The 144,179-nt window shown below is 39.2% G+C and overlaps 7 protein-coding genes and 1 long non-coding RNA gene across 16 annotated transcripts in view; 3 read left to right on the top strand and 5 right to left on the bottom strand.

Annotated features, from left to right (window-relative positions):
• nt5c2l1 (5'-nucleotidase, cytosolic II, like 1) overlaps positions 1 to 4,751 on the bottom strand; it is a 23,004-nt gene extending 18,253 nt beyond the window's left edge. For both annotated transcript variants that reach the window (XM_053241197.1, XM_026942675.3), the window contains exons 1-4: positions 4,547 to 4,751; positions 1,516 to 1,589; positions 714 to 831; positions 1 to 95 (exon numbers count right to left, since the gene is read on the bottom strand). The exon at positions 1 to 95 is cut by the window's left edge and continues 1 nt beyond it. In XM_053241197.1, the coding sequence (XP_053097172.1) occupies positions 1 to 95; positions 714 to 831; positions 1,516 to 1,589; positions 4,547 to 4,614 (355 nt within the window). In that variant the 5' untranslated portion in view covers positions 4,615 to 4,751. The remainder of the gene's footprint in view (positions 96 to 713; positions 832 to 1,515; positions 1,590 to 4,546) is intronic.
• Positions 4,752 to 4,824: 73 nt separating this feature from the next.
• Positions 4,825 to 11,931, top strand: LOC113544178 (uncharacterized). Of its 4 annotated transcripts, none has more exons than XR_008304443.1 (6): positions 4,825 to 5,370; positions 5,564 to 5,664; positions 6,373 to 6,663; positions 7,296 to 7,499; positions 9,076 to 9,185; positions 11,260 to 11,931. It is a non-coding gene; the product is annotated as an uncharacterized LOC113544178 (long non-coding RNA). The 4 variants fall into 4 exon arrangements; XR_003404484.3 differs by lacking the exon at positions 11,260 to 11,931 and having other exon boundaries at positions 7,296 to 7,328; positions 7,401 to 7,499; positions 9,076 to 9,987; XR_008304444.1 differs by lacking the exon at positions 11,260 to 11,931 and having other exon boundaries at positions 7,401 to 7,499; positions 9,076 to 9,987.
• On the bottom strand, positions 8,669 to 18,206 carry slc2a11l (solute carrier family 2 member 11, like). Its single transcript, XM_026942450.3, has 12 exons — positions 17,399 to 18,206; positions 17,208 to 17,306; positions 16,313 to 16,473; positions 13,880 to 14,004; positions 12,919 to 13,048; positions 12,251 to 12,399; positions 11,947 to 12,137; positions 11,626 to 11,736; positions 10,937 to 11,038; positions 10,720 to 10,795; positions 10,381 to 10,508; positions 8,669 to 8,967 (listed from the first exon to the last, which is right to left on the bottom strand). The coding sequence occupies exons 1-12, from the start codon at positions 17,420 to 17,422 to the stop codon at positions 8,752 to 8,754; spliced, it is 1,512 nt and encodes a 503-aa protein (XP_026798251.1). The 5' UTR covers positions 17,423 to 18,206; the 3' UTR covers positions 8,669 to 8,751.
• Positions 18,207 to 18,356: 150 nt separating this feature from the next.
• On the bottom strand, positions 18,357 to 27,642 carry ska1 (spindle and kinetochore associated complex subunit 1). 3 transcript variants are annotated; one of them, XM_026942788.3, is made up of 7 exons: positions 27,519 to 27,642; positions 21,875 to 21,966; positions 21,659 to 21,783; positions 21,328 to 21,428; positions 21,038 to 21,178; positions 19,975 to 20,144; positions 18,357 to 18,810 (listed from the first exon to the last, which is right to left on the bottom strand). In XM_026942788.3, exons 2-7 carry the CDS (start codon positions 21,960 to 21,962, stop codon positions 18,662 to 18,664), a joined length of 774 nt encoding a protein of 257 aa, XP_026798589.2. In that variant the 5' UTR covers positions 21,963 to 21,966; positions 27,519 to 27,642; the 3' UTR covers positions 18,357 to 18,661. The 3 variants fall into 3 exon arrangements, with proteins under 3 accessions (XP_026798589.2, XP_026798588.2, XP_053097173.1); XM_026942787.3 differs by lacking the exon at positions 27,519 to 27,642 and adding an exon at positions 27,302 to 27,486; XM_053241198.1 differs by lacking the exon at positions 27,519 to 27,642 and adding an exon at positions 22,567 to 22,842.
• smarcad1b (SWI/SNF-related, matrix-associated actin-dependent regulator of chromatin, subfamily a, containing DEAD/H box 1 b) lies at positions 27,519 to 47,841 on the bottom strand. Of its 2 annotated transcripts, none has more exons than XM_034312293.2 (23): positions 47,362 to 47,841; positions 46,734 to 46,869; positions 46,538 to 46,655; positions 46,331 to 46,379; positions 46,046 to 46,131; positions 43,567 to 43,665; positions 42,482 to 42,560; positions 40,431 to 40,840; positions 39,986 to 40,170; positions 39,623 to 39,713; positions 37,481 to 37,580; positions 37,338 to 37,397; positions 37,183 to 37,258; positions 36,215 to 36,350; positions 35,991 to 36,122; positions 34,007 to 34,102; positions 33,032 to 33,149; positions 32,318 to 32,433; positions 31,367 to 31,555; positions 31,119 to 31,237; positions 29,700 to 29,882; positions 28,719 to 28,828; positions 27,519 to 28,566 (listed from the first exon to the last, which is right to left on the bottom strand). In XM_034312293.2, exons 2-23 carry the CDS (start codon positions 46,745 to 46,747, stop codon positions 28,505 to 28,507), a joined length of 2,628 nt encoding a protein of 875 aa, XP_034168184.2. In that variant the 5' UTR covers positions 46,748 to 46,869; positions 47,362 to 47,841; the 3' UTR covers positions 27,519 to 28,504. The 2 variants fall into 2 exon arrangements, with proteins under 2 accessions (XP_034168184.2, XP_026798289.3); XM_026942488.3 differs by having other exon boundaries at positions 47,401 to 47,841.
• An 11,839-nt stretch (positions 47,842 to 59,680) lies between these two features.
• Positions 59,681 to 110,181, top strand: kcnn2 (potassium calcium-activated channel subfamily N member 2). 2 transcript variants are annotated; one of them, XM_026942498.3, is made up of 9 exons: positions 59,681 to 60,601; positions 63,404 to 63,499; positions 77,964 to 78,382; positions 82,831 to 82,972; positions 83,202 to 83,312; positions 84,043 to 84,170; positions 94,278 to 94,286; positions 100,301 to 100,370; positions 103,085 to 110,181. In XM_026942498.3, exons 1-9 carry the CDS (start codon positions 59,702 to 59,704, stop codon positions 103,343 to 103,345), a joined length of 2,136 nt encoding a protein of 711 aa, XP_026798299.3. In that variant the 5' UTR covers positions 59,681 to 59,701; the 3' UTR covers positions 103,346 to 110,181. The 2 variants fall into 2 exon arrangements, with proteins under 2 accessions (XP_026798299.3, XP_053097498.1); XM_053241523.1 differs by lacking the exons at positions 94,278 to 94,286; positions 100,301 to 100,370 and having other exon boundaries at positions 103,085 to 103,231.
• A 960-nt stretch (positions 110,182 to 111,141) lies between these two features.
• On the top strand, positions 111,142 to 119,156 carry drg1 (developmentally regulated GTP binding protein 1). Its single transcript, XM_026942842.3, has 9 exons — positions 111,142 to 111,363; positions 113,275 to 113,398; positions 114,247 to 114,422; positions 114,745 to 114,814; positions 114,908 to 115,077; positions 116,182 to 116,312; positions 116,853 to 117,020; positions 117,661 to 117,783; positions 118,788 to 119,156. Exons 1-9 carry the CDS (start codon positions 111,325 to 111,327, stop codon positions 118,885 to 118,887), a joined length of 1,101 nt encoding a protein of 366 aa, XP_026798643.1. The 5' UTR covers positions 111,142 to 111,324; the 3' UTR covers positions 118,888 to 119,156.
• An 11,429-nt stretch (positions 119,157 to 130,585) lies between these two features.
• On the bottom strand, positions 130,586 to 142,523 carry stard7 (StAR-related lipid transfer (START) domain containing 7). The gene is made up of 8 exons (XM_053241456.1): positions 140,864 to 142,523; positions 139,780 to 139,940; positions 139,638 to 139,687; positions 139,354 to 139,464; positions 137,925 to 138,007; positions 137,708 to 137,807; positions 136,102 to 136,186; positions 130,586 to 135,217 (listed from the first exon to the last, which is right to left on the bottom strand). Exons 1-8 carry the CDS (start codon positions 141,310 to 141,312, stop codon positions 135,051 to 135,053), a joined length of 1,206 nt encoding a protein of 401 aa, XP_053097431.1. The 5' UTR covers positions 141,313 to 142,523; the 3' UTR covers positions 130,586 to 135,050.
• Between the last annotated feature and the right edge of the window lie 1,656 nt (positions 142,524 to 144,179).

The raw sequence follows: 144,179 nt of genomic DNA, 5'->3' as shown, positions 1-144,179 counted from the left end.
CTTTCAGGTAAACAAAGCCATGTGTGCACACCAGGACGTTTCCATGCGAGTCCACTTTTAGCAGATTTCCGTAGGTCGTGTCATACACCAAACCTCTGTAGAACAGCAGGAAACAAAGAATGAAAAGAGAGACAGATGAAAAACTAAATAAATAAAATACCATGGTCTCTACTGGCACTAATCTAATCTAATCCTGCCCTAGTGAGACATTTAAAAGACGTGAAAAAAGATGTTGGTGCCAGTTTATTGGATGTCCAGATTTTACACAGAATAAAGGTGTATACTAAACCTTCTTTGGTTTTATTTATTTATTTAAATATCATTACTATGTTAATGTGATGGCATTTAAGTCTGGTTTAGCATGGTTTAGTTGTTGTATATACAAACTTCTGCAAAACCTCAGATTAGGAATTATAATTTATAGCCAAATCAGGACATCTCTACTGGTTGTAATACCTAAATACACTCCTTCTTCACACAGGCTTCTGCACATGTTTAAGAAATAGATGACAGAAAAAGACAAAACCTAGTTGGGATCCTAGTTACACCCCCCCCCCCACCAACCTATCACCGCCCCGACCCGCCCACTCAGCATTATTCTTACTGGTTTTTCATCAAACAGAGCCAAGGCAGTGGCTGGTTTGCATAATGGCAGTTGTATATATGTGACTAAAGAGTCAAACATAACCTAACAAAGATCTCTCAGTACTCACCGTGTGGGGAAGGTGGGGTCGTACGTGTAGCGCAGCAGCTCGTGTGGATAGCCGATGGACACCAGTCTGTCTCTCAGCATCTCAAAACCCAGTCCTTCATATTCAGGAGATTTGTATACTGCATGGGGAGTCAGTCAGGGCAGTGAAAATGCCACCTGGCACAGGCTTTTACATTTACATTCACATTTACATATTCATTCAGGAGGCAATTTTATAAAATGCAATTCAAGCTGAGCAAGTTAAGGTTTTAAACTCACACCCTTTTACTAACAAGCACATATTTTAGCTCTAAACACACCTAAGCCACTGTTTTTGGATTTTCCTCCCTTTTTGTCACCAGACAATTCTCACCAGTTCTCCCCTATCATACAACAGCTACCAATCAGAGAGGGTGAAGGCTAACATGTGCCTCCTCCAGCACATGTGAAGCCACATATTTATAAAAAACTGCTGCTCATGCTGCATCACAGGGCAGTGTAACACGCTTGGCGAAAAGCGCTGTCTATCCTCTTCTGCATACTATACATGACCTCACGTAGGCACACGACTGGCTAGTGTTGCTGTGATTGACAGGGGAGAGAGAGGACACCATCCATCCCACCCAGTGAGCACTACCAATTTTGCTCATGGCTCCCAGGCAGGGATGCCTGCGGCATTGTCGGGATTCAACTTGCAACCTCCCAACAATAGAGCAAACACTTTTCTGTTGTGTCACTTGCTGGGTTAAGCTCGTTCCTGAGGGCTGTAAAACATCTTAGGACTTGGGACCTGCCTGATTGAAAACCCTAAAGAGTGCACTCACCAGCAAGAGTATAGTCCATGTCAAAGCCATAGCACTTTATTTTCTCCAGGTTCACACTCTTGTTAACAAACACCCTGGAATTAAAGCAGAGACAAAGGAAAAATTACTTCTGTGGACCAACATTTTTTAAAAGAATGAACCATTTGGGATAACGTTAAGCAAACTCAGAGTTTGTTGGTATAGTTTTATTAGTGATGAATGGTAAAGGGCAAATAAAACAAAGATATAAATGTCATAAATGACATTTTCACAAAACTGAGCAAATTTGTATGTTTCTCAGTATATATCAAATAGTGGATGTGATTGGCTAAAATATATATATATGTCAGAAAAGCAGGAAAACTTGTGAAATATCTTTAACTAACTAGCTAAATCAGCTAACTGACTCTACTGTGTGTTTATCTAACTAGCTAGCTAGCTGTTTTACAGAGCATTTAAAACTATAGTTTAGAAAACAATTCCTTTATTTTTTCTAAAATTTCCTCACAAGTCAAAGGCAACAAGACAAGATGTGGAATTTAGAGGTCAACAGGAGAGCACTGAGACTCAATTGCTGATTTTTTTTAAGTAACATCAAACCAGTGTATGCTAGCGAATAAATGCTATCGTTTCCCACTGACTAGCCATGTTAACTCAGTGCCAGTATGAATACTGAAGCTATTACAAAATTGTCTAAATAAAATAGGTCTTTTTGTGAACATATCTTCACACAGAATATCTTCACACAGGCATACACCAAGGAAAACTTAAAAAAAAAAAAAAAAAAAGATTTTATTAAAACAGTTGAAACTAGTACTGTTCTACAGTATTTGGTATATACACCAGAATATGTACCGTTATTTTCCAAAATTTTGAAAATAGCATAATAAATAATCATTGGGATCAATTGCCACTTGTCGCCTTAAAACATTTCCTCACTTCTATCATACATCAACTTGTGGTCTGTCATTTATCGCTATAAATATTTAATGAAAAAGATTCGTCAACTGTTTACACTGATTCTGCCAAGGCTGATATTTCAGACTCGTTCTGCTCTCATTAATGTGCCTCATATCAAGACATTGCAGTCATGTGGTTCTTGTTATCAGCAACCTTGCACACGGTGACGTCATGACACTTTGCGTGAGACGAGTATTTAAGGAACTGTGTCATATAGGGAGGAGCACGTCACTTGAGGAGGTCACACACAAACAACGGCATTATTTCATCCACAATGCATCAGTAGTCTATATGACCAACAGCATGACTGAAAATCAGAAGGTGAACTCCTCAGACTGTTTTGGTGTCCCACACAGAGATTCACACAGTTCTGATTAATTGCTGTTTCTCAAGATAAAATGTGTGAATTTTATGATCTTAGCAATTAGAGCATCTCTGTTAGACTGGAGACTGTAAAGATGGCAGACTCACAGCTGTGAACCGGCTCATAGCATATAGAGTTACAGTTAATATTTTACCAGACAGCTCCAGTGTCGTAAACACGGCAAACTCAATCGAGCTGCAGACCTTTGCTTGCACATACAGAGGCAAATCTATTTCTCCTGTTCAGGTTCAGACCCCCATTACAACTGATGCAGAACCCAATCCAAGTGCAAGGACCCAACAGTGGCTCTCTACACTCCTGGGATTTGAACTTACAACCTTCTGGATGCCAGCAGGAAATTTTACCCACTACCGTCACTGCCAGTGTAATGAAGATGAATCACCTTCCTAGTGCCATAAACGCCATAATCAATTATTCACGGTTTTGCCAAGACGCCGTTTTGACCACCGTACACATTCGTGCTTATTATAGATACACCACACAGCTGGGTCAGGACGTCACAAAATCTCAAGCTGAGGCATGACCCAAGACAAAAAAATGGAACAGAGAATATAGGCGAATCACATGAAAATGTCTCAACATGCATCATGTCAAAGAAAATCAATTCTCAGAGTTGAAAGGTTTACTTCCATACATTCTGAGCAAAATCAATATCCTTCTTGAATGTGCAGCTGAAAATTCGTCATATTTACACTGCATGACTGTGTAACTGTGATCACATGTTCAGCATTATGCACATGTTACTCATTCATAAGTTTTAAAATATTAGGCATTAAAAATCCAATAAATATGAACAATAGCAAAATGAATCACATGCTATACGTTGCAGCCATTTTCTATGAATATTGTAAGCACATAATTAAACAATATGAGTAATAAGATTTTAGAAATATATTTATTTATATTTACATATAAATACAAATGCATTTGAAACAATGGCTTCCTCAAGGAGTCTTTTTCTTCTTAATGGCGTTTGACTTTGCACTTGATAGGCAGATTTTCTGCTGTACATAAAACTTTTACAGGTTCACAAACTAGAGAATACACATTAGGGCTCTAGATCCAGCCTTTTTTTTTCTAAAAAAATGTGTTCATAGTACATTTTATTTAATCATAGTTGTATCTTATAGGATGTGCAAAATCAAAACTTAATAAGAGCTAAGAAATAAAATTAACTAAATACAATCAAACAATAAACATGAATAAAAATCAAGAGTAATAAATAAATAATATAGAATAAATAATAAATAAAGATATTTTAATAGTGTTCAAAGTAAAAATAAAAGAAAATAAGTATTAAGATAGCTAAAAAAAAAAGTCCTAAAATACACTCTTGAGTGAAAAACAGTTCAGTCTAGAGCTGGAAGTGGGTTTGTTTGGGTAGGTGGAGGTTCCTGGGGAACCTTTAATGGTTCTGTGTAGAACCATACAACAGTGTTTCCCTGTAAGACAAGGTATGACAAAGCTATGCAACTTAACTATGCAAGGAATCTTTAAGGAACCCTTTGAGAGTTAGAGTATTATTATTATTATTATTATTATTATTATTAAATTCTTAGGTATAAAGATGAGTGATTTAATTAGAGGGGGCAGATATGTTTATCTCCCCATCATTTCTCCTCTCCAGTTCTGTTAACTCACACCATGAGGTGTGCACAGACAGACAGACAGACTGACAGACAGACAGGTGTCTTGTCTCTTCCTCACCTGTGCTGGAGGTCTCCTTTCCCCGCGTGCACGTCCACGTTCTCGTGCTCGCCCCCGTGTCCATCCATGCTGCCGTGTGTCCGATGTGTCTCTGTCCCCCCTCAGCTCCAGCTGCACTATTTGAACTGAAGCTTCACGTTTACATCACGCCTGTCTGAGTGGTTGCAGTGCGCACGAGCGTACCGCAGATCTGCGTGAGGGGCCCCATTAGCACGCGACGTGCCCGGGCCACGCCCACTGGCACGGCGTCACTCAGGAATGAGCGTGTGTGCGGCGTGTTCAACAGGGAATCCCACCCTCCTCATCATAACACTTTGTAGGAGTGTCCTGGCCATTTCGAAGAAATAGTGATAAATTCCTAACTAGGCACGTTCACAGGGTTAATATTTGCATCAATTAAAATGACAATAATAATAATAATAATAATAATAATAATAATAATAATAATAATAATAATATTGCAGCTTGCCATGTTACAGCAAAGTAAACAAAAATAAACGTCTCCTTACAAAAACCTCACTGTATCAAATAGTTATTTAACAACTATCCATCCATCCATCTAGTCTCTGTACAATTTATGCTACACAGGGTCACGGGGAGTCTGGAGCCCATCCCAGGGAACCTGGGGCACGAGGCGGGGGGACACCCTGGACGGGGTGCCAACCCATTACAGGGCACAACTGCACACACACACTCACACACCGCGGATGATTTAGAAATACCAATGGCTTTGGACTGGGGGAGGAAACCGGAGTACCCGGGGGAAACCCCCAAAGGACCGGGAGAACATGCAGGATTCGAACCCCCAGCCCCGGAGGTGTGAGGTAAACATGCTAACCTCTAAGGCACTGTTCCTCCCCATTTAATAAATATATAAAAATAAATAGCATTTTATCTGTTTAAATTATGTGGAGCGTCTACCATAGTACACCTAGTCTCTGTCTAAGTCGTTACTACAGAAACAATAACAAATATTAGAATGAGCGCTCGAATATACAATCTTGATTTGAATTACAGATGGAACTAGGGTCAGAGCCGCTGCTCTCGATCAGACACCTTCTGAATCACTGGCAAAGCTCAACCCCATCAGCTGCTGGTCATCTTGTACAATAACACAAGTAAGAATTTGTGTAATAACTATAATGTGTGCAATAACTAATGATTTGTACACAAGTAAGAATTTGTGTAATAACTACAATATGTACGATAACTAATGATTTGTGCAATGACTACAATATGTGCAATAACTAATGATTTGTACACAAGTAAGAATTTGTGTAATAACTACAATATGTGCAATAACTAATGATTTGTACACAAGTAAGAATTTGTGTAATAACTATAATATGTGCAATAACTAATGATTTGTACACAAGTAAGAATTTGTGTAATAACTAATATGTGCAATAACTAATGATTTGTACACAAGTAAGAACTTGTGTAATAACTACAATATGTACGATAACTAATGATTTGTGCAATGACTACAATATGTGTCATAACTAATGATGCGCATGAGTAAGAATATGTGTAATAACAATATGTGGCTTATGGGTGGATGGGAGGGTAGGATGTGAGCACTCGTGTGTTTGTTTGTTTGCATGTTTGTGTGTACAGTATGGGGTATGGGGTGGAAAGTGTTACTATAATTGAGTATTATTGCAGCATATACTATACTATATACTTTAATATTATTGAAATTGAATACTTGTACTCATACTTAATTACATTTTCTTTAAATTTCATTTACTTTACTCCTTACATTTTTATTTAGACCTTCAAATTACTGGTTAGAAATCTCAAACACCTCTTCTTCTCTCTTCCAGCTAGTGACTGTACATCAGTTGTGTATATCACTTGAAGAGGCTCCAATCAGGTTCATCAATGTAGAAGAAACTCAAGAATCCACCAGCTTGTCGTCTGCAGTGACCTTATCATGATACACAAAGTAGCTTAGTGCTCTAGCTATCTGTGTGCGTCTGAGGATGGAGAAGCTACTGGACTGTCGAACTTGAAGATGAGCGCCCCTGGCCCTACCTCAGTTCAATGTTTCCGTGTGCTGGACTAAGCAAAACCTTGTCTAAAATGAGACGTCTCCTTTGTGAAAGCATGCTGAGGTAAGCTTCATTAGTTTGCTGACATTAACTGGCTATATTTAAGCATATATAAGTTAACCTGTTTACTTTGCTAATACCAGGTTAGACTAGCATTGATTCCAGTAGCTAGCATAACTGACAAGTCGAATTAGCCAATGGTAAATATTGCAAACTTACAGAGGTTGAATAATGTTTTCAGGCCAAGCAAGACATTAACGTAATCTTACCAGTTAAAGACATTTACTTTTTAATACCTGGGTACATTTAAAACTAGCAACTATTTAACTTTCACTTGCTCATTTTTTCACTTTAATTGAGTAAGATTTTGACACAGTATCTATACTTTCTCTTAAGTATTTCTTAAGCTTGTCCACTCCTGGTTAAATGTCACTATGTGAGGGGATGTGGGGAGGGTAGGATGTGTGTACATGTTAAATGTTGTGTTAATTAGTCTTTGTAGATTGTAATTTATCTACAAATTTTGTAGATAAATTACAAAATTTTATAAATTTTGTAATTTTTCATTGACAATGAAAATAACCCTTGGTACCTTGAAAACCTCCTTCCATAAATGTTATATAAATACCTCCTAACAGAAAACTGCACCGTATCAATGAATATAAGTTTTATAATCTGTTTATTATTAAATTTAGATTGAGTGGAGCATCCACCATGCAAGTCCCTGTGTAAGTTACTATAAAAGCAATAACACTTTTAAAAATGATTACATTAATATAAACCTGTGATTTGAATTACAGCTGAGACTACTGTCCAAGCTGCTGCTATTGAAAATGAATCAGCACCTTCTGACCAATCAGATTCAAGAATTCAGCAGCACTGTGGTATAATAATGAACTGTACGTACACTAATCACACCCTCCTTTTCATTTTCTAATCATTACCACCGTAGTGTCACTGTCGAGTTGTTATTGTTTGTTGTAGTGGATGTGTACTACCAGTGCAGTAGTGACGTTGACAGTGCATGAGAGGGGCGTGGGTGTAATTTGGGCAGCGCAACGCAGTTTGCACGTGTAGATTGCGTTATCTGGAAAGCACAGCAAGTACACACTATTCTCAACCCTGCAGTCACACTCGCACCAACAACATGTTCATTAACCATGAGAGTGTCACTGCTGTGTTGAGAATGGACCCAATGTGTCCAGGTCCAGCTCTGTTGGTGGACAGGGGAAAGGGGATCAAGGCTAAAATTGTGCAGAATAATAATTAATTAAAGTCTGTCTTGACAATGAGTTTAACTAGTAACATGCTGTAGGACTGGATTTGGGTAGCTGTGGTTTATGATTCAAATATGACTCTCCAATATAAAACAATAAAGAAGTTGGGAATAAAACAAACAAACAAAAAACAAACAAAAAACAACAACAAATGCAGTCATTTTTGTTTAGCTGCCACCTAGTGGCCTTTATCATTAACTACCAATGTGCAATCTGTATACAGTATTTATTTCATGAAAATTTTATTTTCTAAGAGTAGCCTATAATTATACTGTCCAGAGTTTCACATGTTCTTCACATGTCAGTGTGGGTTTCCTCCCAGTTCTCCTGCTTCCTCCAACCTCCCAAAAACATGCCAATAATAGGATTGGCTACACTAAATTGTCTCTAGGTGTGAATGAGTGTGTGAATGAGTGTATGGTGCCCTGCAGAGGACTGTCCTCAATCCAGGGTGTATTCCCACCTCAGGAGGAAAGGGCTTACCGACAGTGAAAGACTGACATGACTGGAATGAAATATTTTCATGTAACATTAGCTTTAACTCTCTACAAGTGATTTTTTCAAATGAGTTTTCCAAGTTCTGCTTTAGGGCGAACACAAGAATACAAATTGAGCTGTAACAGAAATACTTATCTACTAAAATACAAAAGACCCAAGAAAAATCTGTTTGGTTGTGTTGTTGAGTTGCAATGTCATTCTAGAAAACAAATTTTTCCAAACCAGGAATTTATTTTTCAGCTTTTCTTTAGCCAGAGCAGAACTGATTGATTAAACAGAAACATTTAAAAAAATGCACTCAAAGCATATAGTGTTTTATTGATCTGCCTTCTAAACCACCTACATACGTTTACAGTTTGTGAAATCAGTTCAGAAATCAGAGTCTGGTGCACTGTCCAATCTGCGTGTGTGCATCTTGCAGAGCTTGGAGTTTGGTCTCTGAGTGTTTTGCTTTGCTGTGCATCCTCTCGAACTCGGCGGTGATCTCCATTAGGGATTTGTTCCTCGTCTCGGGTACGTTGAACCACACGAACAAAGCGGTGGAAAAGCAGAACGCGAAGAAGATGAGGAAGCAGAAATAGTCTAAATGCTCCTGAGGCGGAAAAATGATTAGGAAAAAAAATGTAATGCAGAACGAAGACAATAAAAATAATCACCTTTTAAATTGTCTGATCAAATTACAGTTTTGTCCTAATCACAGATGTCTTGTAGTCCTTGCTATGGCCAGGAAGCAGAAGTCAATTCCCTGTCATTTCTACTAACAAAGCCAGACATCATGATCTCTGGAACTGATGCTAAAAAATTATCATGGTGAGTCCCTCTGTGATCTCCCACAATGAGTGTTTGAATTGTTCCACTTCTTAATTCTATTATTAAAGAGTTTTTATACATTTTAGCAATTTCACCTTCTTTAATAAGGAGAATAAGGGTGATTATTGCAAACAGCTGAAGTGGCATAGGATTGGACTGAGGAATCATTCCAGACAATCATCAAACCCAATTTTTAAACAAATGATAAGATTTAGATGTCACTAAAACGGTAACGGACATAGAAAATGAACTGTCTCTTGCAAGTATGAACGTAGGATCATTGACAGTCAGTAATCTTCTCTGTTATGATGCGTGCAGATCTGTGTTAAGTTGTACCAGAAATCTGACATGTCTGTGGCTGAACTACTTTCAGACGTGATGATGTAGGACGTATCTGAGCTGCAGTATGATGCATGTTCCAAACTTCCTACCACTTTTAACCCAAACCCGAGCTCTGACTGTCAATGATCCTACGTTCATACTTGCAATGCAGTTCATTTTCTATGTCCGTTACCGTTTTAGTGACATCTAAATCTTCTCATTTGTTTAAAAATTGGGTTTGAATGATTGTGATTGTCTGGAATGATTCCTCAGTCCAATCCTATGGCACGTGTGGTCCGAGGTTCCTTCTGTTCCCCACTCACAACTTTACTTTCTACTGGCAATCAGTACACACTTACTGTTTGACACACAATATAAAAAAATTTTAAAAAACTTTATCCTGTAATAAACGAGCTCTCATTATATGTGTATAGAAACATTACAAAGGAAAAATAAAGCTTGAAAGGAAGTAGCAGAGATAGTTGGTGCCTCTGGTAAGTGCATGTAGCTAATACAGATAGCTTGCTTGATCATTTGCCAAGGAAGCTAGTACAAAGCCAAGCACGTAACATGCAACTCAAACAATTTTCACACTGATTAGTGTGTTATATAATAGGATATACGCTCAGAGTATATCTACAAGTAATATAAGCAACTTGTGGATTGCTAGTGCGTACATAGGAATACTGTCTCCTCTGATTCAATAATAATTTTTCTCTATTTTTAACCTGTGCACTGTATTTTTAATGACCAATCTGAGAAACACAACACTGAACCAAAAAAAAAAAAAAAAAGATGTAATATTAAGGATTGTAATGTTTCTCTATGGAGCCATTCCGCATGTTTGGTCAGTGTGAGAGTTTAATAAACTCACCACTATGAGAGGAAACACCATTCCCACGAAGAAGAGCCCCGCCCAGTTCAGAGTGCAGGCCACAGTGAACGCTGCTGACTGAAAGGACTGGGTGAAAAGCTCACCAGGCAGGGGCGCCGTTATACAAGCTGTTTCACACAGAGATGGAGAGAGAAGAGTGTGAAAAGGGAAACACGCGAATCATGTCTCAAAATCGCACTGTGAGTAGTGTGTTCACTCTGAGAGACTAAGTGACATGTAGTGCACTATTAATATCTATATGATGTACTAGAACTACTGAGGGCCACAATTCCAAATGGTTTACATGCTAACGGTCATGTAAGTGCACTTAGTCCGCACCTGGTCCGCTGCAGAAGGAGATGATGAAGACGAAGATGAGCACCATGCTGCAGTACGGCATCCATGACACGTGCACCTTCAACATCAGAGTCACAGTGTGATCATTTAACACGCAGAGAGGTGAGGGTGAGGATAGGGTGGAGGTGAGGGTGAGGATAGGGTGAGGGTGAGGAGAGGGTGAGGCGGACAGTGAGGGTGAAGGTGAGGTGCAACTGACCTGCAGGTACAGCGTGAGTGTGAGGAGGAGCAGTGCAACAGACATGCCCACATAACCCCGAACCATCAGTAACTTCTTCCCTGTGTGCTCAATCACCAACCCCTAAAATACACACACAAAACAATGGCTCCATTTGGATTTACATTTTCATCATTTGTGTCAAAGTTACATGTGATCCCTAAAACCACACGCAGGTGAGGAGCAACAGTCGATTTCACCGTTAAATTAAATTAAATTAAATTAAATTAATTACCCTAGCCTAGCCAAGCTAACTTTGCTACAATCAACCCCAGCTCTTCATATTTTTATTTGTATTTGACCAGCGGACTACAACGTTCAACAACCAGAGGAAGAAAATTTTTTTGATTCACGTGATGCGACAATTATGGAATACACGCGTGCATGGAATACGCAGGTATGTAGAAACTCATATCACGACACAATAAAGATGCCAAATGTTTTATATGTGATGTGATTAGAAAACAGCACCACTCACACTGGCCAATATCTTGCTGAATTTTTGTTGACATGACTTACATTTCATTAGCTACCACGTTTCAGCTTGTTCAAGGACATTTCCGGATAACAAAATACGGGACTGGGAAACACACTGCAGCTTTTACTCACTAATAATTTTATGATTTACACCTGAAACACATGTGAGTGTGTGTATGAGTATGAAGGCTTACAGAGATGACTGCAGTGGAGAATTCACACAACCCCGTCCCCATAGTCACATAGCGTAAGTTGTGTGCTGGGATTCCTGCTGCGCGGAACACATCAGTCGCATACAGATAAACCTGTAAAAACAGAGAGCATACTGGACCTGTAGGTAACTATAATCACTGAACAGGAGTGAGATAAAATTTCTTCTTAGAACCAATTTGAATAAGCTCAATTATTATTTCAGAACGTACGCCCTGTATTATTTACGCAGATTTTCTATAACATAACATTGTCATCATGGCTGTGTGTGTGTGTGTGTGTGTGTGTGTGTGTGTAAGACTCACAGCGTTGATGCCACACAGCTGCAGTGTGATGAAGTTGGTGACGACGGTGAGTAGCTGCCAGCGGACGGAGCGGGCGAGCAGGAGCTCCAGCACACTGTGGTTCCTCACACCCTGCAGGGCCGCACGCTCCTTCAGCATCTCCTCCACCTCTAATCTGTTGTCAGCATGAGGACCTCGCAGCTGCTGCAGAGCTACACACACACACACACACACACGTAAATCATGAACAAGCTCAGAATTGCTTCACCACACTGTCGTAATGAAAGTAAGCGTGTGTGTGTGTGTGTGTGTGTGTGTGTCTCACCCTTCTCACAGGCAGATTTGTCTCCCCGGTCTAAGAGCAGGAAGCGTGGAGACTCGGGCAGGAAGTACAGAGAGACAAACTGCAGAAGAGCAGTCAAGGCACTAAAGGCCAGCAAGAAGGGCCACAATGTTTCTGTTCCCAATATCTCACTATACACACACACACACACACACACACACACACACACACACACAGACACACACACACACACACACACACCCTTAATGCTAATCTAGGACATCATTTTTGCCACATTACAATACTCCGATATAAGCATGTAAGCACGAGTCCCTCATGCTAATGATGCATAACCAGAAACAAACATGTCTAAGAGTAGTCATCTGTTCCGGTTAGCTGCACTACACAATTAATGTTTTGAGGTGGAATTAAAAATTTTCAAACCATTTTTCATTGTTATGTGGTTACAAAATATCATATCCTAATATTATCAGATGGCAACATCGCCCACCTCTAGCAGCACGTTACACAATATACCTACACACACAATACACACACAGATATTCACACTTTTCCTCAGATCACTGTGGATAGAATGACATCATCTATGGTTTCTTTCTACTGTATACAGCCTTGGAAAACGTATTAATAGATCATGCATGCTCTCATAGATGATGTCGCAATCGCAACCATGACGTCACATGTCTCACCCGATGCCGAGCAGCTGGCCGAAAAACTTCCCCAGTGAGACAAAGCTGCCCACAGACGCTCCGATCATACCTCTTAAATTTTTGGGGGAGCAGTCCAGCACATACATGGTGTGGGCCGTCAGAGCCACGCCTGCAACACACACACACACACACACACACACACACACACACACACACACACACACACACACACAAAATTAACCTTCTAGTAAAGTTGTATGCATAAGATTCCCACCAGAATTACAAAAGTTTAACTGATTTTCTTCCTACTCAAGTGTGTACCAAGTGCAATCCCATTAGCTCTGCCCATAAAAGTCCATAAAAGGCAAAGCTCACAGAGATCTGAAAATAATAAAATGGCGACTAAATCGTGAAAGAGCGCCGCTTAAGTCCGGCATGTGCTAAATCTTCCAGCCATTGCAGCAGGTCAGCTACCACAAACGCACACTAATTATTCCTCCTTTTATAGGGTGCCATTACTTCTAATTGAATAGCTAGTCTTATTTGTCTTAATTTATGGCGTTGTTCTGAATTGTTTTCACAAAATTTTCATTAAATGCTTGTTTGTAAAATTGAAATAAGCTATTAAATCTTGTAAGATACAATCATTTTTCCGAACTAACTGGATTTTCATGAACACCGCATATCTTATGTAAATACTCCAGCAAACCATTTACGAATAAAATCCATTTGTATCTATAATGAAATATTGTAACTATATTTCACATTCTGATACATTTCTGTTCACCCTATTCCTCAAACTTTAATAAAACTCTTCTCCACTGAACAGTTATAAGCTTGTCTTTTGTAATAAGGACATGTGTAAAGATGTTACAAATTTGTCCAAAGAAAGAAAGATAGATAGCCATCAGAAAGCTTGGACAAAGTCTGTCCACGTTAAAAAATATAGTAATCTTAAATATCACAGTATAACCAATTATTGGAATTTTTTGCAGCGGACCTGAGTTGATGCCGTAGACGAGGCGTCCCACCATGATCATCTCGAACGAGTGTGCCGATTTGCTCAGCACCATCAGCAAGGCTCCACAGATGGCCACCACGTTGTTCAGCATGAGGCATCTCTTCCTGATTACAGAGCAACAGGATGAGAAGCTGATTAGAAACCCGTAAACAGTAAACACAAAAATTTACAACTAGATTCGATGCAGCAGGGTTGTGGTGTTGTGCAATATTAAAACAATTTTATTGTGCTCATGTAGTGTATAAAACAATGAGGAGGATATTCAGTTGAATTCCTAAGGCTTGTAAACATGGCATATATTCAGTAATTATACACTTGTATCATAAGTAGGCCTGAGAACCTGGCCACTGAGTGTAGATCAGTGGTCAATCCATCACACTTTAGCTTTTTTCCTTCTCTTAAGATCTAGTAATCCTGGTTATTAAAGAAATACCTCAACAAACTGTCTCTAGACAACATGCTTTTGTGTCTTATATCTTTGGTTTTGCACTAAAAGATAATGTAGCTAGTTATGGAAGTCTATCTCACCCAAAATCTTCCGCATAAACACATGCCCAAATGACATTGTGAAGCTATGACATTGTGAAATGATTTTGTAAAAAAGCAGATGGAGTCCATGTTTACACATTTAAGTGGCAAAGTGGGGGGAAAAACATGGACGCTTCCATGTTCATCTCAGCAGCTAACTGCAATGAGTGCTGTTTAATTACCTCCTCAAAACAGCAAACTGTATAGTCAGTGGTATAGACTGAACAAAGTGAATGTAGAGTATCTGAATGCTGATTGAGCTAAAGTAAATACTCATACACATAGCATAAGTCATTTAAAAGTAAAGAAGAGCTACTTTGTTTACTGTTGATGCCCTGAGCAGCCATGTTGGCGTCATTTGGCGTCACGTACTGAACTCGGGGTTGAGGAGACTTTCCATGCATTTCCAAGTAGGAATTCCGAGCTGAGGGGGGTTTTCTTTGGATTTTTCCCTAGTCGGACGTCGGAATGCAGAATATGAGTCATGTGAGTTAAGAATCTGATTCAGTGTAGGACTGTTATTAGGGATCATTGTCTTAAAAAAAGAGGCACCAAAAATAATTAGGAATAGTAAAACTATGTAGAAAGAAAAGGTTTGCAGTAGTTAGCGTGTTAGAGTTTGAAATTTCCTAGTCTAAAAATATCACAGTTTCACGGTGTGACTATATAAAATACAAACAAGACAGTGGTAAAAAAAGAAAGGAAAAATATATTCCAAAACTTTGTACAAAGGCTCTGCATCCTTGTATATGAAGCAAGAAACCAATCGGGAAAAATATTTTGTTCTTTCTTAGAACGACTTCCATAAAATCTGTATTCTGAAAAAGTCAAAGGAGTGTTAACCATCCGATCACACACCGTGACTAAGTGCAGAAACCATGACACCAGAACAACCCTAATCTGCAGCCAGCCAAATCTGACACGTTTTGCCTAAGATGAAGAGATCAGCACCTGATTTAATTTTGCTCCTCAGTATATAAATGCATTTATACACCACTGTGTCTCTCCTGACGTCAATCAGTTGCTCAGTGAATCACACTCCGCTCAGCAAAGTGCTGCCAAAATTTACACCTAGGCCGCATCCGAGTGGAAGAGAGATTCACAGATTAACACATCAGCTTAATTATTATTCAATTTTCCTCTCACACATGCTGTAAGATGTCTGTAACTCATCAGTGTGACTGGGTCTTCCTCCCACCCCATACACACACACACACACACACACCGGCTCTGAGCTTCCAGATTTATACTGCTACTATATCTTCCACATGCATTATCTGCTTGAGGAAAAAAAAAACTGATGGTTGCAATGCTCATGATTCATTCTGATGTGATGGTACCTCTGATTAAAATGCTGCACCAGGAACTTCAATCATGAACCCCCACCACCATCACCCTTCAACTGCCATGACACTAAAGGTGCAGTTCAGCTAAAAAATAACAGTTACCCTGAATGCAGTTCAGGCAGGAACGTGTTTGGTGTTAGCTTCTTTCGTTGTCGTTAAAGCCAGCAGTTTAGCAGTGCACAAACTGCATGTCTACTTTAACCAGAGATATGTGCGAAGAATGAACATCACAGCACATAGCTAAAATTAGGCAAAAACTTTCAATATGCTTCATCAGCAGGGACTTTATCAGGAGAGAACATGTACTCACTTATGTCTAGTCTGTATTAATGTACATAATTAGCTTGTCATACTTATAAGATAAATTACATTAGTTGCAGTTAGTTATGTTAGTTAAATTATGTTCATGATTGTCCTTTATCTCTTAATCTAATTGTATGCATCATTTACACTCCTGCTGTCATCTTTTTTTTTTAACCAAAAAGTGATTGTAAACCTGTGTATATCCACTCTTGAGGTTGTAACGGGATATTTTTACCTGCCGTAGGTTACAGCAATGCGCCCGACACACAGGGAGCCTAACAAACCCCCGATGCAGTACGTGGAGACAATGAAGGACCAGATAAGCGAGAGCTGCCAGTGCTCCAGAGAGAGGCCATATCTCTGCACGCATGTGCTGTTCACCAGTTCTTTAATGTACTGACAAACACAAGCAGAATGATTAATTACAGCAGCCAAATGCTGAACTACAGTCACTCTGTGCCTTTTATACAGCCTTAAAGGGGCAGTTTGTAATGTTTAGCGCCCTCTGCTGCCTGATTAATTGAAACTGCAATGGAATTGAATTTCTGATAAAAGTGGCAAAGTGGAGCAGCTTTGTTTCAATTAGGGCCGAGCTAATTTCCAATCCAGAAAAATGAAAGCCTTTTTTTCTAAGATACATTTTAAAATGCTATTATTATTATTACAGGTCTAAATACATGTTTAAACATTACAAATTGCACCTTTAACAGACACTTATGTGGAGACCTGACCCCAGATCAGCGCAGGCCATCCAGTGTTATCAGGTTATTTAAAAATTGAAAGCATTTTAAAATAAAAAATACATTTAAAAAAAAAACCAAAGTACTTTAAAATTGAAATAAAAATATATAAGAGAACAGAAAATGTCAGAAAAGCACTGAACAGAGAAATTAAATATGAAATATAATAAGTATAAATAAGTAATGTAAATCCATTAAATCAATAAATACTTTAAAATTCATTTTTTAGAAGAGAATGCTAATGAAAAAAGAAAAACTTAAAAAGTAGATTTGATGGATGCTTGACCTATCTGTAACAGATCCTTGAGCTTTTCCCTTATACCACATTCAACTAAATGATAAGCACAAACAGTTCTTCGCTCCAAAACAGGAGCACACACTGCTACTCACGGCTGACGGTGCGGTGAGGACAGAAATGTGGAAGCCGTAATGGAACGTCCCCCCAATACCTGTGACCAAAACGACTCCAACAAGCACAGGGTTCTTCAACTGGGCACAAACAAGAAAACACACCTGAAGCCACAGAATCCATGTTTAGGGAAAAAAGTATGGAACTATGGAAAACCTACCAATAAACTTACCAGCGATGATAAGGGGCTCGTCATTGCACTGTGTAGTTCTCCCACGAGTCTCGTGACCCATCTGGTTTGGTCTCCTCTGTGAACAGCGAGATAATTCTAACGCAGCAAACCTGTGAATGTCTAACCGACCATGTTGAAATGTAACTCCTCATAGACAATGGGTGAAAAATTAGGCAAGTCTGGTGTAAGAGTTGAAGATGATGAGATACAGGGAAATGAACTTTTCACCCACTTATATGGTTGCCAAGAAAACATCAACACCAATAGATCTATCAGCTAAACTATACCGTTTTTTCTTTTTCCATCAATAATTTTGCACTATTGTTTTCTAATTGCTGCATTAGAGGTGCGCATCCAGACAATAGAGAGGGATAGCAACATAGTTTCTGTAGGGGAAAGTCTGAGTGCCTTAGGCAGAGTTAGCAATCCCTCAACTCCAGCATTAGAGCCCTCACAGCGGGGTGAACGGGTGATGACTCGGTGACAATCACAAAGCCAAGTTCAGCTCACCCACTGGAACACACTCCTCTCCATTTCAGTGAAGCACCTCCTGAGAAACCTGAAAGAGCTCTAGTTTAGCCCAAATTAAATGCATACAAAGGTCCCTTTACCTCAAAGTTAGTCATGGGCTGAGACTTGCATATATTTCAGCAGGCTCCTGAGTGGAGCAACAGAAGAACCATCATCAGGCTCTATCATCAGGAGATCACGAGTCCTGACAATGCCACAATCATCCAAAAGAGCAAACTTGGCTGTACTCTTTCCCCTGTCAATCACAGCAACACTAGCCAATCACAGGCATCTGTCAGCTCAAGTATGAGGAAGAGGGTAGATAGTCCTTTCCTCTGAGCGTGTTATGGCCTACCCTGTGATGCAGCATGAGCAGCAAGTCGAAATGGGAATTGGCAAGTGACCAAACTGGGAGAAAATTGAAAACAAAAAACAACAGAAGTTAAACTTGTGTTAATAAATTTATTTACAGAATTATAAATGTACATTAAAATGTGAAAAAAAACATGAAAAAATGATGCACTTTGACAGCAGTTGTGATGTGAAGGTCTTTGGGAGGATGTTCAGAAGAAGCCCACAATGCTATTACAGGTGGAACATGATTGTCTTTGGAGAGCTTTAGGAGAACTCACAGACACCAGCATGTGTTTGAGCAGCAGTTCTTTCTGCACGTGTAGATCCTAAACCAATGCATGCCTCTCTTATTAATATAAATCTGAAGCATGGACATTCACTGGTTTCCTGACGTGAGGATCACAGCAGCATGTAGCGTGTCAGACCACCTCCTCGCAGCTCCTTTAATCTCTGGCAGTGTCTCAGCATGTTCAACATACCCACAAAACGCTTATCCACCTTCAGCTGAGCCAGTTCACGCAGGTCCTCCTCCACCACAAAGAACTGACCTGATGGAGGACAGGGGTGAGAGACAAACACACAGAGACAGAGTAAACAACTGAGCAGGAAGAACAGAAAAGCTGGATGAGTAAAGAAAGATCAACACTTAATTTATCAACCTCACAGATCTGAAGAAGTGAGGACATCTTTTAGAGTTAGAACACTATGTTCTCACACATACACCACGGTCAGACAGGCTGGAAGTGACCACACACACTTGCAAGACAATATATTGTCTACAACACACACTAGCTGCAAGACAATATATTATATTAATGCGCTTGTTCTGGTATGTTATCGTTTCTATGGTCACAGCGAATTCACGTGGTGGACAATCCACGTAGTTTAAGTCTAATAATAAACTGATTAAAGATGATTTTGGATTTTCCTCCAATTTTTCTCCCTAATTTAGTTTTGGCAAATTCCCACCCCCCAGTCAGTTCTCCCCTTTCATTCGACAGCTACCAACCGAGGAGGGTGAAGGCTAACACGTCCTTTCTCCGAGACACACGAAGCTGGCAACGGCACCTTTTCAAACCGTCACGGGGCAGCGTAACACACTCGGAGGAAAGCGCTACCCGTCCTCATGCATTCCACATGGATGAGCTTACAAACACCTACGATTGGCTAGTGTCGTTGTGATTGATAGGAGGGCGAGTATGCCCCTCACACCCATGGAACACTTTGCAACAGTCAGATGTAACGCTGTAACTAAGTTTTCCAACATGGGAAATTCTTCAGGATAGAGAACGTTGCATTGTGTGGATTCTTGGTAACAGGCAGGATTTTTTTGTCTTATTAATGACTATTAATTTTTTTTTACTGCGTTTTCACATTACAAATGCACTGCTGTTTTTTAATACCAACAAATCACCTTGAGAAAGTGACAGAGGGAGAAAATAAAAGGAATAAAAAAAGAAAACAAGGCATGATGGATCACCACTTAGAGCTTGTTAAGGCATCAAGTGGGATTAATGACCTTTGTTACGAGATCAATTACACAATTTCACACATCTACAGTTTTTCTTTTAGAGGAAATGAAAACGCATGGTGGTTAAACAGTCCAATCTGACCCCGGACCCCACAGTGATGCAGCACAACCTGTATTAGTTTTAAATAATAACGCTCATTAGACTTTAGGGGAATCAGGTTTAGGTGATCATTAAAGGTACCTTTAGTGTCCTTGGTCTCCTGGTCTTTAAAGCGCTGATGGAGCTTACGAGCTGCGTTACTCAGGCTCTTGACAGGCTGCTGAAGGATTTTATATTTCCCAGTGACGGCCGTGTTGATGCTTTTTACAGCAGAGTTTAGCTGGTCATACGTCACGCGTCCCTTCATGTACCTGTAAAAGTGAGAAGTTATCAGAAAAGTAACTTAAAATTAAGACACAAACTCTCTGTTCTGTCTGTTTAGAGAAAATAATCAACATACTTTATTGTATAAGTAAGAGGTGGAACGGAAGAGGCAGAGGTGAAGAACAGGTTATGGGTAGACACTAAACATGTAATGGCGTATCTCACGTATTACACTGTTACCATAGAAACAAACTTTTTTCATTCTGGTTAGATTTACCACACACATCTCTGCGCTTTATACATGAAACTTCCAAGAAATTTGCTTTAGGTTATGAGTCACATCTATCTATCTATCTATCTATCTATCTATTTATTTATTTATTTTTTGCAGCAAAGATAGTGACTCCCTCAGTACAGATTTAATTTATGAACACAATCCATCTATTCAAATATTAGACTCATTATTTACATTATTTAACTTTTCCCTGAACTTTCTATTCACACAACATACTTTGGCATTAGATTCAAGTTGATATTATTTGTAGGCTACTTGATTTTGAGTTATTGAGGCTGTGATTTCCATCACATGTAAAAAAAAAAAATAATAATAATAATAATAATAATAATAATAATAATAGCTCTGGAGACCTCCTTTTTCACTTCTCTGTATTTTTTTGGCAGTGTTGGCTGTGTTTGTGTTTGTGAACTGCCAATAAAACAAACTTGCTGTCTCATGGTTGGTTACTTTTTTAAAACTTTCTAGTATTGATTTACTGCTTGTATCTTCCAAGTCACCACGTGATAAACTCCAGTGGGTGTCTCCAGAGTTCTTATCACAGCAAACACACTCAGCCAGGATATGTTTAGTCCTGTATTTAAATGAATTACCAAGCAGTGCTGTTTGGATTAGTGTAGGTTCAGATGCTCGTGTGAGACTCACTGTGGGATGCCGTCGAACTCCTGCACTGTGATGAACTCCATCTCTTTAATCTGGCTCCGTGGGGGCTTCCTGGGCTGTTCTTGCTCCTGGGGGGCTGAATTCACTTCTGCCTGCTTGCCGGGAGCCGCCGTCTGTCCTCCTCTGAGAAACAAACAGGTTACTCGATAGACCTATACTGATATTCCACTTTTCCATCACAATATCATTCATACTAGTGATGATATTGTACACTATATGGCCAAAAGCATACACAGATACACAGTGTCCCATTAAAGAGTGTGTGATCTTACTGGGCTGTCGGCTGCCCTCCTTTGCGAGGCATGTGTGGTGGGATGTTCTCTAATAGATGCCGCGCATTCTGCTCATCCTCCTGGAAGAACATGTCCAGGTCCTGCAGAGGAGAAGATAATGAAGGCCTGGTATACAGTTCAAATTTTCACTATAAACAAAAGCATCAGTTACGGATAGATAATATATAAATGCATGGCGCGGTTATGTTCGGTCTCTTACTGTCCTTTCTGATAAAAGTGGACGTTTGATAACATGTGCATTAAGTCTTACATGTGCCATGTTAAAAATTTATTTTACTATATTACAATGTAAGAGGTGATAGTTTTAAACCTGCAGATGCTTTAGCAGGTCCCTCTGCTGAGTGACGTATCTCTCAAACCGGTCGAGAAGCCCGTTTATGGCATTGACATCCTGCTCGATTTTGAGCAGATATGCCCGCTTATCTGGATCTTTTGCTGAGAAAATAATAAAAGCCATTTAGTAAACCATTCAAAAATAAAAAAAAATTGCTGATATTAAATAAATAAGAAGCATAATGAGTCATACCTACTGCTCGCAGCTCTAAGAGCCTCTTGACGAGTGAAATCTTGTCATTGATGTGTTTTGTCACCTCTTCCAGCTCACAATGACTCATTTTTCTGAAAAGCAAAATACATACAACATACAACAGTGACTGATTAAAGCACAGCAACATGCATTCATTTTCTCTCTTACCCCAAATGTAGGGGTGTCTGTGGATTGGGAGTTTGGTATACATTAATTTAATTAGATCCTCATATTAAAACATGCACTGCGAGGTGTCTCCTGCCATACGCATGTCTCTTGAGTCTATTCTCCTTTTACTGTATTAATGGTATACAGTAGACCATTGGAATTGGTATAGGTTGTCATAGCTTTTCTTTATTTATGGCAATTTAGGAAATAATACATCATTATTTTAGGACCTTGGTGAAAGTAAAAAAAAAAAATGAACTATTAGTAAGACGTAAACTATTAATGTTTCAAATCAGTTGCTCTTATATGACATTACTTTTAAATATTACTAAATTTTAAAAAAGAGTGATACGTCCGACTTGAAAAGCAGTTTGCAGGGGCATGTTTGGAATTTTAAAAGGGCATTGTTGTGATTTTTTTCCAAGTAGACCTGCCAACCTTGACCTGTATCAGCATCAGTCCCTCAGGATACTGACGAGAATTCTGATCCTTCTCAGTGAGTCAAATCAATCGGCTCAACTCACCAATAAGAAGAGTCGACTCTTTCGGCTCCAAAATGGCTCATTGCTTTTTATTCCAAAACCGGACAGATTTTTAAATATTTAAGATTCCCTTTGCCTAGGTATGGCTGAAATTGTTTGGTTTCATCTTACTCTACCTTCCAATGAACAAAAAACAGGATTACGTTACATGACATTTTATAAAATCTATGTAAATAACTGTAAAATCAGCAAGGAACTACAAATTGATATTGACGACTGCAGTGAGCATCTCTGCCTGCAGTGTCTGTGCTTCATTAAGAAGTCATTTCTATTTATCCTGATGAACACCTACAAAAACACCTCTCAGTGTTCCCATAAAAATGAGTCGGCTCTCAGTGTTCCCATAAAAATGAGTCGGCTCTCAGTGTTCACATAAAAATGAGTCGGCTCTCTGTGTTCACATAAAAATGAGTCTGTTCTCAGTGTTCACATAAAAATGAGTCGGCTCTCTGTGTTCACATAAAAATGAGTCTGTTCTCAGTGTTCACATAAAAATGAGTCGGCTCTCTGTGCTCACATAAAAATGAGTCTGTTCTCAGTGTTCACATAAAGGAGAGTCGGCTCTCTGTGTTCACATAAAGGAGAGTCGGCTCTCTGTGTTCACATAAAGGAGAGTCGGCTCTCTGTGTTCACATAAAAGAGAGTCGGCTCTCGGTGTTCACATAAAAATGAGTCGGCTCTCTGTGTTCACATAAAAATGAGTCGGCTCTCGGTGTTCACATAAAAATGAGTCGGCTCTCGGTGTTCACATAAAAATGAGTCGGCTCTCGGTGTTCACATAAAAGAGAGTCGGCTCTCTGTGTTCACATAAAAGAGAGTCGGCTCTCTGTGTTCACATAAAAATGAGTCGTCTCTCTGTGTTCACATAAAAAAATAGTCGGCTCTCGGTGTTCACATAAAAATGAGTCGGCTCTCTGTGTTCACATAAAAAAGAGTCGGCTCTCTGTGTTCACATAAAAAAGAGTCGGCTCTCTGTGTTCACATAAAATAGAGTCGGCTCTCTGTGTTCACATAAAATAGAGTCGGCTCTCTGTGTTCACATAAAATAGAGTCGGCTCTCTGTGTTCACATAAAATAGAGTCGGCTCTCTGCGTTCACATAAAGGAGAGTCGGCTCTCTGCGTTCACATAAAGGAGAGTCGGCTCTCTGCGTTCACATAAAGTAGAGTCGGCTCTCGGTGTTCACATAAAAGAGAGTCGGCTCTCGGTGTTCACATAAAAATGAGTCGGCTCTCTGTGTTCACATAAAAGAGAGTCGGCTCTCTGTGTTCACATAAAGGAGAGTCGGCTCTCTGTGTTCACATAAAAATGAGTCTGTTCTCAGTGTTCACATAAAAATGAGTCGGCTCTCTGTGTTCACATAAAGGAGAGTCGGCTCTCTGTGTTCACATAAAGGAGAGTCGGCTCTCTGTGTTCACATAAAGGAGAGTCGGCTCTCTGTGTTCACATAAAAGAGAGTCGGCTCTCGGTGTTCACATAAAAATGAGTCGGCTCTCTGTGTTCACATAAAAATGAGTCGGCTCTCTGTGTTCACATAAAAATGAGTCGGCTCTCGGTGTTCACATAAAAGAGAGTCGGCTCTCTGTGTTCACATAAAAGAGAGTCGGCTCTCTGTGTTCACATAAAAGAGAGTCGGCTCTCTGTGTTCACATAAAAATGAGTCGTCTCTCTGTGTTCACATAAAAAAATAGTCGGCTCTCTGTGTTCACATAAAAATGAGTCGGCTCTCTGTGTTCACATAAAAAAGAGTCGGCTCTCTGTGTTCACATAAAAAAGAGTCGGCTCTCTGTGTTCACATAAAATAGAGTCGGCTCTCTGTGTTCACATAAAATAGAGTCGGCTCTCTGCGTTCACATAAAGTAGAGTCGGCTCTCGGTGTTCACATAAAAGAGAGTCGGCTCTCTGTGTTCACATAAAAATGAGTCGGCTCTCTGTGTTCACATAAAAGAGAGTCGGCTCTCTGTGTTCACATAAAGGAGAGTCGGCTCTCTGTGTTCACATAAAAAAGAGTCGGCTCTCTGTGTTCACATAAAAATGAGTCGGCTCTCGGTGTTCACATAAAAGAGAGTCGGCTCTCTGTGCTCACATAAAAATGAGTCTGTTCTCAATGCTCACATAAAAATGAGTCGGCTCTCTGTGTTCACATAAAAATGAGTCGGCTCTCTGTGTTCACATAAAAGAGAGTCGGCTCTCGGTGTTCACATAAAAATGAGTCGGCTCTCTGTGTTCACATAAAAATGAGTCGGCTCTCTGTGTTCACATAAAAATGAGTCGGCTCTCTGTGTTCACATAAAAATGAGTCTGTTCTCAGTGTTCACATAAAAATGAGTCGGCTCTCTGTGTTCACATAAAGGAGAGTCGGCTCTCTGTGTTCACATAAAAGAGAGTCGGCTCTCGGTGTTCACATAAAAATGAGTCGGCTCTCGGTGTTCACATAAAAATGAGTCGGCTCTCTGTGTTCACATAAAAATGAGTTCACATAAAGGAGAGTCGGCTCTCTGTGTTCACATAAAAAAAGAGTCGGCTCTCTGTTCACATAAAGTAGAGTCGGCTCTCTGTTCACATAAAGTAGAGTCGGCTCTCTGTTCACATAAAGTAGAGTCGGCTCTCGGTGTTCACATAAAAAAGAGTCGGCTCTCGGTGTTCCCATAAAGGAGAGTCGGCTCTCTGTGTTCACATAAAAATGAGTCGGCTCTCGGTGTTCACATAAAAGAGAGTCGGCTCTCTGTGTTCACATAAAAGAGAGTCGGCTCTCTGTGTTCACATAAAAGAGAGTCGGCTCTCTGTGTTCACATAAAAGAGAGTCGGCTCTCTGTGTTCACATAAAAGAGAGTCGGCTCTCTGTGTTCACATAAAAATGAGTCGTCTCTCTGTGTTCACATAAAAAAATAGTCGGCTCTCTGTGTTCACATAAAAATGAGTCGGCTCTCTGTGTTCACATAAAAAAGAGTCGGCTCTCTGTGTTCACATAAAAAAGAGTCGGCTCTCGGTGTTCACATAAAATAGAGTCGGCTCTCTGTGTTCACATAAAAATAAGTCGGCTCTCTGTGTTCACATAAAAGAGAGTCGGCTCTCTGTGTTCACATAAAATAGAGTCGGCTCTCTGTGTTCACATAAAATAGAGTCGGCTCTCTGTGTTCACATAAAATAGAGTCGGCTCTCTGCGTTCACATAAAGGAGAGTCGGCTCTCTGCGTTCACATAAAGGAGAGTCGGCTCTCTGCGTTCACATAAAGGAGAGTCGGCTCTCTGTTCACATAAAAATGAGTCTGTTCTCAATGCTCACATAAAAATGAGTCGGCTCTCTGTGTTCACATAAAGGAGAGTCGGCTCTCTGTGTTCACATAAAAGAGAGTCGGCTCTCGGTGTTCACATAAAAGAGAGTCGGCTCTCTGTGTTCACATAAAGTAGAGTCGGCTCTCTGTGTTCACATAAAAATGAGTCGGCTCTCTGTGTTCACATAAAAGAGAGTCGGCTCTCGGTGTTCACATAAAAATGAGTCGGCTCTCGGTGTTCACATAAAAATGAGTCGGCTCTCTGTGTTCACATAAAAATGAGTCGGCTCTCTGTGCTCACATAAAAATGAGTCTGTTCTCAGTGTTCACATAAAAATGAGTCGGCTCTCTGTGTTCACATAAAGGAGAGTCGGCTCTCTGTGTTCACATAAAAGAGAGTCGGCTCTCGGTGTTCACATAAACGAGAGTCGGCTCTCGGTGTTCACATAAAAGAGAGTCGGCTCTCGGTGTTCACATAAACGAGAGTCGGCTCTCTGTGTTCACATAAAAGAGAGTCGGCTCTCGGTGTTCACATAAAAATGAGTCGGCTCTCTGTGTTCACATAAAAATGAGTTCACATAAAGGAGAGTCGGCTCTCGGTGTTCACATAAAAAAAGAGTCGGCTCTCTGTGTTCACATAAAGGAGAGTCGGCTCTCTGTTCACATAAAGTAGAGTCGGCTCTCGGTGTTCACATAAAAAAGAGTCGGCTCTCGGTGTTCCCATAAAGGAGAGTTGGCTCTCTGTGTTCACATAAAAATAAGTCGGCTCTCTGTGTTCACATAAAAATGAGTCGGCTCTCTGTGTTCACATAAAAATGAGTCGGCTCTCTGTGTTCACATAAAAATGAGTTCACATAAAGGAGAGTCGGCTCTCGGTGTTCACATAAAAAAAGAGTCGGCTCTCTGTTCACATAAAGTAGAGTCGGCTCTCTGTTCACATAAAGTAGAGTCGGCTCTCTGTTCACATAAAGTAGAGTCGGCTCTCGGTGTTCACATAAAAAAGAGTCGGCTCTCGGTGTTCACATAAAAATGAGTCGGCTCTCTGTGTTCACATAAAAATGAGTCGGCTCTCTGTGTTCACATAAAAATGAGTCGGCTCTCTGTGTTCACATAAAAATGAGTCGGCTCTCGGTGTTCACATAAAAATGAGTCGGCTCTCGGTGTTCACATAAAAAAGAGTCGGCTCTCTGTGTTCACATAAAAGAACCGACTCGTGAATCGAATCAGATTCTAATCAAGATAACATTCAGTATATGTGATATATTTATCATGCTGAGAAAGACTGGTCTTTCAGAACAGACATGCCGGGTTTAGGTTACTTCTACAGGCTTCTCTGGTTGGAAAAAAGTGTTTGAATCAAAATGGCTTCCGGGTAAAAAACAACAGCAAAAACCAATACGTTCTATATCATACCCAGTGCACATTATATACATAACCGACTGACCTGCTGTACATCAGTGTATTCACTAACTGTTCTTCTTGACAGAAGTGAAGAAAATGAATGTTTATTTACTGACAGGAGAAGAACTTTAAAGCTAACACTAACCATACGCGAGCTCTATGTTGTGAGGACTAACACTAAAGGTTACAGAGAATATTTCACTATCTTGGAAAAACAACGAAATATCGTCGTTATTATTAAAACGACAAATATCACTTACGTTTATTACGACTGCTCCTAGACACAAAACCTGTGATTTATGATAAATAATCTTTTATTATCTAATCCGATTCCTATACTTCGGTCTGTTTACTCAGCTCGCGCCAACGTTCAAACAAGTCACAGTGGAAATAGCGTGTGATCGGGTGTAGCACATTCGCCACGCTGAGTACGCGTTCTCCTTTCATACAACTTTGTGTTATATTTAATAATAAAAAATAATAACGAAGATATAATTAACATAAATAACTGCTGCTAAGAGTGCAGTCGTGGTTAAATAATTATTAAAATAGTCATTAAAATTGACATGTTTGCCCTTGTGATCGAGTGTGACACATTCGCTACACTGAATGCACTTTTGCACGTGGATTTTTTTAAATTTATTTATTAGTAAAGTAATAAACACAGTACTGATATAGAATTGAGGTTTTGCAATACTGTTAGAGCTCCTTTTTCATTTTGTATTATTTAATAACAATTAAATGATAAAAGTTATAATTAAATTCGGATAGTATACATTAATCATTGCATGTGCAAAAATGCAAATATGTATAAAATACTTTTTGCACTTGTGATTGGATATACTACACAAAAGATGTTTTCCCAGATAATCTTTTCTTTCACATACCAAAATGATGATGATGATGATGATTACTATTATTATTTGTAGTAGCAGTTGTAGTAGTAGTAATATACAAAACCTGAGGTTGAAAAATGCATACTGTGGTTTTACTTTTTTTTATTACTTAAACATTTGGCACAAACAGAAAATAAAAAGAGTACAATACTTTCTTACTTTCTGAAACGGAACCAGAAACCACGCTGCATTTCCTGCAGAATGTTGGAGTTTTCCAGTATAAACTTACATGATCAGTGCATGTTTTTAACAGCAAATCAGTCATACTTATTAGTGTTACAGTACTTCAGTCAAAATGTAACAGGACACTCTCACAAACACACACTGATGATCCAGTGTATTTCTGCTTCTCAGAGTCCCAGTGAAGCTTTCAGGAGGGAGGCCATGTCATCAGGAATGGTGTCCTCGTCACCTAGATGAAGGCAGAATATTACCCAGATGTCCACTTTTCACGAGTAAATGACACCAGCACATGGCATTAACAGTTAAACGTAGTAAATAAACACATTCTTGTGGCAGTGTAATGACTGTATTGGTGTTGAATAGATTAATCAGTGAGCTCACCTTCCTCAGTGGCGGTCATGTCCTGCTCTAGTTTGAGTTTCCTCTGGCCGATGCGGAGCATGGCATCCTCTATAGAGTCTTTGCTTATCAGCTTGATCACCTTAACATTCCTGCGTCAGGCAAAATACTGTTTATAATGCTTATTTATAATGACATTAACTTTAAAAAGATATCGTTATGCAAATGACATGCTAATAGCCCCTAATAGCATTTACACATTAATAGCCACTGGTATTACAGAGTTACGCTACCAAAAGTTTGGACACACACTCAGAGACGGTCTTCATTTTCTACTGTTTTAGAATAATAATAGATTAACAAATATACATTAACATGATAAAATAACACATATGGAATTACACAGAGAGCAACAGAAGTGTTAGATCAAAACTGTATTATATTCCAACAGTATGCCTGATGATGTTTTACACACTCTTGGCATTTTCTCAACAGGATTCATGAAGAGCTTCACCCAGGAGGAGTTTCTTAAACTTCCCAAACTGGCAGAGCTCTTCACTGCTTCTCACAGTGAAGAAACAACTGAATTTTAGGTAAAATCTATTTGTTTTAAGTAAAAACTACAGCTTGGTTCAGAAATAAATTTCTACACGGGAATTAACTTAGAAATAAATGAGAAAAATTGTCTTAGAAATAAATTTCCTAAGCCAATATCAAAATATCTTTAAGACAGAGTGATGACACATGATGTTGATATTATGATGAATGATGATGAATTTACTTTTCTGAGATATCACAGGTATTGTCAGTTATTTTTTATACCAATTACAAACTCTGATTGGAAGTAGGTGATTAGATGTTGAAAGTCTGATACAGATTTTTTTCCTCTTTTTCAGTGTTAAATAATTTATTTTATTGTAAGATGTTAAACAAAAATATCATTGACCACTGTAAATTCATTCATGGTATGATATTTTCTATCTTAGAAGATATTCTCTGATCTGCCCATACACAAGCGCTGACCTGGTTTGTCCGACGCGGTGACACCGGTCCTCTGCCTGCTTGTCGTTGTACGGATTGCAGTCGATGTCGTGCAGGATGACGACGTTAGCGGAGGTCAGGTTGATGCCGAGTCCTCCAGCTCTAGTGGACAGCAGGAACACAAAGATGTCCTGCTCCGTGTTGAACTGGTCAATCAGCACAATCCTGTTGTAGTGGACAGAAGAAGAGGATCATGGGATGCAACTAAAAGTCTGGTTAAAAGTTAAGTGGTTTCATTTCATAGCTCACTGTCTGATCAAATGCTTGTTGAGCTATGAAACTTAAGTAGCTAATATTTACAGGCAGCTGGCCACTCTTTAAATCATGCTTAAATCATCATACACTCACCTCAAGTGGCCTTCCCTGGTTGATCAGTACGTCAGGTTTGATTATTATATAATTATATAATGAATTATATCTCAGATCTGATTATGTGCTTTTGGTATGACAATTATGCACACAGCACAGAGTTAAAAATGGTTGTAACTCCATCTAGCAGCGTAATCACTTTCTTCCTCAGCACTTCCTTAGCATCAGACTCAGACTCAGATAGTGGGCGTGGCCTAAAGTTCGAGTTTCTTAAAAATATAAGTTGTTGTATCTCTGCTTACTAATTTTAAATTGTCAATTTATTAAATCTGCTTTCAGCCAAATCTAAAAAAGGTGGTTGAAAAATACTAGATTTATTAAAACATTATTAAAACTAATCACGCTTATACAGTGGGTAGCAATGCCACCTGAAAGCTCCAGGGTTCCCGGTTCGATCCTGAGCTTGGGCTACTGTCTATTTGGAGCTTCATACGTTCTCTCCGTGTCTGTGTGGGTTTCCTCCAGGTTCTGTGGTTTCCTCCCAAAAACATGCCGGTAAGTGAACTGGCTACATATGAGAGATACGTGTGTGTGAATGAGTGTGTGCTTGGTGCACTGTGACAGACTGCCATCCCATCCAGAGTGTATTCTCACCTCACACACAGTGTTGTGGGATAGACTCTGGACTCTGATCAGGATAAAGCATTACTGAAGATGAATGAAAAATGAAATATATGCCAAGTAATCACAATTCACAGCCACCCTCTTAACAAGATAGCTTTAAATGTCATCATGTACGTGCTGGCCAGAAATGAGGGAAATGAGGGAGGGGGAAGCAGCTGTGACATTTACTGTAAGGTTTGAGGACCACAGGTATTGTTGCTTTTCCTAATACAGCCTCAATCTGCTACTTTATGACATTCATAATGTACAAATTGCAGCAGTGAGCCAAATGATGTCTTCTGAGGTGAGTGTGTGATGATTTGCATGATGTGCAGTCTGAACAACGCTGAACAACGATTAGCTAAAGAAGCAAGCTTGTCTCGGTGTATTGTGTTTCGGAGCCATTTTCTGAATCGTGAAGAGACTCACCGGTCACTCATTGGTGTGGAGCCGTCCATTCGGATGTACCTGTGCTTGTGGTGTTTGAGCAGCACCTCCAGGATGTCCAGCATCATGGTGAACTGGCTGAAGAGGGCCACTCGGTGACCCTGAGGAAGACACAAGGGGTTGGGTGGTTGTGCAGGTACAGTCCTTACAGTGCTGTGGATGCTGGGATTGAGTTAGTTTATATTGAATGATAACTGCTAGGTGCTAACGACCACACTGGAAGCACCCACCTGTTCTTTGAGGTCCGTCAGAAGGGGTGTGAGGAGGTAGAGCTTCCCCGAGTCCAGCAGCTGCTCTGTGGTCAGCTGATGCTCCTGTAGCGCAGGGTACTGCTGGCACAGACGATGCAGCTCGAAGTCTGACATCACCGCCATGTCCTCCTCGATCAGAGCTGGGTCTGAGTCACGATGACTCGGCTCCTGTACGGCCACAGAGCACCAGAACAATAACAGATCAATTTAAGGAACACTACACATATATACCACATGACATATTTGTAGTGTATACATTCAGATTTTAAGCACTTAAATATCAAGTATTCAAACAAACTTCACAAAAAATTCATCTGTTAAAATGGTAACATTTTACAATTTTAAAGACTGAGTAGAAAATTTTAAAATCACATCAGCTGCTTCCTGGCAGTTTGTAATTATTCAAAAAATAATAAGATATCATGATATCCATAATATCTCCAAAACGTGTATTATGATATAATTTATCATGATATCGATATTATATTTCCATATCACATTTTTAGGCAGAAGATGAACTTTCATTTCTAAGTTTAACTGACTTGAAATGACTTACAGCGAAGGATCTTGAATTTAGTCAAAATTTTGCCCAAATTCCAAACTCATCCTCATCTAATTAAACTTTATTCTACTCTCTGATAAAATATTTTTGCATATTTCAAGTGTTATTTGTAGAAAAAAGCTAAATCTGCCAATGGAATAAGACGACTTTAAGCTTCAAATCAGTAAATATGTCTAGAAACGTTTTTTATGGTCTTATATTTGTTATATAATAAGAAATATTAGATAACCTGTCCTTTATAATTTTTTGCAATGCAGTAATAAATTATTATTCTCATATTATTCTACTTCTATATTGAATATCATGTTATTCTATATTATTCTATACATTAATATGCTCAGGTTAGGATGAATAATGCACATGCACACCTTGAGCATGAGTCTGCTCATGGCGGAGAGGCGTCTGCTGGAGTAATACTGGCGGTGCAGGAGCGGGTGATTGGCCATCTTCCTCAGCTGCATCATGACATTGGTCAGTTCCCGTTCTGGGTGGTGAGGACAGACAGGAGTTATTCAGAGAGCTATTATGTAAGAAATTATAAATTCGTTTACTCTGTTAGAAATGCTGAGTACGTTTACCGTATTGGTAAACACTTATGCCTCAATCGTATTTAATTATGATGATCAGGATGATGATTAAGCCTGCTGTTGTCACTTCTCATTGTAAGTTTTTTTCTCTAAATTGGTACAAATTACAAAGCACTTATCTGCAGAACCCTTGTAACTCCAGCTCTCCAGAGAACCGCACTCTTTTCTAATGAGGTTAATGATTTTGTGTGCACAATGCGCAGTACAAAGCCTGAATATGTGGTGTTTTTCTACTACCTAGACAGACTTCAGCTAAATTTCGCCCTTGTTGATGTAAAATGGGTGGGACTAATCACAGGGAAAGTCTGCATAAGGGTCTTGTTAATACAACACATGCTGTATGTTTGGTATCATATAAATGAGTTAATATTGTACACTGTAAGAAATTACAGCTGACTGAAAAATCCTTGTGTTTTTCCACATATTTTGTAGAAACTGAAGCTAATTCACTTTCATCATCATCATCATCATCATCATCATCTTCCTCCAACATACTCTCTGTGTTGCTGGAGCTCTTTAGCTTGCTGAACAGAGCGTCATAAAGCTGCTGCTGTTTCTCGCTCATGGCGCAGAACTTGATCTGCTCCTCCTTGGCAGGCAGCTGCTTCAGGACCTGGCGAGCACAACAGAGACGCTCACTAAGCCTCTTATATCACAGCAATATAGCAACGATTACATTTTTTTAACTTATGGAAAATAAGGGACATCATGTCATACTTTTTATCCATTTATAGATAATTTTGATTTTGTTACTGAATGTCCATGAAACAGGTTAGTTCCTGTCCTCACTTACATTATAGCAGATATAAACAGTTGTTTTTTTCACTAGTCTCTTTTTTTCCTCTCTCTCTTCATGTTAAGAATGAAAAAATGAAAAAAAAAGTGAGAAAATGAAAACTTAGTGAGAAAATGTAAACTTATAGCCACACTTGCAGCTTTACCTCTGACTGTTACAAAGCTCTGACACTGGAGACTCCTTCCATAAATGTTAACTGAACCTCTCCTTCACTATATCAATGAGTATAAGTTTTTCTTTGTTAAATAATGATACATTTTTTAAAAATCCTTAGATTACGCGTGATCCTTCTCTGTGAAGGAGCTGTGACTATAGAAACAATAACGTTAGAATGAGTGCATTAATCTAAACCTGCGATTTGCCTTGCAGCTGGAAGTACTATCAGAGCTGCTGTTATAGAAAATTTATCAACACCTTCTGACCAATCCAATTCAAGAATTCAAATTTAATAACATTAACGGCAGACGTTTAACCACACAGCTCACACAACATACTCAATTACTCTCCTTCAAGAGCCATGAAGCATCATACATACGTTGGCATGAGCTGAATAATGTATCAGAGTTAATGTGCCACACACACACACACACACACACACACACACACACACACACACACACACACACACACACACTCTGCATTGGCTCACATGCACATTTCAAGCTGAGCAGTACCTCGCTTTTGATACGCCGCAGGATGAAGGGTTTCATAATGAGTTTGGCGTGAGCAATCCGGTCTTTCTCAAAGCTGCTCTGCTCCTCTGAGGATTTCTGCATACACACGTATATGCATACAAACACACACACACAGAAAAAGGATGAGCTCAGCTAAGCATTGCTGTAGGATTGCATTTCCATTCCCGATCCCACACAGCCAATCACTGCATACTTTTTTTTCCCTGGTCTGAGCTGTTTAATTAAAGCTCTTTTGGGAATCAATCAGGTGTGCTGAAGCATGAAAACACGACAGCAAACCCTGATTTATAAAGGAACACAATTTAGTCTTTATCCTTTTTTTTTTTGACTTCTGCACTGAAGCTGGAAGGATGATGAAAGTCTAAGCATAAATACACACCCAAATCTTCACATAATCACTTCCAACCACATTGTTAAGCTACTTAAGCTGTTCAGCTACGGTGTATTTTCTGAATAAATAAAAATGAGCAACTAGCAGTGGTAGTCTGTACTTACAAATTTCAGTTCAGATGAGAACTACATTATCATCTGCATCATTTTCAGTTTTGTGGTACAATTCTGTCTATGATGTTTGATCTGTGATTGTACACGAGGCCTATGTGGCATTACAGCATTTAGCTGTAGCGGTTTTGTGGATTTTGATAAATGAGCTCTAAACCACAGTGTTCCAGGTCTAATGCACTGGATGTGCTCTGAGGCAGAAAACCTTTTGTGTTAGTTAGAATTTCATTAATTGCCAATGACATTAGTCTCATGTGCAAATCTGCTCTGGTGAAAAAGACCATTTTAGATTTATTTTTAAACCTTGTAGATATTCTATGTTTAGTTTTATTGCTGATTTCATAAAAAGGGCAAACATTAAATGTGATGCATTAGAAAGGCTGTGTTAGCGCAGGGCTGCGGTTCTCAAAATGTGGTCCAAGGACCCCGGGGGTCCATGATTTTGTTACAGTGGTGGAAATCCAAAGTTGTATTTACTGTTCAGCTCTTATGGGTATTAGCCTGTTTGAGTCATCTTAAATTAAATGAGTTTAATCCAAAATTAAATAACTAAAAGACAAGTACACTCTCAGAAAAAGGATTCTTCAAGTGATTTTAGGGATCACTGGATAATACAGGGTTCTTAACTTCCTACAAGGGATCTACTCAGAATCTTCAAACACTGTAGCTCTATAAATGTTATAAATGTTATAATGTTGAGAAACTGGAAGCTAATGACAATTTTAGTTCAGAAATTAAAAAGTTCTAGTGCTGTAATAAATAGGCAAAATTTATTATTATTATATAACAAATAACACATCACAGACCTTGCTGTTATATGAGAATAATGCACACGGAGGGAGGGGGTGTGATAAGGCACAACGCACAAGCAGAGTGCCGCTACCCCTTTCCTAAAGTGTATTATTTTCAGCACAGTCTAGAGTATGTTATTCTGCTTAAACCACAGTAATTTGCCAGCAATTACAATGTTTAATTTATTAATGAACGAAGTGTTGTGCATTTAAAAACAAAACCATAGCATAACATAAACTCCTCTGTCCTGAAGACTTTCTTGTGCTGACAAACTTTGCAAAGCATCATGACCATTACGAAGTGCTTACAACTGAGACACCTTCCGTTAAATAAATGGCTCTTAACAAAAAAAAGTTTTTAAATCCATTTGTTACTAGTCTTAGTTCATGTGGATCGTCTGCCGTTCAAGTCCCTGTGTAGTTACTATAGAAACAATAACGTATTAGAACAACCGCATTAATGTTAACTCACGTTACAGGCGGAACAGCTGTCCGAGCAGTGCTGTTATACAGAAATAATGTAACCTTCTGACCAATCAGATTCAAGCACAACCATACATTTGTAAAAATAAATCTGTACTGAGTGTTAATTTTTAACCTACACGTGACCGACACTAAAACGTGCTTCAGACCTGAATGGAATACCACAGGGTTCTCTGTGTGTTTCCTACCATGGAGAACATCTTGGCGATCTGTGAGGTGCTGCTGGAGAACATGTTGGGCATGATGAAGTTAAGCAGAGACATCAGCTCAAGCAGGTTATTCTGCAGCGGCGTTCCAGTCAGCAACAGCCGATATTTGGCCTATGGAGGACACACACATGCACATGCACTCTTAAAGACACTCTGGAATGACTGACATAGCCTCCAGGCACATCTTTACCATGAGCACTTACATTGATGCCCATGAGGTGGCGATAGCGCAGCGAGCTCATGTTCTTCAGCATGTGGCCTTCATCGAACACGGCATATTCCAGCTTGAGCTTACGGAACAGGCTGCGATCGCTGGAGTTCCCAATGGCCAGGTTGTATCTGGGAGTGAAAAAAATAAACCATACATACATAGAATATCATAATGAATACAATTCTATAAATCTAGAAACCAAGATTGGCCATATTAAAAAACACCTTTAAAAGCAGTGGTTCCTAATAAGCAGTCTGTGAGAAACACCCACGCTTTATTAGCATGTATAACGCACACCAAGGGGTCACTTTACCTCATCCTGATTCAGCAAGCATTTTACTGTCTTAGTGTTATTACTTTATTTCTTAGGAGAATTTCATAGCTTCACAGCTCGAGGCCCTGTGTTGATGTGTGCGATTATAGAAACACGTGCTTGCCAATCAGTTTTACAGCAGTCAATAGATCGATCCCTAACCCTGCACTGGAGTCTGCTGCTACGCATCATTACCTTTTAGCACTTTACCAGGAACATGAGCGGTCCGCATGGCCGTACTTTGAATTTAAATATTTGTATTAAAAACAAGAATGTAATAAAATGTAATAAAATAAAATAAAGCTTTCAGCTGGCAGTTGATAGCAGTTCTCATTTTTTATGCAGAATACAGTACTATTTGGTCTCAATCTTTTTTATTTCATTTTGTCGTCATTTGTTTGTTGAAGTAATTCAACATCATTTACGTATGCTTGAGTCATCGCTATGAGCTTCTGTGGGAAACTGTTCCTGATCCTTAAATCAGTTTAGTTTTGTGGTATTTGACTCAACTCCATCACTTCAGCCTCCATTTTTTCAAAAGCTTCACCTACAGTACATAGTGACAGTAACCAAGTGTGGGCGGGGCTTGGGATCCGTCAAAGATCATGGACGCGATTTTACAGACAGACACAGATTTCAACACTCACGTTGAGACAATGATGTTATAGTCCACCTCTTCGTTCAGGATCTCATAGCGGATGCATTTCCGTTCCTCGACAGACCCTGCACAGACGTCGTGGGTTAGACGACTTTACTGATCACAGGATTGCATTCTTCAAATCACTACACCTCTGAACCTTACCGTAGTAAACCAGCACCTTTAAGCTCGGGCACCAAAGGTTAAGCTCTCGGACCCAGTTATCTGTCAACAGGAAAACAGTCCGATGAAGCACAAACGTCTCTTTGAGTTACAGAGATATGCTTAGCGCTAGTTGCTCCACTCACCAAGCGTGGAGGAAGGCACAGTGATGAGATGAGGCCCTCGGTTCCCCTCCTGATACAAGTGCGCCAGAAACGAGATGACTTGGATGGTCTTCCCCAAACCCTGCAAAGAAAATGTGAAATTGTACATTTACATGACTGAATTTCTTTCCTTCCTGTGAAATCCTCATCACAGATGATCCTTTCATAGCACTTTAAGCTTCAATTTAATCAGTGGACAAATCATTATTCCTGCTGCTCAAACAAACAAATTATGGGTCCAGGCTATCAAGATTTTATCTATCATTACCTGGACAAGGAACTTTCTCAGCACACACCAGCTTTTTTTTTCTCCCATTTATCAACTAGAAAAAAACAATCCACGTTCTTCTTATTGGTTTTAGCTGCTATTTTTTATTTTTTTTTACTTGATATGTATTTTTGAACACAACACACTCCAGTTGTTTTGTCATGGTGGTGTTATACACTCTGATGACATAACTGAATAACTGAACAAAAATGTAATGCTACATCACTCAAATTCTCAAATCTGATTGGTCAGAAGGTGTTGATTAATGTTCTATAACAGCAGCTCTGACAATAGTATGTCATAAAAATCACAGGTTTATATGAATGCACTCATTCTAATACATTAAGAAAAACAAATAATCTAGAAGAAGAGACACATTTTTGGAAGGAGTCTCCAGTGTCAGTGTTTAGAAGTAAAGCTATAATATGAAGTTTTCCACCATGGGAAAGTCTTCCAGACAGCGGCTTTACAAGAACAAACTTTAAGAGAAAGTGAGAGAATGACTTTATATTCCACAACACTAGATCTAACTATAAATGGACATAAAGTACAATGTGTTGTTCTCTAATAGAATAAAGAATTGTAATTGTTGTAATAAAGTTATTGTGGTATAAAAGGAATAAAACACTTCAGGACATTCAGTCTGCACTGCTTCTCATAGGGCTGCATCACACAACCCCGTTGCTAATTATTTTCCTGTAACAGCACGCCCTTTATGTTTTATTCCTTTTATTCCTCTCTGTATTAATGTACAAACACATAAAAACCACTAACTTTTCAGAAATAAAGACATTAAGGGAAATAATTCTATGACATCTTTCCATGCCAATTGGGACCAGCAGTACTTTTCTTCATAAACAACAATAAAGTACAGTGTTTTTTTAAACCTCCTTTCAATTTTTTTAAGACTAGAAATAATTGCTATGAAGTCACGATTCATCTACTAGCTGTTTGGTTTGGTTAGATGTTTTATACTATATATGTTTTATATAATTTTATAAAAATTTTCTATATTATAATTATAATGTATATACTGTATTATTAATATAACGTCTCTACAATGAATCAGAAAGAAACTTTCCACAGCCAAAGCCACTGTGTTCAGCTTTATTGAAGTCCCACAAAATGGCGTCTTAGCTGTGATTGATTTCGTATGTTGACGTATTTTTTTTCCGAAACATGTTGAACTGCTTCAATGACTTACAAAACAAAAAACAAAATACAGAATACTGTCTGTGTACAATAGACAGTAGCTTAGTGAGTTGGCTAAATATGGACAATAACTTAACGAGAGCCTTTTATTTATTCAAGTAAAGACGGAGTCGCTTTCTCGCTCTGTCTCAGAAAGTGACATATTCCAGTACTGAAGAGCCCCAAGTTGGTAAAACGTCTCCAAGAAGCTCCTGTCACATGACTGCCACCTTGTACATATTCCTTCCCCTTCAAACCTCCAGCCTTTATTTCTCAACTATGCGATGGTTAGAAATGGGAATAGTGTGCAGGAAGATGAACAGCCAAAACATACTGATGTTTGTATGCCGGTAAAAAACTACTAGTGTAGAGAAAGACCTGTCTCGAATGAGGGACATATAGGGGTCTAGAGGGCTTTCAATTGCATATTTAAATGCAAAATTGATCCTGGATACGAATCATCAAGTTTTTTGATTGTTTTCTCAGAAGTGGTTAACTATAAAATTAAAAAGAGAATATAATCAAACCTATTTTTTGTATTCTGTATTTTGCATTTTAATTTCAAGGGCACTTTGAAGAACTAAAATGATATTTCCATTCTGAGAGCTGTTACACTGTTATAACACTGTACATCGACACGGTGAGAAGAGTGTGTGAGATTTCACCATCTCATCCGCCAGAATCCCACTCAGCTGGTTCTTGTGAAGCAGGGTCAGCCAGCTAAGGCCAATCAGCTGGTACGGTTTCAGCTCGAACCTGGAAACACACACACACACACAGCAGAAAGGATTATTATGTCATAAATCAGATAAGAATTTATTTAGAAATGAGACTTTTTACACACTTCATGTATATAATATAGACAAATTTTTCTGAGCAGCTCTAATGAACACACGAACACACACACAAACACACACAGAAGAAAACACACACAGTCAAGATAGGGAAAAAGATCATTTCTAATACCAAGAGCATATTAATTTATATCTGTTACAAAGTCCTGCAACAAGAACCAAGGAAAAACCCACGTGCTGTTAAGGATGTGTGGCTGCCTCATAGATCCCAGTCCCTTCTGCACCAACTCGGCCATCTTTCTGGAAATTTCCTCACACTTGACCATGAGCCCCTGTACCACCTCTCGCTCCCTCAGGACCTCTCGACACCCGGTGAGCAGCTCCGCAGAGAGGCCATTACCTCTGTGTAGGACATCATCCTGTGGAAAATATGGATATGGTCATTGTGTTTTGTTTTTTTATATGAGGAATGTTCTGCTATTTACTTTATTATTCATATGAGCACAAAAATTCTAGCATGGCTAACTCAAGCTATAAACCCTAGATGGTCATGCTAACTGCTGAGTTAAACGCGCTGCTGGCTTCCATTTATTGTTCTAGTTGACGAACTGACAAAAGATGTAGATAAGAAACAGAACACACGCAGCAAAAAGAAAAGAAAGAAAGAGGAGCCGCTCACCAGATCGTTCCATGTTTGATACGGTCTCAGCTCGATGATTTTCTGAGCCTTCTTCAGAGAGCAGCCAGCGATCAGCGTCAGCTCATCAACCGTGGCCTTCTGGAAGAAGTCCAGGATCTGAGCCTTTAGTCTGGGAAGCTTCTCGTCGGCCTCGTCCGAATCCGAGTCCAAGTCTAAGGGTCCAGGTGATGCCTCAAAGTCACTGGCGTGGTCTTCTGAGCTGCTGTCTTGCTTCTGGATTTCTCTTGTGTGCCGTCTCCTCCTCATCCGTGTGTCTCTGTCTCCATTTAGGGGTCTGTGGGGTACCTGCTGTGTTGCAGACGTGCTGGGGTTCGGAGTCGGATTTGTGCTTTTGTGTTCGGGAGATGGAGGGGGTTCAGAGTCAGAGTCATCACTGCTGCACTCCACCACTGAGAGAAAAAAAAAAGGGAAGAAACAAAAAAAAGTTAGACTGAGGCACAGAAGCCACACCTCCTTCACTACCACTGTAATACAGAGGCCACACCTCCTTCACTATCACTGTAATACAGAGGCCACACCTCCTTCACTGTGACTTAGGCACAGAGGCCACACCTCCTTCACTATGACTTAGGCACAGAGGCCACACCTTCTTCACTTCAAATGAGGTACCAAGGCCACACCTCCTTCACTACAACTGAGGCTCAGTGAACACACCTCAGAGGCCACGCCTCCTTCACTGGGATCAGCAGGCTCAGAGGCCACGCCTCCTTCACCACATTCTCTGGATGGTTAATCATTTTAGATTTCTAAATGAGTTTTTGCTTTATGTTCCTAAAGAGAAATAATAAAGTTCTACATGAAACATTTAATAGTTCCTCCAGAATGACAAACTGAAGAACTTTACAGGAAGCTACATTTAAAAAAAAATAAAACTATTCACAAAAAGTCAATTTTATTAAAAAGAAAAAAAAAATGACAGGGTAGGAAAAACTGATTCTTTAAGGAATCTTTGGTAAATGGTTCTAGCTTTCTATAAGTAAGTTCTACTTGGAATCCTTTATTTAAAAAAAAGGAGATAATAATGATGTGAATGGAAGTTATTTATTATAGACTTGGAACTGCTGCTGTAATCATAAGGACTGTCTTGTGCTCATCCCAGGTCTCTTATTCACAATATTATTTTGTATATAGATATAATATGGATTTTTATGGAGTTTGTATATGAATATATGGAGTCAGTTTTTTGGAGTTTATGGATGAATATCTCCTATTATAGTGTGTATACAGTATGTGTTCCTTAGCTGAGGAAGTGTTGCATGCTTGAGTGAAAAAGTTTACATCCGCTAAGTCATTATGACAGATTGCACCGATTTTGCATCTCTATCACACAAGAAAGGAAACTGTCTAAAGTGTCTGGTAAGATGTTTCTGATCAATGTTTCTGACTGCGAAAAAATGCATATTTTTATTCCACTATTTCCTATTCTCAACATGTTAGACAGTGCAATCAAAATCTGTCTAGGATAGCACAAAAAGAGACATTCTTTTTTTCTGTAGTATTTTCAACACTATCTCTGTAAATTTCTTTAACAGCCCTGGGCTTGGATTGCATTCTGTCTCACCTGTAAGTCACTTTGGATAAAAGCATCTGCTGGATGAATAAATGTAAATGTAAATTTCTGTACAGAGCTTCCACACTGTGCTGGAGGAGCCATGCCACCTTTTTTTGTGCTGTTCCAGCACCAAACAAATCTTGGCCGGTTAATCAAAACTGCACGGCCCTTGATGACCTGCCTCAGGTGTGCTGAGAGCTGGAGCGAAACCAATTTAGAGCGACCGGGTTCAACACCTCTGTCCTATTATGGTGAAATACGGTTTATTAAAGTCCCTGTCAGGAAATGCTGAAACAGCAGTGCAGGTGCTGCGGGAACAGCTGAGCTTACAAACACAGAGTGCAGGCCGACATACAAATTACAGCTGCTGCAAACGTTGCTCAAAAGCGTCTGTTATTACAGCGCAATGTGCTTGCAGATCTTCATAATGTAGATCATTTCTCATTCAAGCTGAAAGAAAACAGCAGAAAGTCCTCACCGTGCTCAGAGAACATGCGCAGTGCCTCCAGGGCGTCCTCGATGACCCAGCTGTGTTCATGAAGCACGTCCCTGAGCTCCTGCAGGAACACACAATGCACACGTCAAATTTAACACTTCTGTACAGAACACACACATCTGCACAGTTCAAGCGTTTAAAACATAGAGGTTAGGTGTGTATCTCTACTTCTGAGGGTCAGATGTATGAAAGATACCTTTGTAAGCAGCCAATTTAATACAATATGATTTCAGGGAGTTTATATAGGATACAGTGGTATACAATGTGATATAATGGTTTTGCATAAACTGTTCAATTATATTAAACAAACAAAAAAAAAAAGTTAGACTGAGGCACAGAGGCCACAACTCCTTCACTATGACTGTAATACAGAGGCCACACCTCCTTCACTTTGAATGAGGTACAAAGGCCATGCCTCCTCCAGTACAACTAAGACTCAGTGAACACCTCTCCTTCACTGGGACTGATGCACACAGAGGCCACGCCTCCCTCACTGGGATCAGCAGGCCCAGAGGCCACGCCCCCTTCACCACATTCTCTGGATGGTTAATCATTTCAGATTTCTAAAGCAGTTTTACTTTATGCTCCTAAAGGAAAATAATAAAGTTCTACACAAAACCTTTAATAGTTCCTCCAGAATGACAAACTGAAGAACTTTTCAGGAAGCTATAGTTAAAAAAAACTCTATTTGCAAAATGTCAATTTTCAATTTTATACAGAGTAGGGAAAAACTGATTCTTTAAGGAATCTTTGAATGGTAAATGGTTCTCGCCTTCCATAGGTAAGTTCTACTTCACTTATCATTTTAATCACCTATCATTAGCAATCATCAGTGGAGTTATAAATTCACTGACATATAACACAATATTCAGAAAGGTCTACCGTGATATTAGTCTATTGCGATATTGATATCGTCTCATCATCATGTGAAAAACAGCACTACACAGTTTCTCATTTCCACCAGATTCACACAAATTCAAACTTGCTGATCAGATCCATGATGAGAATAATTAATCGTATGAGCGCAGCGCATCGAATCATCCAGAATCTGTACACTGGTCACTCACCTCCTTGTTGAGATGGGGGAAATTACGCTGCAGCTTCTTCACCATGCTCTCCTGCTCCCTCCAGCTGGGCTCAGGTCCCTCCTCTGCCGAATCATCTGTCTATAGAAAGTACACAAATCTGACCCGAAACCTCATAACACACTGACCAATTCAGTCGTTTAGTTAATGACACCATTTGGACTGAAAGATCAAAACTGACTGCTATTGATTTTTACTTTAAAATATCTTGAGTGCTGTTGCTAGTGCTATCCAATCTATTATGAGGTAGTGGAAAACAGCGGTGAGTAGCTTCCGGGTGAAGTGAGACCCTGGTGTTAAAAAAAATGATAATAATAATTTTTCAATAGCATCTAGACCACCAGCTTTAAAAACTGTATTTTAAGCCGGAAAAATAAAGGGGATAGAAAATGTGGACTGAAAGAGCAGATCACAATCACTGTAAATGCCTTGTTAATTTAAATTAAATTTCTTTAGCTCAGTCATTTTGTTCTAATGCTGCATTCATGGTACATTGTAAGTGGTAATTTGCAAGTTGTAATAACGTCATTTCCCACCCCGGCACTTTCAACACGGGGAGTGGAAAAAACATGGATGCCTCCACGGAAGCGCGTCTTTCTAGCTCTGTCAGAGCACATAAAGCTCATAAAAAGCTACTTTAACTGCACTTTTACAGTTTAGAGATCCGAGTGGCTATTGGTTCTCTTCACTATAGTGAACTTCAAACGTTCATGCAACATTTTGGACTGAAATCGCAGCACAGCAACAACAGCGAACGTAACGATAGCAACAAGCTGGCTAGCTAACGCTTGTTATATGAGTGATAACTCTAACATTCTCAAAACTGCGATTAGTATGGTGAATGTTATATGTTAGATCTAATCAAGTACTGTGTCTGTATATTAACAGAGCTAAAACAAAAACTGCTAAAAACTCATTTAAAAGTAGAGAAGGGGGGCGTTATACTATTCATTAGTGTGAGCGGCCATGTTGATTTGACGTCACTCTATAACAGAAGAGGGCCTGGTAGTTGAGAAGACTACACCAAGTTAACGAGCTAAAATTTCAAGCTGAGGAGGCGTTTTCGGTGGTTTTTACTGGTTGGAGGCGGCAAGTTGCAACTTCACCTCAAATACAGCATAAGGGTGTGCAAACTTTTGCACTCAAATGTAATGTTTCCATCCAAAAAGGTTGGAAGTATCATGATTTAAAATTTTCTGTATATCATCCGCTCAGTTCCCGCTTGGTTCTGGCTTCAAACACCAGGCATTTCAAGAGACGTCAACAAACCGAGTAAGAGGCAAAAGCAAGTTTATAAATTCGGTCTCGATCCCCTTGTTCCCACAGCTGTACGACCCAAAATGCCCACACACCGTCTCCAGAGAACTCACAACGACAAGTAACAAATAAGCCGACCAGGCAGCCGTCCATCACTGCGGGGGAAAAAGATTAACAGATAAGCCAGCAGCTGACATGACTGAAAAGCAATAATGTTTCTGTCCTTGAGCTGTTTTTTTTAATGCAATTTTCACATTTGCAGCTTTGTCGTGGAGGACTCACAATATATCTGATCAGCAACACCACCGTTACAAGATAATACATTATAGAGAATGGAAAACGTTCTGCATTTCCGAAACTGAATTACAGGTTCAGACTGAAATACTGATGCAGCTTAAAAGAATGGAAGCTAGCAAGGCATGTGTCCAGCCCCTGTTCTAGCAAAGCCATGTTTAGGATTTAATATTTCCAAAAATATTTTTCCCAGCCACATGAAATTTGGCAGACATACATACATACATACATAGCATAACCATAGTTTAAACATATTTCACGTAATTTTTCATGATTCTACTAGTGAGTCAACATCAGTATCCGGGCATGTCAAAATAGCACCAATTTTTAAACGTATCTAATCTGAATTTTATTGATTGTACAGAACTCAGATTTTGACACACATTCAACGAAATAAAGTAGCTTAAGCACAAAGTGTGACTTTTATAATCTGTGTCTATAAGCCCATAATACCACCACATATGGAAATGTTGCACTTTCCCCCATTTTGAGGAGCCCATAAGAAAAAAACTGGCCTTCCGTGGTAACATCTGAGCATTTAGACAGTTGGAAATAAGTTTGTTTTTATGTCTGCCAAATTTCATGTGGCTGGGAATAATACTTCTGGAGATATTAAATCCTAAACATGGCTTCCCAGGCAAGATGTTTTTTTAATTAGAAAATATTTACAGGCTTTGGTTTTCAGACACAAGCAACAAATTAAAAAAGAATGGACAAAATCTGAGATATACAGCAACAGCCATATCGGAATTGACATGAAACGACCCTAATGCAGTCTGTCTGGGGTTCTCCAGTGCTCTGATTTAGGACCGAGAGCCTCTGAGGTGTGTGTGTGTGTGTGTGTGTGTGTGTGTGTGTGTGTGTGTGTGTGTGTGTGTGAAGATAACACAGTGGCATTAAGTGAGCTCACCAGTGACTCACGCCTCTTCTTGCTGCTCTGGTTGCTCTCCTGGGAATCATCACACATCTCTTCCTGCCTCCTTTTACACACTGTATCTGAGAAAGAGGGAAAAAAAAAAAAAGCTTGTCAGTTCACTGCCTTAAAGCCAATTCATCAATGCCACTGAGACGAGGCTAGGTAAACGAGACGAGCTGTTAAACACCACTTCTAAATAATCACAACTGAGCATCTGGAAAATAGCAAGAAGGAAAACCAGCAACACGTTTATGGGCGACTGAGTGAATTAATCAGCACCTCCGTTTCCAGATGTCTTCAAGGATGAAGGATGTTCGTGTCTGGTCTCCTGAAAGGACAACAAAACACGATTAACGAACATAACTGTTCAAAAAATATGACTGGTTTTCTTGCCACGCTTATTTCGGTTGAAAGAAAGAACAGAGAATAAATTTTCTCTCCTAGAATACACTCTGAATCTCAGACTCTTTTGACTCAGATCTTTACCGTCTGCTGTTCCTGTCCTTCATGAAGCGACGTCTCCATCTTCACCTCTGTTACTTCGTCCTCTTCATCAGAGAACGAGATCATGTCCTGAGTTGAAGTCGCAGTAGTTTTCCCCGGCCTGGCGAACACCACAACTGCTGTAGGTCATTTCTACATCTGACAAATTCAAAGTGTTGCCTCAGATCCACCATCTTACCCCACTGAGATCATAGAGCTCCCTGATATCTCCACATCCGAATCGGAGGACGAGTCCACCAGTACAGGATCGGAGGCTTTGACAGCACCGGGTTTAGACGGACGCTTGGCCTCAGGAGTTTCCGGTACTGTGTTTACTGGAATACAAGAATATTTTAATTTTAGGGTATACTTGGAAAGCACGTATAAGCTTATAGTCAAGATCAAATTTACAGCAGGGGTTAACTGAAATAAATTTTTACAATATCACTGGATGGTGATGACTGGATGAGGATAAGGTGAGGCTGAAGATGATGTTTTAACTGGGAATGGATTCATTTAATTTAATTTAATAAAGTAATGTACATCTTTTATATCATTATCAACCACAGAAAAACTAAAATACACTCCACCATTGACCACCAAATCAATTTATATATTGTATATTATAAATTGTACACTGATGAATTTATAAATCACCATGACAACAACATTAATTTGCATTAATATTCAAGAAGACAGCTTCCAGACAGTTAGCTGGGATTGAGCCAGGGGCTGTATTCCAATTCACTCTCTGTTAAAACTATAGAGCACTACATAGGGCGCACGCGCCCATTAGGTCACTCCCTTCGTAGTGCACTTATACACACATTAGAGGTCGATTTGGGATTCAGCCAGACGCTGCCTACCGGTACAATCCGCAAGAATTTCGGGTTCATCTTTGTTCCTCATTGTTTAAGCTGCGGACATTCAGGAAAAAGAAAACGTCCCCTGCTGCGAATATTATTCACGACACGAATGAAAAAACTCAAGTTTAAACAAACTTAAAGATATCCACAGAAATTAGCCGGCTAGCTAACAAAGAATGTCATATTTGTAGCTTAGCTAGCAAGCTAACTACCAGCCAATACACCTGGCAAAAGCTAAACTCTCCTTTCTTTTTGTGCATATATTTGTTTTAGCCCATGCTAATACAATCCGATAATGCGTCACGGAAGCCCTTTTAGGACATACTGAAATGACAACGCGTTTTGTTGTATAGACATTTAACTGGAAAAGAGAAATACTATAACACACTAAGAGCCGCACGACTGGCATATTATGGCAAGGTTGCCAGATTGGGTTCAATGCCTCCACATCATTCATTTAACAACCTCGACCTCACTATATTATTCACGTGACCAGTGACGTAGCCAGGAATTATAGTATATGGCCAAAATTTGTGGACACCTGACCATCACACATATATGTGCTTGTTGTACATCTCATTCCAGATTTAATCCCCCTTTCCTGTTATAATATCCTCCACTCTTCTGGGAAGCTTTCCACTAGATTTTGGAGCGTGACTGTGGGGATTTGTGTTCATTCAGCTACAAGAGCGTTAGTGAGGTCAGGCGCTGATGTTAAGTGAGGAGGTCTGGGGTTCAGTCGGTGTTCCAGTTTGTCCCAAAGGTGTTCAGTGGGGTTGAGGTCAGGACTCTCGAGTTCTTAGGTTAGGTTAGGTTCAACTTAATTGTCATGTCAGAGTACGAGTACAGAGACAACGAAATGCAGTTAGCATCCATCCAGTAGTGCAAATAGCAAATAAGTTAAAAATGAGGTAACAAGGTTATGGTGCAATAAGTTAACAGTGTAGGAAATGTATGCATGACTGAATCAAACAGTTAAACTGAAAACTGCTATTGATTCTATTCTTCCACTCCAACCTTGTTTTAATCATTGTTACAACCATTATTTTGTCTTCTGGGAAACATGTAAATATCTTATGTAGCTTCTGAAGGGCAGTACTAAATGAAAAAAATAAGATCTTTCAACAAAATAACAATTTACACTAATCATCCTGTTCAAAAGTTTACATCCCCCTGGCTCTTACTCTATCGTGTTGCCTTCTTGAGCATCAGTGAATGTTTGCGCCTTTTGTAATAGTTGTGTACGAGTCTCTCAGTTGTCCTCAGTGTGAAAAGCTGGATCTCAGCATCATATAGCCATGTTGGAAAGGGGTCAAATATGCAGAAGATGCTGGAAAAGCAAAGAATGTGCAGGACCTGGAGGGTTTTTCTGAAGAACAGTGGGCAGTTTAATTGCTCAGGACAAACAAGGGCCTCATGAACTGCTATCACAAAACATAAAAACAGTCGCTGATCATCCAGGTAACACACACATTATTAAGAATCGAGCGTATGTAAACTTTTGAACTGGGTCTTTTGTGTAAATTCTGTTATTATTGTGTCTTGTGGACTATATGTGAACATCTGTTATGTGAAATAGCTTATTCAAGGTAGTACTAAATAAAAAACAAAATAGAATTTTTTTCAAAGAGATCCCTCTTCTTCTTTTTTTTTTTTTAATTATTAACATTCTGTCCATTCTGCAAGGTGTATGTAAACTTATGACCCCAACATATGACCCCAACTTTATATATATACATACTCCTGGGCAAAAATGTTTATCTAATGCAGGTTTTTTTGTTTAGAGGATGTGTTAAAAGGCACCCGCTGTCTCAGAAAAACATTAAAGACAGAATGAAGTTTTTGGCAGAATATGGAAAGTTTGATTCAGAGCGGTTCAGCAGAGTCGTGTGGAGAGATGAATCACGATTTGAGCTGTATGGCGATGTTCCAGAGAGGTGTCTTATATACACTAGTGAACGCATCTCAGTTAAGCATGGAGGAGGAGGTGTCATGGTGTGGGAAGCCTTTTCAGTTACTGCTACTGGTGAGCTGCTTCAGTGTGAAGTCATTCAATGCTTTGGAATACAGGAGAATACTGCAGAAAGGCTCAGAAAGGCTTCCCACAAGTTGTTTTCTAAAGGGGGAAGAACAGATGTTATTTTTCAACAGGACAACACTCCTGCCCACACTGCAGAGACCACCAAGAAGCGACTTGAGAACAAGTCAACTACTCATCAACTGTTTGAAGCCATCAGCGTGGAACGGAACAACACTGACTCTTCTTTCTGTAAAAAGCTGCTCACAAGTTTACCCACGAGGCTTAAACATTTAAAGAAATCAAAGGGAAAAGCTATCAAATACTAAGTTACTTTATCTATTTGTTTAATTCTTGCTAATTTCCTGACCAATGATTTGTTGTTAAGAACATTAAAAGCTTAATATTTTGCCATTTTGGGCTGTTTTTTTTTTTTTTTTTTTTTTTTGGCCTGGAGTGTACTGTGCAAAAGTCTTAGGCACATGCACAGAAATGCTGTAAAGCAAAGATGCCTTCAAAAATAATGAAATTAAACTTGTCTACAAAGATAAAATACTATAAAAAGTAAACAGTAAAGTAAACAGTAAGAAACTAAACAAAATAAATATTTGGCGTGACAACCATTTGCTGTTAATAATAAAAAAAATTGTAGTGTCAGGTACAATCTGTGCAGTTTTATAAAAATGTATTAAATTAGTCGGTAAGTTTTAGTTGGGAATCTGCCACAGTTCTTCTGGAGACTTTGTCGCATTTGCTTCTTTTTTAAAACCCAGCAGCCTTCATTACATTTTATGTCTGAAAAATGATCTGTTACGTACCATCTTGCTTTCTTTACTGACATACAAACATTTTTCTGTAACATTTTTAATGTTTGGAAATATAGACTGTTTTTGTACTGATTCAATAATGCAGAATTCATAAAATAATCTATCTATCTATCTATCTATCTATCTATCTATCTATATAAACAGAGAGAGAGAGAGAGAGAGAGATCAGTTATCAGCATGCATGCATCTGTAATGCCTAATAGTTGATTGTACACTTACTTAAATAGGTTTTATATAAAAGCAATATAATGTTATTTTGTTAATTAAAAATTAAATTAATTTAAAGGTATAGTAGCATTTCATCAAATAATAGCAGTCATTGTTAGGTTTAAAAAAATGGGGGAAAAAATGAAAAAATAAAACCTGCAGTGACTCGGTTGGGAGTCGAAAGAGTCGACTCTTAGCTCTGAGCTGAGTCAAATGAAAAGAGCCACAATCTCTGTCGTGCGTGAAAATCCCCAATCTGGCAACACTGAAGACTAAAGGAAGCGCGCGAGTGTAACCTTGGTAACTACGGTGGCCGCAGTGGGACGGGTTTAAAATAAATAAATAAATAAATAAATAAATAATAATAATAATAATAATAATACATTTGTAATAATGTAAATATGTAATGTAAATAATGTAAATGTAAATGTTAAATTTGTAATAATTTCCATTGGGGACGAATAAAGGATTATCTTATCTTAATAATAATAATAATAATAATAATAATAATAATAATAATAATGAATGCTGAAACAGACAAGCAAAGAAAAAAACTTATTTAAAAATATGCTCTGCAAAATATGTAAACAATGTTTCGTAGTCTTTTTTTTTCTTGGCCTAATTGTTCACTGGAAAGCAACATGAATAAATTGGTGTAAATGTACAGTGTAAATATGTTAGATAAAGATTAAGTTTGCAAAAAAGACAAAAAAGTCACATATATGAATCATGTTGTTTTAAAACGTATTGATTTTCATGTCTTTTATTATTATTAATCTCATTTTATCTTTTTAAAGTTTTTTTTTTACATTGATTCTGCACTTGCTTTAAATCAATTTCAGCTGCATTTATGAAAGCCGTTACATAAAAGCACTATTGTTACAAAAATGGTCAAATGTTCCCAAAATACTATGAAGTCCTTCTTTACAGATTTGTCTATAAAATGATTCTAACATGATTTCAGCACTGTACAACTTTAACACTTTTGGAGCATTTGTAGGAATATGTAAAAGAAGAAGAAGAAGAAGAAGAAGGTATGTTTTAATGTCTGATGATGATTTAAAATACCTGGAAAAGATTCACTGAGGTTCATTGAGAATGATGTTCTAATAAAAATTAATATCTAAAACACTACACTTGGGGAATCTCTGGTCTTGAAGATACTGTAAAAAAAATGACTGCAGTATATTAATTCTCATTTATACCACAGAAGGTGATGATTAATTTTCTAAAACAGCAGCTCTGACAGTAGTTCCAGCTGTAATTCAAATCACAGGTTTATATTAATACACTCCTTCTAATACCTTACCGTTTCTATAGTAACAACTCCTTCACAGGGACTAATACATGTATCTAACACTAATAATGAACAGATTTAAAAAAAAAAATAAAATAAAAAAGTGTTGTTATTAAACATGACAAATGTAAATTCATTGCTATGGTGAAGTTTTCTGTAAGGAAATTTTTATTTAACTTTTATGGAAGGAGTCTCCAGTTGTAACAGTCAGTAAGTTTTCTGACACCGAAAATCTTCAGGATAGAGGAGTTTATGCTTTCTGGTTTCTCAGTAACATGACAAGCTACGTTTTTTTTTGTTTGTTTGTTTGTTTGTTTTGTTTTGTTTTTCATCTTATTAAGAGAGGAAAGAGAGGAAAGAATCAAGGCTGGTTAGAGATCAACTATTTATAGCTGCTAGAACTTTAGTGAGAACAGGAACTAACTTGCTTCACAGATGTTCCACAACATTAAATGTCTAAAAAGTGCCAAGTGTTGTTCATTAGCAAATAAAAAAATTTAATCGTTGGCTAATTACTGAGGTACGAGAGGAATTAAAAGACTTCAGCACATACTATTACTGGAAAAAAATCCACTTTGAGGTGATAACAGTAACTCTGCTTTGCATCGGGCCGCAATACTCCACACCATCAGTGATTATTTTCCTACAACAGCACACCCCAAAGTCTTCTGTTCCTTACCTAATGACTTGTTTTGCCCTAAAGGATAAAATCTTTCAATTCTGATGTCCTGACAGCTCCATTTCATTTATCAAGTATTTCATTATTAAGTGATTGAACTCCTGGGATTTGAAAATTGATGGTGCTTGTAGTTGCTCGTGTCAATAAGCCTTAGTAAGAGAATAAAGTGGGAATGAGTGTAATGTGTGTCATGGGAGATGAATGGATGGATTTACTGACAGACTCTAACAGGGACGTCCATTTCAGACAGATCAATTTTAAGATAATGACTCTAAGTTCTGCAGAGGGCACAGGGTACGGTAACACTCATATAACTGAAAATAACAGAGACAATAAGCTCTACACATCTATAATGCCTTATAATATACTAGCTGTAAATTCCTTTTATTATCTTGTTACATTGGCTTGTTTTGAGAAATCAACGTGAGGAAGAAGAAAACTGATCTGCATTAAGAGTGCTTTAAGATCATTTCGCTTGATAAGAAAAAAATCAGATAAATATCCAGAAATAGGCTGAATAATCTTTTATAGAAACCTTTTGATAATTATCTGCTAAGAAATAATAGATCCATTTGCTTTTACTGAAGATTGCATGCTAGGATCTTTTTTTTTTTTCTATTTATTTTTCATTTAGTTCCTGGCCAAAAAAAAACCTTACTTTCTAAGCTCTCAAAGTGAGCCCCAGAGGTCCATGATTTTTTTTTAAAATACAATTTTGAAAATCAAAAACCATTATCAAAATTATTATGCCTATGTATAACATCAAATGGATTAACTGACAATTTTAATAAAAATGAGTTCTGTGGTTTTAAAATAAGAAATAAAAAAACATCTGGTTTTTATTTATTTATTTATTTATTTATTTTTTGTTGAAACTGGAAGGGTAGAAACTATGTGTTCAAAAATATCCATAAACGTGCAAACCGGGTCTCAGTAACAATGCAAGTGATAACAGGAACTAACGTGTTATGGGTGTTCAACATTAAATGTAACTATAAACGGATGAAAAGCATGACGTCTCATTCATTAATAAATTCAAATTTGTAATCGTTGGCAAATTGTTGTGGTATAAGAAGAATAAAACATGTCGTGATGTGCTGTTATTGGAAAATAATCAACTTCAAGGTGGTAACAGTAACTCTGCTTCATCACATCACCACATCGTTGATTATGTTCCCTTTTGTTTTCATATCAAATCCCATTCACAAAGTTTACAAAGTGACATTAGAGCATACATATATGTTATTTATGATTGTACCGCAGCACGGTTGAATGCTCAAATCTGATTGGTCAGAAGGTGTGCATTATTGTTGCGTAACAGCACAGGTAGATCCGGCTGTAACATGAACGACAGGTTAATATTAATGCTCTTGTTGTAATACGTTATTGTTTCTATAGTAACAGCTCATACACAGGGAGTTGTATACGGCAGGCGCTCCAAATAAACTATGACTAATAATAAATGGATTTTAAAATGTGTCTTTGTTTAACAAAGTAATTCTTACAATTGTTGATGTGGGGAAGTTTTATTTTAGAAATCATTTATTTAACATTTATGGAAGGAGTTTTGGTTGTAAGCGCTCTCAGTGTCTGTTACAGTTTCAGTTTTCTCTGCATTCTTGGTAAAATGACAGGCTGTGTATGAGTGTGTGTGTATGTGTGTGTGTGTGTGTGTGTGAGAGAGAGAGAGAGAGAGAGAGAGAGATAAAGTGTGGTGAAGAATGACTGTTTATTGCAGCTATAACGTACATGAACAGGAACAGGAACAGGAACTAATTTGTCTCCCGGATGTTCCACAACATTATAAACGATAAACCTTTGAATTGCCTGATGTTTCGCTCATTAGTAAATTAAACATCGTAATCATTGGCAAATCGCTGTGGTATAAGTGGAATAACACAATCCAGACCATGCTGTTATACCAAAGTAATGCACTTCCAGGGGTTGGGTAGCGGCACTCAGCTGGCGTGTTGTGGCGTATCACACCCCCCCGGCCTGCATTGTTTTCATATAACAGCATGATCTGTCGTGTGTTACTCCTTACTTCAGGTATTACATTGAATCCTAACAAGAAGTTGCAATCAGAAACAAACTTAGACCCAAAACTGGTTACTGAATCTTCCTTTCTGTACGAATTTTACAGTTTAATTTATACAAAGAAATGAGCTTACACACCATCCAAACAAGTCACTTTTAATAATAGATCAACCACTGTGATATGTATGTATGCATATAATATATAATATAATATTTATATATTCTAAATACACTTCTAATGAACTAGCACTCATTTCCAAATTCGCTGATGATCACTGGACCAACGTGGACTAACGTCTATTTAGCTATAAAGATCCACAGCTTTGCCAGCAAAATGGTACTGTAGATGTACATTTTTGTACAACAGTGATACAAATGTGCAATTGAATGTACAAACATGGTCCTGAAGGTCTAATTATGTTCCTGAAATGAGGTTTAAATGGACAAGACATCCTTTAGGCTCCCTAATGAAAGGTACAAAAGCTGAAAGGTAGCTCTATTTCTTGAGTGTGCACTGATTATAGGAGCAGCAAATTCCCTGTATGATCTGAAAATATCTATATGATCTGCTCTTGAGCATGATTTTAAAACAATACATTACATTTTATAATGCATTACAACGTGTTATGCACTATTCCAGTCTGTTATGTTTTCCCTTTACTGTTTATTGGTTAATTATTTATAATAGATATGCTATTATTAATTACAGATATGTGGAAAAAAATATCCAGGACAGCATCCCAAATCTATCCATATTGCACTAGAGAAGGTGTGAGACGGACGCCATTCTTTCATTCATAGTGCATTTGGGATGCATCCATGGTTTTTATTTTTTTTAATGGAAGGGGTTTTCCTTCGTGCTGCAGCTCATGCTCAGTGTCCCAGGATGACGTAGCGAGTGACTGCAGTGCAGGACTGCAGCGTTTCCCGCGCTGGTATTCCAACACCACGTGCCTGGATCATCACAGTCCCTTGAGGTTGTACATTTTTTTAATAAGCTGACCCAGGTAACATGGCTCTGAGCCGTGAGGAGGGATTTACAAAATAATAACCCAATAATCCATAAATCTTGCAGTGTTGGATTGCTGCTCAGGAGTTTTATTTATATAAAATCCAGCTTTACACAAATGAACACTGGAAGAGTTGATTCAACAATTAATATATAAATAAAATATAAATAAAAATGTGCTTTTTATGGATTATTTGATTGATGCTGTGATTTGTGCCAGCTCTCTTTATGACTATCTATTGCTTTAAAAAATGCCAATCAGTTAGCCTATGCTAAATCACACAAGGGTGGCACTGTGTGGGTTTCCTCTGGGTTCTTCATTTTCCTCCCATCTCCCAAAAACACACCAGCAGATGGATTGGTTAAGATAAATCGCCCCTAGGTGTGAAGGAGTGTGTGAATATGTGTGTACAGAGTGCTCTGTAATGGACTGGCATCCCATCCAGGGTGTATTCCTGCTTCACACCTAGCGTAACCCAGGGTAGACTCGGGATCCACCGTTACCCAGGATAAAGGTCAAGATAAAGGTCAGGATAAAGCGCTTACTGAAAGTGAGAGAGGGAATGAGTAAATGACACAACTGGCCCAAAATTGAAAGAAGGAATTGGGTGGAGTGTGAATAGGGTGACAAATAAATTCACAAACCTGATTTTATTGCCTTTTTTCCCCCCCACAATTCCAGAAACTATTGCAAAAAAAAATGGAGAAATGTTAAAACCACACACCTGGGACACACAACCCTAATACATCCTAGATGTGACGGCAGTCTATTGCAGTGCATCTTAAACACACTCATTCATACACAGGGCACTTTAGTGTATCCTATTCAATCCTGGCATGTTTTTAGGAGGTGGGAGGAAACCAGAGAACCCGGAGGAACCCCATACAGACATGGGGAGGACATGTGAGAGCAACGCAATACTCATTGCACCACCACGCTGCCCACGGAATAAGTCTGTATTTTAAAACCTAGATATATAGTGTGATATCTATCTTTAGGTTTAGATAGGTTGCAACCTTTTTTTAATTTTATACATTTTTATAGATCTGAAACCACAGAAAATTTGGCAAATAAGCACTCGTATTTACTGAGAAAGTCAGAAGAATGACTTTTCTGATTAAAAGCCAAAATCAAATTACATTTTATTCAATTACATTAATTTAATCAAATTACATTAACAAGTAATTACAGACTTTGGTCTGTACATTGGTACTGAGCTTTTAGGTAGACATTGGAGCACCGAACAACAAACACCTAGCTAAATGTGATTTCTGGCTTTAGGGCTAAATAAATATATTTACAGAGTTCGCAGGTAAATGTGTGTTTTGTTTAATTAGTTGCTGTAAGGACAGAATGTAACCACTGAGTGAAATCTGTCCACCGTTGTGCTCGAGCCTACAGCAGAAAATGCTCAACATTTAATTAAGCTGTGAAAGTCAATTAAAAGGCTGGTTCAAATCATACAGCTCGCCTGTGGCCTGTGACTTCCTATTAATTCTGCATCTGAACTATGATGAAAGTTTGTGTATTTGCGGGTGGTTGAAATAACGAGATCATCTGGGAGGCGTTCCCAAATTGCATATTTATCCATATTCATATCTCTGCCTATTGAGAGTTAAAATGTTTAATACATGAATATTAAATATGAACATGTTTTGGATGATCGACTACATTGATGTAAAGGGGCAAAATGTGTGTAATTGATACCAGACTATTCAGAAAATGATTAGTCTCCATATTTTCCTTATATTTTCTCTAAACTAGAAGTACAATCTTTGTGTATAAACCTTCCAAAGATTATTACAAATAACACAGAAATGCAATAATAATACAAAGAATAATATGGTTCATTCATATAGCACCTTTCTTATACCCAAGGTTGCTTCACAATTCAGAAAAAAATGCACACGGAAAAAAAATTAATTAACAAAACAAACAAAAAAAACCCCAAACAGAATATAGTTATATAAGAGAATGTTATCCTCGGCTCTTAAAGTGAGGTCTGGGGGTCTTCAGCGGTCTGTGAAGCATAGCCAAGGGGGTCTGTGATTTTCTAATTTCGTTGCAGTGGTGAAAATCACAACTCACCATTACCAAATTTATTATTCTTTTAAATAATGTCAACAGGAAACTAATGACAATTTTAATAAAAATACTGGGGAAATGTTCAGATATTAGAAATGCAATGGCTCAAATTAATAGGCAAATATTATTTAAATAATTTTAATAATATTATCATTTTAATAGTTTGTTTATAAAATAAATCTGTACTTACTGGGTTGGGATTATTTTACAGTTAATGGGCTCCCTGACTAAATAGTTTGTATATTTGTATTATATATATATATATATATATATATATATATATATATATATATATATATATATGTGTGTGTGTGTGTGTGTGTGAATATATGACTTCACAGATATAATACAATACAAATATATCTACCAAAATATCTATATTTACAGCCGATTATTGCACTGGAAATCCCATCTGAGTGGTTGGTCTAAATTTTCATCTGCTGGAAATTCTCAAACTAGTAAATTTCCATATACAGCCATCACTTTTCTCTTATTTGTTTTCTTTGGAAAACCTGAGGTGCAGATCTGTTACTGGAAAAATAGGGAAATGGAGTAATAAAATCCAAGTGCAATGGAGCAAATCAAATACTAGGCCCATGTTTTTGAAATATTAAGCATTTTTATTTTATTGCTCTGTGTTTTTTTGTTGTTGTTGCTATTTTTTTTATAAAATGAAACTGCATCAGATCGCTGTGCCCTCTGGGTAAATTCTACAGCCTACAGTGGAGTTAACTCGATTCCTCATCTAATGAACTTCAGCGTTTTATACAGATATGGGGATTCACCCAAGGGAAAACAATCTCAACTCTTAACCATGATGTAGTTCAGCTGCATGATCACTATAACTGTTTAGGCTTTTAGAAAAAATGGTTCTTCAAGGGTTTTTTTTTTTTTTTTTTTGAGTCAAGTTCTTTTCTTAAGGGTTTGTATGGCTTCCTAAAAGGTTCTGGAGAAGGTTCTAGGTTTTGTAAGCTTCCTGATATGGAAAAACACTGCTGTTTGGGTTCTACTATTATGTATAACCCTTAAGGGTTCCCCCAAGAAATCCAATCGGATTTCTTTTGTTAAGGATGTAGATGTTGTTTGCAAAAAAAAAAAACGTCTACATTCTTAACAAAAAAAGTCAAATTTAAAAGTTTTAAATGGTTCTGTGCTAATTTTATTCTCCAAGGTGACAAAAAGTGGTCACCAATTTGGCATATTTGACCTCTAAACCTCTTAATTCATATTTTTTTCATTCATTTTCTGTCTGCTTTTCCTGGTGGCAGGTCACTCCAGACTTCTCTGCTCCCAGCAACAAACTGCAGCTCCTCCTGGAGGAATCCCAGATGCTCCCAAGCCAGCTGTGAGATATAATCTTTTCAGCAGGGTCTGACCCGGGGTCTCCTTCCAGTGAGACGAGCCTGATACAGCTCATGAAGGTAAGGCGCCCCAACCACCTCACTGGCACCTACTCCGAGGATCACCTGGATTGTCGAGCTTGTCATCCTATCACGGAGAGTAATCCTAGCAACCCTGCGGAGGAACCTCATCTCCACTGCCTGTACTCACAGCCTTATTCTTCTGGTCATTACCCTACATTACTGCACGTCTAAAAATGCAGTTCTTGACTAAATTCTACATTTTGTAAAAGTATTAAACTGTACTTTTCTTTGTCACTGGGGTGGTACCCTCAAGAGTAGGGTGCATCTTTTGCACCTTTAGTGTGTATTTTTACAGGGTTAATGTACTTTTATAAAGGTTTTGGATACAAAATTGGACCTTTGATTGGCTTTTAGAGGAATACTTTAAAGGTACACTACATCAAGTCAAGTGTAGTTTTATTGTTATTGTAGAAAGGATATAAAATAAACACACAGGACAATAAACACACTACATGCACCTTTTCCAAGTAAGAGACATACACTAAAAGCATAAAAGATGTATCCTTGAGGGTTTGTATAGTACAGTAGGCCTATAGAGTACCCTTTTGGATAAAAGTGCAAGATGCACCTGATAGAAAAGTAAATTATAAATTTATAAGCTTGGTGTAGCCTACCTAATAAAGTGGCTACTTAGGTGTATTTCGGTTGCAGAAGTTGGCAAGCTCGACTACCCCGTGGCTGTTTGTTTGCTCCAACCTTACTTGCTATCAGAGTAACCATGGCAACCAGGAGCGCACTGAAGTTGGGAACGCCCACCAGCGCACACCGTAACGCGCAGTCGGTGCGAAGCGGCGGCGCTGGGATGGAAAGCCCATTGCAGCCGCAGCGTCGCTTCCTCCTACAGCAGCGCCTCCAGCCGCAGCACTGCGCACCGCGAGAGGAGGAGGAGGAGGAGGAAGAGGAGGAGGAGGAGGAGCGCTCCGGCGGGCGGCGCGACCCCCGCACCTGCACCTGCCACGCGCGCAAGAGCCTCGTTTGTCACGGGACGTCGTCTCAAACCCAACTCGGCACTTCAGTAAGGACGCCGTCCGTCTCGTCTTCCCCGAGGCAAGGGTGCCGGTACAGCGCGTGTGAGCTCACGCCTTCTAGTCATGGTAGTTCATCCAGGCAACATCACCACCGCCACCACCATCACCACCACCACCACCATCATCCGCAGCAGCCGGGAAGCCCGGTCGGCGAGCCCCGCCGCGAAATAGCCGCCGTCGTGATGAGCGGCTGCAGATACAACGGCGGCGTGATGCGGCCGCTGAGCCGCGCCGGCTCGTCGCGCCGCAACCTGCACGAGTTCGACTCGGAGTCGCAGCCGCTGCAGCCCGTGTGCGCCGTGGACGCGAGGACGGAGAACCGCACCAGCGCGCCGGTGCCGTACTCCACGGTGGACGGCGGTGGAGGCGGCGGAGGAGGAGGAGGAGGAGGCGGTGGAGGTGGAGGAGGAGGTGGAGGAGGCGGCAAGCAAGGCAAGAAGAAGAACCAGAACATCGGCCAGAAGCTCGGCCACCGGAGGGCCCTGTTTGAGAAGCGGAAGCGCCTCAGCGACTACGCGCTCATCTTCGGCATGTTCGGCATCGTGGTCATGGTCATAGAGACGGAGCTTTCCTGGGGAGCGTACGGCAAGGTACAGAACCGCGCGCGGGAGCGTGCAAAAGTGCGGCTGCTGTTTCCACACACTCAGCAGGGAGAATCAGAGGAGCAGTCTGGCTGCTGATCAAATGTGCACACAGTTTAGAAATGCCTGAAACAAGGGTTAGGGTTAGAGACAAGACATGTGGGGGCAATTCTGAGGTTCCTGAGAAAACAGTGAGGACTTTTTTCTTTTTCTTTTCGCAGACAGAGAATGAGCTTGTGTTTGTTTCGTGTGTATCAGTAGTTTTGAGTTACAGTAATGCAGATAAGAAATAATGAAAGCCTGTGACCACCAATAAGCCTTATACAAACTGCAGCACTCTCTAAATGGCAGGACTTGTTTAGGTAATGTATGCAAACAACTTACTAAAATAACAGAATGATTCTGTATTTGAAGTTTCAGTTAGGAAGACTTTAGTCCTACATTTGTTTTACTTTTTAACAGAGAGATGAGAGTGTGTGTAAAACTAAAGTCTGAGATTAGGCTACTTAACAGCTTTGCATGATGGTGGTCTTCGCATTTATTACTTGTTTAGAGCAGAGATTTTCAGCTTCAGTCTCAGGCACCTAAATTTATCTAATTAAGGTTCCTGATAATTAGTTAATCTGTTGGATCTCAGTAATGTGCTGCTCCCTGTTCCCCTGCAAGTGTCTTCTGGGTTTTGTGTACCAGTGAAGCTACATTGTTTGGACACTAACCTACAGCAGTGTGCACACGATACTGACACTATACACTATCAAGTGAATAGGGTGTGATTTCAGACATACAGCCCACATTAGCCTCATAGATCCAGTGCAGAATTAAAGAAGCAACACCAAGCATGTCTTGGCTGATTGACTACAGCTTTATTTTCCCAAGATCTACTCCTTTAAGCGTTTCCGAGGACCAAAGGTTCTCAATTCAGTCCGTAGATACCAGCAGCCAGTCCATGCTCTGTATTCCCATCTAGTTCCTGACACACATGAGCATTCTGTCACATGTCACCTTTACAACTTGCTCAGACGAGTCTACAGCTGGTACTGAACCAAAACATGGAGAGCGTCCTAAGGTCTTTAAGAACCTCTGGATTAAACTACTTCCTGCAACATTGTTTACAGCATGGCCAGCATGGTGGGCTCCTGCCTTGATGTTAGCTAGAATGCGTTCATTTGCTTTAAAAGAAGCCAACTAATGTTACAACGAGGCATTGCAGTTGGAGTTCATTGGCTACGTATAAATATAGCTAGCTAAGAGCTCGATAAAATAAGGTACTTAACATAGCTACTTTTTCAGGGCTCATAGCATTAAAGCAAGGGATTGTCATTGATTGTCATTAGATAAACATCCCCTAAGTATTACATAAAATAAGGTATTAAATAATCTTACATTAAACAGAGGCGCCACTGCAGTAGCAACACAATGTCTACATAAATTACATAGCTAGCTAGCTTGATAGTAAGCCACTATTCTTCTATTTTTGAGAGGAATCTCTGCACTAGCTAAACAATGTCTATATAAACTCCGTAACTAGCTCTAAGCTGTATTTTGTTCTTCAAGCAGCATCACTGCAGGAGCTAAAAATTATCAGCATAAACTACACTGCTAGTTTCATAATAAGCTACTTTTCTTCTATTCCAGTAGCAAAACATTATCTAGATAAATAATGTAGCTAGTAAGCTTCGTGATTGTGCCCTGCGATGGGTTGGCATCCTGTCCAGGGTTTCCCCCGCCTTGTGCCCTGAATCCCCTGGGATAGGTTCCAGGCTCCCCCACGACCCTGTGTAGGATAAGCGATACGGAAACTGGATGGATAGATGGATAGTTAGCTTCGTAGTAAGCTTCTCTTCTTCAAGAGACATCGCTGGACTAGCAACACATTACAGAATAAACCACGTAGCTAGCTAATTTGCTTTATTTTTCTGTTCTTCGCAAATCCTCACTGCAGCAGCTAAACATTATCTATCTAAACTACTTAGCTAGTTAGCTTGGTAGTAAGCTACTATTCTTCGAGAGGCAATCCTGCTGTAGCTAAACACTGTTTACATAAACCGCACAGCTAGCTAGCTTCCCAGCTTGCGCACTGATGCTGACATAATGTTTATTGGTGGGCCAACATCGGGCCAGAGTTGGGCCACTTTGGCAAATTTGCACTTTTCTTAAGTTTGTTGACGCTGGTGGCCCGAGTGTTGGCTCAACGGACAAAATTAAATTAGATCAAAGTTGCCATCCAATGATGAATGAATGATGTTGGTCCTATAGGTGCCTGAAAGCCTATCAGCCCTGGTGGCCCAATGTCAGTTTGCTGCATGGGGTAGTAAGCTACTATTCCTCTCTTCTTCAAGAGGCATCAATGCAGTAGCTAAACATTATTTACCTAACCTACGTAGCTATCAAGCTCAACACCAAACCAACTAAGGTGGGGTCCTGAAAGGTAAGGGACCCTCATTCTCACCACCATCTGTGACTTTGTGGATAAATTGTGAGCAGCTATAAACAACAGAAAGCATGCTAATTGACCAAGTAAACATATGCACATAAATATTTCAGCAACAGAAAAGAGCATGGAGAAGCACAGTTGGCACAGGTTACTTTAACCCCTTAAACTCTCAGCTTAGTATTATTCAGTAATTAATTCAGAAGCATATTATTCAGTAGTTCTATGAATTATTCAGACTACATTGAAACTAATAGGAAAGGTATGTGTTTACAGGAGAGAGGAAATGTAAGTCCAGACCTACAGACATGTCCTGGAAGTTTCAGGGGTTAAGCTGCAAAACTTAAATGATCTGATTTTTTTTTCCCCTTCTTTTTCAGGAGTCGTTGTATTCATTAGCTCTAAAATGCCTGATAAGCCTTTCTACAATCATCCTCCTCGGCTTGATTATCATATATCACGCCCGGGAGATTCAGGTAACCCACATACACACACACACACACACACACACACACTCTCTCTCTCTCTCTTCCTGTTTCATATCGGGTCCACTGTAAATCACTTAAAGCAGCTTTTGATGAGAGTGTAGTGTGATCTGTGCTACATCCTCCCTCCTGAAAACATGTTCAGAAGGGCACTTAATGTGGTGGTTAATAATACACAATCAGATTACATCGCCTTGGAGTGTATCCCATCCCTTAATCAAATTATCCTCTGAAATCCGCTGGCTGTCTTGAAGCTTTCACTCCTGAGAGATGTGTGCAAAATGTAGTATTTTTTTTAAAACATCAGTCAAAACCATATATTTTGAAATGGTGATATTTTGTGTAGGTCAGCCCTGGTGTTGAACTGAATTAGTGTCGTAGGGGATCCCCTACAGAAACTCATTTCTAGTCTGAGAACGTGACTGTTCTCTGGAGGAATTCATCACTGCTGATTTTACTGTATGCACTGCCACCGTGTTAGGCTGCTCCAGAGCCTCGGCGTTCTCCTCCAGCGTAATTGTTTCATTTCGGTCATTTCAGCTCCTGAGAGAGTTAAGAGAACACTCCGGACTCTCGGCTCGGCTGAGCAGCTCCCTGCACTTGGACAAAGCTCAATTTTATGACCTTGCGTCAGAACTGCGTTCAGTTTTTTTCCCTGCGAGTCCTGATTTCATAGCTCATGTATTTGTGTATTGGGGTGAATTGCTTTGTTAAGAGAAAAAAAAAAAAGAAGCAGTTTTGGAATCTTGTAAATGAGAATATGATTAAGGCGTTTGTTCTGTTTCTTGTTTCCTTTCTAGCCTTTGAAAATAGAATCAGCTCTCATAGCAAGATCTCACTTATTCTCTCTCATTTCATCCCCTACTGCAGTCACTAAGTGCCGGATGAATGCTTATGTTTCATTCTGGTTTCTGTGATCTGAAACAAATCAAGAAATGACTAAAAATACTGCACCACTGTCATGATGGATATTTTATTTTATACACACTGGCTGGAGGTGTGAAGATCAATATCGAGTCCATGTTTGCATTCTCAGCTTCCAGCCACAGTATGAGAAACTATAACGATGACTTAAAGTGTTATATTTCAGCAATTTAGACTATTACCAGGCCACCAAGCAGGTACTTTTCCATAAAGCAAAAGCCTGTTCAGTGCAATGCACTCTATCCATACATCATCATCATCATCATCATCATCAATGCCTTTTTTTCTCATTAGATGCTCAAAAGGTCCGATAAAGCAGCTCTAGATTGATTTAACATGCGCAGCACTGCATTATTGCAGCTACAAGTGAACCTATTAGACCATTAAATTAGTCCAGCGCTTCTATAGATAACTTATCATTAAAACAAATTGATCACTTTATTAGTAGGACAGTTTCTCGTGATTTAGTTTGCATGATAAGTGCCGCATTCTGCAGCGCTGACCGTACACTCGGTCATCCGTGCCGTGATTAAGCGAAATCACAGAGAAGGAGTCTCGATGTGTTCCAGAGATAAACCTGTGAGGTGTTCGGAGACATGAGATCTCTCAGATAACCTCAAAATGTCAAGCTCCAGCAAAACTCATCTGACCTTCATCCATCGTCAGACTCACATCTTCATATCTCCTCAGACATGGAGATGATTTTAATTCAGAACAGAGACAGTGGATGTGGATTTTGGTGTCCCTTGGAATAAATTACTTTTAATTAATCTGTTGGAAATAATGAATGGTATTATGTATTTCCTAATTAGAATTGCCCGGTATGAGAAGATAGGGGAAGATGCTAATAATAATAATAATAATAATAATAATAATAATAATGAAGACAAGAATTTAGCTTTATCATCATTCTTCTTCTTCTTCTTCTTCTTGTTATTATTACAGTTTCTTCACCTAATAAATTCATTGTACTGCTTATTGCTTGTCACGTTAATAAGGGAACAATCTTGCACGCTAATAAAAAAAAAACACAAACCCATGAACTCAGCTAGTATGTCTTGGAAATGTGTAGTTGTGTAAGAGTAGAGAATAAGATGTGTCAAGACTGTGTATGTTTTCTTTCACAAAAATTTTTTTTAAGTCGTTTTTTACATACTAACAATCCAAACTCCACACTTTCCATTAAACATGCCTGGTTTGTGTATAAGATTGTTAATATAGTGTTGATGGTTAGATGAACTTTTGTATAAATTCTCTTTAAAGGTGGCATCAGCGATTATTAAGTCACAACATTGTTTTTTGTAAAATTTGATGAAGTTCCTTCACATTCCATTTACTTCAATTAAATATCTGGTCAGTCTTTGTAAACAGGAGAAAAATGAATGCTATGCACCAGTAACTTTCAAGCAGTCTGGACACGAAGCCCTGAATATTCAGAAAACTGGCATTCTGATGCTGTAGCACAGGCAGTGCGTTCCTGTGGGTTGTTGTGAGCGTAGCTCTATTGGTTTCAGAATTTCAGATGTAATTGTGTGAATGTAGAGTTTCAAAACAGCTAGCTTTAGCTAACGTCCTGAAAAAATGTAACTTCCAATACCTTTAATAGTGATTTGACAATTTCTTATGAAATATTACACAAGCCTTTGCGTAATAGCCTCAATTCACCTTGTGCATCAGTATAATTTCATTTAATCGTAAAATTTCATAGTTTATTCAGGTATTTTAAAAGATCAGATGCAAACTATGGTTTAAATCTAGCTGCTTTATTAGTAAGTAAATAATAAGTAATAAATAAATACAAATTAATGTTCTTTTGTCTGACGTGGCAGTAACATGAAGCCTACATTTATTACAGTAATCCAGGCAACAAGGAAGAGATAACACGCAAATCAATGTCCTGATATCATAAAATAACAGACTAGCCAGATGGAAAGGACATGACGATGCAAAGCGGAGATCATTACATTTTAATATTGCGTCACTTCGGCAGCGTTATCTTCCTTGTATCACATCTGCTGGCCATTGTTTAAAAGTTGTAAATGTTTTGTTTCCTTATAACTGAATGATACAAAGATATAAACCATATTTTATTTTGCTAAGATATTATCCCCTCCCCCTCCTCGTATAACTAAGCTACGTTTATAGTTTTGTTGCTATGGTTACATCTCAGCGGGCATTATTTCTCACCATTTGTTGCCTTTATTTGAAACCTTTCCTTGCACTGAAGCCTGTACATACTTCCTTTCTGTGTAATTTCATCATTTTTAAAATGTTTAATAGAGTGATGCAATAGCGTACCAGAAATATTGGTTTTGGCTAAACCATTACTTATCCCCCTAGTTCATTAATTTAGACCTGTGGTTAATTCTTTGAGGTGTCCTAAGATAATAAAATTCCTGACACTTGACAATCAATCAGGAATGACTATGTTTCATGGCCATGCTGCAAAAAAAATAGATTTTGTGAGAAATTTGTATGAATTTGTACAAACAAAGGGTGATATGCAAACCATAAACACAACAGCAAATCAGAAAACACAACATCAAAATGAGAAGCTCAGCAGCAAATTTGTGTAAACAAAACAACAGCAAAACCACGAACACAACATCGCAATCGGAAATACATCATTATCTCAAAATGAAAAGCTCCTTAGTAAACATTGCATGCTGCTGGAACATGGGAAAATTTTTAATTTTCAGTCTGTTATTAGTTAACTGAGTCTAAATTAGTGAATATGAAGGCATTATAATGAGAAGTAATTCTTTCTCTTACGTTATCCCCGCCCACAATGTAATCCTAATTATGTCTTTTCAATGGACTGGAGCCAATAGAATTGTTCCAAATGTCCAAGTATTAGACTTTTTGGGTCAAACAATAGTTTCCCCAAACTTAACCTTAAGCACAAGATTTAAATGTTAAAGCATAAAATTTTTATGTGAAAAACTGTGAAATAAGTGCTTAAAGAAATCAGGAAAAAGATCAGAATGCCGAGAAGATCCCCATCTGGCACTACTTTATTATAATAACACACCCAGTTCTTGATGCAGACAGGACCTGCTGTTTTTTGTGTGCGTGTACAACTGCTGCTTTCTTCAAACAGAGCGTGTTTTGAGACCAGCCTTCCCTTGAAATTTGAGTCGCTCTTTCCTCCTTCCTCATCTTCCCTTTTTTTTTTGTAGTACTTTATGCTCATTATAAATCTATAAAAGCAAGCGTGCCTGCTTGAGGGAGAGAGAGAGAGAGTGAGAGCGAGCGAGAAATGAGCGTCTGAAATAGCATGCTTACAGAAGTGTTAAGAAATGGCACATGGCATTGTTTCTCCCCTTTCACAAACATTCGCAGGAGGACAGATAAAGTCCCGTCTTTGAGAAATAGCCTACACCCTGATAACTCAACGTCCCGTGTTTCTTTTGGTGCCTTTAACTTATCACTTTACCTCCTTCTCGTACGCATTTGCTAAAGTTTAGCATTAGAAAACACTCAAAGCTGATTCCCAGTAGTGGCAGAAACACCGTCTTGCGCATTATATTAGCGCTCATGCTTCATCTTGTCGTCAGGACTGTAAATATATGCAGAAACCTTCACAGAATTTCAGAAGCCCGAATTCATGTGCGAGGGAATTTTTTTCCTCTTGTATTTAAGGCTTGCACGTCTCAAAGGGACATCGATCTTCTGAATGGTTTGCCAGAAGAAAGGTGCTGCCAGTGTAAATGCCACACTCACACACACACACACACACACACCAAAGCACTCTTTTTCACATTCTAACCATCGCTGCTGTTCAAGAAATTCTTTCTAAAAGCATTTTTTGCCTGTCGGTAGGGTTATTAGCATTACGAAATGTGACGAGTTAGTTGGCGTATAAAGCACGGATCGTTTCCAAGCTTCTCGTTTTTCCATCTTTAATTCAGCAAGCCGGAAGAATCCGAAGAGACCAGGCGCCCGTTCAAAATGTTTAGCGCATCGGGTTTGTTTAATATGTGTCAGTAGCTCCCATGTGGGACGGCAGAGGAACCTGTTAGCGTGGGTGTTGTTGGACCACACTGCCATCACTTTTTCCTCCTAATGCACACCCATTTTCACTAGCAGTCCATGACTCAAACCATGATAAATTCTAATTTTATAGAATTTTATATCAAGAAGTCATATTGAGCTCCTTGTTCCATTACTTTCTCATTATGTCGATCATTTGCTATAGCTGGTGGCTATTATTAGCTCGATTGTTCCTCTAATCTTTCCTTGATGTTATCACACTGTAAAGTTGTTACCACTTTATTACCAGCAGCTCCGGCGGTTGCTGAATCATCTACTTTTCCACTGAGCTGGAAGTTATTGGATTGTGTAGGTTTGTGACAGCTTATAAAGGCTGGAGGTCAGTCAGGCGTCAGTGTAATACACTGTACTGTAACATACAATCATAGCTTAAGATTAAACCTGTGAAAGAAGAAAGCAGCGGCGCTATTTTAGGAGGCCACGCCTCCTTAACTGAGAGACAGACACAGAGGCCACGCCTCCTTTACAGAGAGACAGACACAGAGGACACGCCTCCTTTACTGAGAGACAGACACAGGGGCCACACCTCCTTTATTGAGAGACAGACACAGAGGACACGCCTCCTTTACTGAGAGACAGATGCAAAGGCCACACCTCCTTTACAGAGAGACAGACACAGAGGCCACTCCTTCTTTACAGAGAGACAGACAGACACACCTACTTTACTGAGAGACAGACACAGAGGACACACCTCCTTTTCTGAGAGACAGACACAGAGGCCACACCTCCTTTACTGACAGACAGACACAGAGGCCACACCTCCTTTACAGATAGACATACACAGAGGCCACACCTCCTTTACAGATAGACAGACACAGAGGCCACACCTCCTTTACAGATAGACAGACACAGAGGCCACACCTCCTTTACTGAGAGACAGACACAGAGGCCACACCTCCTTTACAGATAGACAGACACAGAGGCCACACCTCCTTCCCTGGGGCAGCATCTGTCTTAACCCTGTCCATGTTTCTTGAACGTATTTGTACATGTCCAAATTTTCATGTTTTGAATGCGTGTTTAGAATATGTGTGTCTACTCATGTGCGTGCGCGTGTGTGTGTGCATGTGTGTGTGCTCAAGAGTGTGTGAGTGACAGTGTCAGTCTACAGAGGATGTGTCGGATCTCTAATCTGGTGGTGAAACGTTTCCTCACTGACACAGCAGACAGGTGTCTCGTTTCCAGTCTTCACCGCGACCTTTGTGTTTTCACTGCGCTGACGTCTCCTGGACAGAATTACAGTCCAGATACAACACGATTAAACCTACAACACTTTTCCGTAAAGATTTACCGTAGTGACTGTGGGTTGTCATTAGCTAATCCGTACCTCCCAGCGAGCATAGGTTTAGCGTTAAACAGGATCGGCTATAACCTTTACGTCCTGCTAATGGACACCGGTTGATGAAATACTCAGAGACCATCCATCTCCTCAAAGTAACCTGAAAGCACAAAGTAACCTCCTACAGGGGCATCTATTTATGCAAAGTGGCCTCTTACCATCTCTCTGTTTGATATTATAAATAAACCATGGCGGTCATTTCTAATTGAGGCGAGCCTCTCTGGCCGTAATTCACTAATGAGACGGAGCGATTTCTTTTCCCAGTGACAAGATATATGCTCCCATCTCCGCATTACACAGATTAAATATTGAGCCCCGCTCCATTAGTTATATTGAGCAGCCTTGAAACCAGTAACCGGTCTGCACTGCCTAGCGGAGTGACAGATGCCGATGACCGTCGAGTCTCGCGTCAAATCCCCTTCTGCCTGGCCAAAAAGTTCTAATCAATAGCAACACAACGTCTAAACTCATAGGAAACAGAGGAAATGGAGCATCAGCACTTGTCAAATCCATCAGGCTTAAGGAAGACTGACTGCACAATGTCTGGCATTTTATTATTATTTATTTTTTCCCAGATTAAAGTCATTTTAAACCATTAAAAATAATCAGCGTAGATTTATAAATCGTTTAATGTTGTAACTGTCTGAGAAATGACTAATAGCATCTCTACAGCTTTGCTCTCATTAAAATCCATGATTTCATGAAGATGCATAATTATGCAATTTGGAAATATTCCATGTCCTCCTGACATCCTGTACAGAAATCTGGCTAGTTAACTGCAGGGTTGCCAGATCCACAGTTTCCACATTTCCATCCTTGCTGATGCAATTTTTTCTCTTCTGTCCACATGTTGGGGATGGACATTTTGCATAGATTAAATTAATTATATCATTGTTTTGAAGTTAAAATAGGTAGTTATGATTCAAATAAAGTTGACTGGCAGGTAAAATGGTGCATTTATTGTACTCTTGCTATTAAAGGCGTATATGACGGCGCTGTAGAATTCTCATATCTGATTGGTCAGAAGGAGTTGATTAACTATAACAGCAGGTCTGACAGTAGTCCCAGCATATGTAACAAAGAAAAATGTATAATCATTGATATTGTGAAGTTTTCTGTAAGGAGATGTTTATTTAACATTTACGGAAGGAGTCTTCAGTGTCAGCGCTTTGTCACAGTCAGGACAAATTTTCAGGACAGAGGAGTTTTTTAGGTTTTGGTAAGATGACAAGCTGTGGTATATTTTAAAGAGAGGGAACGACTGTTGGTTTCACAGATGGTGGACGTTAAATGTAACAATAAACAGATAAAATGTACTATGATGTACTGTTGATTCATAAATTAATAGATGTCATTTTTGCTATGGGATTAGAAAAATAAAACACTATGGAGCATGCTGTTATAGGAAGCTACAAGGTGGTAAAACTTTCCAGTTTTTTTTCCTGAATTCCTGAAATAAAACAGTTCTTGGTGACTTCTGGACTCTACAGCACCTTGAGAACCGAGATACGATCAACTGTCCAGTGTTTGCCTCCTGCTGTATGTTTTATTTACGCCATGAGCCTCCAGGAAATCCTCTTGACCCCTGGGGTTTCTTTGATTCATTCGGTCACGTCGTTGCTCAGGTTAGCTTGGTTTGTTGGCTGTGTAACTTAACCTACGCATGTATATGTGCGGTGGGCAAACATAGCAGCTCTACCCGTCCGGTGGCTCTGACACTCCATGCGGAATATCTGATGTTCGGAGGTGAAGACCTCTTGAGGATTGTGTTGCAGGTTGTCCATTACCATAATTAGTTTTACCTAGCGAGTAGCTTTCCTTGCACAGCCCACTCTAAATGTTTAATCACCGCGCTTTGGAGTAACAGACTTTCAGAAAGCACTTTCGTGACAGCCGATCACCCCTAGTAAACAGACGAAAGCTTTTCATCCCCCTCCTCGAGGCCACTTTGCTGCCTTGAGGAAGATCTGTATTTTTATTTTTATTTATTTTTTTTTTTTTTTTCAGCTCATCTCTCCCTGTTTCACTCACACTGAGCTAAGCAAGTGTGGCTTGAAGCACACAGTCTGAGTCGGAGATGCTGCATTCCTCACACTTGTCAGAATTACTTAGAAGCTGGAGGACTCAAGTATTCCTGACACCGATCACAGGGCTATCTTTGATAGCTCTGAGCCGTGCAGCATGTCTTATGAGATAAGAGGACATGAAGTTCAGAAAGGGAAAATCGAACTCATTAATTATACAGCTTTGACATATTTGTTTATTTCCTCGGGGAAGCAGATCAGGCTTTTTATGGCTTAGTATATCATGTGCATTGTATCACAAAATGAAATACAGTATTCCTTTCATGGACACACTTTGAAATATTGTCCTATTTAGAAGTCATCATTCATTATTTTTACTTTTTTTTTTTTTTTTTGCAATATCATTATATACGTATCTTGTTGCATCCCGGGTGTATTTCCGCCTCGCAACCACGAATCCCAGGATAGGTTTCAGATCCACCGTGACCCTGAACAGGATAAAGTGCTTACCGAAGATGAATGAACGAATTAAGAATAACAGTTGAAAGAAAGTCAGATTCTTTAAGGCTCACTAGGAATAAAACAAAAATAATGAAATTAATCAACGACAGAGTGGTGTGATGCGTGTGTCAAAAAAGGAACAGCTGTACAATTGCTACTATTACTACTACTAACAATAATAATAATAATAATAATAATAATAATACCACATTTCTAACCCCAAAATGACTGCAGCAATACAGAAGAAGACAAAAAATTGAAAAGCTTAACAGCAGCAGTCTGGAAAATGCAGGACACGTTATAAATGTACAAGCAAAAAAGTCAAACAGACAAAAAAAAGAGAGAATCAAGAGCTCTAAAAACTCTTAAGGATATAGCTTAAAGAGTTTACTGAATTAAAGTAGTTTAAAATGCAGTGAGAGTATTTTTGTACGTTGTGTGTGTAAGTGTAATTTTCGTGTGTGTGTGTGTGGGGGGGGGGGGGGGGGGGGGTAGGGTTGTTGTCTTATAACATGATTATGAGTGTATGATTAGTGTGTGTAGGTGCAGTCAGGGAGCTTTAATTTTGTTCCACACGGCGTGTCCTTGAGTGGAACGCACCGCCTAAAAGCTCTGAGATGTATTTCTGTTTGAATGATTCGTGGGTTTGTAACATGCCGCTGCTAAATATACGATCTAGGTCATTGATCCCATTTCACTTCCAGTAATGGAACAGAGGCATTTTTTTTCTTAATGGAGGGAAAATATATATATATATATATATATATATATATATATATATATATATATATATAAATTGTTGGCAGAGAGGCATTTTATAATTTGAGATTCTCATTTATTTACCGCAGAGTTTTAGATGGTCCTTATGTCCTCTGAATTATTGAAGCATCCGGGCCTTTTTCACGCTGATGACGCGCAGCCGAGTGGCAGGGAGCGAAGTGAATAATTAACCACGAAAGGGGCTGGGACTTCTCTGAATCGGCTCTGAATCAGAGCGCTTTGCGTGAGTGAAGGTTTCCTGCAGGCGATAAAGGCCTCAGGTATTCGTTTCATACCCTTCACACCCCTAGCAGATTTCACTAATGAGCTCTCGTGCCTAACAAAGGAGGGGTGTTAACTAGTGAAATCGGGCATTGTGCCGCAGGGTCAGATCAAATACCCCGTAGCCTGTGACGAATGGCTGCTGTATAGACTCTGCATCGGGAAACTGTGTGGACTTTTTTCAGGATTTGCATTAAATCAGCACTAGACTGGGCTTGCATTCTGTGGCCCATATATTTCCCAAAGCAGTGTATTTGTTATCTGAATCCGTACTGTCCGTATCTGTATCTGTTTAGTGCTCTAAATATCCGTATCTGTATCTGGATTTAAGTGGGAGTGTACTAAACTGGAAGGTTTTTTTTTTAAATATGAACTCTACCGCTCTGCCTCCAGAAACACTGGAAAGCACTTGGAAAAAAACAGGGCTAGAAATGACAGCACTGACAGCATGGCTCTGACAGTTCCTCAACCTCAGCTACATCACTCCAGTAAACAACTGGTCTCAACTAGAGATGTGCGCAAGACTGTTTATTTTATCCCGATATTTAAAAAAAAAGTAACTGACATTTTCTAACTAATTTAGTTGGTTCTAATCTCAAAATACAAACAAACAACCCTGCCCAGGCAGTTACTAAAGATGAACGAGTGTCCACTGTAAAAGCAGCACCACACGTTAATGTTAATAAACGTCTGTCTTTATTTGTTCCGCAAGCTTCCTATCTAACCACGCACTCGCAACTTCTGAAAGTAAAAACCAGAAAAACAAAAACCAGATGCCCTGTGAAACTTTCTGGCAAGTTTTCTAAAAAAAAAATCCGTTTAGAACACATTAATCTGTTTATTCTGCATAATGTGTTCATATTCGGTTACATCCCTAATGCAGTGTGAGGGTGGAGAAGTGTTAGTGGTTATATACTTGGGAAAAAAGTTCCATGTAGCACCCTAAATTGTCTCGGGGGAAACCCTTAATTGTTCCATGTAGAACCCTATAAGATTGGTTTTCCCATTTATAAAAGGTTTCAAGTAGAACCTCATTAGAAATATAGACAATCCAGCGACCTTTTGAGGAACACCTTTTTCTACACACTTAAAAAAATTAAAATCTGGAATGAGTCGTTGTTGTTTTTTTCCTTAAAGATTCTGTGTAGAACCCTACATTAATAGATTTCCCATTTATAAAACCATTTCAAGCAGAACCTCATTAGAAAGATTAGAACTGTTGAACATCCAAAGAATCTTTGAGAAACCTTGTTTTCTAAAGTCTTAAAAAAAGGTTAAATCTTTAATGCTTTTTTTTTTTTTTTTGGTTTGTCTCATATAGAGTCTATATAGAGCAACAATGGCTTTCTTATTTGGAAAAGATTTCAAGTAGAAATTTCTTTTCATTTCTAATGATGAAAGTTAGAAGTTTTGACCATCCAAGGAACCTTTGAGGAACCTTTGGATCTTTGGTTTGTCCCAAAAAGGTTCATTTATAGAAGGTTTCTGGTAGAACCTCATTAGAAAGGCCGCTCAAAGAACATTTGAGGAAACTTTTTTCCTGAATGAATTGTTAGTTTGTTAGTTATAAAAGGTCTCATGTAGAACCTCATTAGAGAGATAGAACTGTTGAATATTAAATCAGGAATGGTTCTTTGGTTTGTCCCTTAAATATTCTGTGTAGAACCCTGAACCGAAGATTTCCATATCAGAGGCTTCCAAGTAAAATGCCTTGAGGAACCTAAGAACTGTACATAATGTTTATTTAAAGAACCATTGAAGAACTCTCTTTTTTTGAGAGTGTAAATGGATTTAAAGATGTTTTGGTGCCACTACACACATTTCTACTGTGGAAATCTTTTCAGGAACCCAAGAACCTTTACATAAACTTTTCAGGAACCCATGAATTTTACACAAACCTTTTCAGGAGCCCTGGAACTTTTACAGGAACCTTAGGTACATTTGTACAGGGGAGAAAAAAACATATTATTTCCTTTTCTTACAACAGCATGTCCCCAAGTTTGTTTTAAACCACATCAATTTGTTGATTAAACTAATTGAATAATGTCAATTTTTATCTATTTTTAGTTACATTTAATGCTGTGGAATGTTGGTAACAAGTTAGTTCCTGTTAATACTTGTGTTATAGCAGGTATGAATAATCATTCCTTCACCAGCCTCTTTTTTTCCCTGTCTTGACAATAAAAAAAAAAAAAATGCAGCTTCTCATGTAATGGAAAGAAATGAACGTTTTTGTTCATTTTTAGTCTTATATTATCAGCAGAATCTGCCATGTAAGTCCCTATGAATTAGCTGTCAGTATATTTGCCTTGCAGCCAGAACTATTGTCAGAGCTGCCGTTATAGAAAATTAATCAACACCTTCTGACCAATCACAATCGAGAATTCAAAAGGACTGTTGTATAAATCACTATAAAGAGCAACACAACGTCACTCGCAACAAGAATTTCATTTGAAAAGCGCTCGTAGACTCGCCTGCTGTTTGAACAGTAAACTCTGTGAGTGCCTTCAGAATGCGCAAGCCTCATTGAAATTCATCGCGTCAGGAGTTTATGCTTTCCTCCTGTCGTATCTGAGAGTTGCAGACATGCCAGATAGAGTTGAGAGAGTTGAGTCTGAGAACAGGAAAGAAAGATGAAGAGGGAGAACGGTGAAATATGTGGCGCTGACGGAGAACGCCGAGTGGACCTTGAGGTGACAGACAGCTCAAGGAGGAAGTAGGGAGGGAAGTTTATCTGCGCAGATTATCAAGGAGGGGAGCCGCTTTGACAACGCACCCCTTTGGGTGGGAGTTATTTATCGAGCCGAAGGTGGAGGCAAGTCTTTTTTTTTTTCTGATGGAGGAGAAGAAGGAGGGGGAGATGTTGAGTGGTTCCCAGGCATGAGCCAATTGCAGAGAAACATGGTGGCAGTGCCTGAAAGATGGGCTCGAGAATGAACAGTGAGGGATGAGTGCTGGCACGGGCTGCTGAGCTGAGATTGAAATTGCAATGTATGTGAGTGTGTGTGTGTGTGTGTGTGTGTGTGTGCGTGTGTGTGTGCTGAAAATAGCAGAGGATTCTTCTCAAACCATAGGGAAATGGACGCAGTCACAAACACACTGCTGGGTAGAATCTCCCTAAAGATTATAACACAAAGATCATAGTAATATGCTAAATATGATATTATATGGCGCAAACAGTGCTCATGTTTACATGCAAAGATTTTCATCATTCCATTGCGAACTGCAAATTCTGAATGAACGATTCATAAAAACAGCTTACACTGCTGAAGATCTCTGATCACCTGAATGTTACATGCAATCTGAACCTAATTTAATGGCCATGCGAGGTCTCAGCGTCTTATCGAGTCTTTATCAGAATGTAAGAATTAGCCAGTGTTTGCTAGTCTGAGGTCTTATGTGTTAAATGATGTCAGTCTCAGCAGAATCTCAGCTGCTTCCAATGTTCTTATTGAAAAGACAGCAGGAGAGACATTATGCGAAACATTATTAGATTCTCTTCCCCAAATCCAACCTCACAATTGTTTTTTTAATCTAGTAAAAACATGCAGTATGAAATTGTTTCTTCACAGAATCTGCATTTTTTTGTGGTCGTTAAATTGGTCGTTGTGTAATACGATGAAAACACGCACGTACAGAATGTAAGGTGATGGCGAAGGAAATTTTTGTCTTTAATGGACTATTAAAGGAGAAAGTTAATAATAATGCTGAGTGTAAGAAGAGTTCCCTGCTTTCCTCCACCTGACTCCACCCCCTCTGTTGAAACTATATATGCCATGGGAGCTTATTTTTAGAGTAACAAGAGAAACAAGAGACAGATACTTTTCATGGTAAATTTTTAGAAGAAAAAGGATACTAATCTGTACATTTCCTCGACACTGAGATGATCCACTTCCCTTTTGTGCCTTTAATGTGTAATGTGATATAGTGTATACTTTAAAAAAAGATTTAAGGTACAGAACTGTTTTCAGAGTAAAGCTTTAAAGGTAAATTATATGGACCTTTCTAGGTTAAAGGTACCACCCCAGTGACAAGGAAAGGTACCGTTTAGTACTCCTTTTTCTGAGCTTACAAAAATGTGATTCAGTTTTTCTTAGGTATCATTGAAATTATATAGTTATTTATAATATATAGTTATAAATTAATTTACTCTTTCTGTTTATCAAAGTTACTCGTTGTGTATTATTGTTGGTAATACTCATTGCTGAACCAAAAGTCCAGAGGGTGGAGTCGGACCTGATCCAGCTCCTCCTACCTGGGCGGAGTTGAACCAGGGGGGCTGAGACACCTCTGTGTTTCAGGCTGGATAAGTGTGTTTGTTGTTGCAGCGTCTCATGGGTTAGGGGTTAGGGGTTAGGCTTATAGGAGGAGTTGGATAAGGTTCGGCTCCACCCCCTGGACCTGCTGCGACAGCTATCTCGATTATTAGACTGCATGTAAATATGGTGATTATTTTGTGCCGATTTGTCCCTAATTAAATTACATATCACACAGAAGAATCATTTGAAACACAGTGAATTATTTGAAATATAATATTTCAGTCTGTTTTCAATTTTTTTCCGCACCACCTCAGCTGTTTATGGTAGACAACGCAGCGGACGACTGGAGGATAGCCATGACGTACGAGCGCATCTTCTTCATCTGCCTGGAAATCCTGGTTTGCGCCATCCACCCCATCCCAGGCAAATACACCTTCACGTGGACAGCACGCCTGGCCTTCTACTACACGCCGTCCAAGACGGACGCCGACGTGGACATTATCCTGTCCATCCCCATGTTCCTGCGCCTCTACCTGATCGCCCGCGTCATGCTGCTGCACAGCAAGCTCTTCACGGACGCGTCATCACGCAGCATCGGCGCCCTCAACAAGATCAACTTCAACACACGCTTCGTCATGAAGACCCTAATGACCATCTGCCCTGGCACCGTGCTGCTCGTCTTCACCATTTCCCTGTGGATCATCGCCGCCTGGACTGTCAGGGCGTGCGAAAGGTGTAGCACACACACAAACACACACATACACTGTTCAGGCTGGGTTTACACTCCAACACACACGGTTACCGTTCGTATTTGTCACTGCACCCTGCAGCGTAGCAGAGTGGCATTAAAATTCTGTTTACGTTCCACGCTAGAAAGAGCAGCGCTAATTAAAACAGCATTGATTGGGCCTACAGCGGTGACACATCTGCTGTTGGAAAACAGTAGCATGTTCTCTTGTCAGTGTTTTTTTATCATCAGATAAGGGACTGCAATCTAATTTAGCCTTTCCTTGGCTCCTTGAGGGACGCTGTCAAAGTTATAGACACCTTCACACAAAGAGGAACATGTTATAGTGCTATTCACTATACACAGTATAAAAACACTGCTTCTCAAAAAGACTCCTGGGAATTCCTGCACTGCAGATATCTGTTTTTCCTACACCTGACTCATCTAATGAAAGCTTTGATAATTACCCGATTAAGATAATTAGGACTACAGCAGAGGTGCTGTGCTGCTACAGAGAGAAAATGTCACATATTCGGAAGTGTGAGTCGCAGCACTGAGGGGCTCTCCTAAATCCCCTGTCTGCTTGGGAAAAGTATGTACATTGCGGTGTTTCGAGTTTATTAGGTATACTGATATAGTAGCTAATAAACAGCCACCTTAAAACATTCACTTGAATAGGAAAGAATCTAGGATAGTGGAAAAGGGATTTGTGAAGGTGTCTGTTTTTTCGTAGCAGTTCCTTTTGCTTTCTGCTGAGTTTATCAAATGATCAAAAAAAATAAATAATTGTGAGGGGCTGCTAATTATTAAATCTTCCGCACACCAGACTTGCCTCACTTTTGTCTTTATGTTGCCCATAGTTATTAAAAAACAATCCTAGTATCTTGTTAACATGTTCACTGAAGCTCCACGAAAGTCCGTCTAGTAGAGTCTGTCCATTTTTGCTAATATCTTTACCTACAAGGCAGTTGTCTCTTTTTTACCGAGGGACGAGACTTGCTATCTTCTTACTGTTTCAAGCAGTGGTCTGCTTTTGGCTCTCTGACCACTATGTTTTGTCTAACATCACATCCAAGCAATTCAATTAAATTCAATTCTGTTTTACTTGTATAGCACTTTTAACAATGGATATTGTCACAATGCAGCTTTACAGAAATATATAAATTCCAGATATAAATTTTAAATTTATCAGTTTATCCCTAATGAGCAAGCCAGAGGCGATGGTGGCAGGGAAAAAACTCCCTGAGACTTCATGAGGAAGAAAACTTGAGAGTGCGATTATAAATAAATCCCTTCTTTAACTGTGTATTACATGGTCAAAAAGTGCAATTGTGCAAAACTGTTTGTGGGAATTGCAGTCCATATCAGCCATCATATCAAAGCTGTTTGTATCAATTGCAGTCCAAAGTCATCTTCATGGTTTCTAAGTGGTACCATCCACAGTAATCTCAGGTGTCTTTAGGCTGAACATATGGGGCCATCCTCAGCAGCAGCGAGTGATTTCCAAGTGATGAGAAGTCCAACCAGAAGTAGGGCATCCAGATGGATCAGGCAGGTCCAGAGAGAAGAAGGTGTCAGGATCATTGGTACCTCAGGAGTACCATCTGTAGCTTCACAGAGAGAGAGAGAGAGAGAGAGAGAGAGAGAGAGAGAGAGAGATTATCAGGACTCAGATTATTAGGTAATCTCATTGTCATGTAATGGTTAAGGACAATGTGCATTGTGTGCAGAGTGCAAGCAGGGACACCGGCAAGACCAGCTATCACAGCATAACTAAAAGGGAGAGCCAGAAGGTAACACAGACATGAGGGCGCCCTGGGGCATAAAGCGGCCAGCCACTCCACCGTCAACAAACCTGAGTGAAGGCGAGAGTGTTGGGGGGGACAGCATCCAAACATCCCAGTTCACCACAACACTGCATGCCTGTGAAACCTCCAAATCTGCGCCTTTACCTAAGAAAAATCAGTGTGGTTGCTGCTTTAGCTCCCAGTGTAGCGTAGCTATTCATTAACCTGGCATTTTATTATAGGGTAGCTAGAGCGTAGCCAAGTGTCAGCTGGTGTATAGACAACATTTCACCTGAGCTGTGTGTCTCACCCACTCCGAGTTTGGAGGATTATATTTGGCAAAAATTTGGTATTTTCTTGTGTTGTTTTTTGAAGTGATATTATTGAAGCATAATAATTCACTTATTGGCTTCTTTGTATTTATGAACAAGTGACAACTTCCATTAATCTTCTATATAATTATAAATCATTCAGCCTTTTTCTTAATTTTATACAAATTAGTTAGTATGGTCACATGACAAATGCAAATGATTGGCAATTGTAAATTCCTCAAAGAAGTTCTATGGCACAGGATATCGTCCTGTCAGTGTCACTCAATTCTCTACTCTAACAAATTCAGTTCTTATGTGTGTCCGGGCTCCAATCAAAAATGGAAGGAAAACTTAAAATCATGATACTATTTAAATGCATATGCACAAACGTCCACATCAGTAGCTGCTACAAGAGGCAAACTTAGAGTAACACCAATGACTTGGCACTTGCTACATACAGGGTTAGTCACAGCACCTGTAACTGAAGGAGAATGCATCTTATAGTCTTGAAAATATGTTAAGCCATACTTTAACCAAGTTTTGAAGTAGCCCTGAACTCACAAACTCCTTTGAGCGTCTGACCAATCATAGGTTTTGACCAATCATAAGCAAATAATTAGAGCGTTATGATGTGGTTCCTGTGAAATTTTAGCCATTGAACTTTTAGCCAGCATGCTAAGCTAACTACCTAGCTAAGTTAGATAACTAGTGATTACAAAGGCAAGCTAGTTTAATAGCATAGTGCTAGCTAGCTAGAGTTAAGATTAGGATGGGAGGAGCACCAAAACATTTTAAACAATGTATTATTCTCCAGGTTTTTAATAGCTTAAGATGACATTTTAAGGAACATACAGTGCAGGGGTTCTCCACTGGGAGTGAGAATAAGTGTGTATGGCTCTGTCTCCCTGTCATACCTCGCAGTCTGGAGCGTTTCTCAAGTTTCATTCCTGGAGGTGCTTTGTGAACGGTCATTTAGGGAACAACCTGTTTAACAGCACGCTTGGAAAACTAGGACAAACGCCTGTCAGGTCACCCTGACGCTTCAGTTTTCAAAGCACACAAACTTGTGATTGGATTAACACAATCTGATGCTACAGATGGCAGCTCATATCTGTGGCTTGCATATTAAACGTTTTAATATACGCTCTCTTAATTAGCTAATCTCTCTGATTAGCTCTCTTTTTTTTTCAGTGTAGCTGCATTCATTATGAGGGAAAAATCTGATCCTCAATCTTAAATCAATATGGACCAGAGAGTGAATGTTACAGAAGTGCATTGCTGCCACCTAAGAAGAAAACTCCCTATCGGTATCTCATTAATTTGAGAAAAGTTACTTTTCTTGTACAACGATCTTTTTACTAGCAGAAAGTATCTCATTATTATGAGAAAACATCTCATTATTACAAGAAACCTTCTTGTTATTGTGAGAAAATGTCTCCTTATTACCAGAAGACATTGCAGTACTACAGGAGAACATCTCTTTTACAAAAAAGCATCTTGTTTCTACAAGAAAACATCTCATTATTACAAGAAAACATCTCATTATTACAAGAAATTTCTTGCTATTATGAGAAAATATCTAGTTTTTACAAGAAAACATCTCATTACTACATGAAAACATCTTGTTACTATGAGATAATGTCTTGTTACTATGAGATAACATCTTATTACAAGAAAACATCTGATTGTTTACAAAAAAGTCTATTTACTACCAGAAAACATCTCATTACCAGAAAACATCCCACTACTACGAGAAAATATCTTGTTACTATGAGAAAACATCTCATTGTTACAACAAAATATTTTATTTTCATGAGAAAACGTCTCATTATTACAAGAAACCATCTTAATATCAGAGAACATTTCATTACTACGAGAAAGACAAACTCTTTAAACATCCCTTTATTAGAAAGAAACATCCTGTTACCATGAGATAACATCTCGTTACTATGAGATAACATCTTGATGCTACAAAATCATCTTGTTAATATGAGAAAAGCATCTTACTTGATGTTTTCTTGTAATATCAAAATGTTTTCTTGTCTCGAGACATTTCTTGTAGTAAAGAGATGATTTCTCATAATAACCTGATGATTTCTTTAGTTACGAGATGTTTTCTCATAATAATGAGATGTTTTCTTCTAGCTGCTTTCTCATAAAAATGAGGTGTTTTCTTGTCGAAACAAGATACTGTTCTTGGAATAACGAGATACATGTCTCGTAATAACAAGATACTTTTCTTGAGATGCTGAGGGGGATTTTTTCTTTGAGGACAGTAAAGTGCTTCTGTAGAATGGAAATCTCAATTAGTTTTGTCGATTTTTAATAGTGTGTGTTCATCATGCGCATGCTGTAGGTACCACGATAACCAGGATGTAACCAGCAACTTCCTAGGAGCCATGTGGTTGATCTCAATCACTTTTCTAACCATCGGATACGGGGACATGGTCCCTAACACGTACTGTGGCAAAGGGGTCTGTCTTCTCACCGGGATTATGGTGAGTCTGCTGCTCGCGGTTCGTTTTTTTTTTTTTTTTATTTCCAGTCATGTTCCTTTGGGATTCTAAAAGCAGGACTGTGCTTCTGTAAAGTGTGTAGCTTACTGATATACTGCTGTAGTGTTATAAAGTACAGTGGATAGAGTGATATTGCTGTTTATTTTGCTGTAGGAAATCAAACTCGAGGCAATATTTAATATTTATTTCCCCCCCCTCCCCCCCCTCCCAGGGTGCTGGTTGCACTGCTTTGGTGGTGGCCGTGGTCGCAAAAAAACTGGAATTAACCAAAGCCGAAAAACATGTACATAACTTTATGATGGATACGCAGCTGACAAAAAGAGTGAGTAAATTCAATTCAGTTCAGTTTTATTTGTATAGATGTTGTCACAAAGCGGCTTTCCAGAAATTCAGATGTACTATATACCAGTGAACTGTACAAATAAAACTAAAAGGACAAATAAAAGCAGTGTAGCGAGAACTTGGGGTTCCTGTGATAAAATAGGCTTTTTAAAAAAGGGTTTGTCAAGCGTTTTTTTGTTTTGTTTTGTTTTTTTTTTGGATGGTGAGTCACTGAATTTCTGAAAGGTTTCAACTCTGAGCTTTCTGAATGGAAAATCCACATTTAAAAGTTCTCACAGCTAGAGAAACCACACACTGTAGAGTGCTAGAAGGAACCTAGGTATCAAGGTAGGATATAAATTTAACCCTTTCATGCTTAATGTCCACACTTATGGACAGTCAATTTAAACTTCTTTTTTATAGGAAAATAAGATCCAAATCACTTGAGAGCATTATTGTAATCTTTACTGTATATTAAAAAATATATATTTTTGTGTCAGACTCCACTGAACACCTTTTTTACACACTATTTTTTGGGTTTTTTAATTTAGTTTTTGTCTTTTTTTTTAAATCTTTTTTTTACCTCCTTGTGTTATGCAACAGTCCTAAAGAGTCTGAAAATGTTCAGAAATGATATTTTCTATAATTTCGGTCTTCAGCACTACATATTGACTTGAATGTTAAAAATACAGTGCTGCAGTGTGAGTAACCGTGTATTCCCTCTTCCTCAGGTGAAGAACACTGCTGCAAACGTTCTCAGGGAGACCTGGCTCATCTACAAGAACACCAAGCTGGTGAGGAAGATGGACCACGCCAGAGTCAGGAAGCACCAGAGGAAATTCCTCCAAGCCATTCACCAGTACGTACTGTCCTTGTACCAGTGTTTCACATGTCAGTCTGCAGTTGCGTCTTCTCTGTGACCGGAACTCCGTTCTGAGCTCTGAATTGTTTGACACCTGTAGCGCAGGGTAACAGCGATGGTGGAAGCGTTGTTTCTAAAGGACAGCTTTATTTCAGTATCACCGCTGTTGATTATTATTTTGGCGTTTGGACAGGACAGTGGCAACCAGTTCTGTGCTGGGGGTTTATTTTCTGTACGGGGTTGTGTTTTCTCTGCTCTGGCACACTCTTCTGGTATTTTTAAGGGGTTTCACGAGCTGAATGAGTTGTTAGGCTTGAAATTTTATGAGCATTCTGTAGAAGATTGTCCTGACCCACAGTATCTGGTTTTAAATCTGAACCCAGCTCTGACGAGTGCCAACTGGAGACTAAATAAAGTCCAACAGCTCTAATGATGTGTAACGATGTAGTGATAGCTGTTGTCAGATCATCCGTAAACAAAATGAAAAAATATAATTATAGAAATAGTCATTTAGAACATTTTCACACATTTGACTTTTGATTGCACTGAATTTTAGCTGCTCACCCAAATGGAACCGATTTACTTCTTTTAAAATCTGTTTTTTTTTTCTATATACTATAACTTTGACCGTCCTGCCAACAATGCCAGTGACTCCAGCATGCTAGCCTGAAATCAAGGTGTATTCCCATGATTTAACACCAACAAGGTAATAAAAGTAGTGACGAAAGATAAAATATGGATAAAATGCACAATGAAATCAGTTAAAAGACTTTCATTCATCCTTAGTAGATGCTTAGATTAGATTCACTTAGATTAGATTAGTTAGATTCGGCGCCTGTTCCAGGAATACTGGATGGTAGATGGGAATACATCCCGGATGGGACGCCGGTCCATTACAAGGCATCATGCAAACACATTCACTCACTCATTCACACCTACGGGCAATGTAAAGTAGTTAAACCGCCCACATGCATGGGAGGTGAGAGGAAACCGGAGAACATGGAAGAAACCCACACGGATAGAACATGCAAAACTCTGTACAGGCAGTAACCCGAGCTCGGGATCGCACCGGGGACCCTGGAGCTGTGAGGCGACAGCGCTCACCACCATGCCGTCCCTCTAAGAAACCTAATACCCATCCCAATCCTGAGAAATACTTGAGAAATAATGTCAGAATCGGACTATTTCCACCTACGCAGTTATATCACGCTCTATCTGGTGTGTTAGAGCCGAGAAAACACACAGGACTGTTGGAGTTACTTAGCGAGAACTCAGAGTAAACTTGGCACAGAGTCAGTCTTAACCTTAAAGCTTTTTACATATCAGTCTTCCACAGTGTTACCAGTGAGCGTGCGCTTCCCACAGGCCTGTCTGGACTAAAAAGTCTTTTTAGTGGAAAATGCCCGTTGGCCATGTGATATGCTCCATTTCTACTCTTAATTTGTGCTCAGAAATCTCAGTGGGAGCCTGAAAGTGACTTCGAACGTGTAAATCCTGCATTAGCCCCACTGTTTAGCACCAACACACACTTTGCTTGACATTTATAGGACATCTAAAAGCAGCGGCGCACCCTGTAAATGTCACTCTGTTAACTTGGCAGATCGGGGATGTTAGAAACGTGCGTTTGTGTATATGTGTGTGTGTTTGTGTGTGTGTGAATCTCTGTGCGTGTATTTCATTTAGTTTTGAGGAAGAGAACTGAAACCTTAATTACTCGCAACGTTCTCTTTTAAATCTTAATAAGGAAGCCGGACAGACAAGCACTTGAAGTGAAAATAAAGGTGGATCGGGAATAGGGAACATTTTTTGAGAACATTCCGAACGTCCTGAGGCTCGTCCCGTCCTCCCTTTCTCCTTTCTATTCATGAGGGACCCTGTCCACCTCCCTTCATACACACACTAACGCGTTTTCTCTCTCTTTTTCTTTCCATGCTCTTTGATTCCTTTTTCTTTCCTCTCTCTCTCTCTCCATCTGTCACTTTTTTTCTTGCTTTTTAAAATCTGTTCATTCATCTCTTGCCTTCTGTTCATCTGCCATGCACCACTGGCTTTATGTTTAACTTGATATTATCAGCAAAGGAAACACTGTGGGATTGTAAATGATTTATATTTGAAGCTTACTGTGTCTCTTCTGACCCTCATGACAGACGTTTAAATCCGCTGTGCAAATTTATGCACTTTATCTTGTTGTCAGTGTAGTACACATTTTAACAGTATGGTAAAATGGTAAAAAAAATATCACCTTATGACACCTAAAGACATTTTCACAATACGCTATCTAGTGTATTTGTGGCGGTCTGGGAAAACCCTTCAGAAGGTGAAATTTTTAGCGAAAGTTACAGTAGTTTAAAGTGAAAAGGAGAAAATTGCATTTAATGACTGAAAAACACTGACACATTGCTTGTCTAAAAGCAAATGAATTTAATTTGAAATTAATTTAATAGTAAATAAAAGAGCGATCCGCACAGGTTTCCCCGGTTTCCTCACACCTCCCAGAAACTAGCACTAGTGGATGCATTGGCCATAGGTGTGAATGTGTGTGTGTGTGTGTGTGTGGTGCCCTGTGATGGACTGGCATCCCAGGGTGTGTTCCCGTCTTGCGTCCAATGTTCCTGGGATAGACTCGGGATTTATCGGTCACTAAAGGTGAATGAATATAAAAATAAAACATATAAAAATAATAAATAAATAAAATAAATATGACCATGAAGACTTGAAAATCTCATGAAAATCTTTATACCCACCTTTATTCACAGCATACAGATGTTTATTAAACTATTTTCTTATCTACCATGATTTTTATAAGAAAATAAATATAACAAAAATATTTTTACATTGTTTTGGTGCAATGGACAGTATGTACAGTACATATACAGTATGTTTTCTTAAAGTAGAGGTGTCAGTGTATGTTATAGGCCCCCAGTTTTGATCACAACCAGATTTCTCGGCATTTCTGTCTGTTTTCTGGCCAGAATTTAGCCGATGTGAGATCCGAAGGGTTTTCTCACAGATTACCTGCAAAACAACAGTACTGCATTTAAAAGCCTTTGGAAAATTGTGAAATTGCATTTTTTACAAATACATTGAAAAATAATTTGGTATAAAGCGTAATTAAATATCCATTCAGCCACTTGTTACTGCGAGTAACCGTAAAATCACTAACAGTTCCCATATCTCATGACCTAATTAATCATAATATTAATAGTATATAAGCATATTTGCATATCAATTTTAGATACCTCTACTAAGCTTTAGTCTCATTTGCAAATTTTGTACCAAACAATAGTGAAGTCAAAAATGAAGTCAATTAGGCAAAATATTTCTGGTGTCCATAGTTTGCTTCTTTAGCTTTGCAAAAGAGCTATGAGGCTAATGTTGGTGTGTGGTTAGGTTAGCACAAATAGCATGCGCAAGTAATCACCTCAAACAGCTTTGCTTCAGGATCTTCAGTATCTCAAACTGACTTGCTGGTGTGGTTTCAGACCACTGTTTCAGACCAATGTATAAAAATGGTTAAAAGTGATGGTCAAATGGTCAAAAATTGTCTGTAAAACTTAATTCATATGATAATTTCTTTTGTATATGTATTGTCCTTAATACAGACTTAAATTAAATTTTGAGTAAGGATGCATTGATAAAATACAGGTACTGCGTAACATCGTGTCTGATATCGTGCTCATTTACACGTGATCCTGTGTGAGCTGAGTGTACCTTGCTACGCTAATGAACGGACAACATAAAATGACAGCGATCTGGATGTATTTCCTGATTAATGGTGGCAATCAAAGCAAAGCAGACTGCAAACTGTGCTCTGTAAAATTATCAAGTGGAGGAAGTACAGCGTCTTCCTGTAATACAAGTAACTTGATAAAACACCTTTATAGCATTTAAACAGTATCTTTAATAGCAGTGGAACTGCTACATGTGGGAGCACTTCACTTCTCCGAGCACTGAGACATGCATGCTTCATTAACACAGACAGAAACACAGCTAAATAAAATGTCATGTGCCTTTGTCTGAAAGACCAAAAAACGACACGTCCCTAGTTTTGACTTTTGGCACAAATTCTGCACAATGCTAAACTTTTAGCAATATTAGCCTCATATAGCCTTTATAATTTAGCAATATTAGCTTCATATATATATATATATATATATATATATATATATATATATATATATATAAAACATAGCTCCTGTGCAACATTAAAGAAGTAAACTTCAGACACCAGACATGTCTCAGCTGATTTAGGGTACGAGGTGATATTTGTGTGAATTTCTTTTTTGGATAAACTGTTCCTTTAAAGTCGGCTGCATATGACATGACAGATTCTGGGGAGATAAACAGCTGAACAGCTGACAGCCACTTAGCGTTAGCATTCCATTTCCAACCCATTTTTTTATTAGCCACCTTCTGTACTACTCATTTATTATGTAAAGCTGCTGCTGGTTTATTCAATGTCATGCAAAGTTATGCTAAACCTGACGGACTGTCCTTCTGCTACAGGACAGGTTTAGACCTCTTTAGGAAGTCAATTGTGATAGGTTAGTAGGAGTTGCTGCAAGGCGCGCACACACACACACACACACACACACGAAACAAGATTAATGAGCTTGGTTTAATTCTGCAGTTTTCTGCCTGGGAAAAAAAAAACATTTCTGTCCTCCTTGAGACATAGTGAGTGTGTGTGTGTGTGTGTGTGTGTGTGAGTTTATACTGATCGATATGGCTAGCCAGTGTGTATATATTAGCCTTATGCACCCCTTCCATGATCCCTGGTAATGGCCTTTGTGTAAAAAAAAAAAGAAAAGAAAAGCCTTTTGCCTTAGATGTCATGCTGAATGTACATGCTAGCTCCTCATTTGCAATAAATGTAAATTACAGCATGCTAATTAGAGGCTATTAGCATTCACCTTGTGCTAGTCATGTTAGACTTCTTGATTTTATTTATTTAATTTTCTTTGGCTACATCCCTCACGCTTACACACAGCAGCAGAGCACTGTAGTGTAAATCTTTTCAGATTAAAACACCACACCTTTTCATTCTTACAACTTCTAGACTTCTACACTTTTAAACTATTGCTAAATATTTTGATGCGTCAAAATATTTGACCATGCCACATTAGCAGGAAAAAGACTATGCTAATTAGATTGAACTAGTGCACATAAGCTAATGCAAGTCTATGGAGAGTTAACACACTACAGTTAACACACTTTATGTTCAACTAATTTTAACCAAGTTTGCGTAGTTACATTTGTCTTAAATGTCTCAATATCTCAGGTGATATATCTGCACTGCTGATAATATAAGTGAGTTAAACTGTTGAACAAGATAAATTAAACAAGGTATATTTTGTGACGTAAAATCACAAAGCATAAAATTTTGTGTTAAACAAATGCTGTACAGCAACCTATTCATCATAATAACATAACATAATGTTAGCTACAGTTGAAGCTCAACCGTGGTTACATCATGATAAGCACAGTCTACAAAAAATCCAGTCACAAAACTAACAAATATTATGAACATCAAGTAAGAACTGAGATCGAGTTAGGACAAAGCTACACGGTATTATTCAGTATTCTTTACAGTAATGTTGTCAACCGTAAACAACTACAGCCCTGTTGATGTGCCATTAGTTCTGATTGGTGACTGGGGTAATCCTGTTATAAACAGGTGCTGATTCATGATTCATTTCCATCCAGATTGTCAATAGCCCTATTTGGACAGAACTAGATTCTCTGGATGACATCTGCGGTAAAACGTTTCACATCCTGACAGCAGTTTCATTAATGCAGGATGAGTATGTTCCTACGGGTTATTTTTCCTAAGAACCACAATGTTTTCCATTACACATGGTCATATGTTGTTTTATACACTATATGGCCAAACGTATGTGGAGTATTGAACATCCCATTCCAAAACCATGGGCATTAATATTGAATAGTTCCTCTTTTACTGCTATAACAGCCTCCATTCTTCTGGGAAGGCTTTCCACTAGATTTTGGAGCGTGGCTGAGGAGATTTGCCTGTTCAGCCACAAGAGCTCATGAGATCTGACACTGATGACGGGTGAGAAGACTTGGTGCGTAACCGTCATTCCAATTCATCCCAAAGGTGTTCAGTACAGTTGGGATCAGGGTTCTTCCACACCAACCTTGGCAAACCATGTCTTCATGGATCTCACTTTGTGCACACAGGCATCGTCATGCTGAAACGTGTTTGGGCCCCTTAGTTCTGGTAAAGTTAAATACAAAGGCATCCTAGACGATTGTGTTCTTTCAACTTTGTGGCAGCAGTTTGGGAAGGACCCATATATGGGCGTGATGGTCAGGTGTCCACATACTGTTGGCCGTATAGTGTATGTATTAGTGGTTTAAATACAGAGAACATTTACAATAATTTGAATTTATTTGGCAGCATCTAACATTATATTAAGATTATATAATTAAAGAACTGACAGAAATACAACCACTCATTCATTAAACTTTTAAAAACTAAAAGTTACCTGATATTGCGTCATATGTGAGTATAAAGTGGCTTTCTGTCATTATCTGTCATTATAATAGCCCATTTAATCAGCCTGTTTTTCAAGTTTTGCTATTTCTGATACATACGCTGTGCAGCTAAATACAGTAAATCAGGATTAAGATTATCACACCACTACAGAGTTGGCAAAAATAAGTAGTCAATTTGGACAGGATGGAAATAAAATCACAGAGGAGCACCTGCAAAAGATGGAATTACCCCAGCTCCATGTGTAAAGCAAATCCTGCATAAATAGGGCCAGTGTCTGTTTTTCTCCCTCCATCCCTGAGAAAATACATTCTGCCTTAATCATTTTAGTGTAGTTTGGATAGATATCTCTGTAAGTTTACAAGGAAATCTAGGTGCTGTATTCAGTCATCTTGTTTTGTATGTATGCAGAGATTATTTAAAAACTATATAATAATGATAAATGGTAATTTTTTTGCTACTCTAATCGTTAGGGAGCCATGTTATTTAGAGTGTGGGATTTCAGCTCCAGCGCTGGTCGCGAAGTCATCCTTCACTGCACAATCCGGTGTTTTCCCTGCTCTAACACAGCTGACTCAACTCATCAGCTCATTAACAAGCCCTTCAGGACGTTAAAATGTGTGTGTCAGCGCAGGGAAACACTAAAATCTGCACTGAAACAGGGACCAAATTGCAGAACACTGCTATACGTTATTGTTTTGGACTGTTATTTGCTTAAATGGGTTTTGATTAGAGGTTTTATAGTCTTTTTTTACAAGGCTTTTGATATGTTTAGCAGTGTTTTACAGATATACTTGGCATTTGGTTCTGAAGTGGCTTTGAAATTACGAGCCCTGTTTCAGCAATTCTGTTTATGTAATTGAATGCTAAAAGTTCAGCACTCAAAATTAGGTCAGAAACATGAATTATGAATGTGTCTTCTTTTTTTAATTCTGTAACACTGAGCCAGATTTAACTGAACTGTTTCTTTAAGGTAGTTGGCGCAGTTCCATACCCATAAAGATCGAGTGTGGGTTCCGAGTGCGGCAGCGTGCAGGGCTAAAGGCTTCAGCATTTGATTATTTGTTCAACTCAGTCCTTACCAGCATTCACTGCATCGCTTCACAGAATCAGTACATTGATTCTGATTGGTTTCTGTCCTTATTTTTGCTGATTGCCCTCATACAGGCAAAGCCGAGCAATAAGAGGATGTGGAATAGCACAGAACTGGGTGCATGGGATAATCAGGGGGAAAATATAGCAGCTGTTCTCAGATCAGTGAGGCACTAGGGGGACTGACTCAAAGGAAAACTGCTAGACCTTTGATTGAGTCTTTAGATTGAGTGTAGATTAGCTGACTTTAGATCAGTGGGTCCTAAAATGAAGCATAAAGCAGCTGATCTCAGATAAGTGAGTCAGTCCTCAGAAGGACAGTATAGAAGCATTGAGCCATTAGGGGGTGGTGTGTATAGTAGCTGGCTTCAGATCAGCAAATCCTCAAACGCTCAAATGCTGATTTGAATGCAGAAGCTGATCTCATATTAGTATGTCATAAAATGGACCGTGAAGCAGCTGATCTCAGATCAGTGAGTTCTCAAATTGAGAATGCAGCAGCTGATCACAGATCAGAGAGAGTCCTTAGAAGGCGTCTGCACTATCTCATATCAGTAAGTTCTGAAATGATGTGTAAAGCAGCTGATTTGAGAACAGTGAGTCCTCAGGGTAAGCAAATACCAGGTACTGCCAGGGAAGTAAAGCAAATGTACTTTATCAGACCTTAGATCAGTGAGTCCTCAAATGCACACAACAGCTGTGGAATGCTATTGAGTCTTGAAATGGAGTGAAGCACCTGATCTCATATCAGTGAGTCGTTAGTTAATACATCTCAGATTAGGAGTCCTAAAATGAATCATGAAGAAGCTGAACTCAGTACAGTACAGCTGATCTCATGTCAGGTCAGTCTTCATAAGGACAGTATAGAATCAGGATCAGAGAGTCATTACGGGGACTGTATATTAATTAGCTGACGTCAGATCAGTAAGTCGTAAAAAAGCGAGAAAAAAGCAGCTGACCTCAGATCAGTGAATCCTGAAAAGAGTCGTATAACAGCTGATCTCAGATCAGTGTGTCTTCAAAGGGAATGTTTTTTAGCTGACCCCAGTTCAGTGAGTCCTCAGATGGGAACAAATATCAGCTAATTTATGAGGCCTCAAAAAAATGGAGTGTATATCAGCTGATCTCAGATCAGTAATTTCTCAGAGAGTGTGTATTGCAGCTGACCTGAGATCACCGAGTCCTAAAATGGAGTGTCCATCAGCTGATCTCGGATCAGTAGTTTCTCTGAGAGTGTCTATAACACCTGACCTGAGATTAGTAGTCCTGAATTGGCCCAATGACAGATCAGCGTGTCCTCAACGTGTTCTGAAATGGACAGCAGGTGATCCAAGGTCCATGTACTTTTTGGTCATTCTATTTTTGTGCATCAGAGAGCTGATTTAAGCCATGTTCAGCACAAAAAAAGGCTTTTGTTTCACTACCATCATGCGACAAAATCTCTGGAATCTTTCGGAATATGATTCCATAGCCATATTTAAAGCTAATTAAAAGCAGTAGTCATAGGTGTATTGGCTGGCCTTGACCTAATGATGTACAGCCCTTTTTCTGTTTTAGGTTGTTGACAATTTCAAATCAAATAACCATTTCCTGGCATGAAAACAAAACAATCAAAAAAGTACACGGACCATCCCAGAGATCCCAAATCCAAGATCAGTAAGTCTTCAGACGGACCTTATAGCAGCTGACCTCAGCTCAGTAATTCTTCGGACAGTAGTTGATCTCAGATCAAGGCAGGGAGGGGCGGCGCTGATGATGACAGCAGGATGCAAGGACGATGATGTTCCAGGGATGAAGGTTACCTGTCACAGTGTTTGCATGTTGCCAGAGCAGAAAAAAAAAACAAAACGTGAAAGGAGAATGAATGAAGGAGTCAAAGACAAGAGGATGTCAGGTATCACTCTGAATACTCAAAATTCCACTGGGCCATTAATATTGCACAGTGACACTGTAAAGCCGTGTGTGTGCGTGTGTGTGTGCAATTCTGCTACTCCGCTGCTGTTAAAGTGTGTGTGTGGGGTGTGTTTGTGTGTGTTCTGTAACTGATGCCTGTGTGTGCAGCAGTCCATGCACCACCTGCTGTGTCTCTAAGCCTAGGAGGAACATTAGAGAAAGCTCCAGGATGAGCCTGTCTCATTTATCCAGCAAAACACAACTGCTTCTGCTCTCTTAGCGAAGGTCACGCAGAAACACTCACACGCAGATCCATTTTTATATCAGCTGATGACTCAAAACAGAGCCGAGTTGTAGCTTTAATGGTATTGGCTGTTGCTGGGGCAAAGTACGCTGTGCCAAATTGGCAGCCAGGATGAACGCTGCATCTAATGCCAAAGAGCAGTTAATATTAATGTAGTATTCTATATAAAGTATGTGTACGAGTGTGTGTGTGTGTGTGTGTGTGTGGAATTAATCGAATGAATGACTGAACGATGTGATGATTCATTTGTCTGTTTTGTTTTCCCTCCTTTCCTGTGTGTGTCAACCCAACTCAATAGAGCGCGAAAGTAAGTGCCTCGTGCCTCCAGATAAACACCTGCCGTGTGCATGCGTCTGAAAGCTTGTCTTTCTACCCCGACAGTCTGAACACACCAAAATGGCACTCCCTCATTTGATAAGTGAAATTCATCCTGGATTTGTTTCTTCTCACTTATTACTGATTCTGTACTGAACGCCTTGGTACACTTTCTGCTGCGCCATTCCTATATTTCTATATTGACACTTTTTTTTTTTCATACCTGACACATTCCACACGCTGACAGGACTGACCATGCAAACACACGTTTCTTAAAGGTTTGGTGATAAATTTTCACAATTTACATTTACCCAAATGTAATCAAATTAAACAGCCAAGATAATTTTGCTTCCTCGGTTTTGCACTTGAGCCACAATAGTAATGTGGCTAAAGTAATGGAAGTCTATCTCACCCAAAATTTTATTTTTGTAAATATCTCCCTCCAACAAGTCCTCTAGTTGCCACTTCTTGCAGTTTGAAGGCGAATCCAATAAGCATCAATTGACCAGAGACATCCTAGGACATCAGTTACTTTGCCAGCTAGGGCCTGACTTAAATCAGTCTACAAAATGGGATCCTGAGTAACATAAAAGCACTCGAATCGCTTCAATGCCACAGCCATCTGAGTCCAAGTGAGCAAAATTGTGTCTCTGGATGGGTGGAATGGCATTACTCTCTCCCCCTGTCAATCACAGCGACACTAGCCATTCGTGGTTGTTTCCAAGCTCATGTATGCAGAAGAGGGTAGATAGCGCTTGGTTTAGTGTTTAGCTGCCCTGTGGTGTAGCATGTGTAGCTTTTCTAGAAGATGCGGTGGCTAGCTTTACATGTCTCAGAGGAAGCACGTGTTAGCCTTCACCCTCAATGATTTGTAGCTGTCATGTGATATGGGAGAGCTGGCTGGTGGGTGGGAATTTCCCACGACCAAACTGGGGAGAAAATGAGGTTAAAAACATAGTTATCATTTGTCGTTTTTTGCTCAGTGGTCATCTTTGATTTGACCTCTAAATATATGTCTTTTCTTTTGGTCTTCACTGCAAAAAAATGATCTTAGCCAGTGAACATATCTTGAATACAGGCAAATTTATCTAATATGTCTTATTATGAGATTATAATAAATCAAATGTTTACAATTACAATATGCAATATTACAATATGCATTTACAATTTCATGCTTTGAATGTTCTTAATCTTTTAGCAGATAATTTTGCTTCTTTCTAGAAATGCTTAAAATTAGAAAAATGAGAGCCAACAGAAGACTATTCCAAGCTTTAAATTAGTAAAACAAAATGGTTTATAATCATAGATTAGGTTTATTGTAATCTTATAATGGGAAATAATAGATGAACTCATATATATTAAAGATATATTCACTTTCATATTTTCACGCAGTATTTTTTAAGTTTGACATTTTGAATATGAATTCAAGTCATTTTTCCTTGATTAAAAAGTTCACTCAGGCTGAAATATAGACATTGCAATTAATAACTTTTGCACATTTTTATACATGTCTCTGTGCTCACTAAGAAACTTACTAAAAGTTTAAAGTGATTCAGATGATTATATAGACATAATTTAAACTTAAATTTGTAAATACAACCTCTATTTGCTATTTCACGCATCATTTATTTAAAAATGAGGTTATGTTGCTTAAGGATTGCTATTTTTTTTTAATATATATATTTTGGTGTGTATTTACAGAAAAGATTTTAGGTGGGATAAACTTCCATTACACTTGAGTGCAACACTAAAAAGAAAATTAGATTGTGTAGATTTGATTTTTTTCACTGAACCATTCCATTAACACCTCCCAGTCCAACACACTCCACAGAACACAATAATGACCTCACATTGTTTTTTTGTTTTTTTTACACCTTTTCCAAATGAATTTCAATTATTAATGATGGAAGGTGTTTTTCCTACCATTGCTGCATGAGTGTGATGATCTGAATCCTTTAATCAGGTAGCTACTGATTAAAACTCGGGTTTGCTTCCATGAACCCAAGGATGACTGCTATCAAGTTTAAGCTCTGAAGTTTCTCTGCCCTCTAATTACACACATTTAGCAACCTTACTATCCAAAAAAAAAAAAAAAAAACTGTGGTGGTTCATCTTTGGGCTCGGGGAACCAGATGTACGCCTGGAGCTCCATCTGCCTTCGACTTTCCTTCCATATTTTCCTCCTCGGTGGCCCGGAGTGTGCTGAGAGCCAAGAGAAGGGTGCCATACTGATCTGGACTTGTGGAATTTCATAACTTCCTGTGTGCACAGGAAGTGCTGTGGACTGTATGTCATATTGAAGGGCTGAGACACATTTTATGGCCAGTCTATCAGATGAGGGGGAATGAGGACTGGAGCCTTTATGACTCAGAATGTGTGTGTGTGTGTGTATGTGTATGTGTGTGTGTGTGTGTGTGTGTGCATTTGAAGGTCAGAATATGCCTGAGGGACACCCCTGCATGTCCCTGTCCCTTTCCCAAATCCACACCATTCTGCTTTTGAGCCAAAATGAGCAGCTTTCTCTCTCAGCCAGCAGGAACCAGCTCACTCAAGCAGCTCTGTAAATTAGATACAGGATAAACTTGAATAAACTTGAACGCAGCACATATGAGTGCATCCTCACTGCATTACTGTCCCTGATTTAACCGTTTCCATTTACTGAACCACTATGTAGTAATGTTTTATCCTATAAGACCACAAGATTAATGGCCCTTGAACTTCAACACCTATTAAAGCTGGATGTAAACCTTGTAGGTGGTCAGTAACTCCAGAACTAATGGTCTGTGAGAACCCTTCTCTCTGATTCGATTTGAATTGATTCAGGGGAGCTGTTCTTCTCACAGACAAACAAAATTCAAAATGGCCGCCACACAACAGGATTAAAGGGATGTTAAAGCCACAGAAGAAAAAAATCAAACGCACACGACTAACGACAAATATAGTCAATCTGAGATGTTTGCTGTGAAAGTTTGCTTCTTTAGTTTTGCACTGGAGCAACAAGGCTAATGTAGCTAACGTGATGTCACTCAGACTTGCCGATGAGGACGCAGGATTGGGGTTAGACTGCACTCTATATAAATGAATAGAGCAAAACTCTATAGCGGCAGCCATGTTGGATAACCAGAATCACCATTTCCCTAGCGCAGTTTGCTATTGTTCCGCCTCCTAAAGCTTGAAAGCAGAAAACTTGTAGTTATACTACAAGCTCTAACTGTTATTTGCTATTTTAGAACATTATTTATTTGAAAATTTGATTATGTCCTTTAATATTGTCGTTGAAGTGAGTACAGGAAAATTCAGGGACAGATTTATGGAAAGATTTTAGTCGAGACAGACTTCCCTTACTTTTAAACCACAAGATGTTTGCAATAAATTGGAAATTTTCTCTTATTCTAGTTCTAATGTCTGGTGTTGGAGTTAATGTGATGGCCCAATTTTAGGGCACATTAAGAGTGCAAATCCGGATTAGTCTCCCCTGTAGAAGAAGCTTCCACAATTGTCCTGTTTTTTTTTTTTTGCAGTGTGGTGACATTGGCGCCCACTGCTGGCATTTCTTGTCATTACAGCTCGGGGTTTCTGTAAACCAATCTCTCTGAAATTGCTCCATCTGGGCCAATCTACCCTCTGTTTCCCCCGGCCTTTACACTGGGCTCTCTCTGATCTGTGTCATCAAATTCACATACACTAATTACAACATTTGGAGCGAACCTCTCCTCAAAATCAATCCCCGAACTCGCAAAAACAAAACATGGAGATGTGTTCCAGCCCTTTCCCCTGAGCGGTGTAAAGGCCACTTAAGCAGCCAAGTGCCTGGCAAACTCTCGCTCATAACTCAAAGTGCATTCCAGCCCCCTGCTCGCTTTTCTGCTTTCCATGCCCTTGAGGATGAAAGGGGACTGCACTTGCTTTGGTTAAGATAAGAAGCTCAGAGGAAACATAATTGAATGGAGGATTTGAATAATTAATGGAAGCTGTATGGATCGGGCTAAGCGGGTTGGTTTAGCAAAGAAAAAAAAAAAACAAGCTACGTACAAGCTACCTGAAAGGTTTCATAGAAATTAATTCATAGATTTTTTTATTTTTATTTTTTTTGGTGCCAGGTTCAAGGGACATATCGATCAGACATCTCAGTCTAGAAGAGGTCTAGGAGTTTTTGCCATGGATAATCTTAGATTTGCAGTTTGATCTCTATGAAGGCAGAATCTATGTTCTAGTGCTTTGTCCAGAATTACACAGTATTCACTCTGAAGTGCACTATTTTAATATTTAAAGGGTGAAAACTATCTAGAGCACTCATGAGCTGAAATTAGCTATAGACCGGAATCAGGGGTGTAACACAATACTACTAACTGTATTTCTATCTGTTTAGAGCTCCAAATAGCCATATCTGTACCTGTATTTAGATTGAATTTTGAAGTGGGTGTGGCCTAAACCATAACCACTGGGGAAAAAACCCAGAGGTAGAAATGTCAGCACTGTCAGCATAGCGTGTGAATTCTGACTCTGACAGTTCTCCATCAATCAAATACAAAGACTAAGTTTTTAAAAAATCTCACTCACACAGTTTTTACTATTTTTTAAAACAAATTTCATTGGCTCTCGTTCCCATAATATAAACTGGTACCCTACTTTAAACTTCCCTGATCACCCCGGTCACCCTGATCTTGTGATAGCACCTTTCTAGGAAACAAACAAATAGTGCGCCTCCTATTCGTGTCTGTATTTGTGTTTGTTTAGAATGCATTATCTGAATAATGTACTTGTATTCGTTTACATCCCTAATAGGAACAGATAGTGACTGAAAGATTTAAAGGTGACACCAGACCTATGTAGCGAATGAGATGCGGTTTGGGACAAAGTGGACTCGTCATAACGTGTGCCATGTGGAAAAAAAAAAAACTCCTGCCACAATCGCTAGTGATATTATTAAAGAAATCCTCCACCCTGAAACACATTGATTATGTTCATATTGAAATATTAGATTCATTTGTTGTTTGATGCAGTATTTTCATTATTTCTGTGAGAAGTTAGCGATCGTCTGTCGCTCTGACATCACAAAACGAGGACATTGTTATTGCTAGTGCAGTTACAGTGACGTTTAACAGGAGGAAAACTTCAATAATCTCAAACATTAGGGATAACAGACAGCTTTTGCTGTTAGTTCCTTAAAAACAAAACAGCAAGAGTTTTATTCCACAAATGTTCAGCGTCAACATAGAAGTAGTGGAGGCGTTGGTGCAGACATTGGGCTCCGAGTCTTTTGCGATGAACGCACAGCAGCTGTACAATGCAGTTGCGCTCTACGAGATGAGAGCACGATTGCATTGATGGTGGGATTAGCATGAATGTTGAGGCTTAGGAGCTGATCTGTTAGAGCAGCATGTACAGATGAGGAAGTGGGAGAGCTCGACAGACTAAAGGACTAAAGCGCCGCTGCATCACTCTTTTTAGGTAGAGATGAAGCAGGGGCTAAATCCTACTACACTACTATTAACAGGTAAAACAGCATTATTTAGAAAACCAAACATCTCAATGAAAGAAGTTTAAACTCAAAACGTCCACTTAGAATTTCATTATAAAATAAAGCTTGTATTTTTGGAGCTTGCTTGTTAACTCAGGATTGATTTTTCATTTAAGGTGTGTGTGAGTGTGAAAATAAACAAACCTGTTGGTGGAGGTTTTTTTCTGTGGTCGTTGTAGCACGTTCCCTCGATGACTATGATCATGAATACTACAGCACAGTCCCCTGGCTGCCTCACAGATTAGGGTTTATGGGTAAGATCCGCTGCAACGGATTCAAAAGTGGACACTTGCATGCTCTCAGGCCGCCATGCTCCGCCCCTTCTCCCTGCAAGCCTTGCATCTTCCTTCCATTTCCTCCTGTGCATGTCCCTGGACTGCTTCTGCCTTCAGATTAATGTACGTGCCTTGCCAGTGGACAACCTAAAGACTGTGAAAGTATTTTTTTTAACCTGATCACTGACCACTTGCCTGTATTGGGCTCAGATTAAGAAGTGTTAAAATGGAGCAACGGAAGCTGAATGACCAAGCAAACTCTCTAGTGGACCTCGCAAAGGTAAGAGTGACCACAAACCCCACCTTCCCTTCCTGAAACACTCTTCTCCAATAATTCAGTTGATGTCAGATGATCACATGAGTCAGTGTTTCTCCTGCATGCTGTAGAGACTACTTTCTTTTAGGTTTATAATCAAAGATGTGTGAGTCTACAGGTGTCAAATGAACAGCTCTTTATGTCTGAGTCTTGCTCTTGGTGTGGTTAGTGTCTTAGTGTCTTGTTTGAGGTTTTTACTTCCTTTCTCTCTCGTTTTGTTCAGTCGCGTACCTTTCATTGTTTTGTCTCCGTTGTCCAATACAGTGATGTTAACACAGCTCGCAAGTTTTTTTGCAAAAAGATGTGACACAACTCGCAGAGTAGCAGGCACGCTGCCCGCCTGACTCGGCAGAAATCGCACGGCAAACTGGGAAAGCAGACGCTCAGAGAGCTGATGAATCAGCTCAAACACAACCCCCCCCTTCTCTCGCTCTGTCTTTCTCTCCGAGCTCTGACATTCAGTCGACCCCATCGGGCACGTCCCAGTTAGCCACGTCCAGCCTTTATGCTGTGTGAGTCATTAGCTAATGTTACCCTGTCGTCTCCTTTCTCGTGCCACGCGTCCCGGAGAAATGTAAGAGGGTGACATTGAGCAAGCGAGGCAGCGAGGCGGAACTCAGATTCGTTCACACTATCTTTATCTTGCTGCCACGATTGCCTCTCTCCATCAGAGGGCGACGTAGCATTAATCCTGACGGCAGATGCTGCCACCAGCAGAAGCCTTGTATAATGAAGCTTAAAATAACTCTGGCAGCTGCGCAACTTCAGACTCCTTTAGTCAGCTTTCTGCAATAAAAGCCTCCCTGATGAGCTGAGCATCCTCCTTCTTTTGTGCAGTTTAATTTAGTTCTTAAAGCCAAAAAGTGCTATGAATGCAAATAAATGGATAAGGTAAGTAACAAAACCCTGCGAGAGTCCTTTGCTTTCTTAGGCAGCGGTTATGCTGTCATGATTGATGGCCATGATGCTAAAGACCTCAGGGAAGCTTCTAACTGAACACCGTCTCCATCCTTCCCCAAATGAGAAGAATGTGGTAATTGTTGCATGGTGGTTGCGCTAGTGTTGAAAATCCCAGCTCCCCGAGTTCTGCAGCGAAATCTGCATCCTGTTTGGGTTTGGAAGTGATTAGAGAGCCTCTAGAGAAAGATCTATCCATAGATCCGGCTTCGTCACGTCTCTGTGATTATTTGGCGAGAAGTAATCGACTGATCAGACTCCACTGCAGTGTGAGGTGATAGAACAAGCAGGCAGGTTGTGCAGCAGAGCGTTTCTCACTGAAACTCCATTAAAGCTGTACAAAAGAGGGCTGAAAGATTTGCTGATTTTGCCAAGTTACAGGCCTCACTGGGTCAACAGTTAAATCCAATCAGCCAATCACAAGCTTGATAATATGGCATCAACACCATAATGTATATGCTAATGTTAACTGGGTTTTAATTACACAAAATAGTAGACTCAGATACTGCTGGAGAGAGAACACAGCTAATTAAGGGGATCAGTGAGCTGACTGAAAGTGATATCGAATATGAAGTGAAAATAACTCGGCTCCAAAATGGCAGAACAGAAAACGTTCAGCCTGGCATCAGAGAGATTGTGAGTTCGAATCCTGCGAGTCCTGATCCGTGCTCAGGAGCCAGGAGAGAAAAATTCACTATGCTCTCTGAGTATACTCTCGCTCTCCTGCCAATCACAGCGACACTAGCAAATCGTGGGCGTCTGTGAGGTCATGTATGCGGAAGAGGGCAGATAGCTCGTTCCTCCAAGTGTGTTACGCTGCCCTGTGGTGCAGCATGAGCAGCAGCTCGAAACGATGTTGGCTCGTGTCACGTTTACTGATTTGAAGCTTGAAATCGTCTTGTTTTGTTGGTAGATTATTTTGCTTCTTTCTAAAAATCCAAATGCATCTAGATTTTGCTTTGATGTCAGTATGACTATTCCAAAAGGAGGTGGCAGTTTTACAAGAGGGTTGACACTTGTAATTTGATTTAATCAGAGGGCTGAGAAATTTAATTGAGAAAAGGAAGGTCTATGATTACTTCATAACTCTGAATTCACATGTAAGCGCCGCATAATGACCAACGCACGTGTTTCGCACGTTTATTTACATTTTTGAAAATCAAGATAATAATTCCCAAATGTACATTATTTTCAAATTAATTACAAAAACACAAATCAGTAAAAATTTGTGAGACATTTACCGAACATCAGTACTTCTTTCTAGATCATGATTTAATGATTTAATACGTTTTAGAATTGGTTTAATAAATGAATGTATTTAATTTATAAATCAATCATTTAATTTAATAAATTTCACAGCATGTAGAAAGTTGAAGCAGGATATTTAAATGCATCTGTATGAAGTTAAAAAAAAACATGTGGTGTGAATTGTCCTTTAGTTTGTGATTGGCTAATGAAATTGAACCTAAACTCCGCCCCTGGTTATGACATGCACAGGCAGGGCTACTTCCAAATGATTTTATTCAGGGGTTTTGATTTCAAGACAAGACAAGATTAGTGAGATTTGTGAATTAATGCAATTAGCCATGAGAACTTGTTTTATTTTGTGCTGTATGAGTCTAATCATGAAGTTAACATAAAGAAATTATGTTTTAAACAATCACGAACTGCTAACTGACTCCTGCTTCTGTCTCCTCTTCCGGCTCTCCCCGTGGCCTCAGACTCAGAACATCATGTATGACCTGATCTCTGACCTGAACGAACGCGGCGAGGACACGGAGAAGCGCATTGCTGTGCTTGAGACCAAGCTGGAGACGTTGCTGAGTAACCTGCAGGCTCTTCCGGGCCTCATCAGCCAGCTGATCAGCCAGCAGCAGCGTGACTTCCTGGAGGTGCAGCTGCAGCCATACGAACGCTCACAGTCTGTATCTCGACGGCGCTCTTCCTCCACGGCACCCCCTACATCATCAGAGAGCAGCTAGAGCCCCTCGGAGCGCAGAGACCCTTCGCCATCATATGGCTGACATGCATCTTACTGTAAAGCCTTACGGTGTCTCAATAACGCGTCATCCGCCTCCTGATGACCGGGTGACGCAGCTGAATGGCGTACAGCTTTTAATTTGTACCTCAAAGTTCTCTTTTCTCTGCTGGCAGGTTCTCAGAGAAATCTTTCCTCAGTATAAAAGGCGGGGCTATCCTGAAAACCCCTCCTCACACACTCATCAGGAGAGCAGTGTCACACAACCTCCATGGCACAAAATAATACTGTGCCAGAATAGTGCTTCCCAATGGACGTCCTGCTCTTCCTGTCTGTACGAGACTGTATGAGACTGAGTAATTCCTCAAACCAGCAGGTGTTAGAGTTTTTTTTTTTTTTTCATCCAGCAGTCGATAGGGCACTGACCCCGCTGACCCCTGACCCCCAACCCCATCCGGAGCTAACATATAGATTTACACACTGGAGGAGAAATATATATTTTAGATTAGAAACAGCATCAGATATTATGGTCTTCTTCCGAAGGCGGCCCTTCCAAGCTATTCCCTCCAGGGGCCAAACAATATCACAAAACAATTTATTTTTATTTTAAATTTCCAAACGAATGCGTCTAAAGCTATACTTGCACTTCTTATGCACTTCAATGCTGACTGACTATTATATCAATTTATGTTGCTCTTTAGAACAAAAGTAAAAACACATTTAGTCGTTAGATTATGGCCAGAATGTACGACTGTGTAGTCTAAAAGCAGGATACGATAGCAACTAAACGCCCCTCCTTATATTTAAACGGGACCTCAACCTGAAACTGTGCTTATTTCCTAGATGTTAGACCGCTGCTATTACTGCTGCATCATTCTCAAACTCTCAAGATGTTCTTAAAGGGATAATTTGGTGACAAATCTAATTTATTCTACTTCCTTCTTAATTGGTGTCTGATATTTACTTCTTTTAGTTTTGCGCTGTAGCTCATGCATAATACCAGGAAGTCTATCTCATGCTGTAACGTTATGGAGGCGGGCATCTTGCGCAACCAGAATTTCCTTTTCTTCAGCGCAGTCTGGTATCTTTCCGCCCCATAGACCCAAAGTTTGATCGTGCGTTTCTACAGGAACGCTGGATGTTATACAAACGATTATATAGTTCTGCTTTAAGAGCTTAAGTCTGAGAATATGGAACATCTCTGGAATGGAACTAAATCGTTTAGGAGGCTGGTTGACATGGTGGTGCAGCGGGTAGCGTTGCCACCTCACAGTTTCAAGGAACTCGGGTTACGGTCTGTGTGTAGTCTGTATGTTCTTCATGTATCTGCTTGGTTCTCCTCCGGGTTCTCCGGTTTACTCCCATCAACAAACAAGACGGTGACTCAAATTGGGCACAGTGTTCCTGGGATGGGATCTACCGCAACCCTGACCAGCATAAAGCGCTTACTCAAGACGAATGAATGAATTTAGTAGAATAATATATATACACACATACAGTACTGTGCAAAAGTCTTAGGCACCCTATTTTTTTTTTTTATTACAAACTTTGTTATAGATTTTTCTTTTCTTTTCTCTACATTATTGATTCAGTACGAAAACATTTTAGATTCCAAACATTAGTTTTCCAGCACAAAATTAAATGTTACAGAAAAATGTTTGTATGTCAGTAAAGAAAGCAGCAGATTCCATAAGAGACACTTTTCAGACAAAAAAACATAATGAAGGCTGCTGGGTTTCGCTGCAGAAATAAGAAGCGAGTCGACAGTCAAAGTCTCCAGAAGAACTGTGGCTGCTTCTGCAAGATGCTCAGTAACACTTACAGCTCATTTCCTTATAAAACTGCACACACTGCACCTGAGATACTATTTTGTTTTAAAAAAGCGAAGGATCGTGACACCAAATATTGACTTTGTTTCATTTATTACTGTTTACTGCTCTTTATAGTATTTTTTAATGTAGAAACATTTAATTTCATTATTTTTGAAGGCATCTTTGCTCTACAGCATTTCTTTGCATGTGCCTAAGACTTTTGCACAGTACTGTGTGTGTGTGTGTGTGTGTATATATATATATATATATATATATATATATACACACACACACACACATAACACACATAAAACGACAAAGCAACATATGCAAATTAAGTTCAAACGATTGTCATAAATGATTCGTCTGACCAATCCTGTGACACGTGTGGTCCGGCTTTTCTTCCATTCCCCATTCATAACTTTAGTTCCTACCTGCAGTTAGTTCCCTCTTTACGTTTTGACACATAAAATGGAAGAAAAACTTGGTTACAACTTATGCTGTCATACCATATCCCTCATTAAAAGTGTATAGGGACGTTACAAAGAAAGATAAAGCTTAGAAGGAAGTAACAGAGATTGTCTGGTGAGTGTATAGTTAATACAGTTAGCTTGCTTTGCTAATCCGCCACTGCGGCTAGTACAAAGCCTAGCATGTAACATGTAAATCAAACAACTTTTAGAATTTAGAAGCTGGAGAAGCTAATACGTATGAGAAGCTAATGCGATTTCTCATTATAATTGTTTAAAAAAAACAAAAAATGCTGGACTGTGCACGCTCACAAGAGACAATCTAAACCCTTGTTAGCTTGAATGTAAGGTTACTTGTTAGCTACGTTAGCCTCCTAGCTCCAGTGCAAAACTGAAAAAGCAACCATCGGACACCAAACATCTTGAATGATTGGCTAATTTTGGTGTGAAAAAATGTTGCCAGATTTCTTGCCAAACTATTCCTTTAATAGCAAAGTGCATCTCTCTCTGTCTCTCTCTCTCTCTCTGTCTCTCTCTCTCTATCCAGCCGAGAACAAGGTGTCAGCTCAGTGTTCTGTTCGTCTCCAAAATCTCAATGAAACCCACATTCACCGGAAGCTATTTCTGGATGTATCACATCTGTCTAAGAGCAGCAAATAACTTTGTTCGGAAATGCCTATTTTTATACTCGTGAGGACAAGCACACCTAAAAATCCGTCTCTGGCGTAAACACAACACGAAAAACTCAAACTGTGGCCGAGAGTGTGGCTGGCGATCGGAACCAAAGCTGTGAAAACTAGCGAGAGCTCGAATGACCCTCGACAGCTTCCTGTAGGGATCCTGGAAGACCATCCGGGCTTCCGTCCCAGCGTAGCAGTATAACAAAATCACACTACTGTGACTTTCAGTGGGAGAGAAACGTCTCATGAGTGTTACACAGAGATTCACATGTCACATGACTGTCGCATGCAGCCGTGGCTCACGGGACAGAGGAACAGCTTTCCACACGGCTTAGGTCTAGTCTTAGACTGCAAAATGGAGAGCATCTCACGCTTAGTGTCAGGATTTGTACTTCTGCCAAAGATAGCAATGATTCATCAATCAAGAAAATAAATGTTGTCACACAGCAAAAAACTTAAATCTGGAGGAAATCAGTGCAATACTGTTATCAAACTGTGCAAACGAACATGAGATTGGATTTACCACGTCTTTTTTGTATTTTTTTAGTTGAGTGCAAAAGTTTGCATCCCCCATGCACCTCTATTTTACTATTTCGTGACCTCAGTATTACTCTTCACCCAGCTTATAATGCTAAGCTCATGATTTATCTGCAAATAATAGTTAAAAATAGGGATTAACAATGAAAAGTAGGTGCATCCTGTTTGAACCAGTACAACACACCAAAAAATAGTTTCAGAAGAAAGAAGTCAAAGTTTTGCCTCTTGGTCTCCAAACCTGATTTGAAGAAGTCAGTATATTACATGTGCAAGAGTTACAACACATAGATGTTTGTGATGTTCGAATATTAGAACTGAACTGATTCAAAAGCTGCTCAGAGTGGTTGTTAATCGACAAACTGTGGTCTGGATACATACATAGCAAAATAATGCAGTGGACTAAACGGAGTACTTGGGAAAAATATTGTAGCAGCTCTGATAAATGTGTGAAAAAAAAACCCTGTCCATAGTTCTGCGACTGTAGTTTTCTATCTGTAGCAGATTCTCTGTTTCTCAGATCATGTGCATTTATGGAAATGATTTAGCTGAAAGCAGCTCATCAGACCAGAGACTAATTACAGGGCTAGAGACATTCGCAAAGAAAGGGAAGATATTTCACAGGTTTTTTAAACATCTGCTTTTCACAGATATTTATTTTTTCCCCCTCTCTGGTCTGATTAGCGGACTAACAACATGGCTTGTTTAACAGTTGACAACAAAAACAGAACTTTAAAGACAAAAGAAGTAGCTTTAAGTTCAAAACCAGTGTATCTCATCTGTCTAGAGTCCATGGCACCAGTCAAAGTTTTAATGTGAAGCGACACTAATAAAAACAAAATCTAAACACTTCGAATAGTCTTATTTATAGCCATAAACCACTCAGTAATGAATTAAAAGGTAAGTGTTATCATCATCCAGTCACGTTAGTTGTTTATGCTGATCTTTGTATGCACCTTTGTAAGATTTTTATGTAACTTTAATGTAAAAGTTTAGTGGAATACCCCTGCTAAAGCGACTGGAGGCATTAGAGAAGGAATAACACACTCCAGACCATGTGGTTATGTGCAAAGTATCCACACTGTTTATTATTATTATTATTATTATTATTATTATTATTATTATTATTATTATTATTATTAGTGTATTATTTTCATATAATCACATGATCTGTTGTGTGTTATTCTGCTTCTAACACAGCGATTTGCCAACGATTACAATGTTTACTTTATTACCACACATTTGAATGGTTTATAGTTAGATTTAATGTTGTGGAACATCCACGAGACAAGTTACTTCCTGTTATCGCTTACGTTATAGCAAGAGTCTTTCCATAAATGGTAAAAAAATGTCTTCTAATTAAAAAAAAACTTTACAACAATAATTATGTTTTCTTTATAAAACAACAGCACATTATTTTTAATCCGTTGATTATTAGTCTTAGATTAAGTTGAGCACCCACGAAACATGTCCCAGTAACGTATTAGAATGAGTGTATTCATATAAACCTATCAGACCGGAGAACTGAACTGTGCCGTGGTGTAAAGAATCTTAATGTCTGGTTTTTTTTAATGTTCTCATCATGTCCATGTGTGTCTTCAGATACTGTGCCTCCAGACAGGAATTAGAGAATATTTACATCACATTCAGAAAGGGGGATGCAAACTTTTGAACTCATATGCTGTGTCTTTCACTATTAATATTTTAATTGAAACTATTTGACCTTTTTTTCCATTTGCACTCAGCTACAACAATTTACATCTCTTAAATTATCTTATACATCTCTTATACATCTCTGTAATGTTTTTTTCCTCTGCTGTTATCAGTCTGTCTCACAATAAAGACTTTATATTATCATTTGTACAAAATCAAACAGATGAAATGATGCTAAAGTTGAGCTCAGATGGCTTAAAGGTGCAATTTGTCATTTTTAAAATTAATTCTCAGCCTGTAATAATTATATACTTTCAAAAAAAAACTTAGAAAATTTTAATCACACTTTTACCATGTAATGAATTTTTTATTTGCTTTATTTGTATCAGGCTTTTATTTTTCATATTTCTGGCCCAGAAATGAAACTAGCTCCTCCACATATCTTAGCTTCTCAGCTTTGCTGCTTTTCTTTAAAGCTCGTTTCTACTCCAGCGTATTTGTGTGACAATGCAGAGAGGGGGTTTATGGGTAATCATAAAGAGGGGGTTTATGGGTAATCATAGCACACAGGGGCACAGTGACAAACCGACATGCACAACAAAATCCTAACAGCGTATGTAACAGCGAATCTAACAGCGAATCTAACAGCGTATCTATGGTGCTGTGCGTCACACAGACTTCAGGTAAACGCCACCTGGTCGAGGTGGGGAGGTGGGGAGGTGGGTGCGGTTGCGTAACGAGAAACGTCGTGACAAGATATTGTGTCGCTTCTTCTGAGGGTTTCATCACGGGTTTTAGAGTAATATTGTCACAAATGCATCTCAAGTGCTTGTGTGTAAATAATAAAATGGTTGCTTATCACGTCTAGTATACAAAGAAAGCAGAAACAGAAATATCGTCTCTCTTTTAAGTTTCAAGACTTCACTTTCTTTTGCTTTTTGTTTCCTGTAAATTTTGCTTGGATTCCTGCAACGCTGCCCCCAGTGCACACGCTGATCACGTGTCCTAGCAGGACCTCCAGACATATTCGCATCTACGCTATTACAGACGCATAGACATAAACGAATGCCTTAAATTCAGCTCACGAGGCATGTGTAGTGTCATCAGAGGGGGAGGAGTCAGCAGGGGAGATGAGTTTTGTAATTGTAATTCACCTCGCAGGCAGCAGACGGCGCTAAAGATTACAAACTGCACCTTTAAGACAAAACTGAGCTTTTCAGCTAGAGATTCACTTCAGAAAACCTTCAAAATTTAGCAAATTGGCCTAAATCGTAAGTAGTGTAGGTCAGGCTTAACTAATAATCTGTATCCAACTCCATTTTGAGTCTAAGACTAGATCTAATCTGCACAAAGCAGCTGGGATCTGAGAGCTCTGTGTATTTCAGTTCTTTTAAAGAGACTCCTGTGTCTGATTCCTGGTGGTCTGTTGCAAGTTGCTCGCATGTTACGGACTGTGATCATTTTTTTGGAAACTCATCTGATGGCCTGAAGCTGGATGGATCAGCGCGCTACAGAGCGAGAACACGTCCGACGTACCAGATCGGTGCTGGATCCAGCAATTTCACCAACACTTGAGTGATAATAATGTATGCAAAATGATTATGAACAATAAAAAGAAACTATTTACCAAACAAACAGCACTGCTCGTGAATTATTATGTATATCTTCTTATGAATCAATAATGTCAGACACAATTCTATCCTACATTCATCCTAAATTATTATATCCTACATTCACAATGCACAGTTATTATTATTATTATTATTATTATTATTATTATTATTATTATTATTATTTATCCAGGAAGCAGCGCGGCTGTTTACACTTGCACATATTCCATTAATTGATTTTAAAATGAGATGTAAATATGTATTGCTCAGTCTCACATATTCATAGTTTTGGTCTTTGATTATATTTTTTATGCTTTGTAATAATTTAAGTAAGAAAGTTACCAAAAAGAAACTTACTCTGCTGGAAGTATGCATTTTTTAAATGTATCAATAAGTTATTTTATGGTCATTTATACTAATATATTATAATAGTTTATAAATTAGCATTTTTAATATGATGTTATATCACGTAAGGAAATGTTTGTAATTTTTATAGTACAAAATATTGTGTTAAAATATTACGTTTTAAGTTATAATAATATTTTGGAGAGAACTTCAAAACAAAAAGGAAAAATACTTTATTGAAATTAAAAGAAAATTGAACTCAAGGTATGAAAATAAAGTCTTTATATCAGGGTATTTAAAGGAAAATGAAAATATCACTATATATATATATATATATATATATATATATATATATATATATATATATATTTGAAATATGAAAATTGTTACAATGAAAAATATTTTACAATTTGTAAGTTTTGGAAGCAAAATCAGCTTTTACCGGTTTTCCTTGTGGTACTGTAACATCAACAACAATGCATTTTATGAAAGTACTTTTGCTACTTTTGTCTAGACAATTGCTCAGATTAATTGTATAATTTCACGTTTTTTAAGCAGGCGTGTAATTTTAGGCAAAAAAAAAAATGGATTTATTATTTTAACCACATTTTCAGATAAGCCATGATGAAACCAGCTTGATGATTCCCTGCAGTGTGACTCCTCACCAGCAGGCGGCGACATGCGGCTCGGCGCTCAAGCACGCGACCGCTTTTTCGCGAGGAGCCGCTCGCGCGACGGCATGACAGCGGTGTGCGGAATTACATTAGCACTGAGCTAACAAGCTATATAAACCTAAAGACAGGAGGAAAAAACTCTAAACAGTGTATATTATTCCCTTTACTTCTTGAAATACTCCTGCGGAAGGACTAACGCCGGAAAAATGAGTTTACTGGCCAAAATCGCCGAAATCGAGAACGAGGTTTGTGTGTAAAGCTGGTTAGCTTAGTAATCAGTGGCTGAATCCCAAATAGCTTCCTGTTCCCTACGCACGCGCACTGCGTAGGCTGGTACGTTAAGTGTTCCAGCGCCATATTTAGTGCACTAGTTCACTAGGAGGAAGGCGTTTAGGATACGGCTCTAGGTTGAGCTCCAGCAGCATTGAAACCGGGGCCGCGGTTTAACGTTAGAGCTGAATTTTCACAGTTTAGGAATAACTCCGGTTTATGAATTAAAGTTAGCGTTAAACAGCACGTCCACCACTTCAATGCTAGTCGATTTGGCTATTTATTTTTATTTATTTGTCTAACATATGGGCCTGGCCTAGTGCAAACCTGAGTTAGCTTGCTTAGCTGGCACTGACGTTAGCAGCTACAGAGCGCCAAACTCATTTACACTCTCTAGTTTTTTTCAATAAAACAAACGAAAAAATACTATAAACACTATGAAATATAGTAGGAAATTAGTACATAAACCAGACAACCATGATTAAAACCAATACAAATTAAAGGAAACAATCTAAAAGTGCCAGTGATTGAATAATGTACATGAACCTGGGGTTTGTCGAAATATCATCTCGCGATACTTCACTCAATATTTTCACGATACACGATATATCGCGATATTTTTGTTAGCTTTGCTTTAAAAAAAAGGTGCAAGCTAAACAGTAGCTCTTTATAAAAACTCTTTAAATTATGACAACCTAAATATATATTAAACTAAACATTAAAAATTAGTGTCACCTCTTGTGGATGTTGAATAACAATATAATGTATAATATATATATATATATATATATATATATATATATATATATATATATATATATATATAAACAATCTGAATAAACCTTCAGAATAACACAGAATTAACACTAAAATAATAATAATTAATAATAAAATTGTAGAAAACTTGGTCAAATCTTCTTCCAGTGTTTGTCCTTTTTTTTTTTTTTTTTTTTTTTTTTTTTTTTTTAAAGTATTATTTATTTATTTTAAAAAAATGCTGATCACTGATATCTGAGATAAGTGTATCATGGCATCATTTATCACGATATCAATATTATAATCGTCGCATTACCCAGCCATAGATAATACATTTTATTTATGGTGCACTTCTAAATGTGATGAAGTAAAAAAAAAAAAAAAAAAAAATGATAGATACAATGAACTATAAAACTTAGGCAAAATATTTGGCAAAAATACAAAAATCTTTATGCTAAAGTACAAAAATGGACATAGTAGAATTAACTGAATTGGATATTAAAAAGATACAGGAGTGCAAATTAATGAATGAATTGAAGGTGATAAAACAGTGAAGGGCATACTGCTGCAAAACCACAAACCTAAAAGTAATTCATTTAAAAAATAAATAAATAAATCAGTTTCTAGTGCTGTATTAAGAATACAGAACAAGTAAACTAATTCAGCTCATGCTTCGTGTTATCTTTGTGTATTGCAGTATTTTCTGGACCAAATATTGACCCGATAATGAGTTATACGACGTGATTTGATATTCAAAATGCACGACATATTGTATGTGTTTATCAGTATCAATATGTTGTATAATTTGCCGTATTTCCTGAACTGTAAGTTTTGTTTTTTGGCCTTTTATCAGGACCTTCTCTGAGTAAGCAGTTTATCTCTCTTCACACTCAGAGGTGTGATTGTGTGCTTTAAGACGAGTTGTGTCCGATATCATCACACATGCTCATAGTATAAAATACAGCTCAGATCTGATCCGATACTGATCCAGGTCATCGTTGTCTCGGATGTTTTCAGATTGATACGCTTCTTATTTAACGTGGTCATATCCTCCAGGTCTGCCCTTATAGCATTGAGTGGCAGTTTTTAGAGAAGTGTTAAGACATTGTGATTTGTGTCCTGGGCTGCAGATGGCTCGTACTCAGAAGAACAAGGCCACGGCGCATCACTTGGGCCTGCTGAAGGCTCGACTGGCCAAACTGCGCCGGGAGCTCATCACTCCTAAAGGAGGCGGCGGAGGAGGACCCGGAGAAGGTACGTCTTACAGCATGAATTAAATAACGCATGTTTAGCTTGGAGAAGGAATAGACATGGGCTGACACAGACAGACTGCAGTCAGTAAAATGTAGCAGGCGGACATCATGTATTAGCAGAAATCTATTGTGGAATCTGTCATTTATATGTTATTTGTCATGTCTCTCTCCACAGAGTCTCAGTCTCAGGTGGATACGAACCATTCGATTTGTTTTGTACACTTTTCTGGATCCAACAGACACAAAGACTTTTTTCCAAACTTTTTTTTTGAAGATATAGTTACTGGATTAGGAAAAGCTCACAGAATCTTTAAAAGTAATGGAGGATATGTAGGAAACATGATTTTTTTTAAAAATAAATAAATAAACAAACAAATAAACAATGCCTTAAGCTGTGGCCAAAGCAAAAGTGTATTAAGTTGCTGAGAAAACTCGTTTGGAAAACTGACTTCTGGTCCAGAATGGTTGTTTATGTTTGGAGGCGCTTCCTGTCTGTCATTTTATAGAACCTATATGGGCCTCCATATATTAACCTGGAGGCGGAGCTTCGTGAATATGGCTGGGAATGATTCAAATGTTGAACCTACGTAACTGTTCGAGACCTATACTTAAAGGAAAAAAGAGAGTAATCTTACTTGATGCAGGTTTAAGAGTTCTGTGTGAAGCACTTGGTGCGTATTTCATCTGCCCTTGTACAAATTTACATTTCTGGTGAAAGTAGGTGGTTCTTGCCCATGATTAATGAAATGTACTAGATTCTCCAATGGTTTATGAGACTACTCTTGACACTATCGCGTGAGAATATTAGCATTTCAGAAAGCAGTTTTGCAAACTTTCTCTGTATTTCAGGCTTCGACGTTGCAAAGACGGGAGACGCGCGTATTGGCTTTGTGGGCTTCCCCTCGGTGGGTAAGTCCACTCTGCTGAGTAACCTGGCCGGAGTGTACTCCGAAGTGGCCGCTTACGAGTTCACTACGCTCACCACGGTGCCAGGAGTAATCCGCTACAAAGGAGCCAAAATCCAGGTTCTGGGACAAATCGATCACACAGCACACACTGTTTATTTATTAATTTATGTTTGGCACAGAACTGCTGCGTCATATACAGTTATAACAAGCAGTTATATAGTTTTTAAATACAAATATTGTCATAAATAAATTGCAACTTGTCATGAATGATTTCATATTGTGATATGAAAAATATTGTGCAACTATTTAGTTTAGCACAGAAGAGTAAAATAGTTATTATTTCTCCAAAATATTAAGCTATGTGAATTTTTTGAATGCATTTAAATAGTTTAAAGTTGTGCCATTAATGCTAATGTCTCGTCTGCTGTCTTCGTTTTAGCTTTTGGATCTCCCAGGTATCATCGAAGGAGCCAAAGACGGTAAAGGCAGAGGACGACAAGTTATAGCAGGTAGAGAGAGTGAAATTTATTACACACACACACACATGTTGTGCCATTGAGGCCTTTGCATGTTCAGCTCATTGATCTTGACGTGTGTTTCAGTGGCTCGTACCTGCAACCTGATCCTGATCGTCCTGGACGTTCTGAAGCCTCTCGGACACAAGAAGCTGATCGAGCACGAGCTGGAGGGCTTCGGCATCCGCCTCAACAAGAAACCTCCCAACATCGGCTTCAAGAAGAAGGACAAAGGAGGCATTAACTTCACCACTACTGTACGTCACACTGTCATGCACTCACTCACTTTTATTTATCAGGTTACTTAGGCTGAAGTCCATAGTACTCAGAACTTGGGAAAAAACAGAACTCTGGCATGGAAAGGTGCGGGCATTCAAATTCTCAGTCAGGTTCATGTCGAGTTCTCAGACATCAACACACCTGATGTCACAACAAAATGGCGGCACACAGTCAGCAGATTTCCCTATGCATCATTTTATACTTGATAAATGATATGTAAATGAAATAATATGTAGCTTTTGTGTGAAAATGTGTTTTAACAGCCTTGTATATTTAGATTTGTAATGTAATTCTTTTGATTTCAGAGTGAAGAAATAATTCATATAGATGAAATTCAGAGTCTAGCCATACAGATATGACCTTGCTCTGGGTATCCATGATTTTTTTTTTCCCCAAGCTGAAGTACTGGAACATGTTTAGATCAAAACTTGGGAAAATCGAAAATCGTACAATGGATTACAGCATTAAATCCTGGATTTTGTCTCCTCAGGTTTGTATGGCTGTGTTTACTGAGGGGTAAGAGACAGACATCACATCTACAGAAAGTGATGTGGGTTCATACTAGAAAGCAACAAAGCTTCAGCGAGCGGTTTGTTTCCTATATAGCCACGATTCTGATCACCATCTCAAACACCATCTCTGTCTTACGCAAAATAGTCGTGACATGTTTAAGCAACAATTCCAAATGACTGGCCCAAGTAAATTCACATTTTCTGTGAATTCTCAATACTCCACTCACCACTAGGTGACACTGTGGAGACATTAATTGTATTTTTTTCCTCTCTAAGCTCTCTGGTTCTGGAGAAGCCACTGTCCTGAACATGTTAGTGAAGTGTGTGTGTGTGTTAGAGCAGGAAAACGCTTTAAAGTGCAGACTCAGGGTTGGAAACCTGTGCTCCAAGTAGACGTTTAGGGGTGGGAGGGTGTCTCACGTGGTTCCTAAAATGTAGTAAATTAATAAATATGGCTCTTTGTGTGCTTTCTCAAGGGCAGGCTGAGGGTTAGTGGAGTCGGAGTTTCGTTTTGCGCTCTCTCGTCTGTTTTTTTTTTTTTTTCTCACTCCGTGTCCTTGTGTCTCACAGTGTGCGCAGAGCGAGCTGGATGCTGAAACAGTGAAGAGCATTCTGGCTGAGTATAAAATCCACAACGCTGACATAACGCTGAGGAGCGACGTGACGGCCGACGACCTCATAGACGTAGTGGAGGGAAACAGGTACATAATGATTGCAAAGGATTCTGGGTAGCGACTGACCTGCCGTGACCTGCTGTTTAGTTTGAATACGACTAAAGAAGCTGTTTACTCTCTTTTTTTCTGTCCATCTCTCTCACTCTCTCTCTCTCTCTCACTCTCTCTCTCACTCTCTCTCTCTTTATCTTTCTCTGTCTATCTCTTTCTTAACTTGTGTGTCTGTTGGTCTCTCTCTGTCTACTTCTCTCACTTTCTGCTCTTTCTCTCCTCTCTCTTACTGTTTCTCTTTCTCTATCTGTGTTTCTCTCTTTATCACGCTCTCTTTTTATCGTGCTCTCTCTCCCCCCTCCCCCTCTCTTCTTTGTCTCTTTTGCACTCTCTCTGTCCTTCTGTCTTCTCTTCTCTGCCTCTCTTTATCTCTTGCATTCCCTCCTTCTCTCTCTCTTTCCCTCCTTCTCTGTCTTTCTCTATTTCTATTTGTCCTCTTATCACCCCCAACTCTCTCTCTTTAATGTTCATCTCTCTTTCTCTTTCCTTCTCTCTCTCTCTCTCTCTCTCTCTTAGAGTTTACATCCCCTGCATTTATGTCTTGAACAAAATCGATCAGATCTCCATCGAAGAGCTGGACATCATCTACAAAGTCCCTCACTGCGTGCCGATCTCCGCTCACCACCGCTGGAACTTCGACGACCTGCTGGAGAAGATCTGGGATTACCTGCACCTCGTACGCATGTGAGGAAATCCTGAATCACATCAGCTTAGAGCAGAAGTCATACTGAGAGTTTAGAGTAAAACGTATTGTTATACGTGCTTTAAAATCTCAGCTAAAGCACTGAACTGACCGAAAAGCAAATAAAAATTCACCTCGTGCGAAAACCAATTGATTGGGGGGGGTTAGTTAGTTTTTGCCTAACTGCTAGGAATTTCTTGTTACCAGTGTTAGCAGCTCTGGGTTATACATCTTGATACATGATCAACAATCTTACATTTAAAGCAGCTAATGATTCAATACAATATGTTTTTTGTTTCCTTGTGTCCTTCCCTGCGATATATAGACTCATGGTATTTGCATTACAATTACACTGACAGTTTAAAAAAAAAAAAAAAAAAAAGTGAGCCACAGAGTTCACATTTTATGATGATGATATTTTACAAAAAGGGAGCTGCATTGCTAATAATGTTAATACTGAGGGAATATTTGATTAGGTACAAATTCAAAATAGCTAACTTAAGAGCTAGAAGCATGACATAATATCCAGGACTGAGTAATTCAGAGCCGCTGCAGTTAAACTCTTACTGTCACCTGTTTATTAGAGGCTCCAGCAGATGGCTGTCAGCGATTAAAGATTATCTTGTGCTTTTAACTCCTCAGCTACACCAAGCCGAAGGGTCAGCTCCCTGACTACACAGCTCCTGTGGTCCTTCCCGACGGACGAACAGCTGTTGAAGACTTCTGCCTAAAAATCCACAAAAACCTCATCAAGGAGTTTAAATAGTAAGCAACCCCCATAATTTGTACTGCAAAGAGCTAAATCATGAGCAAAAATAACTGCTGTAGTGTAGTATAAAACTTTAATCATATTAAGGTCTCGAGAGCAGAGCGTGACCTCACAAAGTCAGCATAACTTATACTGTGGACGCTCTGGACATCTCTCCACCACTTTTTGATAGGCTCAGTTTAAATATTTTTTATTAACATTTAATTTTATTTTTAGTGGGACAAATTTCACTACAAATGCACTCATCACATTACTACACTGTTTCTCCCCTTTTTCTTCCGTAGAATCAGTGCACTTGAGGTGTACATGTGTGTGCATGTGGTACAACATTTATGCTGATTGGTCACAGTAAATATTCAGATACACACATTCTGCAGAATCGATGCTGTTCTTGAATCAGATTGCATTGAGAAATGAATCAAGATCACAAGTTTAATACAATTTTTGTATGACCAAATATCACCTAGCTAACCGAGAATATACAGACAAGTGAGAAATGAAAGAAAACACCTGAATTGGTGTTTTGACAGTGGTGATGATGAACGCTGTGTCTAAGGCATCACTACAAAATCTCTCAAATGTGTTGAGATCTGGTGACAGTGAACGCCGTAGCATATATTTTACATCATTGTCATACACTTCCTAAATTTCGGCTTCGTCCCAAAGAAGGCATAACCGGTTAATGTTCTTCAAAGAGCATCAGCCCACATGTTTAAAAGCATAGCCTCAGCTATGGAAGGTCCCCTGCGGCGTGCGTGCGCGTGTGTGTGTGTGTGTGTGTGTGTGTGTGTGTGTGAGTGTGATGAAGGATGCAGGAAAAGCCATTATCAGGTCTTGGATCAGAGCTTTATGAATAACTTGTATAAACTTTCTTTTCTGCAAGCTGGTAGATTTCCAGCAGTAGTGCAGGACCTCCCTGATGCAATATACGTGAAACACCAATCATAAATCACAGCTTTAATGGAATGTAGCCTGACTTTTCCCCAATCCTTCTTTCCAGTGCGCTAGTGTGGGGCTCCTCCGTGAAACACAACCCTCAGAAAGTGGGCAAAGACCACGTGCTAGAGGACGAGGACGTAATTCAGCTGGTCAAGAAGTAAAAACAGACTCGAACACTTTGCATGACCAAGCTGCTCTTGACAGCGAACGGCAAGACGGCTTTCAAAAGACCAGAGAGGCCGTCCATGACATCAACGTCGTCAGGTGGCTTTTCATTCTTTCCTTTGGACGTCATCAGATCATATATGAACGTTAATGTTGCATTTAGCCTTTCCAACGCATGTGTTGAAGCCACACATGGGTTGAATGCTGTTAAAAAGGAAAACATATTGTATCTATAGGTTTAAATAAAAGGATTAAAACTCTGAAATGATGCTTTTCATGTCTGTAATTCAAAACTGTGAAATTATGACCTGTTATTGATGATAAAAGTTGTTGTATGGGAGATTTGCTTGATGCCCCACAGCTGCAGGGTGACTGGTTCTGTCCTCATCTCTGATTAGTGTCTGTGGAGTTTCACATGTTCTGCCTGTGTCTGCATGGGTTTCCTCTGGGTTCTTCAGTTTCCTCCCACCTCTAAAAACATGTCAGTAGGGCCAGTAGGTGGACTGGTTAAAATATATTGTTCCTAGGTGTGCGAGCGCCTGTGTGCGCACACATGGTGCCCTGTGATGAACTGGAGACCCATCCAGAGTGTAATCCTGCTTCATGCCCAGTATTCCTGGGATAGACTCTGGATCCTCCACCACCCTGAGCAGGATACTTCCTGAACATGAATGAAAGCGTGAATGTATGAATGAGCAAAAGATAAAATTTCCAGTAAGGTTTCCAGTGTTTTGACCTAAATCTAATAAAGATCTAGGTATTTTAAAGAAGATTACTTAATAAAGTTTAAAAAATTATTCCAACATGTTGTGAATTATGAGATTACCAAAAGTTGGAAGTGCTAAAGATGTACATCTCTCCTTCTAACTTATCATAAATGCAATCTGCTGATACAATAATCAAATTTAGAGCTGTTTGAAGTGCTACAGTGTGGTTCAGTATGGTGAAAAGAGCTCCATGTTTAGTGGAAATATCTTTGAGAACACACACAGAGGCAACGCCTTCACTTGGACAGGCATACACTGGCCATGCCTCCTTCAGTTACACTTCACTGGGACTGACAGCTACAGAGGCCACACCTTCTCCACTCAGACATACAGACTTCACTGAGACTGGGGAGCACAGAGACCACGCCTCCTTCTTGAGACTGACATGCACAGAAGCCACGCCTCCTTTTTGAGACTGCCCCGCACAGAGATCACACCTCTTTCACACTAATAATTAAAAGCTGTGTGTTACGGGATTTAGTCAAAAGGGTTAATCTTTCTGTCTCTTAATTGAATGGAGTCATTTTTATTGATTCATCTAAGATTTGTCAGATGATTTGTTCAGTTGCACCTTCAGGTTTATTCAGATTGATGTGCTACCCTATCAGGACTACAGCTACCTTTTTTTTTTATTATTATTTGTCGTATTTTGTAATATGCCGGTAGGCTGCATCCATGTTTATTAAAAGAATTTCTTTAAATTCAGGCCAAAGTTGATATATGTTGTATGATATTTGCTTTATTGCTAAACTGCTGTCTGCAATGTTACTTTACAATTTCCTGACCAAGACTTGTAGAAAAAGAAAGGAATGACGCACTGACAGTCTGAAGGAAAGAGGTGGTCAGTCTCAGGTATGAATGAAAGATCCAAGACCTGCAACACAACCATAAAATAAAAAACTAAAAAACACAAATCAACTTTCTATACAAGATGACGTTTATTAGCAGTGACTGGATGAAATGATGCAATGATTTATTTTTTTTTTTTTCTAATCAAACAGCTTTTGCCTGGTACACACTGTTCCCTGTGTTTGCGGCGTTTGCGTGTTCTCCCCATGCTTCAGAAGTTTCCTCCGGGTACTCCGGTTTCCTCCCCCAGTCCAAAGACATGTAATGTAGGCTGACTGGCATTTCCAAATTGTCCGTAGTGCATGAATGGGTGTGTGAGTGTGTGTGCGATTGTGCCCTGCGATGTACTGGCACCCCGTCCAGGGTGTCCCCCGCCTTGTGCCCCGAGTCCCCTGGGATAGGCTCCAGGCTCCCCACGACCCTGTGTAGGATAAGCGGTACAGAGGATGGATGGATGGATGGATGGATGGATGCTCGCTCTCAGCAGTTTTCCTGGTGCAGTGAAGGTATGGCTTAAAGAGCGTCTCCTCCTCCCCCTCGACCTCCTCCTGCGTCTTGCAATAAGTCACTCTGGATAACCAGATCACTTAGTGAATGAAACGCAGAGCAAACGATCGACAGCAGCACAAAGGCACAGATGTGCTTCATTATCCACTCTGTGCACAGAGATGAATGATACTGAGGCGTTCCTCATGCAGCCGCCTCATGGGTTCATCAGCTAAAAAGCATTTCGGGTTTTTTTTCTGTCTGAAAATCTGCTTTGTTTGTAATATTTTACTTTGTAATAGAATGAAACTCAGACTGTCCCTGTCATTCGAAAACGTCTTTTTGTTTTTACTGTCATTTCTTTTAGAGCATTATTGCCTCTATGCTCCACTCTTTTATAGTCAAGATTCAGAGCATTTCCATATAGATTTAGATAGAGATACAGACAGAGAAAGTTCAGGCTGCTGACTGGCGCTGAGACGTGCTGCACTGACACAGACCTGATACACGTCTTTAAAACCATGGTAAGAACACCATCAGTGTCACATTCGCTCAGTGGGGTTACTGAGTTTGTCCTGAATGTTACACTAACAGAGACAGAGCGATAAAGATGGATTTAGCAGGATAGATATAGCTATAGGAGGATAGAGATGGATACATAGAGATAGATATAGAGGGATAAGGTTGGATAGATAGAACTAGATATAGAGGGATAGAAATGGATAGACAGCGCTAGATAGAGAGGGATAGGGATGGATAGATAGAGCTAGATATAGACGGATAAGGATGGATAGAGATAGATATATTACTAGATTTTTACAGCATTGTACACAATTTGCACCAGAATACACAGTTGTTGGATGGATGAATAGAAAGATAGAGACAAAGAGAGAAAGATAGACAGATAGAAAGATGGATAGATATAGATAGATAACTATAGATTTTTGCAGGAGGGTGTATGGATGAAGATTGAGGTTCAATCAGATAGATAGATAGATAGATAGATAGATAGATAGACGGGTGACAGATATAAAGATAACTAGATTTTTGCAGCATATATATAGAGCATATATCCCTCTATATCTAGCTCTATCTATAGATAGACAAACAGACAGACAGCTAGAGAGAGGGATAGATGGACAGAGATATAAAGATTGTATAAGAATCTGTGTTGGTAATCTAACTTTTTAGTATTCTGAAACGTTCTGATGGAAATGATGCTGTATCACGCTGCGATCTTTTTTTATTACTGCTTTAGTCTTTACTGTAGAACACTGCAGTTCCTCTCTGGATTCCTCCAGATGGACGAGTGAATAGACGTGTGTGAGTTTGCATTTTGGTATCAGAGTTGAACAGAATACAGTGTAGTGTTTCCCAAAAATGATGCAAAGGTCTCACCAGACCATGAGCTCATGATGAAGTCTGCATGACGATGCTTTTGGCAAATCATCTCAAGAATTCGAAAGATCTGTTCTTGGTGTTCAGGATTTTTGAAAAACGCTTTACACCACTCCCATAATTCACTCAACACATTTAAAAACAGGTCACTGATGTAATCCTTTTCTTCCTGAGTTACTAAGTATTGAAACACTTCCTGAGGCCGGCTATACTTTCATACACTTACAGTACAGTTACAGATCCAATACTCCATGCTGCTGAGTGACATTGAGGAGTGCTACGCTGATGCTAAGCTGAATGTCTTCAGCAAAAAAATGTTAAGAATATCATCAGTGTCCCATTCATCCGCTGGGGTTACTGAGTTCATCCGGAATGAAATGGATGTATGGACAGTGTGTATAGTGTGTGTGGCAGAATGGTGTGTCTATGGGAGACTCCTTCAGATAGCAAATGCTGCACTCCTCCATCTCCACCCTCTCTCCCCCATCTGCTGCACTTTCTCCTGTAAATTATAGCGGCACTTTAGCTAATGAAAGAGTTGAAGTCCAGGCACTAATAAAATCCATTAAGCGAATAAAGCACTTCCCCCTCTAACAAAATTAAGAAATCTGCCCCTCCTCCCCCCTTAAAAAAAAGAGGGAGGACTCTATATTAATATTTATGAAATGCGGAATGGACCCCTTTACCCCTTCGTCCCCCCCCCTCCCTCTTTAGGGGGCCCACACTTTGCCCCGCCCTGTCCAGCAGCCTTTTAGTCGTCCACCTATCGCTGAAGATTTCGAGTGACCACGCCTTTTGGAGGTAGGAGGGGCAGATGATGGAGGGATGTTGGAGGAGAGACGCCCAGGAGAGCCCGTCTTCAGTTGGGGTCGGCGGTCCAAGAGGGACAACCAGCTCAGAACAGCGTCTCCTCTTCGTTCTTCAAACTAAGAACTGAGCTGAGAACCGTCCACGTATTGGGTGACCTGTTGGACAATCTCGATGAAACATCTGAAAGAAAGGTATGAATTCAAAAGGTCATGACCAACGATGAATGTCTAACTGGTTTTGCTTTTCTCTTCACAGAGCCGTTTTGAAAAGATGCTGGTTCCTGAAAGTTCTGTTTAGTAGAAGCAAATGTGATTGGGAGATTAGGGAGTTTAGAAGATAAAGAGAATTGTTAGAGTGTGGTACAGAAGATCTTCCGTTCTAAGACATGGGTAAGATGTAGAGTTAGAATGGTTCAGATCAAGTGCGTAAAGGATGGGAATCTAGAAAAAGGTCGAAACTCATCCATGAAAGGTCTAGACTCATTCTCAAAACCACGGTAAGAATGGAAAACCATCATTCCATCATTGGTTTCATTTCTACTTTGATCCACTTTTCCACCTCATTGAGAGATCTTCCTTTCTCCCACCCATCTCTCAAACCATCATCCCCATCAATGCGTTTGTCCTCTTCCTTTTCATCATGCTAAGTGGTCTAGTTCCCAGACCTTTAGAGTTGATTAGCGCTCCCATCTCTCCCATTCTGACTAAAGCATCTCCAGGGAATTGACAAGTACGTGAATAACAAGATTAGCCCCTAGATGAATGGCCAGACTGGAGTCCAGCTTGGTTTCCTTACTCAATAGGCACTTTGTGTATAAATGTACCATCCTTTTAGGGTGATGATCTCTGTGGAACGGCACCCAAAATTGCAGTCTTTTGATAAAATGCTGTGTACTTCTATTCCTGGCTAAAGGACTTGCATTTGGTCCTTCCAAATTAAGTCTCAATGTCCTATTTCCCATCCATCTTTGCCATTGAATGCTTCTAAGTAAGACTACCAGACCTTCAGAGTCTCTATTTTTTTATTAAGGTCCTCTTAACAAGACCACCATCAGTCTGGCAAACTCAATTTTTATTGACTTTTTTAAAAGAAAGAACAACTAGACTAATTCATTGGTAAGATTCTGATTTGATTACCAAAACCACTAGAGTTTTTTTAGATTGTTTAACTGATATTTTATAACCTTTAAAAAAATTAGCTGATTCATCTATCATGACAATAAAGGAGGTGCAAGATTTTAGAGCGGGCGGGGTTTGACGCAGTTTTGGCGCAGAAAGGGCGGTGCCCATGTCTCGCCGCAGTGAGATTGTGACCTATGACTAATTTTTTTGCAGATGTCCTTAAATGAACAGTTTCTTGGACACATCCCCCTTGGTTCCGCCAACGGAGACAGAGCTGCACAGGTCCACCACCTGTCAAGACCTCCCTGAAACTCAGCTACCACAATATTCGGACCAACTCCTCTGTTAGGAAACGAACAGCAAAACCTGAAGGGAATGGACATGCTGTTTAAACTGGAGACGTTCCTTGAGGAACTCAGAGCCGTTCACTTTTTTCTTCTTATATCCATTTCGTGAATGTTCCATGGATATACCTTCCATCTGCCATTCATGCACTGGATTCATTTAGCCATCCTCATCTGCATGAAACCGTACTTTATGGTATTGATGGAGATCCGATATGATGTTCTGTTTGGACCGGTCCACAGGGTGAAGACCTGCCTCACATCTCTGCCCAGGACGCCATTGTGCTTGATCTAACCATGCAGTTCCTCTAAGGTCCATGGTTGTGCCAAGCACTTTGGAGACTTGCGAGCGCACTCGTCTTATTTCATCCCTCTTCGTCTTCTCGGTATACAAAATCATGAAAGCTTGATCTTTTGTGTTCAATTCATTATGTTAGAAAAAACGTTCATGAGCATCTCAAGAAATAAAGAGGTCTATATTGTTGTGTTTTTTTTTTAAATCAGATCAGAACAGAACCAATGGCACAAGTTAAAAGTGTAAAAATACAATAAAAAAATCTGCTATCATTTATATTAAATGCTGCACCATTGTGGAAATAAGCATTACAGTCTTGGTGACCTTGGCAAAGCATGGGTGCATAATGAGGAATCCTCATTATTTCAAAAGGTAGATTAAACCAAGAAGATTACGTGCAATATACGGTTATAGAGCACCATTGTGTCATATCAAATTATTGTACGTGGATTTCAGTTGCAATATGGCTTCATTCTCAAAGCACCATTAATAAGTGCAAGATTTCAGAACATAAAATGTGACAAATAGTTAAAATCCCTTTTTTCAACGTGTCCACCAAACATCATACACAGCTCTGAATGAATCAGCAGCGTATCAAACCAGCGTCCGCTGATATAAAGCTGCTTTTACGTCACATGACGCATGATTTGCTTTATGAAAAGAAAATAAAACCACCATGACATGACTGTGATGAATGAAAGTCAGCAGGTTCACGAGAGGTGGAGCTTTAAGTCTCAAACTGGTCTCAGACTGCTATAAACGACAGAGGTCATCATGTGGCTCATAAGCTCGGCTCGAACATCTCTCTCTATAACCTTTATCACTAATATGTTGTAGTTCCCACCCAGAATAAGTGCCATTATTATCCTGCACTTTTACTCACTAACAAACCTGTAAATAAAATGAAGCATATAATTTTAGACGTGGCTTCTGTCTTTTGGATATTAATTCTTTTTTTTTAAGCAGTAGATGTCTTACTGTAGCTTGTACCCTTGGCTCAAGTCTCTCTCTTTCTCTCTCTCTCTCTCTCTCTCTCTATCACTCTAGTGATATATTTTAGTTCACAACCATGTTACCAGACGAGCCAAAATTAGCACCAATCGGTTGCTGAATGAGTACATTTTAGTTATTTGAGTACAAGATGGTACATAGATTGATATACATTCATACATAAACACATACACACACACACACACACACAGGTGAAATCCTGCCTTCACATCCTTAACGCAGATCATCTCTTTAAACAATTTAATCACAATTTTCTCAACCAAATCTGTGGTTTATAAAGAGTTTTATCAAGCTGTTACTGATTTTCAACTGGTATCATTCAGTATTACCAATTCCAGAGGGACATTATTCGAGGAACTCGAAGGAAGACTCGAGGAAAATTTGACCTTTTGTTAACAACCTAAGTTAACAAGGTCAATTGAGACCTAGAAATAGTCCAGAATATTGACTAAGCAAGATATTAAACATTTCCCATCTTTCTTGTCTTCCTTTGTCAAAAGTTGAACAAATTCTGCTTATTTCCAGTTACTGATTTTCAACTGGTATCATTCAGTATTACCAGTTCCAAAGGGACATTATTGGACATCAGGACAAGTAGTTCAGGAAAAATAAAACTGGGCGCCATTTTGGATCATAGACAAAATCTATTTTAATGGGCTAGTATTAAGTATGCAAGACCTGATGCGAGCACAGCAGAGGCTGATTCTCTGAGACTCTGCTAGTCTGACCACAAGAGGCAATATCATAACAGAATAATAACCATAGTCACAATGTAAATTTGGATTGACTCAATTTAGCAGCAATTAGACTAGCATTTTTTTTAGTTTTGATGCTTGAGTTTTGATGCTACAATCCTGGAAAATGGGATGACACTGGCAACTCTGTCTAGTTTATCTTAAATATAAATATGGTGTGGAATAATTCTTACACACACATATATATATATATATATATATATATATATATACATACCATACTTTTATTTTAGATATAAATTAGACAGGGTTGCCAGTGTCTATATATACAGTACATATATATATATATATATATATATATATATATATATATATATATATATATATATATATATATATATATATATATTTATATACAGTGGTGTCTAAAATTATAATCTATTTTTTTCTTTCATTTCTAGTTTAATGCAAATATTTAAATTCCAAATTATACTCCCAGCAACAGCTTGAGTAAAAAGTAAAAATATTCACATGAATTTCACAATTTCTTCATGTAAAAGCTGGTCCATGTCAGATCAAATCTACGAGCGTGTCATCTGAACATGAGCTTCAATGGAAGAGATAAAATTCGAGGAACTCGAAGGAAGACTCGAGGAAACTTTGACCTTTTGTTAACAACCTAAGTTAACAAGGTCAATAGAGACCTAGAAATAGTCCAGAATATTGACTAGGCAAGATATTAAACATTTCCCATCTTTCTTGTCTTCCTTTGTCAAAATTTGAACAAATTCTGCTTATTTCCAGTTTTAAATGAAAAAAATCCCAGATTTACAATGTGGTCTCAGATTTTTGGAGCCCACTGTAAACATACAGTATACCATATACTAATAACTTCATCTCCCATTTTTACACTGTTACATTAAACTGGTATTTTAGATTTTGGTGTCACTTAAGTGTCGCTTAACTAACTAACATAACTAAGTAATGTTAACACATATAATTTAAGGTTTGTTCAAATGTGTCCTTTGTGACTGTTTATTTAATCCATGACTAAAAAATCTGCATTAATTAACAAAAAAATAATTTACAGCATGTTTCTGTAATGCAATGTTGACAATGCAGGGTTTTTTTAAACATCAGTTAATGCAAGTGTTAGTTACTTTGTTGATGTTACTGAAGCCAACCTTAAGTATTAATATAAAGCATGACACAGATTTTAAGAAACTGAAATAAATACACACTGTGCCTTATATACTGTATATTTAAACTTAATAAAAGACGCCTGATGGTTGGTAAGACCAACAAATGGGTTCTGATTTTTCTCTTCCCTTCAAGTTTTTGTTTTTTTTCCCCTTCCATCAGAAATCTATGACCATTTTTTTGTTCATCAGTGTTATAGACCAGAATTTGTGTTTCCTAATCCTGCTTGTATACTCAGAACTGGAAGCTAAACTAAAATGTAACTGACAATGACAACGACAATGTAAATAAATCTGATTACACAAAACATCACTGGCAGTCAATCAATGACCAGCTCGGATGATGACGGACGGACTTTGTTCTGGAGATGAACTAAAAAGCAATGTGCATTAGTATTCTGCGTCAGAGCTTCTTTATCACTTTGAATAGAGATGACTTTGTGCATAAAACTGTCTTGTCTCCCTGTCACAGTGGTTACAGTATTGTTGTATGAGGATTAATCAATATTTCAGAATTATAGATCCTCTGAGAGCTTGAGTCAATGTCTTTCTGCTTTAGGAGACACAGAACTCTGTTCAAAAGATTTCAAAGGAATAAACTTTGGTCACTTTTATCAGGACTCTAACTCTCATTGCACTAAATGTAGGATGTAAATGTCACTTACCCAACTACGGTCACTAGTTCCATTTCAAAATGTACTCCGTGTGTCTATACTTAACTGTTTACACCAGTGCAGAGGGTAATGTGCAATACTATCACTGGTCACTTTTCAGAATGTTCTGAATGTTCAATGTGCAATATTATGACTTAGTCACCTGCTGTATATACTTTATACTATATACTTGCTGTACATACATACATACTTTTATACTATATGGTATACTCACTTTATAGTCTATTTATTGTCTAATGTTACATGTTTTTTTTTTTTATAACACCAGTCAGAAGCAGCGCTCCTAATTTCGTTGTGTACAGAGATATACAATGACAATAAAGGCTTTCATTCGTTCAAACTAGTGCTTTTCAAACAAATCTCTATCCACCATATTTGTAAGGAAGTAAATTGATACTTTATACGGCAGTTAGCTCCAGTCCACTAATTTAATTGGATAAGCAATATTCCAAGAGTGCTTATAGTTAGTATCACCACATTGGGACGTTTCACTGTTTGTACCACTCCGTTTGTCTGTGTTCACTACATAAAATTCCACTTCTAGCAATCACTGAGTTAGCATGACCATCACATACATATGTGCTTGTTGAACATCCTATTCCAGATTTAGTCCCTCTTTGTTATTATAATAAGCTCCACTCTTCTGGGAAGGCTCTCCACTAGATTCTGAAACATGGCTGTGGGGATTTGTGTTCATTCAGCCACAAGAGCATTAGTGAGATCAGGCATTGATGTTAAGTGAGGAGGTCTGGGGTGCAGTCAGTGTTCCAGCTCATCCCAAAGGTGTTCAGTGGGGTTGAGGTCAGGACTCTGTGCAGGACACTCGAGTTCTTCCACTCCAACCTTCACACACCTTGTCTTCATGGAGCTCGCTTTGTGCATGGGGCATTCCAACTTTGTGGTAACAGTTTGGGGAAGGAACACATATGGGTGTGATGGTCAGGTGTTCACATACTTTTGGCCATATAATGTAGATTTTACATAAATATTTATTGACTGCCCAACAACTACCCTTAGACATGTATTATATGTGAGTTTCATGCAAATGAGAGAAATATCTCAATTGTTATCATTATTGAAAAGGGACAGACACCTGATGTGTAAAAAAACTCTGATACTTAAAATAGTCCTTCTCTAAATTATCATTATTCATGGATTAGCAGTAGGCCTACCCCTGATTTTAAACAAAGTTGGTCACATGATTTGGAGGGTAATATATCTAATCATACTGTGTCATAGTAGAATAAGTGGTATCATCAAATATCATAACTGAAATCGTAACATGTGAATGGTACCACTAAGAAACCATGAAGATGGCTTTGGTCTTCAAATGATTGTGAACAGCTTTGCTATGATAGATTTAGGACCACAATTCCCACAAACACTCTGCACTCAAGTCTACATCAGTGAACAGTTGAAGACTTCAATAAAATAGACTTCACACGGAAACTATAATGAATTTTCATGTTCGCACAATTGCACTTTCTGACCATATAGTACACAGTTATAGAAGGGATTTATTTATAATCGCACTATCCGGTGTCACCCAGAGGAGGGTGGGTTCCCTTCTGAGTCTGGTTCCTCTCAACGTTTCTTCCTCATGAAGTCTCGGAGTTTTCCCTTGCCACCGCTGCCTCTGACTTGCTCATTGGGGACAAACTGATAAATTTAAAATGTATATCTGGAATTTATATAAAAATTCCAAAGTTGCTTTGTGACAATATCCATTGTTAAAAGTGCTATACAAATAAAATTGAATTGAATTGAACATGTGGAAGCCTGAGATTTACACCCTATATGGAAGTGTCGGGTTTAAAAAATGCTGGAATATTCCTTCAATATGCACATTAAAGCTTCACAGAACCTATACTGTATCACTTATCAACTGTAGCAAGGAGCACTGAAGCTGTTCGGGTGGCTCATGGTAGCCCAACTGTTTACTAACACACGTCATGTTGGTTTTTCCTTTAATTTGTCCCAGCTTGTGTATAAAAAGAACACACTACTAACACGTCTCATTAAATCACTGTACTGGACACAGCAAATGTAAAAGGAAATTGATGTATTGTTACTAAATGCCAGTGTAATGGGTAACATGACAGAAAAAAGACAACATTCGGGTGACACTTCCTGCTTCATCAAATACTCATCCATGTCAATACAGACATTCACCATCACACACTCGGAGCAATTAACAGAGAAAGAACCGCTCATGATTTCTGGAAACGGCAAAAAAAAAAAAAAAAAGAAAAAAGAAAAGAAAACCACTGTTACATTCACAAGCTGAGCATTTTTTTCCCCAAGCACCACTGAAGAGACCTCTTTAAACTCAGAGAAACGCATGCAAACCTTCAGCGAAGCTTCACACACTCTTACTAACAGTCATGCTGAAATCAGAAGTGTAGAGAATGAAACAACCGTTTGGACAACAGAAGTGACAATTTCCTCAAAAGCAAATCCATATTTATCACATGCTTTGAACAAGAGTTCATCATACGCTTTGACACACTAGTACAAATGTGAAGGGGGAAAAAAAAAAAAAATCTACAAAACATTTAGAAACAAACAAATAAAAAAAAAAAAATTAAAAAAATAAAAATCACACTCAAAACTGATACAAAATTGTTTTTTGACTTTGGCCTCGCTTATTTCTGACAATGCGAATTATTAACAAGGGATAACTAAAAACAGTTGAGTTTAGTACAAAAACAATGATCTACCTTTCCTTTCAAAGTGCTACAAAAGAGAAAGGAAAAAAATTATATTAATGAAAAAAAGCAACAAAGAAAAAAAATGAACCGAGTCCAAAGCAGGATTTGAATTTTAGATTTTCTATGATCTGCCACGATTTCCAGTTAATTTTTTTTTTTTTAAAGAAATCATTAACACCCTTGCACATTAAATCATCAACATATTCTGACACACAGCACTCTAATCACTCTGTTCTTGGAAGTATTACATAACACGCGTTACACAGTTCCTGTGGGTTTTTTGCACAAGTAAATGAGATGAATAAGCATTCATGTTTAGTTTTTTTTTTTTTGCCTGAGCGCAAGAACATTCAACACACAATTTCAACAACTGCGAAAAAACATCTGCTGGATTGACAAATCTTGCAATTTTCAAGCGCCCGTGTCTCTGCTATTGCAAGAAAAAGAGCGAAATAACAGAAAAAAATATGGACTGGCCTAACTTTCATTTCAGGTCCTGAACAAACAGATATGTTTGCTGATTATTCTGTTGATTATTGATAATCATGGTCATTCAGGTTGCTTCATATAGCTCTAGGAATGCTACTGGTTCAAGAGGATCCACTAATAAACCGATATAAAGTATTAAATCTGTGAGGAAAAAAAAAAATCAACTGACCATCAAAGCCTTCACATAATCACCAAGTACAGAACTGGCAACTAACTAACGTTAATCTTTCCAAGGATCTACATTCACCTCACTGGAGAATATATTTATAAATTATCATCTTTTTTATTATATTTCAGAATTATGGTTCATCTACGCCATTACAAAACATCATCATACCAGACAGAGCAAGGCTGAGTCCAATCAAGGCGTCAGCTAGCAGGAGTTTAGAATAAAGTCTGAAGAAAACAAAGAAAAAAGAAGTGTTGACTGGAAGATTAACACACGCAAACCTCTTGATAGAGCAGAAAAACAATGTTTTCTATCAATCCAGTGAATTCCAGCTCTTCGTAGGTACAAACTCTTTAATAGAGTGTGAGATCATTTACGGAAATATTTGTCTTTAATTCACACGAACCTGATACTCAGGATGTGTTCGCAATCCCGCTGCTGTATTTTCAAACAGCTGTCAATATTCTCGACTAGTCTCGGTTAGGATGTGTAATTTACATTAACGGAATATCCTCGCCACAAATTTGCAACATCTTTCACAACTATTAAAATGGAGAAAATCTGATCTCACAGTTTGAAAACTAATACTGTAATAAAAACCAAAGGATACGATCAGCGCTCGCTTATGTATTCGAGTCGGACTGATGTATCAGGAGGTGATTACGTGAATGAAATGGAGGTTGGATTTAACATATACAAAGATTTTTTTTTTTGTAACCAAGTATGAACCTAGCAACAATGCTAGCTCCAACAGTTTAACGGTGCAGATGTTAAATATTCAATAAAAAAAAAACAAAAAAAAAAAAAAAAAACCACACATTTCTGAAAAATATAGCAAATTAGCAATATCACTTAAAACAAGGACATTGTGTCAGAAATCTGTCAGGAAGTACTTCGCTATGTGTTGATACCTTACTTATGGGTGAAGATGAATTTTTCCCTCTCTCATGTGACTGGGAAACTCATTACAAATTAATCCTCCCATGTCATTTCTGATTGGCTGGTTCACACTTGCATCAGATCACCATCCAAAGGTCAGCTCTATCAAACGGTTTAAAACCAGCACGCTGCCACACTTTAGCTTGTCATCCGTTGTTCTCACTTTTTTTGGCCTGATATCAAAATATTCTTGTGAGCATCCTTCATTTTTTTTTCTTTCCTGGACAAACTTTGGAAACGCCAGGATTCAAACTCACGATGCCTTGTCACAAGCAAAACTTCACCTTTACTATTTACGCGTTTTAAGTTACTATCAAGTTTAATTATAAGTGCTTATAAATGTGTGCGCATTGTATGCGGCATTTTATGGTGATTATTTAGTTCAGAAATTGATACCCATACCAGTAAAGCTCTGATTAAGTAAACACCTGGTGTCTTAATGTTCATCTAATTAAAATAATCTCAGCTGATGTTATCAGTTATCTGAAACTGAGCATTCATATTATTATATTAACGCTCCTACTCTACTACTATAACTATCTTGCAAGTAAACGCTCTCGGGGCTAGGACATGTCGTCCCCCAGCCAATCACCTGAAAGCTCGTTGTGTTCAGCAATGATAAGCACAGACACCCGTGTCACGCCAAAACAAGAGAAAACAGTGAAAACAGACGCAGCTCTGTCGCAGCAGAGGAAGTGTAGTGTGCTAGTGAGGACGCTGCGGTCGCTAGAACACGTCCCCCACTTCCTCAAGAGGAGCCGGGTTGAGAAACATGAAGACCAGAGTGCCTGTGTGTGTGAGTGTGCGTGCGTGCGTGTGTGTGTGTGTGTGTGTGTGTGTGTGTGTGTGTGTGTGTGTGTGTGTGTGTGTGTGTGTGTTGGTGCTGCTGCAATGGAGCGGAAAGTGAAAGATGTGAAGAGACAGCACAAGTCTCGTGGAGTTTTCCGAACCCAAACCTCTTCTCCAGGAAGAAAGAATGAGATTAATTACATTCAAACTGTCTCATGGGTTGTTGAAAATATTTCTCCAAAGAAGAAATGAAATTTTCTGTGAAATGTTAAGCTGAACTATTCGTTACACAAAGGCAGAAAGGCAGAAAAATGACCACTTTGTGCAAAAGTTTGCATCCCTGATGGGTAAAAACAGGAAACTGTCTATGCAACTCAGAGAATTTCAAAAAGAAATGTGTATCCTGAAAGACAAAAATCCAAAACATAAGGCGAAATGAGGATGATTTGTCATGACTCTCAGTCTCCAGACGTGATTTAAAGAAGGCAGTGTCTGCTATCTGGCACAGTTGTAACTTGTTTAGAGCTAGTTATTAGAGAATATATACTAGAATACCACTCAGAAAAAGGGACGCAAACTTTTGAGCTGCTAATCTTTTTGTTTCTTTTATATCCTTAAATAGAACATCTCTAACACACTGTGGTCAATAATTAAAATTATCCTACAGGTGTACAAACTTTCGCACTCAATCGGACGCTCGGTGTCGACCGAAGCGTATCATACGTTCTTTTAACAAGAAAACACCCGACACCGAAACATCAGCATTACATACTGTGGAGAAGGAAGAGGGATATTTCTTAAGCACGTACATTATCGCAGTATTAAGTGCTGCGAATGAAAAGACATTTCTGTGAAATGGCGGAAACTGCGAACGTGAACTAGGACGACTCGACGTGAATGTTCTGTCACTTGTGAGAAAATACACTGACGTGCTGCTAGCTTGGTGAGTTTGTTGGCAGAGATCGCTCTCTCACCCCCTCTCCCTCTCCATTTTATTCATCCTTATTTATCCTTTCTTTTTCTGAGAAGTAGTTTGGGGAAGTAAAACTCCCAGGAGCAATAACCACACCGATTTTTCCAATTCTGACTCACTTGTACAAGCAACATAATTCCATCTGTACCTGATCTCAGCATGAGATAGCTTTACACACACACACAAACACACGCACACCCAAACACACACACAGTGTAGGATAGAAAAATGTTTTGGCAGCAGCAGTAGCAGGAGGAGCGTGTCTCTGATTCTCACTCGCTGTCTGCAGGTCACAGTAAGAGGCAAAGTTCTCTCTCTCTCTCTCTCTCTCTCTCAGGCTCCGTCTCGCCGCTTGTCACGGCGTTGTTGTGAATAAAACCCGAGGTCTCTTAGGTCTTATGAATTGCCCTCCACTCGCACATCTGGACAGCTGTTTTCTCTCAGGCGTAAATATGGGAGGAGCCGGCCGTGTGTGTTCCCTCCTCCAGCCGCTCCGGCGAGGCCTGCTGCACCTGCTTCATCACGCCCACGTAATCATGAACGCCAACCTCGTGGTTCTTCGCTCGGAGAGCAGCCGTGTGCAGCTTCTCCAGGAAATCAGGCATGCCTGAGACGGAATTTTAAAAAAGGCAGACGTTAAAAAGAAAAGCAGAAGGATGGAAAGATAAATAATTATAGAAAATGGAAAGAAAAAAAAAAAACAGATGCAAATAAATGGTGAAAAAAATATATAAATGGACAAAGGGACAGATTGATAGACAGACCAACAGATAGATACGATGGACAGGTAGATGGAAATAGAGAGATCAGTATATTGTTAGTCCAAAGAAACAGGCAGATGGAGGGATAAGACACATACAGACACATATACAATCGCAGACAGACAGGGAGACAGGCGGATAGACAGACAGGCAGACAGATAGAAAGACAAATAATAGCTGGTGCATAGACAGACATATTAATGTGCGTCACATAAACAGATTAACAATGTGTCAAAAACAGATGGAATTGGAGGGGAAAAAGAAGTCGAGATTAAATATTAGGATAGAGAGAAGAGAAGAGAAGAGAAGAGAAGAGATATTTTTTAAAGCATAAAAAGGAATCAAAGGAGTACAAAAAGAATAAATATAAAACCATATAGGAGGAAAACCAAAAACAGATGGAAGTTTCTAAACAATCATAGAGACAGCAAAAGAAGGAAAAAAAGAATAAAGGAAAACAGTAAAACGGATTTTAAAAAAATAAACTAAAAGAAATCAGTGAAAAAATAAGCTTAAAAATAAAGACTGTCTTAGAAAAGTAAAAAGTAAAAAAAAAAGGGGAATAAAAAATCTCTTGAAAGTTTAAAAAAAATGTTTCTAAAGACAAAATGAAAAAAAAGAGCAGCAGAAAAGCTTTAGAGTGTAGAATTAAATATTCAAATGAAGAAAATGTGTTTTATGAGAGTGAAGGAGACACACACACACACACACACACACACACACCACTCACCACTGGACACCATCCAGCTCAGACAGTAACGAGGGAAAACCGTCTGAGGATCATCGCTGTACGTCAACAGATAGTCAAATCCATTCTGAGGAAACATGAGGATCAGATCACACCACATCAGACTAGATCAGATAACACACACACACACAGTTACACAACAAAACTATAAATATATATAATTTGATCGATCACATACAGACAAATGTATACATAGATAGAAGGATAAAGAATAAATAGATGGATGTATAAATAAATATATATATAGATGGTGCATGTATGACATGTAGAGACAGGAAGTGCATTAATTAATAGATGGATGGATGGATGGATGGATAAATGAGATAGAGCAATAAATATGATCACAGGCATGACAGACAGTGAGACAGATATATGGGCAGGCAGACAGATGGATTGATGGACAAACATAAAACAGAAAGACAAAAAGATAATGGAATGGTTTAGATGGATGGATAGAGAAACAGATTAATCAAGACACAGGGTGGATAGGATTAGACAAATTGTTAGACAGACAGATGGATGGAAGGATAGAAGAAAAGATGTATACAAGAGAGAGCAGCGTACAGAATATGATGGACAGATGGATGGACAGACAGATCAATAGATATGATGAGCAGGTAGATCGATTGATGTATGCATAGAAAGATAGAGGGATTGATAGACAGATGCGCATAGAAAACAATGGATGAATATAGAACAGAAACAGACGGATGGAGGGACACAGAAAAGGATAGATGGACTTAGATAAGGACAGATAGATGTCCTTACCTATCTGATAAGAACAGATAGATGGATAGATAGGTGGGTGAACAGATAGACAGATCGATAGACAGATAGATGCAGGATATCCAAACAGGTAAATGTATAGATGGCAAAACAGTGGATGCAGGACAGACAGACGGGTGGAGCGATAGAGAAAAGTATGGATGGATACAGGGCACACAGACAGATGGACAAAAGGATGACAGACGGATGGATAGGGAAAAGGATGGATATATGCAGAGAGACAGATGGACAGATGGATGCATGGATGGATGGATGGATGAATAAATACAGGTAAGACAGATGGGTGGGTAGATGGAGAAAAGGATGGATAAATACAGGACAGAGAAACAGACAGACAGATAGACAGATGGATGAATAGATGGACATAATACAGACAGAGAGGTGGATATTACGGAGGAAAATTTGTGACAAATGAAATATAAATGGACAGAGAGACAAAGTGACAGATTGATGGACAGATGAATATGATGAAGAATTAGACAGATATTTGGATAGAGAGAGAGATGTGTTGTTGGCCAAATGGTGAAATGGACGGATGGATGAAAGGAAAGACAGATCAATAGATAAATATGTTGGAGAAGATGGATAAGACAATCACAGACAGACGGACTGATAGAAAGACAAGTGAATAATAGCTGGCACACAGATGAACAGATGATGGAAAAATGAAAGGATGGAGGGAGACAGACAGACAGACACACACACACACACACACACACACACTTTAGAGCACAGGTGTAACTGGTCAATAGTTTTCCACATGAACAGATCAGGATGTTACACAGACAGACAGTTGTCTCACCTCATCGAAGGACTTGTGGGGTCGGATGACCATCCTGGAGCGATACGAGTGAACTCGGACAAACTCCTGTGTCTCGGGAACTCCAGGATGTTGCACAGCTCTGACACACACACACACACACACACACACACACACACACACACACACATCACATCTCAGTGTAGCTGCTAATTCATAACCAGACACTGTGTAATACCTTCAGAGTGAAAACGCTCACCTGGACACCAGGACCATCAGGTTGTTCTCTACGTCCACTTCGTAGCGGCGCACGTACACGTAGTCTCGGGAGTACATCGGATACTGTGCCGAGAAAACAGCAGAGAAACGAGAACTTTCAGACGCTCAAGGACCTAAACGCAAGGGGTGTGTCCAAAGCTCCAGCCTATTCACTATACAGTGCGTTATCTTCAAAATGGTGGAGAACATGCAAAGTCTTTCAATCACGACAAGGAGTGCAGAGGAACACCCATAATGCACTGTGATTCACACACATCGTACACAATCCTACTAACTACACCACTACAACAGGTGAGAGGAATGTGTGGAAGATAAGCCTTACTTTTCCCTCTCTTCGAGTGCTAATACAATTAGACTGTGCAACTGATAAACCGATTATACGGTCTTACACGGCAGCGTCGTGGAATTCTCGATTCTGATTGGCTGGCAGGTGGCGATTACTGTTCTTCAACAGCAGCTCTGACATTAGTGCAGGTTTATGTTAATGCAATCCACGTAAACGGATTAAACACGTCTAATCATTAACATGAAGTTTTCTGTAAGGATTCGTTTATTTATTTATTTATTTGTAACATTTACGGAAGGAGTCTCCAGTGTCAGCACTTTGTAACAGTCAGAGGTTTTCAGTGTTCAGGACAGAGGAGGTTACGCTCTACGTTTTTTTTTTTTTTTTTTTTGTCTTATTCGCTTCGAAAGAGAGAGAGAGAGAGAGAGAGAGAAAAATAGAGGCTGGTGAGGGAATGATGACTTCTTCATAGCTTCTAGAACATAAGTGACAGCAGAAACTAACTTTTATGGACATTCCACAACATTAAATGCAACTATAAATGGATAAAAAGTATGACGTCATTCTTTGATAAACAGAAAAAAATTATTATTGGCATAATGCTATGGTATAAGAGGAATAAAACACTGAGACATGCTGTTTTTGGAAAATAATCCACGATGAGATGGTGAGAGTGATGCTGCTTTGCATGAGGCTGCTTCACACCACCCTGTCGTTGATTATTTTCCAGTAACAGCATGTCCCTGAGTGTTTTATTTCTTAAACAAATGTATTAAGACTTTTACGATACATACGTCGATATATATAAAAATAAAATATGTCTTGAACAAGCTACGTTTCTGTGCCACTGTGTCGCTCATCCTACATCCTGTGACACAAAAGTCACAAAAGTTTTGGAAAAACATGTTTGGATAGAGTCTGGGGGAATGAACATTTTATTCATCTTAATCACTCGGGTGTGGATTTTTTTCCTTCCATTACCTAAACAATATAAAAATATGAAAATGGTTGTGCATTAAAATAGTGAAATATGTTCTAACAGTTATACCAGGCACAGCTCTTAAACCCACAAAGCTGTGTTTAAATGAGAAATTGTGGCATATGAAGAGGTTTGTTGTCTTACAGGGAAATGTGTGGCCCAGTGGATGACCTCTGACCCCGTGTTCGCGTCCCGGTCCACCACGTCCAGTCTGATCACCAGTGCGTCCCATTTCTTCCTGTATTCAGTGTCCAACTAGAGCGGAGACAAACACAAAGAGGTGTACACATCTAAATTTAACTCACACCTGCCTGTGGCTAACACACAGACATGCAAATGTCACGACCATAAACAAACCAGCAGATCAACATGTTCAGAAGGCGATCTGATTCTTATCGTGGGCTTTTATTAATCAAACTGCAGAGTACCTGAACGTTGAAGAACTGTCTGGGAGTAACATCAGTGTAGGAACCAAACACTAGAACAGAAGAAGTGGTAAGGAGAGCGTCAGTCTGGATCTCAGCGTCAGTTTATTTCGTTAACTACGACACGCTCGCTACAGACGCTCACCTCGGTACTCAAACAGGTGGCTTCCTTCAACTGGTCTCCTCCACACTTTAAAGCTCTTCTTCTCCATCACGATTTCCCAGCCACCCTCAGCCTGCGCACTGGCCTTCCCCACAGCGGCCTGCTGCTTTACAACATCCAGAGCCTGGAGCTCCCACGCACACCTAACACACACACACACACACACACACACACCTCAGTGTCACAAAACCCAAACGCCAGGTAAATCAGGAGAGGAAGAGAAGTGAAACACGAGGGGAAATGGACAAAAAAAAGGAAGAACAGAAAAGGAAAAAAAGGAAAGAAGGACAATATGAAGGAAAGGAAAGGAAAGGAAAGGAGGAAAGGAGGAATGAAGGAAGGAACGAAGGAAGGAATGAAGGAAGGAACGAAAGACAATATGAGAGAGGGCAAAGAAAAGACGCGTAGAAGACATAAAAGTGGGAAGAGAAGCAAAGAAAGGAAGGAAGGTAAGTTGGTATGTATGTAAAAAAAAAAAAAAAAGAAGAAGGGAAGAAGGCAGTAAGGGAAGGAAGAGAAAAACCTGTGGAGGAGAAAAATAGTGAAAGAAGGAAGGAAAACAAAGATAAAGAGAGAGGAGAGAAAAGGGGGAAACAAAGAAGGAAGGAAGGACGGAAGGAAGGAAGGAAGGGGAAAAGAGCTAAAGATGGAGGAGGAAGGAAAGAAGGAAAATAGAAAGCTAAAGACGGAGAAGGGAGAAAGAAAGCAACAAAGAAAGATATGGAGTGAAAAAGGAGGTAGGAAGGGAAGGAAGATAGAATCCTAATAATAGTGAAGGAAGAAAAAGAGGAAAACAGAAAGCTAAAGAGGGAGGAGGGAGAAAGACAGAAAGGGGAGAAAGGAGGGAAGAAAGAGATGTAAAAAAAATTTTTAAAAAAAAAGGGGGAAAAAAGGGAAGGAAGAGAAAAATGTAAAGAAGGAATAATAGTGAAGAAGAAAGGGAGGGAGAGAAGGAAGGAAGGCAGGAAGGAAGGAAGGAAGGACAGAATAAAAAGCAGTACACTGAGGAGAATGAGGCAGGTGATCTCCAGCTAGCTGTAGACACTCATACAGCTTTAAGACTGACCTCCTCATCTCATCGTCTTTTATCTTCTCGTCCTCCCACATGAAGACGCCGGCGAGGGCGGCCAGCAGTTTGCCAGTCGGGGCTTGCTTGTTCTGCAGCCGGCGCCAAATGCTGCCCACCAGCGTCCACCTGCTCCTCTCCGAGTACAGGTTCGAGTAGAGCTCTGCGATCTGCAACGCTCGCCTCAGTCTCTGTCCGGTCACAAAGCTGCAGTGGTCAGCCAGGATGGACAGCAGCCCTTCTCGCTTCTTCTTTCCAGGGACGGTCTCACCGCAGCCTCTTCCTGCTTTCTGGAGCCATGTGAAGAGAGACTCGAGCCATGCAGCAGCAGCAGCCTCAGACCTGCCAGGACCTGCAGCACTGCTGTGTCTGAGAGCAGGCGTGCAATGCAGACGAGCAGCGCGCGCGCTGATGCTGCACAGGGGAGCACGCTGGACGGATTTGAACATGTCTGCTGCAACTGGGTGTGTGTGTGTGTGTGTGTGTGGGATCTGCTTTTTCTAATGAGTAGCACGGATCACAAAGCTCACAAGGCTTTGAAGAATCTCCCAGATTGGCCAGATTCCCATGCAGGATTAGGACAGCTAGCATGCAATGTCACATGTGTGCTCCACTTACTAGCGCTTTAACAATCGCGTGAGCTGCATAAAATTACACATTCACTTCTAAATAACAGTTATATTACTCACAAGTTTCTTTTATTCATCCAAAATTAACCCAGAAACCGGAATAATAATCTCAGTGGAGGTGTGAACACTTTGACATTAGCTAACTAGCTAGCTAGCTCCTGAACACTACAAAAGCCCAAAGAGGAAATGCTTTAAAGAAACAAAAAGATCCCCAAGGCGTAATACTTTCCATGCAATGTTTGCGTTCTGTTAATAATTCAAATTCGTTTAATTAATTCTTCTCACCAGTTTTTCCTACTTTTAATCCTAACTCAGCATTCCTACCGTCCTCATGCTCCCTGGGGCAGCGCACGTCTGCGTCCATGTTGTCACGCCCACACGGTGTTATGAAGATTCTGATTGGTCCACTCGAACGCCATTCAACGTTACGTAGCGTGCGTACATTCCGGTACCGCCTACACGTTCTTTGGACGATTCTGATTGGTTCTTTCAGCTCACGGTCAAGATTACAGGAAGTGTGCGGAGCTTATCTGCACTAGCATGCACACTTATCCCTATTTAAGTCAGTTTTGAAGACTGAAACACTTTCTAAAAAGCCGTAAAAGAAATCCTACATATTAATTATTGTACAAATTAATAAGAAATTAATAAAATAAATAAAAATCAGGTTTTAGATCATCAACAAAATCGTCAACTTCTTACTGGTACTGGCAGAAGGACTGCAAGTGACATGTGAAGGTTAAAGGGTCAAATACATCTAGACCTGCTTACATAAAAATACTTAATGTTATCACTTTCAGGTGATATTAAGTGCAAAAGTGACACTATAAGACAAATGCATATTATTTTTATATCAGAATGTGTGGGTCTCCGCCTCAACAGTGCAAAAAAAGAATACAGCGAGGAACTACAACATTTTCTAAATATTTATCCATAACTGCTTTATCCTGGTCAGGATTGTGGTGGATCCCGTGCCTATCCCAGGAACACGGGGTGTGAGGCGGGGACACATTCTGGATGGGATGCCAATCCATCACAGGACACCATGTGCACACACACACACACACACACACACACACACACATGTTCAATCACTCATTCACACCTAGTGCAATTCAGAGTCACAAATTCACCAACTGGCATATTTTGGGCAATGAGACGAAACCGGAGAAGCCGGAAGAAACCCATGTGGTCAAGGGGTCAACATGTGAAACTCAAGACAGTCAGTAACCCGAGCTCAAGGGCAAACCAGGGAACGAAAGAAAGTTAGAACTAACTTACAATCCTGCTTTTAAACTTTGAGCCATGTCTCCTACCTGAGTCTGACGCTGGTGCAGAGTGACCTTAAACTATGTGCAGAAAATGATTTGGCTTCAAGATGGAGCTATGATCAATTTTTATAGATATGTATGAGATCTGTTTGAGACACTGAACTCAACACAGCCATCTGAGTCAAAGGTGTAATGATTTACAGACGGGTGACAATTTAAAGGAACAAATGCTGGCTCTGACTGGTTTGGCTCCACTCGTCCTCTAAGGTGAACCGTCACTGCAAATCAATACTGCAGCTCTTCTGAATGATGAAAAATTTCTTTCCTACTTCTATGGGAGTGGTTTCTCTTTCAGGATGACCCCGTCCCCATCCACAGGGCACGGTGGCTCACTGAATGGTTTGATGAGGTTGAAAATGATATCATGTATGTCATATACTCTGGCTGTGACAGTCACCCAGTTTAATACCCAGGGACGGATTTAGTGATTTGGGTAAGCTAGGCAAAATAAATGAATGGGGCCCTATTCAATTGTATGATATTATTGATATTCAAATTTTCAGCATATGTTATTAATTATATTAATAATTAAAAATATATATAATTTGCATTTTTAGGGGCCCTTGGCTTCTGGGGGCCCAAGGCGGTTGCCTACCTTTGCCTAGTGCTAAGTCCGCCCCGTGAGAGATTTTGGAGCAACATGTTCGACTGTGCTCTACACCACCATCATCAGTTGAAGTGAATCTTTTTGAAGAATGGTGTTCATCTCTCCAGTACAGTTCCAGAGAATTGCAGAATCTAAGCCAAGGCACACCGAAGCTGTTGTGGCAGCTCATGGTGGCCCAACACCTGACTAATACACTTTTCCTTTAATTTGTCACCTGTGTATAGTTCTCCCAATGCTAAACTGGTAGCTAACAGCTTCCTTTACTTGTTATCAAGTGCAAAGGTAAAGGAGTAAATTCTAGACATCAACCATGCCTTGTTTACAGTTGGGAAACAGTGTGTATATTTAATAATTTCTTTAAAATTATCATAAAAATGTTAAATGTAAAACATACTTTTTTTCTCCCAACATTTCCCCCTTTCTTCTTTCTACTAGTCTTTTTCATACTTTTTTGTGCATGTATGCAGCAGCCTTGACTGCTAGATAGATAGATAGATATTATTTATTTTTTATTATTATTATATTTCTCTCACAAATAAAAGTGCTGCCTAAATATGTATGTGTTTTATAGTGGTTTTCCTCATAATATGTTCTTAATATGGAGCATCATTTAATAGAAGTTAATGGAAATAAATATGTGGTAGTTTTAGATTGAAGGAAAAATGGTTCTGTAATAGTGTAACTCTTTTTCTCTTCTACTGGAATGAAGGATTTGCAAGTCAAATCCCAGCTAGAGCATATGAAACTGC

Source organism: Pangasianodon hypophthalmus, chromosome 17 (genome assembly GCF_027358585.1).
Source record: "Pangasianodon hypophthalmus isolate fPanHyp1 chromosome 17, fPanHyp1.pri, whole genome shotgun sequence".
Taxonomy (NCBI): Eukaryota; Metazoa; Chordata; class Actinopteri; order Siluriformes; family Pangasiidae; genus Pangasianodon; species Pangasianodon hypophthalmus.
This window is presented reverse-complemented; position numbering and strand designations above follow the sequence as displayed.

Bases quoted from the DNA above. Each gene is read 5' to 3' on its own strand.
- drg1 (XM_026942842.3), top strand. From the start codon at position 111,325: ATGAGTTTACTGGCCAAAATCGCCGAAATCGAGAACGAG. The intron at 111,364-113,274 runs GTTTGTGTGTAA...CCTGGGCTGCAG, and splicing joins TCGCCGAAATCGAGAACGAG to ATGGCTCGTACTCAGAAGAA. The intron at 114,423-114,744 runs GTTCTGGGACAA...TCTTCGTTTTAG, and splicing joins ACAAAGGAGCCAAAATCCAG to CTTTTGGATCTCCCAGGTAT.
- kcnn2 (XM_026942498.3), top strand. From the start codon at position 59,702: ATGGCAACCAGGAGCGCACTGAAGTTGGGAACGCCCACCAGCGCACAC. The intron at 63,500-77,963 runs GTAACCCACATA...GCACCACCTCAG, and splicing joins ATCACGCCCGGGAGATTCAG to CTGTTTATGGTAGACAACGC. The intron at 78,383-82,830 runs GTGTAGCACACA...CGCATGCTGTAG, and splicing joins ACTGTCAGGGCGTGCGAAAG to GTACCACGATAACCAGGATG.
- smarcad1b (XM_026942488.3), bottom strand. From the start codon at position 47,443: ATGAGGAACAAAGATGAACCCGAAATTCTTGCGGATTGTACCG. The intron at 37,259-37,337 runs GTAAGGTTCAGA...ACGTCTGTGCAG, and splicing joins AAAGGTGCTGGTTTACTACG to GGTCTGTCGAGGAACGGAAA. The intron at 36,123-36,214 runs GTAAGTGCTCAT...TGTCCTCCATAG, and splicing joins GCCACCTCATGGGCATCAAT to GCCAAATATCGGCTGTTGCT.
- slc2a11l (XM_026942450.3), bottom strand. From the start codon at position 17,422: ATGACGAGCCCCTTATCATCGCTG. The intron at 17,307-17,398 runs GTAAGTTTATTG...GTTTGTGCCCAG, and splicing joins CGAGCCCCTTATCATCGCTG to TTGAAGAACCCTGTGCTTGT. The intron at 14,005-16,312 runs GTAAAAATATCC...CTCTGTAATCAG, and splicing joins ATTGCTGTAACCTACGGCAG to GAAGAGATGCCTCATGCTGA.
- ska1 (XM_026942787.3), bottom strand. The intron at 21,429-21,658 runs GTTTAAAACTAT...TCTCCTCTGCAG, and splicing joins ACCTGCTAAAGCATCTGCAG to GACCTGGACATGTTCTTCCA. The intron at 21,179-21,327 runs GTAAGATCACAC...TTTGTTTCTCAG, and splicing joins GGAGGGCAGCCGACAGCCCA to AGGAGGACAGACGGCGGCTC.
- stard7 (XM_053241456.1), bottom strand. From the start codon at position 141,312: ATGTTCAAATCCGTCCAGCGTGCTCCCCTGTGCAGCATCAGCGCGCGC. The intron at 139,465-139,637 runs GTACTCTGCAGT...TCTCCGCTCTAG, and splicing joins GACAGTTCTTCAACGTTCAG to TTGGACACTGAATACAGGAA. The intron at 138,008-139,353 runs GTAAGACAACAA...TTCTCGGCACAG, and splicing joins ACTGGGCCACACATTTCCCT to TATCCGATGTACTCCCGAGA.